Below are 144,179 nucleotides of genomic sequence, written 5' to 3'. Positions count from 1 at the left end.
TGAGAGAAACAGGGTACTTGTTACAGCACATTGTAGCTGGAGCATGTCCTGAGTCAGGCATTGGTGACAACACTTAACATGTTTGAGCAAAACATATCATCCCTGGGCCCAGTGCCTCTGTGTGGAAGATAATGCTATATTCCTTTGGCCATGGTATGAGAGTATGTTGTGTTCCTGAAGAATCCTCTGCACATATTAACTGTTTCTATGTAAGAGGGAAAAAAATAAAATCTACACCTTAAATGTACTTTTTGTCTGAGAAATTCAGTAATTTTTTCCAGGCTTGTTTATTTTTTATAGCTTTTTTATATCTTATTGATGTCCCTACTTGCCAACTCTGCATCATGGTCCATCTGTTGGTGAATCAAAGAGTGTTAAACATATATATATAGCTCTCTCCAGAGTTTCCCAGGGAGATGCAGTGAAGTTTCTGTCATGAGGGATGCCCACCTCTTCTCCCACAAGCCCCCCAAACCAGGGACTTATTATTCTATTCCATCTTGGCTGAGACTTGACAGAAGAAGACATAGATTGGAAGAAACTTGCAGGCACTGAGAAAGATGTTGACTATACTTTTAAAACTCCGTTCTGATGCAGAATAGCATTTTACAGGTGACCGTCCATAGCAGTTGAATTTACCTAGATGAAAACATTTGAATGTTAAGAAAGGTCTTTTTAAATTTTGCACTTTCATTAACATTTTTGCAGTAGTCTTGGGCTTAAACATAAATGCCATCCTATAAAGTCATAAGGGCATACTAATTCCCGTAGATCTGTAAAATACACCCCTGAAAGTGAAATAAAAGTGCAAGTGGTAAATAGCAGTTGTAAATACACATGCTCAGCACTTCCAGGTCACCCAGTATTTCCAGCCTTGCAAACATTGTATCCCTTGGTACTACCTTAATGATTGGACTCAATGATCTTAGAAGTCTCCTCCCATCAAAATAATTCTATGATTCTACCTCTAAAGCCTGAACTTCGTAAGTATAATTTCTGTGACCTATGGACATGGCTTTTTGGTAACCCAATTATCTACTCAGTGAATCCCTTTCTTCAGACAAAGTATTTTCAGAGCTGTTGGCTTTATTAGTCGTTGCTTTTCTGGCCTGCTGCCTTCAAATGTGGTTGCTTGCTAGTTTGGCAAGGAGAAGAGAAAATATTTGGCCTTTGGGGGCTAGGCAACTCATTGCCCTGTATTGCTGACAAGAGTGTATGATTCTGAGTTCAAATATTTTGTACCTGTTTTGCGCAGGAATGAATATTACACAAGGTGCCAGGCAAGTGAAGCATAGCTAATGTGAAAACACCTTGGTCTGGTTCCCAGTTACCCTGCAGCTGTGTTAGTATTTACAGCACCATGGGTAAAGTGCTTCTGAATCGGGATAGGAACAACTTCTATTCACTTTGAACACATAAATCAGGCCACATAGTTCTGCTGGAATTACAGGCTATTTGCAGTCATTTGTCTCCCTCCATGTGCTTTGCCCAGCAAGTAGTCTGTAATTATTTTATAATAAAAATTATAGGCATTTTTACATCGCTGGTCCTCTGCAGGAGCTGAAGATTACCCTGCAATTTTTACACTAGTTGAGAATTTAAGCCTGATGTCCTGGCAGACTTCCAGGTTGGAAGACTCGATTGCCTGTCTAAATCCTCCTGGTATTTCTAACAGACTATGGCACTCATCCTGCTGGGGTGGCGTGCTGTGGAACATCTGCATTGCTGTGCTTGGGCAGCTCTGCAACACAATGGTGGCAGGAGGAATTTTTCCAAAGAAAAGGTGCTTCTTACTTGGTTACTTTGCTAAGGTCCCTTGGGAATAGCAGGGATGAAAGAGGCCATATGAATGAAATCTGTCACTATGCCCTGTTAGTCTGATATATGATAAAAGCTCATGATAGCTAATTACTAAAATTCTCAAACACCTGCGTCAAAAGTACTCTGCTCAGGGTTTATTCCCTCTCTCAAACAAATACTCTTAAAACACATCTTAAAATGAAGATCAGCATCAGAAGTTGGAACTGTTACATGAGAAACGTGGAGCCAATATTGAAGTTTATTACTGGTAGAAGATTACCTGCACCATCATTTTTTCTGGGTTTCAGTTGTCTGTGCCTGTTTTTAAAGGTAACCTCTTGCAAAAGAATTCCTCTCTCTCTCTCTAGTGTCATTATAAAGGACAACTTTTTTTGCCCATGCGTTTGGTAATTTATGTATTTGTAAATATAATGAGACCACAGTGGTTTGGACATGTACCGAGAATGACTGCTTGGGGGAATTTGAGAAACAAAAAGAGATAAAAACATCAGCTAGAAAAAAGGAGTGCCTGCATTACAAATGGACTTTGTTATTTTTATCTTGGCAAATATCATTAAACTTTAATTCTTTATGCACACATGACAGATAAGTTTGTCCCACTCCACATTAAAGATGTTGTGCATTATTTTTTGACAAAGTAATAAACTCACTGCACTGAGACCTCACCCCAGCATGCTGAAGCCTCTGCTCTGCAAATATGTGACTGAAGAATCAGACCTCGACTTTTCCTCATTGCAATCAATCGGATTACTGCTGTGAACTTGGAGACTAGCTTCTTTTCCCCTAAAGTTTTCTTTTATCCAGTGAAAGCACCAGTTACACTAGGAAAAGTAAGTTTGCAGGGTTCTATGGTTCTTCTAGGGCATGCATGCATTTTATTTTCTTCACCTCATTGGCAAAAATGGAACCTAGTTTTTCTGGAAAAGTGAACCAGACTTCAACTTTTAGTGCCAGCATGGGCATGAGTATTTGGCAATCAGAGCCATCCTGGCTCAACCTCTTCCCCTCACTGCTTCTAAAGACAACCGAGTCTGCACATTATTGGACCTGCACTGTTTGAAGGGCAACAGACTGGTTCATTGCTAATCATCAATATAAGAGAAGCAGAAGCATTGTTTTGTCCCAGACACATCTAAGCTCAGGTAACTTTAGCTTCATGCCAAAAGCTGATTACAAGCCCTTTATCAGCCATGGCTCTGCCCACAGGCCTTGTCTGGATAATGGGAAGGAAATGACTGGCATGAGTTCCTGGGCCTTAGACAAGCACCACCTAAGGCATGTACTTCAGAGCTGCTTTCAAAGGGTCATGTAGTTTTTCAGTGTGGGATGTTGAGAGGGTTTTTAAGGGCTTTAGGCTCTTCAGGGGACACCCTGCTATCTCTTGATGGCCCACCTGCTGAGGCAGGAAGATAAGGAGGGATGGCGAATCTGAGGGCACCATGGCCCATGTTGGGTAGGAAGCCCAGTCCGCAGAGATGTGGGGATGATCCCCTTGCAGCACCCCAGTGAGGAGTGGTGGCCTGAACCCCTGCAGCTGCCTCTGGGACCCTGGGGACGCCAAGGCAGTCCCATTATCTCGAGCGGGGGTGAGGTGAAAGTGGCACCCACCTTGGCCCACCACAAGGGCTCTCAGACACAGAGTGGCCTGCTGCAGCCATGGCACCCCATGGCCAGAGCAGCCAGTCCCTGGGGAGAAAAGTGCCAGTCCCTGAGGGGAAAATACCAGTCCCCAAGGCGAAAGTGCTGGTGTTTGTGGGTAAAGTGCTGGTCCCTGAGGGGAAAGTGCTGTTTTCTGAGGGAAAAGTGCCGGTGTTTGAGGGGAAAGTGCCTGTCCCTGAGGGGAAAGTGCTGGGTTTTGAGGGGAAAGTGCCAGTCCCCGAGGGGAAAGTGCTGATACCTAAGGGGTAAGTGCCAGTCCTTAAGGTGAAAGTGGCGACTATCGAGGTGAGGGTGCCGGTCCCAGTCAGGGGTGCCGGCCCCGGCCGGCCGTGGCGGTGCAGCAGGGCAGCTCTCGTCCGCTTCCTCCTCCTCCTCCTCCTCCTCCTCCTCCTCCCCCGCGTGTGCGGAGCGCGGCCGCATGTGGGGCGCAGGCGGCGGAGTCTCCACCTCTTCTGGCAACTTGAACCTGTGGCTGCCAAGCTCCAGTAAAGCTATCAGCGGCCAGGGGGACGCGCTCCACAGCGAAGGCGGGGTGGGCTGTGGTGTTTTATTTTAAAACAAGTATTTTTATTTTCTCCCATCGCAAGGCTTGGGGCTGAGCAGAACGACAGCTCCGCAGCCTGAGCTCAGCCTCCCGCCGGCGGGCTGCAGCCGAAGTCCCGTCGCCGCGGGCACCGGAGCGCCGGAGGCGGCCCATGGCTGCGTCGCCGGGCGCCGCGCCCCGCTGAGCTCCGTGGGCACCGGCGGAGATCGAGCCTCTCCTGCCGCCAGCTCGTTGAGGAAACAGAGCGGCCACCATGGTCCGGTGCTGGTGGCTTGTCGGGCTGCTCGTAGGTAGGTAGCACCGACGGTCGCTGCAGTTCTGGGACGGGTGGATGGGAGGGGGAGCGGGTGCCGGAGTTGGGGTCGTCCCTTCCTGGGGCTTCCCGCCACCTCCCTATCTCCCCGGGCGCTGCGAAGGGGCAGGAGAAGGCAGGGGATTTCTAGGAGGGTTCAAGGAATTAGGGCGCAAAGAAGTAGCAAGAAGTGTTTAATGAGGATGCAAAGAAATAGCAAGAAGTTAACAAGAAGTGTGCAGGGAGGGTGCAAGGAAGCTGTAAGGAGAGCGCAAGGAGCTTGACAAGAAGGTGCAAAGAAATGGCAACGAGCGTGGAAGAGTTCCGCAAGGCGTGCGCGAAGAGGGTGCCAGAAAGGTGCAAAGCAGTGGCAAGGCCACTCCGTGTGGTCGGCTTCAGGACAGGATGTCCCGAGGTGTCCCTCCGCTCCCTCGCACCCTGTCCGGCTTCCCCTGGGATGCTGCCCAGCCGGAGGAGAGTTTCTCCGCCGTGCGCATCCCGGGCGCCGGCCGCAGAGTCCGCGGAGGAGCCAGAAAAACGTGCTCGCTGCTGCCTGGCACCGTCTGCCGCTGTTTCCCTGCCCAGGAGACGAGCCCGGCGCTCCGGGGATGCTGTCGAGCTGCAGGGCACGGGATCGGGGACAGCCCCGTGCTCAGGGGCTTCCCTGAAGCTTTTTCCATGTCCCACTGAGAGCGGCGTGCGAAGATGTCAGAAGGGCTGGAGGCCTGGTGGTGAGCTGCTCAGGACGGTACTAGTCCGGGGCTCAGCCTCCGCCTCCCACCTGAGGCTCCCAGAGTGGTGGGAGTCGGTTTCCCCCTTCGTCGAAACCCTTTCGGCCTTCCGCGGTGCCATCACCGGAGCACGGTGAGCACTTGTGCCGAGTTTAGATCCAGGAAGGGTTCAGAGTTGATTCTCAGTGGTGTTTCACTGGGATCTGGAGATTTTCCCTGGGAGGATCCAGCACCTGCCTCAACAAGGCACAACTTTGCGAGTAGTCTCCTGATCCAGGGACATACTCCTGAGCCCCAGGTGTGCAGACCGACCCTCAGAGCAGAGCAGGCTGCATCTTTGTGGTTCCCCTTCAGAAAGACATCTTTCAACCCTGCAGTTCTTGGATGAGTTTCAGAAGAAAAGGTTCTGGCTTAAGAGACCATATGGGAGAACAAAGACAACTGTGCTGGGAAAAGAAAGCAAAATGATTTATGTTTACAGCAGAGAGCAGAGCCTGAGGGAGGTTCCACCATCCTTGGACAGAGTATTTTCCTAGGTAATGCAAGGGAAATCCTTGGTTGAGCCTGTGCACCCCTGAGCAGAAAGAGGCAGGTGAAAGGAAGGCTGGAAGAGTGCCCCTGAGGCCCCCTGGGCAGTCTGGACACTGGAAGTCCAGACACTTGGGTTTCCTGCTGTTGGCTTCCTTTCTACCACTTAGTTTACTCATCTGAGGTTTTGGGCAGCAAAATAGCTTTGAGGGCTCAGAGCTTAGTTTAGTGATCACTGCAAAAGAATCATGTAGCTATTGGAAGTTATTTGCATTCAGTATAGAGAACCAAACTTCAGAAAGAAATCTCTGAGCTTACTTTCCTGTTCTGCTTACGTGGGGTCTTTGTCATATGTCCCTCAAAGATAAGGCTTAACAAGTTAAGAAATCCATATTTTCCTTCCCCATATATTTTATGAGCTCAGGTTTCTCTGCTCAGAGATTTGCTACACTGCATTATTTAAGATTACTCACTTAAGCCTAATTAGACTATTTCTTAAATCTTCATACTATTTCTTAAATCTTCATACAGTTTATTTTAGTCCTCATGTCAGTGAAAGAATTTCCATTGATTTCAGTAAGCAGAGAAACTGGACCTTAAAACATATGTTTAAATAGCTAAGTCAGATCCAGAACTCATTAAAATCAAAGCAAGGTTTGCCAATGACTTCACTGTGAGCAAGACTGACATTCTGTATACCACATAAAACTGAACATCAGCACGAGCATGACACCAGTGCGTAATTAGCTGAAAAAGCACTTTAGTTAGGTAACTGAATCTGATTTTGGAGACTCCTCCAGCAAAGAATCACTCATTCCTGGAAATGTCCCCAGAGACTTGCTGAGTTTTACCTAAGCTTTCATTAAAGTCTTTACATTCCAGTAACACCAAGCTGATATTTTTCATGTGTCGCTTCTCCTACATGGCTTTAACATACAAGATCTGTTCTTGCTTTCAAAGTTTATGTTTGCAGATTACAGTGTTGGGTTAAGATAAGATCAGCACTTACTTTCAATTATGAGATTGGGAAGACAGTCTCATAAATGATAGTAGTACATTCAATATATATGTGTGTGTGTGTTTACACATAGATACACTTACTGTTAATATAATTGTCCTTGGGTCAAACACACATTTACTTCACTAATTTATTTTTACCAAGTTGCTGGGTTTTATTCTTTATTTCTAAAGCTGGCAACCCTCCGCCCCCCCAACTAATATATTATGCTGGATTGTGTGATATGATCTTTGTTCTTTCCATAATTATAGGTTAGCCATGTTTCAAAGTATATGGATATAGATAAAAACAAGCCTGAGATGTAAAAAAAGCACAAGTGAAAAAAATATGGTGTGGTTTCTATATTTTCCCCACAAGCACAAATTGTTGAGTAAGGAGATTTTCAAAAGCCAGAAATTGCTATGAAGAAAACCAAAGCTGGAATCCAATGCTAGAGGAGGCTGCATCTGGCAGAACAAAGTTTGGAAAGAGATTTTGCTTTCAATGGGATCCTGTGTTTCCCCGCAGCATAGCATATGTCACCTATAAAGACAATGCTTTCATGCATTACAAAAAATCACTGCTAAAATCAACCTCAAAAATTAGGAAGCATGTACACAATGTTGTTATGCAATTCCTTTGGCCTTCTTATTAATTTGCTGAGGAAGATAAATCTAAGAAAAAAGAGAATTCCTAACTTTGCGATTTTAAGATGGTGCATCTCAGACGTAATACCAAGAAACTAAGTGAGAATGTGAGTATTTTCACATGTAGTCCTTCTTCTGTAGGTTGAGTGCTGCCAGAAACTGAAAATATGATTCATAGAACAGCTCCTTCTCTACCTAGTTTAAATTGTGTAAGACCTGGGGGGGGGGGGGGGAGGGAGGGGGTAGTAATCTGCAAGCCATGTTTTTATTTTCTTTAAGCAATTAAAAGGTCTCCTGCTCCAAAATGCAGCTAGGAGAGTTCTGTTTCTGTTTACAAGGAAAGAAACTCAGAGGTCTATTTGAAATCTGCAAACTCTGGAGTGTGAAGTGATAAGAGGGCTGAAAACTATCATTATTTTGGAGCTTTGGCAGGGTGATAGTGTGATAATCATGTTTTTCATGCTGATGTTTTCTCATTTCCAGTGAATAGCTTATTAAATCATCACAGTTGAATTCAGCTGAAACTGAGAGTGCTGCAGTGAAGCTCAGTTCATGTGGCACTATTAGACATTCGGATCAGTGCAACAGCAGCTCTTGACTTACAAGTGGTGTGATGGTACATAAATCAACAGAAGTCTCCCCACTGAGTGTCTGAAGAGATTTGCTTGAGTTTAGTTTTTAAAATAATGCTTTAAACTTGAGTGTGTCCCTTCGATAACTGAAACTGTTCCCTATGGTTTGTACTGCCAAATGTGACGTTTTGGCATTGTCTGAGTTAAAGACAGAGATCCTTGGAAGCAGGCTTTCACCCTGTACTCTGAGATCAGCCTGTACACCATACTCCCTGCTGAGACGATTGGATTCACCTTGTTCACTCTCTTACTAAAGTCACAAGTACTAGATGCTGGCAAGTTATGGCTTTTAAGTGTCTCCTTCCCCCTGTTGATACAAAAACACAATCGCACATTACTTTTCAAGCTTTTCGGAAAAGCTTTTTCAGAGAAAAAGAATGGGTTTGCCAGTTGTACTCCCTGGAAGAGACAGATGAAAATATAAATGACAGCAAAGTTGTACTGCAGAAGAGCTCTTAAGTTTTGTTAGTTGTGTGTAGCCTGTGTCCTGTCACTTGATTTTTGCAGCACGTAGGTTGAATGTCAGTTTTGATTTTAGCATCTGTCGGCAGCGTTTAAGAGAACTGGAACACATCAAAACTTGGCTAATGTTGACAGGCAAAACAGTTGACTGAAATTTCAGGCTATCTAGAAACCACACCCAGACCCCAAAACACATGTTAGAAGTAACGTTAATTCTGTGCTTCAGCTGAATAAGTAACCTTTTTCTGTGGTCACTTGTGATTCTAAGTTAAACATGTGTGCGTATTTCTGGTGTGGGTTGTGTATCAGTTTACCACCGTTCTGCAGAGCATTTTTCTGAGGGTCTTTAGCACTGCTTTTGAATACCCTTCTCATCCTTGGCTTCACAGGAGCCAACTAGCCTCAGACTATTAGATCCTATTAGATCCTATTTTTATTACTATAAACAGTTTCCTTGCGCCAAGAATCCTGTTGTGTTAGGTGCTAAATAAGGAGAGAACAAAAGGATCGTTCTTGCTTTAGTGGGTTTCTAATCTAATTTCCTGGATTTAGATTTTCAATGGTGAGTACTTGACATTGCAGGGACCTACTGGGATTCCCAGCTGTGTTTAGCAGTTCAGTACCTACTGCAGTCACTTCTGTCTTTAAGCACCTAAATGCCTTTGTGCATCTGCCCCATATTACTAGTCCCATGGAAGCCAGGCAGCGATCTTGACGAGCAGGGTGGCAAACAATGCGCTTACACAGGAGAGCAGCTGTATCCCGTGGGAGCAGGGCACTGGGACAGCTCCATGGCAGTGGGAGACTGAAAGGCCACTCAAGAGTATTCCTCCAGCTCCCTGCCAAGAGCAGCTTATTCCTGGCTGTACTAATGCTTTGTTCAATCCTTCAATACCCTGCCAAGCAAGTGGACTTGGTCAGCCTACTACATTGTGCCTCAAGAAGTTCACCCTGATACACAAGCCACATTTTTGCTTCTTCTCGTTCAGTCCTAACAGAACCTCTTTATTCACTGCAAGGAATTCCTTCCCTTCCTTGGTGTTTATGCATTGTGAATATTTATAGGCTGTTATCATGTCCATCTTGCCCCTGCTGTCACTCAGCCAGGCTAGATGGACTCTGCTCTTTTAATCTTGCTTCGTAACTCAATCCCTCCCACCCCCTAATCATTTTTTGTTGTTCTGCTCTCAACTCTCCTCAGTTCCAGTTGCTCATTTTGCTTTGGGTAAATGCTATATTTATGTTAATCTTATGTGGTGGGTGGTCCTCTCTGTGCTCCATGGTCCATGTGAGTGATTTAGATGTTCAAAATGAGGCTGGCATTTTATAGCCAAGCCATGGTCTGATTACTGGTTCCACTCTTCAAAGTACTCCAGGAAAAAAAAAGCATGCTTAGCCATCACTATTAAAAACAGCCATGATAGCCACTAATAAAGTGTCTGTGCAGGGGTTTGAGGGAGTTGCCAAAAACTTCATGGGTGCTCCATACATTCAAAGTGACAGCGTAGCATTAATTTCCAAACCAGCTGCTGTATTTTCTAATGAGTTGCCAGCTCATCTAAACTAAGGAAGATAGATCTGATATGTCCCATTTGGTAAGAAAATGAATTCCAGTTAGAATGTAACCAACTCACAGTAGTACCTACCCCCAGGGCATTGCTCAGCCTTAGACTGAGGTGGTTTTCTTTCTTTCTTGAAGAAAAATGGTATCTCTCAGGTGTTCTCCCAATCTCACTGCCTAGGTGCCAGGGGATCATCTCACTGTGGTCTCATCTATTTCAGCAAATTAAAACTTAAACTTTCACCAGTGTTCAAGGAAAAAAAAAAAGCTATAGCATCACCCTTCTCTCCTCTGTTTTCTTTTGTGTTTTGGTTATGTATTTTTTTGTGCCAAACCTGTGTGGCAACACCGGAGTTGTAGAAGCCACGATGTGTTTACCCAGCCTGAACCCAGTGCTTTTCTATGACGAAAGAAGGCGACATGTAACAATTATCCCATTGGTTCTTACCTCTCCAGACACTGTCCTGTAGGTTGGTGTGGAGGCAGTAAATTTGAATTGTTGCAGGGGAGCCCTGTGACTTCTCTGATTTTGGCTTACAACAGGACCCTGTTCTCAGCATTCTTCTCTGCTCTCCTGGACCCCCTGGTATGGTGCTGGCAGCAGGACAGGGCTCTGAGCTAAGGGTTGGTTACTGCTGAGCTGACCACAATGGTTGGGCCAACTGGGGCCTCTGGCCATATGGAATTGCTCAGCTGTTCTTCAGTACATCTTTTGACACTGACCAGTTTAACTGTGGAAAAAGCATACAACTCCTCTTCCTGAGTCTGTGCAGTGTCTTCCAGGGGTGGAAGGGAGAAACATGAAGTGAAATGGCTCCTGTATCTGTCAAGACATCAGGTAAGTAATGAGTAAAGCTCTGCTGTGTAGCTGAAAGTGTGGTGTTTTGATTAACTGTAGGAGATCTCTTGGGAAGATGCACTTGCATCCACCTCTGGTGCTTGTATTTGGCATTACAAGTTCTCTGTGCCAGCTCTTACAGGTCTTGCTAAGTTCACCCCATTTGAGAATGTTCCATTTCTCCTTGGTATCCTTTCATTCTCCAAATGGAGTGTTTATTGTCAATTGGTGGGGATGGATGTTTTCTGAATAAGGTGCTGATGCTGTGTTGGTATGATGATGGAATCTTTCCTCTCTGTAGATTCCAGCAAAACTGGGGTCAAGCCCTGCAATCTCATTTACAGCATTTATTCTACTTCAGGATAAAGAGCCAGAGAGGTCAGTTTTAAAACAATGTTTTATTTCAGTGTAGTGATCTTTGAGGTGCAGGAGAGAATACCTCCTCCCTTCTTTCCTTCCTTACCTCAAATCCCATCTCTCTTGTCATCTATCACTGAATTTGACACTTACGGGAGAAATAAATGATAAATAATAAAATACTCTCTAACACCTTAAAACTCACCACAAGTGCTTCAGTATTTTAGTTGTGGACATGAGACAAATTAGGCAGTGGTCACACAATAAAGTTAAACTAAAGCTGTAGCATGTGGTGCCTGAACCTGTTTGCCAATGTGGTGAAGGTATGTTTTGAAAATATCTCTAAAATTCTGAGCTGCTTGGGAAATTGGAGTTGGCCAAGTTGCCTCTCAGGATCTGCACAATTTCATACATGATTATGCTCTCTTATGTGCAGGAAACTCAGGGTGATGCTCTGCAATGATGGCTAATATGTAGTACATTTATTGTGCCATCTTTACAAGAATAACAGAAACCTCTCATGAATTCAAAGCATCTTACCAATAGCATGGACTGATCATCAGGCTGGAGAAACAGCTCTCTGTATTTATACCCATTTTACAGACAAATAAGAAATGGGATGAATAATAGAAATACTTTTCCAGAAGCCAAACAGTACTCCAGTTAAAGCGTCGGCATCCTCCCTCAACCACTTGACCACATTCTGGCTTCAGTTCAGGGAGGCATTACTAATCAGGAAAAATGCTCATGCACTGGCTTAATTTCAAGCACATGCTTAAGTTTCACTGAAAGCAATTAGACTTAAGCATGCGCTTAAGTCCTGTCCTGAATTGGGTTCAGTTTGCAGATAGGCAAAGTTCTGATGTGAGAGTTTTCTAGCCCCAGTAGGTTATGTTTTACAACTTTATAACATTATAATATAAAATGTATCTCTTCCCACAAAATTGTTCTCTTGAGAATGCCTTTTTCTGATTGAATTAAAAGCATCACTAACTTAATCTCCTCACAAATGCAAGAAAATTTGATTAAAAAAACCCAAACATTTTCTTTGCTTTTAAAAGAATCCCTGTTCCTTTAGTTCAAACCCAAAATTCATCCTGTGTGCTCTCAGGAGAAAATGCTAAAGAAATACTGTTTTGCTCTGTTAATGAAGACTGTGTGGATAAGTATAATTCACTTATGCAGAATATATTGATATGTTTCTTATTGTCCACTTCATTCCAGTCTGAACATTCCTCAGAAAATATCAAAGGCTTTATGTCATCTCTAAATGAAGAAATGTGTAATGCTTCATGACTTCAGGCACTGATCTTATCCCTGTGAATGGGTGACTAACTGAAACATTAGAATTATAAATGGGAATCATAAATTCTGGCCATAGGAGGCAATAACATGTAACAGATTAAGCAATCTAGCTCTGGAAAAGAGTTGATCTGCAGTAACTAATTTGGTACAAACTGTAATGCATGCATTTTCTCCTCCATTTATAAAGAAACAGATGTGTGACTCAACTTTGCTTTTTTCCAAAGTCAGTCAGCTTGGAAGAACACAAACAAGATTTGTTTCCAACAAGGCATATTCCAGTATTTCTCTCATGGTTGGTATTTTTTTCCTTTAAAAGTGAGAATTAGGTCTGAATTTGGAGTGTACAGCAGCTTTGTAGCGCAGCCTCACTGGCAGCCTCACATTTTTAGGCTTGGCCATTGCCTAGGAATCTTTCTGCTGACTTTCACCAAGAATTTACTTCACGGAGGATTTCCAGTTCTGCCTTGTTAACATTTAATGCTGTAGGTCTGATTTTTCGGAACGTCACTTACACAAATGTGTGGACTGGCTGGTCAGTATTTGTTGTTGCTGTTGTCGCGAGGCTTGATCCAGTTTCTGCTGATTGCAGCAATCAGCTGCTGTTCCCTGTTACTGACATTCCTGATTGCCTGAGTGCTTATGCAGCCCCATTGCCCTGAGAATTTGGGCCAGTGCTGTGGATGCAGCACACACCGGAAAGCTGGAAAAAAATACTGTTTTGTCTAACTGCTGTACTGAGGAGCTCTCTGGAAACGCTTGTGGTTAATCTATACAGACAGACAGGATAACGAGCAAGTGGAAGTGATCACAGTTGGGGATTTTTTTTTACATTTTCCTATGAATGAGTATTGTAGTGAAGATGAATTGTGAATAGTTCCTTCCTCCTGCCCAATAACTCTTTAAAGCAGTTAATTTGCGTCTCTTAAGAGAGGAGCTGCTCTAATGTGCTTCACTAGAGGCTAAGTAACAGAATGACATATGAGTGACAACCACTTTATGCTGCTCTTGGAATAAAGATGTGCCTTAACTACAGATTTTAGGTTTGAAACTGAACTTTCCCAGCTTGAAAGGTCTGGTGAGATCAAATACTCTAACTGGGCTAGAGTATTTGAGAGAAGCAGCCACAGAGTTTGGACACAAGCCAACAGCTTTTGGTTTGAGGATGCATCCAGCTTGGAGTCTTGTGTACGGTTAAGTAAGACAAAATCCTTAGGAATTCCCATCATGTCAAATATTTACATTCTGGAGGCTTTTTCTTTTTTATTTTTTTTTCCCATGGAGTTTGATCCTGATTATAAAAATTCCCTTTTCTATTGAATGTGTCAAAATGGAGTGATTGTGTTGCCAAAGTGTCTGTGCTCTCAAACAATGTAGACTTTTAGCATTTCTGCCAAAAGTAGCAGTAAGGGTTCAGTTGAATGTCGAAGCTTCTGCTGCAGTAAGCACACCCAAAGTGCAGCTGGTGAGCTGGGAATGGGGCTGTTTTCTGTGCTGTTATTTTGTAATGGCTACAGAATACACCCATACCTCTAAAGTCTTTCTGCAGTTGTGAGCAAGAGCAAATCTGACCCTTAGAGTCCCTTACTTCTAATGTGTATACTGTTATTTTTTAGCTTACTGTATTCTCTAGGATAATAATTTAGTGCTTAAGTGTAATTCAGTTTGGACTGTCCTCTACTGATGGCTCTCCGAAAGTAATTAGGTCTCTTGATAGGGCAGACGGATGAAATGTCTGCAGGTGAGTTATAGAAGACCTGTGTAAATTTGCCTGAGACCACAAAGCAGTCATGAGAGAATTGGGGTGAGGACACAGAGCCCTGACTCCTAATGGGTTCTACTAAATGGGCAACCATGGGGCAGCCACCAAAGTAAAGGTTTAGCAAACAGCAAAGGGTTTTGCCAACCAGTGTTCTCCCATTTTCTTATGAAGACTCACAGGAACTGCTTTTTAGGTAGGAAGCACTAGGGCAAGGAATTGTAAAGGAGCTGGCTATGCCTGCTTACCACATCCAGCACTTGAAGATGATGAAACCAGTACAACTGTGAGTCTGCTCCAGAAGGAGACCTTAACACTAGTAATGCACTCCAGTGCATAGTAAGGTAACAGCAAATGCAAGGCTGGTCTCACTGGCCTTTGGGTAGGTAGGCTGCCTCTGCTGCTGCTTTCCTGCTTCACTGAGGGCTTTCCAATTGTTTTTTCCCTTTGTGGTAGCTTCAGGGTTTTAGTGTTTAAATTACATAAATACATTTCAGGGACCCTGTCACTGTGACAAATAAAACCTTTGCGAATGGCAGTACCATACTGAAGTGCCTGAATTAGTCCATCAGACTCAGATTTTTTATTATTAGATTAGTAATAAAATACAATTGGAGTGGAAATCTCTCTGCTTTGCCACATGTTCAGGAGCTCCCAACTTGCACAGCAGATATTTAATTACCAAGTTCCCATTTGACTTGGGCTTGTGTTTGTGGCAAACTTGGATGTGGAAGATTTGTAGCAGCGTGTGTAGGGTGTGTTGATGCCAGGGATGAGAGACTCCTGTCTGTGGGAATCAGAGGAGCCTCCCTGGTAGGTTCCAGCTGTGAATCTCACCCCGAGTGTTTATATTTCTATTACATTCTAAGCTTGTGAGACAGGGATTTTTGCTGATGCTGCTCAGCAGCTCATAGTCTTGCCCATGGTCTGCAGCAGATTCATATGTGCTAGCTTCATCTGCAAACTCTTCTATTAGGAAGATGATCACAGTCTCCAAGCTGGGCTTGGGCCCTTCACAAACTCACCTGTCCCTTTCTCTCACTTGCAGCAGGTGGTTTGGGTTTCTCTTGCCAGTGAAGGGTCTGGTTTTGGCAAATCTCCCTATAGAGATGTGATGGTTCAGGCTATATAGAACACATGTGGCACACAGGGACTAAGACAAGCAGTTGTGACTGTATCTTGATCTCCTTTACTGAGTGAGGTACAGGGTTTGCAAATACTTAGCATCCTCACTCTATGGGAGAGTAATACATTTATGTTAATATATATTAGATCTTTCTTTCCAGCTGATAAACAGGATGGAAGGCAGCCTAACCTATTCACTATGTCCTAAACATAGTGAATAAAAGATGGCTTGAAAATTTCCAGCACGCTACTAAGCAAACTGCAAAGTACAGCTACAGGGAGCAACCCCTGGCTGGGCTCATACAGCCCAGGCAGCCTGGGCTGAACAGCACCAGGCCAAGGGACCAGGCTGGGCTCATAAAGCCCAGGCAGCCTGGGCTGCACAGCACCAGGCCAAGGGACCAGGCTTTGCCAGGCAGGACAGTTGTAAGAGAGCAAAAAGTCTTTGGGGTTTCAGGAGGAGCTTCCCTGAGAGCTCATTTTGAGGTAGATTTCAAATTTCTTACTGAAGCAAACTCCCAATGAGTGCAACAGAAGTTTGCTTAAGTAAAGAGTGAATAATATATAGCAATGCATGTACATGTATATGTGTGCATGCAGAGGTCTTCAGGATTTAGCTGAGTGTTCACACATTCCCTAAGCCAATAACATCCGTTGTTATGGGAAATGAGGTAAGTGACAGAATTACTGTCCTTATGGCGGGCGACAGGCGAGTCTAATGTTCCCATGCTGTAATTCCCTGTTCCAGTTACTGCTTCAACAATAGCTTGAGAAAGAGGGAGAACATGAACAAAGAGCACTCAGTGGTATTTGAAGATTTAATCTAAAAAATAGCTGGATTCAGATGAAACTCAAGTTGGAAAACAGTAAAATAAATAAAAATCTGTATCCTTAACTAAGAGCTTGCAGCTTAGCTAACCCCTTAGGGTTTCAGTCTCCAGCTAGCTCTTCCAGCTAATGCAGGCAAAAGAGTTCTTCTAGGCAGTAGTGTCTGAAATGTTTCTGTGTCAGCGAAGCTGTTGAGAAAGCAAGTGCTGAGCCCTTGGCAGAATCTGAGCTGTTGCTGTCAGTGCCTGCAGATCTCTGCAGCCCTTCTGGCCTGGGACTGAATCTGTCCTCAGGTCAGACCCGGGGATGTGCCAGGGAACCCAGGATGAATGATGGCAGCCCCAGGATGTGTCCCAGCATTCACGGGATAGAATCGTGGAATCAGTTTGGTTGGAAAAGACTTTAAGATGGTAGAATCATAGAGTCACAGAACTGTTGTGGTTAGAAAAGGCCTCTAGAATCATCGAGTCCAACCATTATCTCTGCCATGTCTGGTGTTAAACCATGTCCCTCAGCACCACATCTCTGAGGCTTTTGAACACTTCCAGGGATGTGTTAGGGCAGCTCCGGGGATGTGTAGGGCGGCCCTGGGGATCTGCAGCCCCATGCAGGCGGTGCCGGCCCCAAAAGAGCCCCCAGCCTTACCCCCCTCCTTTGCTCCCTGTCCAGCTCCGCGCAGGGCCGGAGAGTGGGCCGCGGTGCGGCGGGCGCTGCAGCCCGGGGCGGGCGTAGCGGGCTGGTCTCGGCGGTGCTGACGGCCTCCCCTGTCTTTCTCTTTCCGCCCCGCGCAGCCTGCGCGGCCGCGGAGCCCCCGCTGCGCTGGGAGCCGCGGTGCCGGCAGCAGCTCCGCCACCTGCAGGACGGCGCCAGGATCGCGGCGCGGCTGCCTCCCCGCCTGGAGGGCCGATGGGTCTCCACCGGGTAAGGACCCCTGGGAACGCGCCCCCGGCCTCGGCCCAGCCCCCAGCCCCTCCGCAGTGCTCCTGCCCTGCTCCTGCTGCTGGGCTGGGCAAGGCGACATGGAGGAATCGAATCCCTGAACCACAGAAGGCCTGTGCCCTTCTGCCCTTTCCCCAAACACCCACACCCCGCTGGAGGGAGGCCTGAGGTCCTCTTGGTCCCGGATGCCCTTGAAGCCTCTTCCCTCTCTTCCCCATCAGGGTGCAGCCGCTGAGCTCACCTGACTCAAAGGGGCATGTAGCATAGAGCACAAGGTCCTCTCTCCAGCACTGTTCCATTTTTGGTAACAGATGCCCATGTCTTAAAATCACCCAAGGGTGGCCACTGGCTGTGGAAGGCTCTTGCCCATGATTCTGCTCCCACCCATGCCTGTCCCTCTGCTCCCATACCCTGGGTGTCCCTGGGGAGAGATTTGACCATGCGTACCAGGGACCACAAGCTGTGGGTGGCTCAGGACTGCCTTCCTCCCCAGGTGTGAGGTGCGGCCAGGACCAGAGTTCCTCACCCGATCCTACCTCTTCTACTCCAACCGCCTCTTCAAGGCTTACCAGTTCTACTACTGGGACCCCTCCTGCCACGACCCCTCCTACACGCTGGTCATCAAGGGCAAGCTCCGGCTGCGCCAGGCCTCGTGGATCACTCGTGGGGCCACCGAGGCCGACTACCACCTCCACAAAGTTGGCATCGTTTTCCACAGCCAGAAAGCCATGCAGGAGGTGGCCTCCTGGATCAACCAGACCTCCAGTGAGGGCTGCAGTGGGTTCTTGCACCCAGGGCGCACCTGGGCTCCTGGAGTCCTCTATGAACTGCTGAGTGCCAAGACTGAGCGTGACTGCACAGCTGCCTTGGGCTTCACCATGCATGAACTCAGTCTGGTGCGGGTGGAGAAGCACTACCAGCCCTTGCTGCAGCCCCAGCAGAGTGGGAGCCGGCTGGTGGAGGAGCTGTACCTGGGGGACATTCACACGGAGTGGGTCGAGAGGCTCCACTACCGACCAACTGGTTATCAGCGACCGATGCAGAGCGCTGTGGTAAGGTCGATGCTTTTATGCGGTTCATGAGCTCTGCCGAGTACAAGTGATTTCCGTACCGTTAAAATACTGCTTGCACATAGCCCCTTCTGTCCTGAGGACACACAGATGAGGATGGAAGGGCTGCAGTGTGGGTTCCCAGGATGCTGTCTTGTGTTCGGTGGTAGACAGGGGTCATCTGCTTCCTTACCGGGAGAGCTGGACCAGGGTGGGTGCGAACTCAGCAACACTACCACCAGCAACAAGCCTGCCTTGGCATGAGCCTGGAGTTAGTGGCTTTTCTTTGGCTCTGTGTGTTCCTAGAAATGCAGTTTCCTAGTTTCTTACACCAAAATCAGTGAAAGCTTTAGGCTGTACATCATTAGAGACTGCCTGCTCTGTCATTTGTCCTTCTCCCTCTTCTGCTCTTTGTTGTGTTCTCCAGGCTAAGAGAGGAGCAAGAAGCAACATCTGCCATTAAATCATTAGTCCTTGGTGTAATGCTATTAGAAAAAGAAGTTGCCCTGAATGCATTTATGTTATTACACACAAATCAAACTTTCATTTTGACATAAATAAAACCAAGCAGGAGACTTGGTTGCCTTTTATTTTGTATTTTATTTTACATCTTACTGTATTTTGCAGCAGTTTAGTTCATTTCCAGGAAAGCACATTTCCATCTGAATCATAGCTAATCAATTCAGAAATGATTGAGCAGTAAGATGGGGTGAAAAAAGCTCTCAGATCTGTACCAGATAGAGTTGAATTGATAGATTTATTCTGGGGGCAACATTTCCCCATGCCCCAAACTGCAGAAACAGAACTCCAAAAAACACAGAGCAACACCCCTCAGCCCTTTAGAAGTAACATTCTCAAAGTGGTTCAACTTGTGTTATCTTGGGCCAAAACCATATATATGAGCAAAACCAGATGGTAAACATAAACACTTTAAAAAGTTAATTTAAAACCAAACCTAAAGATACTGAAATTCACTCTCTGAATTCACCCACTGTAATTAATCAGCTAACAGCTCTCCAATGGACCAGCACATGATGTCACCACTTGGCGGTAATTAGAAGCTGCCATACATTAGAAATAACTTCACACAACTGCTTTAAGCAAGTCCCATTTTTGGCTTCATGTCTGTGGTGATAATTTTATTGGACACAGGATTTTTCTTTGCTCTGAACTAACACCCATTTGCTGGTGCTGGTGAGTTGCAGAGCTATGTTAGGAATATTTTTTAACCCTCTTTATGAAAATATCACTCCTTCCCCCCTTAAATTTATATCTGTTCTAAAGAAACCCATTCTCCCCAAATTACCTTTCATTATCAAAGAATTTCCTGTCTAAGCAGAGCACATGTATTTGCCAACTTCTGGGATTATTTAGCCATAATGTACTGTGTACTGTCAGTACTCATTAATGTGACAGTAGCAGTAAAGCAAGCTGAAAATGACTAAATTACAGTAGACTCCAATCAACTTGCATGTAAATTACCCACCCTACAGTTAACTACTGAGTTATTTAACCTTGTTGCATATGACAGTTCAGTAAAGATTAGCTCGTGTTCTAGAGAACGATATAATGTTCAAACCCTGGTTATTTAAAAATAAATCAGTTGTGATATATGGAGTACAAGAAAAGTTCCAACCTACACAAACCCCCTCCTGGCACTGGATCAGCTGCAGGACTGGTTTGACTCAGAGCTCTGCACATAGCACAGCTGGAGAAGCAAAGGTCAGGGCCTCATTTTGCAGAGGGTCCTTTTCTCTGTCTCCAGTGCAGTGCCCATTCTGGTTGCTTGGCAGACCCCTGCCCCTTTCCTGTTCCCTGCCCCTCACCTCCCTTCCCACCCCCCCACTTGCCCCTGGACATGACCCACAAACACAGCTGCAGATACAGGAGTGTGGGCAGAGGTCTGTAGGGCTGCGGTAGGAAGGGGATGAGGGGGAAGCAGGATTAGGGTTACGGAAGCAGGACACGCCATGCTTTTGACTGTCCTGGAGAGGCTGCCATCAGTGTGGTGTAGTCTGGCCACAGGAGCCTCCTCAGGGTGAGCTCTCAGCTTTCTCACTGCTGAAAAGGCAGCAGCATTTTATCTGAATCACTGCAGACGCAGGAGTATAGCTGATATCCCCCACCACTGTTGTCCTTACCCATGTGTGTGCACAGCTTGCAGTAGAAGACTTTTGGGGAACAACCTCAGTGGCCCAAGGGAGCATTCCCTGCCCTGGCAGCAGCTCTGCCCTTGCCCTGTCCCCCTCCCTACAGCCTGTCCTTAGCAGCCCTGGCAGCAGGCAGAGCACAGCCTCAGGGTACAGCCCTGTGACTGTCCTTCCTGGCTACCAGAATAGCAAAGAGCCAAGGCAGCGATTTATCTCACTTAATCTGCTTGGATGTCTCGGGCCAAGTTCACTGCAGCTGAACACCCTAGTGTGGAAGAGGGGAGTTTGAGCTTTTTTAATATTCCAAGAAGGTTTTTTTGCTTATCAGTTTACAAACCTGTGATTGTTTGTTTCCTGCAGCACCACGTGCATCCTTGCCCGGCCTGTGGGATCATATACAGAGCTGATGAGCACCACCCACCCATACTGCCTGCTAGGGCTCAGCTTCCCATGCAGCTCAGCGGCAGCTGGGTGAGCACCCACTGCGAGGTCCGACCTGCTGTGCTTTTCCTGACCAGGTACTTCATATTCCATGGTCACAACCACACCTGGGAAGGTTACTACTATCACTACTCCGACCCGCTCTGCAAACAGCCGACCTTCACCATCTATGCATCTGGGCATTACACCCAGGGCATCCCCTCCTCCAAAGTGAGAGGTGGCACAGAGCTGGCCTTTAAAGTCACTCAGGCTCGGGTGACACCGATGGACCAGGTGACAGTAATGATGCTGAACTCCTCAGAACCTGGAAGCTGTGGGCTGACAAGCTCCTGGAGTGCTGGGGTGGAGCAGGATATAACCCCCACAAATGGATGTTTGGCATTGGGCATCAAGCTGCCCCACACGGAGTATGAGCTTTTCAAAACGGAGCACGACACGAGAGACCGCAGCCTGCTGTACATCGGCGAGAGGCCCACGGACGGGTCCAGCCCAGACAGCCCCGACAAGAGACCCACCTCCTATCAGGCACCTCTGATTCAGTGTGCGGGGGCGTCAGGGGAATTCTCCAGCTATGTTAGTCTGAAATACTTGGGAAAGAATGATGCTAATGGGAATGAAGCACTAAAACCTTTGCCTGTGGCCTTTTTATTGTTTGTAGCACTTCTGGTTTTAAGATGGGACTAGTTTTCTGTTCAGGTACAGCACGGAATTCAGATAGTCTTGGTGCTAGCGTGCTTTTTATAGCCTTCAAATGAGCACATCTGGAATCCGTTTTACTCAGCTTTGGAAACACTTTTTAGAAACAGCCAACAACAGTGGATGAAGCCAAGAAGATACTCCTTACAACATGCTGTTTGTCCTGTGGCTTTTTTGCCCAATCTCCCCTCTTTGCATACATGTTTAATGTAGTGACATAGATGCGCTGCACATTGGGATAGAGAATTTGGCAATGAGGGGAAAAAAGCAACATCAACTACAGCTGCTGCTTTGAGCTTTTGACATTGCTAAGATTTAACCAAGAGCTTGGTTCAGATGTAATTCAACCATCCAAAGTGTCAGCTGCTGAGTTTCTTTGAGGTTAAGTTCCCTCCCATCATACTCCTTGTTGCTGTTCTTGCAAATTTAATCTGCAGTCAGTCAGCAGTAGACAGTCAGCAAGTGTTCTTGATAAGGGCACAGTTCATCCTGCCTTTCTCAGTTTACAGACATTTCCTGCAGTTTTCCTGCCTATGTAGGCACACAAAGGTGCAACATACAATGCTCCACTCAGTGTGTGCCCTTTCAGAGCATTACCTCCATAGACTGTTACACCTGACCCTGAGCATGAACGAAGATACAGGAAATGGACAACATTTCTCTGCACAAATGCTCCAACCTCCAGCAATACCTAGCTGCAGACATGGCATCCTCACTGCTTTATTCTGGCTTTCCATGCAGTACTGGCCTGTGGGACCGCAGCAGTAGCTTCATGTCACTGCCAGCCCTGTCCAGCAGACAGAAACACTGCTAGGCAAACGGAGCTCACACTTGCCATGCACTGAGGAAAGCAAAAGATTGCTTCCAAGTCTTCTTGGGCCATAAATTTTCACTGCCTCCTTTTTAGTAAGTGTACTGGCATGCCAGTTGATAATCCAACTCTCCTTTCAATCAAGATGTCACTTCCAGCCTCATCCCTGTAAAGATGTTTTATAAATCTGCTTCTAGTGAACAATGGGCTGAGGAGATACACAAATCAGACAGCTCAGTCAGGTCACACTGATTTCTACTGACAAGGAGGACAAACTCAGAAATTATATTCCCTGTCTGCTGCAGCCAAGAAGCATATAACTTACTTGGAGAAGCCCTCCTACCAGTAGCTAAGTTCTCTCCAAATAAGCCTATATATCTTACTCACAAAGGGTATTTTGTTAAACCAGCTATGCAATAGCTACCTTCTTAATGCTGTATTTATGAACTTGCAGCCTGTATTTAGATAAATTATGGGGTTTATAACATAAAAATACTTTTGGGAGATCTGTACATTAACTAATAATTCAAATGAGATGCTCATTAAATGCATTCAATTGTGACATAAATGTTGTCAGCATGTTCACATGTTCCAGGCCTGATCACACATTAATCATGCACATAAACAGTTACACAAAAAGGCCAAGTTTGGCTACCTTGCATTCAGTTCCCTCTGCAGTCAGGGGAGAAGGAGGCTTCTCCAGGGTTTAGTTCAGCAGGCAAAATACCTCTCTGTTTCTAAAGGCTGTTGTGTTTTGTTGGCTGCTACTGTGTGGAGATCCATGGGCAAATGTTTGAAGAACCAGAACTGCGTCTTGAAAGAACATGGTTGTCCTTTGGGATGTCCCTGATGAGGTGCTATCAACTGGGGCAAGATCAGGGTAGCACAGCTGCATCTCATGTAAGGCATACCCATGACAGAACTTCTTCAGCAGACAAGTTCCCTATCACCATGCTAGAGTTGTCACTCACTGCAGCCTGGAGGAGAGGTTCCTGTGACCGCATTTCTGCAGGATCCAAAGATGGCCATGGAGAGAGCAGGGAACAGCCTTGTGCTCTATTTGAGGGTGCATGGAGGGGGTAGAAAGCAATTCCTGCCTTGCATTTACCCCTAAGAATGAGATTTGTGTGCAGATACATTTCTTTCTTTGATTTACGTAACATGGGAATGGATTAAACTTAGGAAGTGTTCAGATATTGCCTGCTGTAAAAACTCCAAGACCACAGATCAGATCAAGGTGGTGATGGGATTAACATGATGTAAAAGTTAGAAGACAACATCACATACTTCTGCAGCAAGCACCTGAGAAAGCTCCCACCACCTCCTGTAGCAAGCCAACCGGCACTGGGCTCCAGTGAGGCTTAGACAGAGCTCCGTAACTTTGCAGGAGTGAAGGGCTATGCTGACTAATCTTCCCTAGGAAAGCCTCATCAGGAGCCTCTTTGTCCTCTGTTTCCCCTCTTTAAGTACACTTCTGAAAGAAAAACAAGCCATGAAAAAGCTATTTGCATAAATATCATCACTTTTATTGTTCTGTTCACAGTTTTGGGAGAAACGTTCCTAAATTACACAGTTATTCTCTTTAGAATTTGTGCCTTTTTACCAATTTGAATTTGCCTGGCTTCAGCTGCCAGTCAGTGATTCTTGGTGCGTGGCTCTTTTCAAGATCAGAGAGCTGCAGTGTTCAGTATTTTCTCCCTGTAAAGGTACTTGTGCACTGTAATCAAGCCAGTCTCAATTTTGGTACAGAAACTCAGCCAACTGAGTTTTCTCTCTCACCCTCTCTATGGCGTTTTCACACTCCAGTAATTTCTGAATCTTTTTTCTTTTTTTTTTTTTTTTTACATCCATTCCAATTACTCATCTTCTCTTTTAAAATATAAATATGCAAATGGCATCCAAAATTCCCAGCTCTAACAGCTGAGACATACAGAAGTATAATCACATACAGCTAATGGTAATTAAAACCAAGGACACATTCCTTAGTCTTACGCCGTAAAACTGCACTGGGAACACATGTGGAGCTCTCAGTCACTCTGGTCCTGGGTAGGGCTGCTTTGCTATGTTAACATTTCATCAGTAGTGAGATTGTGTCTGATTTTCACCAATGACCTGGAACCATTCAACCCTATCCAGTCCCAGCAGAACCCTTTTATGAGCATCCCCACTTCATTATGTTTCTGTTTGAACCACCACCTCTGAAATGTGACAGTCAGAAAACACCAAGCTTTGCAGGGACCCAGATACACTCAGTGCACTGAAGAAAAATGAAAAACAAAAGATAGAATGCAATGACTGACATTATGCTCCCTCATTAACACACATCTCCTTTTTCATCCCTTCTCTGGGGGTATCAGGCTGGCTAAGCACTCCATTGGCCTTCCCATCCTGTGCCATCAGCAGCTCCCTAGAAATACTGATTCAAGGCTTCTAGACCTGAATTTAAAGATGTTAATTCTTTGTATTAAGCTTTGCTCATGAACAACATCACCTTTCCAGTTCTATACCATCACAAACACTTGCCACCTGCATCTAGTAATGGTCCTTGACCTACATTTTCTGCTTTTTATCAGCTCCTCCAAGCACTCCAACCTGTATGGTTTCCTTTGGTTGTTGCTTTTCTTACTCATTTTCTACACTCCATGACTCTCTGTGAGTCAGTCACTGTCTGCTTCCTTTATTTGCTTTGTATTACTTTAGATCTATTTTTTTCCTTTCATTTCACCACTGGGTGGGCACTTGGTGAGGTGTCCTCCTTCTCCACTGCAAAATTATTGGGTATTTGTCCATTTAATACCTTTCACTTAGAAAACTGCCATTTCTAATTCTGTTTCCTATCTAATTTCCTCTTCACTACCAGACTGGAGATGAAATTTGCTCAGCTGTGCCCTTCTGAAGCACCAATTACATTTATTAGTGCTTTGCACAGCTGTATGCCTAGCTTGAATGTCACCAGGATTCCAACTTACAGTTCTGCAATCTCTTTACCTGACACAAGACAAACCTAAACAACTTCATGTTTCACGTCTAACACTGCATTACAAAAACAGGTCTAGGACACAATGAATGTTAGTCTTGACTGCTGGGTACCTTCCAACTGTCAAATAAATACATACATTTTTATTGTGCCTGTGAAGAAAAACCAAGCCACGTGCACCAGCAGGTCAGCTGCAGCCGAAAGTCAATGGTACAGGCACAGGTGTTGTGGAAAACTCTTCCCCATTCACTCCTTATATAATACTTTCCAAAAGTTTAATCCTTTTTTAGCTACTCCAAAAAGCAGAGAAAAGTAAATGGATTTTCAAATGCTAGCTCCCTGCACTGACCCTGGGCATGAAAGTCTTTTGTGCTTTCTTTAATATCCTAAGCTACTCAGACAAGTTTGCCTTTGCAATTTTCTGCTTCTCTAGCAGGCACAATAATTTCAAGCATAAGCTGAGTTTGCTGGACAAGCACAGTTATGGGTCTGATCTCCTCTTCACAGCTCAATTAACAGTAACTTATTTTTCCAATTAGCTATCTCCATGTCCCGCTGTTTAAAATACCTTAGAATTCTAGAACACCTGAAATTTGCATTGCCAATTTCCCAAACAATTCTTAAACTGAAACAAAACACACATAAAAGTTTTAAAATACTTTTAGATATATTGCCAGCACCAAGCTACTGCTTCTCTTGATAAAGGATCCACACTGAAAATAAAAACCTGTTATTTACTATAAATATGTTGCATTGAAACTGTAGAAAAAAGCTGGAGGCAAACAGGAGATTGTTAACGCAAACTCTACACAGAGCAAAGAGGAACACATCTGATGAAAGAGGAAGCAGAAAGGTAAGCAGCTGACTAGGATGGGAAAAGGCATCTGGGAACGGAGTGGGACATCCATGTCAAGGAAGTGCCCTGGCAGGCAGCCCCCGTGCAGCCACAAAGTACTCCCATCAGCCCAAAGTCCAGGACAGGCAGGCAGAGCAAAGAATAGGAGGGTGATAGGAACAGACTGAGATGGAAAATAAACAGTAGAGAAGAAAAGCTGTTTAAAGCTGTTTGCTTGAACATTGGTTTCTTTGCCAAGGAGCAGTGAAGGAACAAGGATGACTGGGACTGAACCAAAGGGCTGAGGGAGGGAATGGAGTGAGATTTGACAGCTCAGGCAGAACAGATCAAAAAATAAATTGGGCAGGAGAATCTACAGCCTTCACAGAAAAGCTCTTCTGGGCTCAGATCTGAAACAGAAATTCCTGGCTCCAATCACACTTTTGTGTGGCCTCTGAGTGAAATGTGAAAACAAAAAGTGCTGCTTCAGCTCAGTTCCTCACCACTACACCAGAAGCTTAGGCCAGGAATGGGTTCTGTTATATAAAACACAAAGGATTCTGTCCTGAGTTACACCTAATGCCACTGAAGTTCAACTTCTAAAAACCTAATTACACATATCTTAAGAGAACTTAAGATTACATAAGGCCAGGCACACAGAACTGGGCAGTTTCTGGACAGCCTTAGCTCACTTTCTGACCTGGTACTTGAAGGCTTGATCAGATACTGCAACGTAATCACAAGAAGTGGCCAAACTTGAGTTTGCCACTTCCTAACTTCTGAGTGCTTGACTTTGTACAGCCTTAATAAAGGCCTTTTAAAAGTAGTTGTGTATGGATAATTGTGTGTGGGAATTTTGCCAACTCAAACATGAGGGAGTTCAAGAGGCTTTTCTAATCTTGTGAGTTTACCCACTGAAGAAAAAGATTTGATTAAAAAAAAATAATGAAGTACAGCTAAACTGGGAACACTACTTCACCATGGGCTGTTCTTCAGCTCTCTATAGGCACTTCAAGATCTTGGAAAAAAAAAGTCACAAAATTAGGAACTTATTATATAAGAATGAAATGCAGGAACATAAACAGAAATACCAGACATATAATGGCAACTTGTAATATGCAGCTTCAATTAATTCTTCTTAATTCGTTTTCTTAACTTCTTTTGTTTGGCCATCTGCAAAAGGCCATGTTCTAATGATAGACCAGAGGAGGAAAGAACCAAAGTTCACATTGCTTCAAGATAAAGCAGCCTTGTTCCTGCCTTCACAGAATCAGCGGTCCTGTTTCTAGTTTTCACTCATGCAGAAGATTCAGGACAAACTGAGGCCCGGATAGAGAGACAGAAAGATCTACGTGGAAGTTTCCTGAAGTTTTTGTCTTCAAAATACCAATGTGTAAAGACTTCTGTAAAAGGAAATGCAGTCACAGGGCACGGAAAAGCAACTGACAGGCATACAGTCATTTTGGCCATGTGCTAGTGGATGCCTATTAAGTATCACATGTGAGAGACTTCAGTGTGGCTCTTGTGTTATTTTAAAAACTAATCTACCCTTATCCAGTAAACCAAAATCAATTCCTTAATAAAACAAAACTTTAGAGTTAAGCAGATTTGAGTAGTGGAAACACACAATTACTTTGTCCTCTGAAACTAGTCAAAATAAAATTTAGTACCAGCACAACGAATAATGCCACTTCTGCACTGACACCCATTAGACAAAGTGATTCACTATAGGTGAAGCTGTCTGCAGAACATAAAGAAATCTTAACTGGATGTGGTTAAAGGATTAGCACTGCCCTGCTTGAACAACAATCCCACTATTTATCTAACTGCAACACGATTTATACTGACACTGGATCGCTCTGTCATCCTTCAACAAAGCGTATCTTGGGACTGCTGTGTTTCACTGAGCACACAGCCTTGCTCCATAGTTGCTGTTTCTTCCTAAAACGCCTAACCATTGGTCTAAACAAGCATCTTCTAATTAGTAAATTGCATTTGTAAGCATGTATCTGACTGCAAAGAACAGGAACTTCCACATGCAATACTGGGGTGGTCTCACTCTTGTGCAGATCTGTTTCTTCTTTCTTAAGTGTTTCTGACTGCTGAAAAGACCTTAAATATGTACACTGAAAAGCACTCATCACCTGTCCTTTCCCAACTTGCTCTTGAGGATCTGAGCAATGGACTCTATCTAATCAGTTTTCAAACAATGGAGGAGCAGCTCTAGTGCTGCTGTGAAGTTCTATTGCAGCTGTAACACAGCCACCACAGACACAAAGCTCAGAGTGCTTGTTTTACATGTTCTTTAATTTAAAAAATGGATTTTTGATTGTGTTTTTTTTTTTTTCCTGTTACTTTATATAGAAAACAGAACTCAGGATATGGCATTTCAGGACAGCATGTAGAGCAAGAGAAGTATAGTCTCACAACCTCAGAATACTACAGTTCAGTCACTATGGTGCTGAGGATTAAGGGAGTGATGATTCCAAGGAAGAGATGAGGGTCTTGCACATTTTCTAAAGAAAATGAATGACAGTTTTCTTTCACTTGGCAACTGCAACATCTTAAGTATCTTAAGACATTAACAGTCCAGTTTTGTGTGCACACCACTATGTGAACATGGTGACTGCTAAGTCAAGATTACAACAAGAACGGCAAGTTTCCATGCGAAGCGAATAGAAACCCTTCATACTTTATTGGTGAGAAGAAACTCCATCAATCTGCAAAGTGAGAGTCCAACTTTATCCCACTAACAGCATTTCAGGACAAAAAGGTAACATGGAATTCTACCATCAGGCTATTACAATCCTGTATTTTTAGGGAATTACATTATGGTCCATCAACCCCCCTCAACATGACACATATGGCATTACCTCGCTCTTCAGTCCCTCAGGCAGTAACTTGAAACTGGGTGCCCAGCTCACACTCACAGCTGACAACAGCCAGTGCAGAGCAATAGCTGTGATCCCTCTTGCATGGAATAATTGCCTTAAGATATGACTATCTCTGTGAAAGTAGTAGAAACCATGTTCCATTCATTTCCCAGTACTAGGCTTCAAGACATTTTAGATAGCTATTTGTGCCAAATTTGCTTGCAGAGTGCAGACAGGAGCGTAGAGCTCCACAAAACCAAGACTATATAAGCAGCCTCTACTGTCTCTTTAAAAAAATGCAAATGGGCATCCTAAAACAACAGCAAGGACAAGAATTAGATTAAGTAATAATTTGATTTCTACTATCATATATCAATTACATTTTCTAATAGCTGGTGTTGTGTGAGGACACCAGACAATAACCTTATTTAGAAACTCTGTTTCATGCATAACATCCTAGGATACACAGTGCCCTCCAGAATAATTCACTTTCCATGACTACTTCATGGGAAACGTTTGCTCTGGTGTCATCAGGTAAGGAATAATGTACAAAAGATCCAGGTGGCTTAAGCACATTCATTCAATGTATTTTGCAAACTATCTACAGACTGGCCTTCTAGGAACCTTGGAAGAAAAAAAAGACTTAGATTTCTTTCAGCTGCATACTAAAGAAGGGCCTGATTTAGCAGACAGGTACTAAGGATTCCACTCATTGGTCATTTTATTTTAAGCTCAGCAAAAGCAAAGCGTTACCCAGACAACGCAGTGCCACTGTCTGTTCAGTCTGTTGTCAGAAACGGTTAGCAAAGAACTCAGAATTTCAAGTTCCAAGATACAAGCAGTTAAATTCACAGTCCTGCTTAGGACTGATGGTGTCAGCTGGCCCCAGCTGTAAGCTACAGTTGTTACCAACAGATCCTTAACCAAGGTGCTCTGCTTGTTGGTCTCCTTGATCACATTGGTAAGGCATCTAGCAAAGCGTCAATGTTTTTTGGGAACTCTTTATAATCCTGGAGTGCAAACAACAGGAACAAATTTGCTTGCAAAATGATCTGAAGTTCCAAGTTGTCACAGATCACCAAGAGTGACTATTGAACAGTGGGAGGAGGACAGCCACAAAGGATTCCCCTTCATCTGGGAGCTGTCTGTGCCAGCAAAACCATCTCTGGTAGCTAACAAGGTCTGTAAAATTTGCTTGGACTGTTATTACAGCTATACTGAGAAGAGACCAGTTTAAAGCTTCAATCTTCCTCCTTTACACTGCAAAGAGTTGTTTTGTTTTTTCCCCTCAGACTTTTTGGAGGCTGTTTTTCAGCTGAAGATTAGGAATCCAGATCTTCTGGGTACATGTTTTTAGTGAGAGCAAGGTATTTATGGCCTCTTAAAAAAACCCTCCACTGCATAGGTCACTCTGCCTTCAGTAAAGGTTTGCTCAAATATATACTTGAAAGCCATGAAAACTAATTTTACAATATCACTTGTTCAAAGAGCTCATGTAAAAGATTTTATTAGCTTCTACTGCCCAGGAAGTATCTTTTTTCTTGATAAATTCTGGTAAATTTGTTACACTAAACTCACGGTTTTGTCCTTTCCAGCTTATCTCCCATCTTCTCTGCCCCTTTGCAGGCATATTTTAATAGCTCTGTCATGTCCATCCTGAGCAGACAAGGCACTAGAACATTTCAAAATGCTAAAGATGCACCTCTCATTTCTGTTGAGCCTTCTAGAGGTACTTCCAGAGCTCTGTCCTTAAGATGAACACAAGATGTTTTTTCCTTCTATTTTCTTATCAAACCTCACATAAAATCTAACTGATTTGCACTCGCAAAGTGGGAAACCCTCAAGACACAAGTGGAACAAATATAAAGGTCAACAAGTGTAGCAGACAGGCTGTAGCCCAAACAGCTTTCTCAAGAAATTACAGGAATAATAAAGGAATGGAAGAAGTCACTTTTAGAAGACAGATCTTAATCCTTACAGGTGTTACAAAAACTTCTGTCACCAATGGCATTTGGACCTAGCATCTAAGAATACAGAGTAATTTAGCTGCTCAAAAGCTATTTCATCTGCTGATGTTCAACGTGTTAGAACACATTGACCTTGTGCATTTTGCTTAAAAACAAAATTACCTAAACCTTACTTTCAACTCATTACTGACCCCAAGTGAACTGAAAAATGGGGAGTTCCCTGGTACCTCAGCAGCCAACACATTAGTATGAACGCTTATGTCTATCAGACTCATGATGAGGTTGTTTGGATTCAATATTTTTGGAGAAAAAAATTAAATTCATCCTGAAACAAGGCTGCAAGTTTCCTTATGCCATAATCTAAGTTGACACAAAATACTGTTTCCTCCCCCACGTCTAAAGCTCTGAGAACATGACAAAAGTAACGAAGGAAACATTAATTTGGGGGCTTTATTTAATTTTTCTTCTCTCTCTTTTTTTTTTTTAATGCTACATAGTCAAACAGGATTGGCCTTTTACGGCATAGAACTAGTTTACTACTAATATTGTTCTCCCCTAGATAGACTTATTTACATACAAATTCAGGTTCCTGACCACTGTTTCTCCAATGCTTAGATGATTGAAACTCCAACAATTGTGTAGTGCCCAAAACACCAGGAGGCAGAAGAATCTCGTGTCACTACAGCAGCTGATTTTTAGTTCTAGCCACTGGCTTTAAACAGGTGCCTTTTCATATCATATAGTATTAGTCAATTTTGTGACAATTAGGAAACATGAGATGAAATACATTAAATAAGTTAAATATGCATTAAACACCTCTGAATAACATTTTAATTCAACTAAATGAACCAACAGCAATGTAGCTTGGTCCCTTTGAGAACAAGGCATTGACCTTTATTCCAAATGAGTGTCATACCAGTCAATATATGCCTCTTCATGATGCCTAGCACATTCAGCATTGCCACATACAATTCTTTTCAGCTTCTCACTAGTCATTTAAGTGCCAAGAAATTGGTAACTTGCACAGAGTTGAAGACACTGACAGAAACTGTTAAATTTATGAGCAGAATGGTGGATTAACATTATTTTACAGAAGTTATCAACACCTCCTGCCTAACCCAGCTCCAAACATCCAATTGGGCCAGCTCCAGCAGTGGAGGAATCATTTGTTCTATTTTTGTCTTTCCTTTTTCCTTTTTTTTCTTTCCCTTTTTTTCTTTCCTTTTTTTTTTTTTTTTAAGAGGTATTCCAGCAACATGTACCAGGGTCTAAGAATGTTTAAAATGACATATACAATATTCCATTGTAGTGTTAAATCATTTTCTCCCCACCTTCATCACTGAAGCACATTCTCTTTCATTCATTGACTCATTGTACATTTTAAACTTTCTAGATTATGTTACATAGTATTTGTGCAGGGGTAATTTAAAGGCAAGACCTGTGAGATGTCATACATTAATTGTTGGTTTTCTTTTTTAAACATTGTTATGAATAAATTTAATCCAATGATATGGCAGAACCATCAAACCAATTTACAATTTCCAGCATGCTGCCTCTACAAGGCTATTTTTCCTATAATTACACCAAAGACAAAGAACAAAACCACCAAAGCAAGTAGTCTGGAGCTGAGCCCTTCATCCTTGACAGCAGCTGCAGAAGCAGATATTGGGTTGTTTGTCTGGGGTGCCTTCCTCATCCGCAGTCCATCTTCCTCCTAAAGGAAGATACATGGATTATTTCTACTGAATGAAACCTTTAAAATAGTCACCCTTACATTTATTTCAGGTGGGCATAATAAAACAGGTGAAGCTGATTTACAGCTAATTCAGAGCTCTCTTTCCCAGATAATCCTAAGGAGGAAAGTGAAGTGAGGCATGAGAGGAATTCTGTATCTAATCGACTAACAGAAAAAAACCCAACCACATCCTCTTGGAATTTTTCTCCTGCTGATTGAAGTAACAGGGGAAGCAATGAGAAATCCTGCAAGAACACCTGGCTGAAGTCTGGAGACAGCTCCAGAACTTCATAAAGAATGATGGAGGGAAGGGCATAAAGATGCTTTTCTTGTTCTGTAAGCAAATAAAGTGCTGTTGAAGAAAATACTTTTCAATATAACTAAGATAGATTGTGAAAAGGATGCAACTAAGGCAATTATACTCAGCATTCCCCTAGGTAGATGTCACAAGCAAATTTTACCAGCATTTGAAGGGAAATGTCTTTCTCCCATCATATTAATGCTGACATTTTGACATGACACTAATTGGCAATAATTGAGCTATTTTCATGGTATGAGTTTGACAGCTCTCCTGATTTAAAGGTATTTTATCTGTTCTCACACATCATAACACTAGATACTATCAACTGCAGATTATGTTCCCCCCATCTTGATCTTAACTGTTGTGCAGCACAACTGTGTGTTAGCACACTCCATTCCACACACACACAAAAAACACTTCAAAAGATGGTAAAAACAGCCTCGTGACCCAACTTGTATACAGGTGAGGCAACAGTGTTAGACTTTGTGATACAGTATTACAGTGCAGAATTGTAAGACACTAAGTGAAAGCCTCGAGTCCATATACTAAAAAAAAAAAAAAAGCTCAAGAAATAAAAACATAATAAAATTACTGCAGCCTTAAGAATTGTCAGGTAAGTAAAAGTCAAAAGGCTCAGTGTACATCAATGTTTCTCACTTTTGAATGTAAAGGGGTACCTAACATTCTGGAAGAAAACTTTATTTTACAGAATTACTTATTTAATAAAAGTCAGATCAACAGGGGAAAAGTCTTGATGGGGACAATTGACTTTTGTAAACAATAAAATGGTGTTTACCTAAATGGTAATGTTACCACTAGAAACAACTAATTTTCATTTAAAATGTTTTCACTTCATTTTGACAGTGACTCTAACCTGACACTGAGAGCACCTGGCGGCTGGCAGTAATTTAGCCTTGTTTTCTGATGTTTTACAGATGTTTTTAACACTCCACAAAGGGAACAAACAGCTCACCATTTTAAGATGTTACTGTAAGACATCAGCTCAACTCTAGATACCTCCTGCAGAGTGTTTATTCAAGACTGATTTGCAAAAAAAAATGCAATAAAGTTATATAATACTTATAGCATTGGGAGATGCTGGCAAAACAAGAACAGAAGGAGAAGTTATGGTTGTGTCTCAGCGATATTCATAGATTATTTCTATGTGCAAAACAAAACTTGTTTACAAACGTTTAAATAATTTCTTCATGCATCAGCCACTAGAGCTGACAGTTCCTTTCATCAGGCTCCAACAGTCACAAACTCCAAATGTTCATTGCTGCTGCTATCTATGAAACTAGACATTTACAGCAAATAAAAACAACTGTAACAACAGTTTCTCAGCATGGTGACAAAAGGCTTCTCAATGAGTTGATTTCAGAGCCATGTGCTGGATATGACAGGAAGCACATTTCCTATTAACCTGTCTTCATTTGGGCATTTCAATTGCATGTTATAGGTGAAATTACTAAAACACTCAGTATTTGCACAACACCGCCCTCAAGCTTCCAGCAGCCTGAGAACAGGGCCAAGTCCAACACTGAATTAGACTAAGAAAATTAGGTGAGAAAAGGAAAAAAAAAGAAAGGGAATTCATTACTTGACATCCAATGAGTTCCTCTGTCTGCACTTTTTGTTGAAAACCTTGATTTCAACACCTTTTCTTTCAAGAGAAATGCAAATTATCTTTTAATTTATAGATAACATTAAAATACTGTGCCAAGGTTGGGTAACCCAGCCTGTAAGTCAGAAGCTTCTTTGTCAGGAAAGGAGTAAATCTGGAAAAAAAAAACCCAACAAAACAATAGGATCTTTACCTTAAACTGTTTATTCTCCTCCCGTAACCTCTGAACTTCTACTTGAAGCCTCTTATAGTCTTCCATTACTTTCTTAACTTCAGCATCATCCAAAGAAGAACTTAATGACTTAGACATTACAGAGGAATCTGTCTTTGTTGCAGTTGTGGATACAATTTTATTTATTTCTATGTCATGCTGTTAAAAAAGGAGAGTGATTTTTGGTTAGTTGGTAACACCACACCCATGATTATTTAGGAGAAGAATAAGGTAAAATTGTCCGTGTATGCCTAAAACATGCCTGTACCAAAAAATAAACAACATTTATTCTTTTTGTAACCTTTACTTCCATCCCTTTCTCGTCTCACATAAAACACTATATCAGCAGCAATAAGTGCAGACAGAATGATCTGGATTTTTCTGTCCCTGCATATACAGAAAAGGGAACATCCTTAGACCTCTTCCCACAATATGAACAGGAACTCACTTGCTCTCAGCCTGCTGCATTTGTGTCTTCCTTCTTTCTACTCATTTACTTCCTAAAATCAGTATTATATCAAGGAAGAAAAGGGGAGTGTTGGACAGGCAGATTTATATTGCTGACAGTTACAACTGCTTTGGCATGAACTCTGAGCTTTGTGGCCATCAATCAACATCTTTCAGTTTTTAGAAAATATTCTTTATCCTGTGATCTTCAACTAAATGAAGATAGAACAACTCAAAAGATTTCTCTGTGCTCATGTTGCACTTACCTTGTCCAAATTAGGTGCTAATTACATTAAGCACCACTAAGATTTTAAACAGTTTGTATTGTTTTCAAAGGCAGTGAAACAGAGGGTCCTGGTTTTTGCTTGCTTATTTAGTTGTCTGTATAAACATGCCACTTGCCATGACTTGCTGTGGTATTAAAACACCCAACATGCATCTGACAATACTCACAGGCTTATCGTTTTCCGCTGGCAGCTCAAACACACACCTAAGTTTCGAATCCATGAGTTCTTCTGGTTTGGCTTCTTTCCACTGGAATAATTTAGTATTAATTTAGTATTAAACGTAGCAGTGTAAAGCAGATGGAACACGTAGTGTCTGATATAAACAAATTGCATTGTGGTACTCAGGAAAAGCCCCACCAGTGTTTATCATGTTACCACAAACACACACATAATGAAAAAATGACACCAAATATGTGACAGAAAGGTATTGTAAAGAAGGACCACATATTATGAAGGAATCATTCTAAATATTCTGAAACTCAGGTAATTTATGAGAGCTAAGAGCTGTGTAAGAGTAATTAGCATAGGTAGGGGGAGCTATGGTCCTGATTAACAAAACCAAAAAAAGCACAACAAAAATGCCACCAACCAAAACCAACCAACAACCCAAAAAATCCCACCAAAAAAACCCAACCCCAAAACCTCAAATGCATTCAAAGGAACGTAAAGACAAGGAAAGAAACCCCAGATAGTAACCAATGTTAGTTCTGAAGCCTTTGTTTAGGACAGTTCCTATTCAAGCTTTTCCAGCTTCATGAGGTTTTCCTCCTGACAGGTAGGTTCCTCCCTCTCCTTGTTCTCCACCTCCTTATTTTTCACCATCAAAGCCTATAAACAATACCATATGTGCTACATATAGAACAGCTTTCCCTCTCATCCTTCCCCCTCTTCAACTAGAAGTCCACCATAAACAAGCTTCCTTCCAGTGTTTTTAATAGGACTTAGCAGGTATGAATCTTTGCTGATTATCAGCTGGAACCCTGAAAGGAAAGCAGTCATATAGCAAGAAGTGGTGACATTTATGTCCTGGAGTTCTCACATGCTTCTCTTCACTTTGTCCATACTTTGAGTAGCATGGTATTGCTCAGCGTATCTCAAGTAGGTGTCAAATTATGGCTGACCCCTGTACAACTTGAAGAAGTATTTGACTCATCCTGAATAGCTGAATTGTACTTTGGCTTTTCTGAGGCTGAAGACAGAATTCTATTTCAAGCTTGTTGGCTGCCTGTGAAGTGTTGAAAGCTTTATAGTACTCCAGTAATTTGTCTCACCTGTTTATCCAGAATAGGAAGAGATTTGGAGAGCAGTAACAAAACTGAGAAATGATCACATGTTATAGGAAAAGAAATTGTATTGGTCTGGATAACTCTGGAAAACTCAAATGGGCAATCCAGGTCCAAAACCTGTTCTTTGCTAGCAGAATTAACATTTTCATGGCATAAAGTAAATCATAAAAATTAGAGTTAGAAAGAAAGGCAGACTGGCTTATCATTCTAGTGATGCAGACATTTTATTACTATTGCTGTTTCTCCCACTGGATCTTATTTTGAGGCCAATAAACAAATATATTTCCATAAAATCCCTTCAGAAGGCAAACTCTTAACCCTGAAGAGTGCTGCAGCTTCGAAAAGCTATTCAGAAAAAGATAGAAAGACTACTGTAAAAAAGCCATGAGATGTAGTCTAGGGTTTTTTTGGGGTTGGCTTTTGAGCTTTTACGTAACATGTATACATACAAACACATGCAAGCCCCACCACTTGAGAGCAGTGGCCTTTTTTTCTTTTTTATTGTCTCATCAATAGATACTGAATATTCTCTCAAGCTAACAAAAGCTAGACTACAGCTAGCCTTCTTGCAATAGTAAATCTTGATGTTACAGGAAAAAGTTGACATACTGGTTTGTTCCTTTCCAAGCCGCCTTAATGTAGCCTGACACCTTATTTCTACATCTTTTGCCTTTGCTTCAGCACCTACATGCTTCTGTTACTCCATTTGTAATCCACAGGAGACAAACCTGTGAGGGCCTTTCATCTGCCTAAGCCACAACAGACATAGGTAGGGATAAAAAAAAACAAAGTACTTGTAAATCATCCTCCTGGTTCTTGCTGGATAAAGGAGATGCTCAAGGGAAGATCACAGAATCAATAAGGTTGGAAAAGACCTCAAGATTCAAGACTGAGAGCAGAGGCATAAATTATGAAAGATGTCACAAACTTTAGAGCGTTCTTAAAATATACAGTATAAGTTGGCCTTTCTAAAAAAGGAGCTAATGAAAAAATTACAACTCTTAACATTTGATTGCTTAGTATTGTGCTACTGAGATGTCCTAAAGAAGTAACCACAGACATGAACAGTGATTTTTCAGTGCAAGATTCCTGAGGCTTGAAATAAGCAGCAAAAGCCTTGTCATGCTCAGAGATGGAAATCTGGCAAAGCTCTCAAGGACCATTCCAGTGTGGTTCTACAACAGCCCCTAGGCAATGCAGTAAAAGGTCTTATAAAACTATACAATCAGAAAGAAATCCATTTAAATTAATTTTAGTACTTACTACTGCTTCCATATCTGAAGTATCAGCTGGAGCAAACATAGACTGAACCATAAACTTGTGTTTACTTTTCTCATTAGGGTCATAGTCAAAAGGCTGTAGCATCACTGCAAGAGAAAGCCCAAAAGATGTTAAGTTAACGTTGCTCTGATGCACACCATCACACATTGATGACATCCTTACCACACATAAGAAGTTAAAACAGTTGCAAGTTGTGTGTCCATTGTGACCAAAGCAGCAGCTGACATCAGGAACGTCACTTTAAACAAAAGTTTTGAGACACAAGCTAGATTTTTGTCTGAGAATTTTGGAAATGCTGATCACTGTAGAATATTCTGTACACAGCTCTGGCAAGATAATAATAGTGGTTTATAGTAAATAGGGTAGTTTACATATCTTCTGGGACAAAGAGGAAAATTCTCAAAGAAAGCATTTTTTTTTCCTTCCTCCATCCTTGGGGCAGAAGTAACAAACTGGCACTTTGATGAGCTGTGCACACAGTGATTCCAAATAAAAGCTACAGAGGCAAAGTCAAACGCTAAACTCTGAGGTTCAAATCTCAAGATGGAAGTTTCCTCTACAAAGCTTGAGAATCTCATGGTATTTGATTTACCAAATACAAGTATTTTTCTTCCAAAAGTAAATTGCTGAAAGTTTGTTACTAATTAATTTATAGTTAAACTCTGTATAAACCTTATCTCTGAAAGAACACAAAGAATGTATTTCTCCACTCAATAAAATAACAAAGATCCTAGAATTTATTTACACAGAAAATGACTGTGTTCATGAGCCAGAGAGCAAGGAATGGCCAAGTTTGGGAGGACTGTATGCTGCTTTAAAACTATTTGCTTTAATTTAGTTTAGGAGTTTCCATGTCTTCTCTGTTTGGGTAAAAAATGGGCATGTTAGTGACTTGACGAAGGAGAGGTAGGTATTTCATTTACATGGAACATTCTTTAATCACAGTGGGACATTTGGATATTCAGCTACTGTGACATTAACAAACATAGGTTTGGCTTCAACATGAGATGGAACATGTGTGAAAACAAGGCAAGCAGTTTACACAAACACGTTATTAAATACTGCAAAGAGCTTCCACCCCATCAATTCAAAATGAAGCTTGCATGTACTGCAATTACTGCTAACAAAAATTGGTATTTTTAAAAATTAAAAATTTATATTTTACAACCCATGAGGCTACTTTGGTCCCTCAATTCAATCACAAGAAGAAAAGCAGATCAAGAATTAGGATTGCTTTCAAGTACTAGTCCTATTAACATTATGTGCCCAAATTCATCTGCACTAATTGCAGGGGTTTGTCATATAAAAGGGATATCCAATGATCTCATTTATTGCAAAAGAAGGAAAGTCAAACCAACGTGCCTCCTTCGTTGGCCAGAGTATGTTACGGCTGTGCCATCTTCATTGCGCACACAATCTGTGGCTATCAACAACCACGTCTTTTAAAGTGGGAAGAGAAGGCAGGCAGCAAATTCTCTCAGTTGAGGTGCTTTAAAAATTACTATGCATTTTGAACTCACCTTGCAGCAATTACATGCTAGTCCAAAACTAATGTGTGCAAATTAAGCAGCTAATTTTAAAGCTGTTTTCCCAAGCAGAAGTGCCTGCACTGTGCAAGCAGAGTATGTATTTCAGCATTGCAAGATACATCACTGAAAAGCAGTGGTGTAATTTTTTTTCCCCCCTGTAGTAGACACCTAACTTATTTCAAATCCACATACTGTGCAAGATCCAACTGGGTAGTCAAAACTATACTATTTATGGAACTTCTCCAGATCTGCAGTTTTATCAGCTTGCTATGCTGAGTGCAACTACAAGCTCATTTGAAAATCATTATTTCCCAAGTGATAGCACTGAAGCCAGTCATTCTCCAAATGCCAAATAACTGCTGCTCTGAATTCCATTCACTAAATCTTAAGAGCAAGCAGCTATAGAGGGCTTGACAGTACAAACGTTGTTAGCACTTGTATTTTTAGATGAATACGTGAAAGCCATGTTGGCACAATTATTCAGCAAACGTCTTATAAACCAGATGGGAAGCTCAAAAATATGCACTTTGTTCAAGAGGAAACTAAACCACTTCAGCGTTTATCCACATATTATTGGGAGTATCTGAAAAAATCAGGTCCATATAATAACTGCCCTCGTTGCTGAAGAATTTGCTACTGTGAATGTGGCTACCCTGTTGTGATGGCAAATTCCATACCTCATGCAAGAACTATGTGGAAAGCCTATGTTCCTACAAAATGCCTTAACTCAGTCATCTGATCTTGTCAACATTTCTGACTAGCTTTCATTAGAATCTAGAGCTCTAAGAAACAAAATGATTAACATGATCTTCAGGTTTACTAGCACCAGCAGCCTCAGGCATGTTTATGTATTTCATCCACTTTCTAAACCAATCACCCTAGAGCTAAAGCACCAGAAGTGTTTTATCACAAGCAAAACTGCAAAATCAGAGAGCAACAGGATGCAGACTACCACAACTTTTGTTAGCCCACTTGTCTCTCTCCAAACACAAAGGACTGACCTTATGTACATCCTGTTCTGATGTTTCCAAAGAAATGGAAGCAATTTTTTCACACATTTCTGCTATAATCCCTGTATTTAACACAAGTTTAAGGCCAAAGCCTTAAACTCTGCTTTTCCCAGAGTATACCTGCTTTATCAAGGGACAGAGGAAGGAGGCAAAACCCTACCCCTAACACCTGCTAAGATCTAGCACTCCTTTCCAAGAGCTGAAGGAAGAGAAAAGTCTCCCTGCTCAGATAGTCAGCAACCTTCCCCTAGTTTCCATCTAAATTTATTAATGGCTGTTTACTCGGTCCTTGACCAACGCTGCCCTTATGCTTAAATATCAACGAAGGGAAAGAGTTACTTCTGGTGCGCTCCAAGACATCAATCACTCTTGGCCTCCTGGTAAATTGAACAAGCCAGACTCAGTGGGTCCTCTCCAGGTCAGGCTCCCCATTCATTCTCTGCACCTGTTCCAGCCTGAACTCCTCTGTATGAGCTACTCCAATTGTACACCCAGGAAACATTACTAGTTCCTTGGACAACAGCATTTATAACCCTCTCACCTCTTCCATTATCCAGCCTGCTCACACATACTACATCTGTCTTATTCACAGCCACATTATGTCAGCATCCTGGTGACCCCAGCAAGCCCCTTTTAGCAAGCTTGCATTTATAGCAGGAGTATTTTATTCTTCAAGTATGTGAGATTTTGCAGTTTCTCTGATGAAACTCATCCTATGTTTCTCTCACTGTGGCCTTCAAGGAAACCCAGTTCTGCTGTGTATCTTCAGGGTCCCAACTTTACATCATCATCCTTGTGACAGAATTGATTATAAAAGCATGAAACAGGATCAGTACCAAGAATCATTCTCAAGAAATGCCACTAGCAACTTCCTGCTATTACACATCAATGTTTACTCTTAAGCAGCTCATTCAATAGTCTGTGAATCTACTTTTCTTTTCTAGCTTTATTGATGATTTTCCTAAATGGCACTGCACAAAGTTCTTTATGATCTGGATGGATCAAATCTACCACACTTACGTTACCTTTACATCAAATATCCTAACCAGCTACAGGGGTAAGCCTCAATATCACAGTGCAATTTGATCAGCAATGCTAGAGGTGAGCAAAGGACACTCTCATCCATGAGGCAGAACCCACTGCATCACTTCACATTTGGTCCATGTATACATAGGTCTTTCTGTAAATATGTCAGTAACACTGAAAAATGTTGAATCTGTGAAGATCAAGATAGGTTCTTCTAAAATAAGTGGATAAAGCGAACCTAAAACTTGCTACCTAGTCCTTGGGAGGGCTGGGGCAACTGTGCAGCAGCAATGCTGCCTCTGGAAAGTCAGTGGCTGCAGCACTGCACAGGACACTATCAGAACCTTGGTGAAAGGGGCAAAGCCACTGCAACCAAAGAGAAGAGAGCTGCAGAAGCACCCTCTTGAAGCCAATGTAAACTGCTTTATCAAAGTCAGGTAAGTTTACAAAAGACTAGAAACAACCCCTCCAGGATATTCTACAGCAACCTAAGGATAATGTCAGCTTCTCCCCATTTTCTAGGAAGCATTTTCAGACTGCTCTCTTCAGCGGGACACTGTGCACAGATGGTACCATCTGTACTTCCTCTCTCCCCTCGTTACATGCCTCTCTGCAGACTCAGCAGCATCTATTTGTATTTTTACCCTTTTCCCTTGTAATCCACTCATGCCATTTAGTTATATTTCAACCTCTTCGAAGGCACAAAGTCAGGTATCTTTGTCGAAATGAGACATAATTAACAAAAACAGAGCATGTGCAAGTAGTCTTCTTTGCCAAGTGTTTCAGAGCAAAAGCAATGGAATCAGACAGCAGTGCACACAAACACACTTCCCAACAGTTACATAAACTCAGCTGTTAACATGCCATGCCATTATATAACAGGTGAAAACATGGGCTACAAACCTGACACTGCAGCAGGCAGCACAGCCTGATGGGGCCCTCACTGCTGGTATTGAGGAAAAGCTGTGACACGGCTTAAGAAGCCACTTTTTGAGGCTCCACTAGAATAAAGCAAGCTTTACTTTTCCGGCATTCTGTATGATTCAAATGAACCATCGTGTTGGTATGAAATGAAGTGGCATAGTATTCTGACTACTGCCTCTATCTTAGGGGCAGAACATCTTCTCATATGCTTACATCAAAATAGTACAGATACAGTTTCACAAGAGTGGAAGAAAGGCATCTGGTTACTACAGCACAAAGAAGATAAAGCTGCCCCAAACACTGCTTCAGTCAGTAGTATTCTGAGAAGCTAATAAATTGTTTCAGAGCTTCATGCCACTATACTTAAGCACTGCTTTTTGGAGAGACAAGGTGCAGTGCCAATGCAGTGCTACCACGTGGCTGAGTTAAAGCCAGTCAGCAATTCTCAAGAGGACAGATTGCACATAGTAAATACAGCCTAATTAGTTTAAGTGGCTGGAAGTTATTACTGAATTAACTATATTCTACTAATTTCTTGTCAGTAGTATTTTCGCTAGATTTAGAGGAATTCAAGTCCTTTTTTTATGCTCTGTGCAGACCTGAGTTACATGACTGAAAAAATAATCAAAGGCAAACCCCCAAATTTTAGTTATTTTTCTCTTCATTAATTCCAAAATCAGCCCTCTGCTCTTAAGCAACATTACTCCAAAGCAAAGATTAAACGTATCACCTCCCATCTTTCTGTGAATTCAAACCCAATTCTGTTCTGTAAATTAGTGAAAGTTCCCTATTTGATCCCCCCATCCAAAAGGTCCTTTCTGCTAATAAGAACCAAAACCAATTCTATTTTTAAGTCCAAAATTAGGTCCCATGCATGGTTTAAAGGAGCTACTAGGAGTGCAATATATACAGCTCTATTAAAAAGAAATTCAACCAAGGCACAAGATAAAGACAGATTCAGTTCCAAACACTTTAGGAAATAAAGAATTAACATTTATAATTGTAGATTTCTGTAACCTATAATTTTACCTTTAATATATTAAACAGACAACAATGAAATGTTTGCATTTTAAAATAGCATATTAATGTAAGGATTAATGTAAGGATGGCAATTTACAATCATTGTTTACTAAGTTATTATCAGCATGAAAATATGTAGAATACAAATGTGAACTTGTGATTAAATACACCATAGCCATTTGCAAAACCAACTGAATCATAAATCACTATAAATGAAGTTATCAGAATAGGGAAATTTTTCAAAGCCTTGTAAGCAAGAGCACAGCACAACTTAGGGTTAGCACAGCAGTTGCTCAAAATCAGATACTTTAAGTTTTGGACTAGATCCATATTCCATACAGTATGCCACTGGAAAGAGTTGGGCTGGAATAGCAAGATCTAGGCATGCTGGTAGGGTAAGATGGTTCATACACACTCTCCTATCTTCTGCTCAAGGTAGAGCAAAGGACCACTGTACGCAGAAGTTTAAGGAAACAATGTTGGTATCAAGCTGACATATAAAAAGGGATGGTATGTGTCTGCAGAGGAAGCAGGCTTTTAATTTTGAAAGTTCATCTGAAAGATGAAAGCAATCCACATCTTTATAGCATTGAGATAATTTGTAGCATGGTTTCTAGCTAATTTTCATTATCATTTCATTGATTTGTATGCATTTCATATGCTTGCCTGAAGCTAATATAGATGACAGACAGCTTTACTTGGGAATTGTCCCAAGTTTTAAAATTTTCAATGTCTCTCTAGAGAGCTTTTTCATTTACATATTAGTCATTTCAGAGCTTAGTGGGTATGTGCTAGCCTTCTCCTGAAGCAAAAAGCCTGTTCCACCTATAGCCACCACATTGCACTAGTTATCTCCTCAATGTGACATCTCCTAGAGATTAACTGCAGGTGAGAACTCTAAAATCACATGCACACTCAATTTGACATGAGAAATTCCAAAGTGACTGTACAAATGCAGGCATGCTCAAGATGACTTACAGAATTAGAGTCTCTTAATGTTACACTTTTTTGGGATCAATTTTTATTTGGTTGAAGCAAGCTCTCCAAAGGTGAGGTGTTTGAGTATTTGAAGTAAAAAACTGATTTTTTTTTTCCCCTCCAAGTAGAAAGCAGTGGTTTTAGCTCCCCAAAAAACGTCTATTCCAGGCTAGAAGTTTGGTAAGAGATTAATGGCAAACCGTTTAACCTATCAGTAAATGACTTTTCGTATCATATCAATATTAAAATGCATTAAAAATAATAAAATTCATCTATATATTTGCAGAGGTGATTTTCTTAAATAAAACCTTATCCTTTATTCATGCAGTATGACACTATTACATAGTGAATAGCTTTGAGAGAAGTCTTTATTAAAAACATGAATTGGCAAAGTCATTGAGAAAATACATTGCTTTCAAGCATGTATTATCAGCAAGTTAATAGTACAGATATTGTTCATGGGAAATACTCATCTCTTTTTGCTTTCAAAGTAAGCCACTCCTTTGCTTTTCCATTACCAAACTTAGGCAAGTCAAGAGCTACTGAGTCATTAGAGAAAATCATTAACTTTTCCTATGGAACAGCAAAAACTTAGTCACTTGACATTTCTAACACCAAAGCATATCGCATCTTCCAGAAATACCAAACAAGCATGGTTTGAAAGTAAATGTTTTCATTATTTGTTATATCAGGCAGTTTGGCAACACCCAACACCAGTCCAAACTGGTGGGGCTGCAGTCTGCTCAATTTTATTTTTCCCTCAATGTGCCCATCCAAGCATTTGTTTTGACCCTGTAAATGAGCTGGTTCAGGAAATTAAGCTGGCAAAAAAACTGTACAAAAATAATCCCACAGGGAGGGCAGTGCTGCAGTAGTACTGGTTTGGATAGGCTGGCTATGGCTGTTGAAACTATATAAATAATTTATGTATTTCTCCCTCCTTCACCCTCCAAAACAAGATGAAAACAACAGTGCCAGACTAGGAATAAAGGAAGTAATGATATACGAAACAGCTGCTTCCCCATGAAATCACAACCGCTCGCTTTTACAAACATTCAGCAAAATACTTTCAGATTGCAAAATATTCCAAGAAATAACTGATTACAAAGAAACTATTTTCAGTCATCAAGAAACTGCTTGAATTGCTTACCAGAAACATTAATTGATGTTCCTGCATCGATAATTCCACTGTTAGGCCTTACACAATATCTACGTGGTGCTGTGGTCTTAACTTTGAAGCACACATTTCTGTCTGTAGGATTGCCAAGTTTCAGGTTTGTAGTGACAACATCTGTGAAAGGACCTGAGGAGAAGAGCAAAAGCAGACTGAAATCACACAGAAAGTACTTTCCAAGCAGAGGCTAAGCAGGTTCTAAATCTCTGTTCACAAATCTTATAAAGCAATGAGATGTTCAATTTCCATCTATGGGTAATGGTGCACGTGAAGCCGAGGATGCCTTGAAGCCCCTGAGAACCAACTGCAGTATGCTCCAACAGCTCAACAGCTGAAGGTGATCCTTAACAGCAAAACAAAAAGAAATCATTTATACGTGGTGCCAACACAACAACATAGCATTCAAACAATGCCAAACTGCTGTATCACAGTTACTCCATTCTAACTACTGAATCCCAGCAACCCCAGACTTAGAGAGATACCATATATACCTATGCTACAGACAATAAATATGGAAGTACAGGATGTTAACTAGAACGGGCATGGTAACAAAGCGGCGACTACAGATTCAGCTGCGTATGCAAGCTGTTCCTCCACAGAAGCAGGATTCCACCAGGTATTCAGAAATGCTGTATGATAACCAGCAAGGTAAGCAGCCAATGTCCACCCTCTTTTCCTACCAAGTCATTTTCAATAATTCTCTTGGCTACTAGAAATGACAAGCCAGAAGAAATCTCCATAAAATAGCCAACCTCACCCAGGGCAGGCAGTAACCATGTGGAAAAATGAAAATTCTTGAGACACTAAGAGCACTGGTAAAAATTTCTAGAATAAAACCACTCTCAAGTTCTGCAACAAGAAGTGCAGGTGAATTAGTTTCTTGCAGGCTCACTGTCTAGTTGAATCAGCCCACATCCCTTGGGGTAGAGGAAAGCCTACTTACTGATTTTCCACAAAACACTGATAAATCAGGCAGGTAGCATGCAACTGCAGCACTTGCTTAGATGGTAAAGAAATAAAATTAAAAGAAATATAACCAGACTTTGATCGACTGTCTTCTGCAGAGAAGTCACTAAGTTGATGACTGAATAAAGTATCTTCATCTAACCTCAGAGTAAAAGAAAATAGGTTAAAAAAAGCATCAAACCTTTCCTTACTGAAATGACGGCCTTAAAATTTAAAAAGGGTGAATGATGATAATAAAAATACTAGCAGGTAACATTCCTCCTGCTTAAAATAATTTAAGTTTGTGATAAATTTGTAGAAAAGGAAGCAAATTTGTCTCCTGAGATATTTAATACAACTCTAAAAGTATTACATTCCTGCAACCTTTACCCTTCATCTAATTTTTCTAAGTAATTAGAAGGGAAAAAATCCAAAGCAACTGCATACAAAAAAATCCAACTAGACACTAATGTAGTACCACTTCTGCCTGTACTCCGAACAAACTAGCTTTGCACTGATGATGTAACCTGGTAGCAAAAAATTGAAGCAATAAAATTTTCAGATCCCATAACAAGGATTTCACTAAACCTGTGTCTGGTGAAACACTGAGATGGGAAAGAAAACAAAACACAGCTGTCAAGATAGCTCTGTGCTCTGCATGCAAAGCAAGGCTTCAAGTCTAATGGAAAATAACTGGGTAGAAGCAGCCAGGAGTTGTTTAGGAAGTTAAACAAGCCAAACGATCAGAAAAATCCAGTAAACATTTAGTTGTGCAAAACCAGTGGCAGATCTTCAAGACAGCTCTAACTGGGAGAAGTCTAACATTTCAGCAGAAAGTACTTCATGCCTAAGCACTAAGCATGTGCCTTTACTAAAAAAATTACAGCTTGAACTAACTATTCCAGCACAGAGGGAGGGTCGACTCTACAAAGCCCTAACATATGCAGCTGCATCCTCACTAGTGCTTTACCAGTCTGCATGCTGGGACAGATTTCCTGTGGGAAATACCATGTTTTGACTTGGCTGATCCATGAATGCGTGCAGGATCTGCGCAGCCCAGCACGGAACTCTGTTTGTAATAACAATATGACAACAACTCCATGTGTAAAATAATTTCCAAATGGAGTTAGTTATTGCTAACATAGATCACACCAAAATATTTGGCAGCAAAGCCTTTCAGCAGACCAAATTCACTGCTCCTTGTCTGCTTGACGTTTCTTCCTCTTCTCCATTCACTGAATTTGAAACAGTTTCTTTAGATAAATTTCCCCCAAATTACAGGTTTTACAGATTAGCCAGCAGAAGGTCAACCTCTGCTCTCAGCAAACTTGTATGCAGGCAGACTCCCTATGGCACTACTGTTCAAATACAGTAGCAAAGCAAAACAGAGCAGACAAATGCAGAATTGAAATGCCAGTAGAGCTGTTTTAAGTGTGTGAAAAACAAATAGACAACAGACTATTACTCAGAGGTAATTAGAGCATGATAGTGAAGTATCAGCTTGGTGAGACTACCTTTTAAGAGCAAGGCCTGTGAACTGGCAATTCAGGCTGAAATGACACCTTGATACCCTATTGTTAGACTACTATAGCCAGGGTCAGGGCAGTTTTGGGGAGTTTATGTGAAGGAACTGATCCCAGGATAAGCACACCTTTGGTTTCTAATGTCTGGATTGGAGCACTGCAGGAAAGCTAGCTTGGGTATTAAAACAGTCATGCGAGACAAACATCTACCCCAGAGCTTTGTTTTTCAATGCAAGGCTTCTGGAATCCTACCCACAGACACTTAAAGACAAAATGCTCTCATTTCCCAATGCCTCTGAAAGTGGATGAACTATTTCTGCAAGTATATGCAACACCTGGATAATGCCTATACCATTAAGGTGGGCAGTAAGCATAATTACATACTGGTGCACCTGGACGGTGGCTGGGTAAAAGCAACAAGTGTACTCAGCACTGAAGACTGACTCTGAATGTGTGCCTAAAGAAAAGCCACTCTCTTAAAAAACACAACCTTTTATTTCATAATGTTCACAACCAATTAATGTGGTTTTGATTACATCTAGATAAGTGAAGCTTCTATTAAGGCAGGGTGCTTTCCAAATGACGATTCACACACTTAAAAAAAAATGGGACTATTTTTCTCCTGTGTTTAAGAAGATCATGAGAAAAATGCCACTGGTGTCATCCTTATAACAAAGCTATGGGAAACTCAGGGTCTGCACATGCATCATCTGACATGGGGTTGTCATGGGAGCAAGCTGTCTAGAAGGAAGAATGCCGTAAATTGAATTTGGCGATCAAAGTTTGGAATATTCCACAAGAGCTCGATGGCTTTTATTCCTGCCAGTAAAAATAAAATCAATTTGTGTTAATGCAAACTAGGTACCCAGTGATAGACAAACTATCAGTACTACTTAAGGAAAACATCACCTCATACACTCATGCTACAAACAGTAAGAGGTATTGTAGTTTTCATAGGGTCATTTTTCAGCAGGGTGAGTTTCAAACTACAGCTGTGGCTTTCCACCCAGGAGCTATGCACACAACCCTTCACACTTGAAGATTAGAGCATTATCTCAGAATTTGCCATGCTCTATTTCCTATTCAAACACCAGCGCTGTATCAATCTTTCCTAAGAGTGCCATTTTGCACTGTACTGCATTATAATAGCCCAGATCATTTTAGTAATACAAAAGCCTGAGAATTAGGTCAAAAGAACATGATGTCAACTCCATCTAAATTTTAAATAACTCTCATTGCAATAAAAATTGCTCATAATTGCACAGCAAAGTCACGCTGGTAACTTTCTGATCAGCACAGTACTTGATGAAAGTTTCCTGCTACTCACAGTAAATATTACACAACTACATCATTGTACCAAATTTCAATACCTTAACCAAAATCCCATGGTTTAGCATGGCAAATAAGAATAACCCCAAACACCTGTACTTCCAATGCAGGAAGAACACTGCTGTAGCTCTGTTCAGCATGTGAAAGAGCACAAGGATCAGCAAAGGTAAAGCTTTGATGGCACAGGCTTGGTCGGGAACATTAAAAGTAAATGGGCATGCTCCTCTGCAGATTTGCAGGTGCACATAAGCCTTCATAATTAACTACACACATTAGGTGGCCCGTAGTCCCAGGGTTGCTTTATTCTTCTATCAGTCCATGTCAGTGAGAGAGGATAGTCTGAGCTCTCATCTCCACCAGCTGCTTGTGGTAGCTGCACAGTGTTCATCTGCTTGCACTGAGATCTGAGCCAGGGTGCTGCCTGGGTTGAAAATTAATCCACTTACAAGACAGGGAGTAGGAAGGGGGCGGTGGAGAACAGAAAAAAGAAAATTGGTTTTTGTTGTGATCAAGCAGAACTCAAAACACTGGCACCAAGGAAACCATGCCTTTCCATGCAGCATTCTGTCAAATGAAGGCAACAAGGTCTCCTATTTACTAAGTTAAAGTTGGAATAGTTGTTTAAAGTATTAAGGCACATGCCTATTTTTTTGGTGCTTTAATGCAAATTATAATCTGTTTAAAATGAGGCTTCCCCTAAAAAATTACTGAACTGGTGCTTTGCAGAGCCAAAGCACCGCAGGAGCACTCGATAGAATTGTAGTCATGTTAAATTAGCAATCGCTCATCAACAGGACTAAGAATAAATTCTCATCAAGCAGCCCATGTTATTCCCAGAATGTTTTAGAGGCACTTTCATCATCTTCCCTAAACAACGTTTGCCACTCCAACTCAGCACTACAGACGTGTATCCAAAGGAAAGGTAATTTGGAACAGGCAGAAATACAAGCAGAGCTCCCAGTGAGACAATCTCTCTTGCACTTCCTTTGTGGAAAGCAGCAGAATGCAAGAATAAGAAGAGAAGGACATATTTCACCATGATTTAATTCCATCAATGTGTCAGATGAAAGTCATTAATCACCTGACATATTAATCAGACACAGAAAGGTAACCAAGGAATCTTTAATAAGGGAGATGGTGGAAAGCAGCAGAGGAAACTTGTTTCATGGCTATTCTCAAGAGCCCAAATCCTGCACGTGCTGATGTGCCTGGACTAGACGTCCTCATGGAGCAGTAATTCACTCAGTGAAAGAGCCACACTGACACTGTGTGTGAATGGGGGTTGAACATGATACTTCAGGCTCCCTTCTCCATCAACTCACACTATGATGGCTCCTACTCCCATAGCCTGAGGTTCCTCTTCACCAGCTTGGTCCACCCCTCCAACTGGGGATGCATGTTGCCTCACTTCAGCATGTACAAACCTACCACAGAGTCCTAAGCAAGAGGGTATTAGCACCATGCACAAAGCAACCACCACCCAAGAACACAGTCGTTTCTCCATCTGAATATTTCAGCCTTTCTACTTGTAACTTTTCCAATCATATCCAAGCTGCTTCTCAGTTCCTTTACTATGCCTCTGACAGTACCAAACTATTTCATTTTTCCATGATTTCTCCCATTTTATTTCTAGGCGTGTCTATCACCAATAGTCAAAAATGCAAGCAGGAAGGCTCAGTAACAGGAGTAGAACTTGACTTACTGTACACTTCTTTTTAAAGCTTATATATAAAACTGATGACCTTTGAAGATAAACATTGAAATGAAAAAAGCTGAAATGTCAAGCAAGACATCTTGAGCTATCAGCCAGGTGCCTGTGAATCAACACCCAAGAGCAAATCAAACTCGCAACATCTTACTTTAGACAAATCATTTAAGGGCTTATCTTCTGCTATTAATAGCCTTAAGAGTTGATGGCAACTCCAAAACAGAAGCAGGTTAGGACCCTTATAGTTTTCCCTCTCTATGAGGTCAGGAGAATACTTATCTAATTAGAGAATCTTGTGAAGATTAGTGTTTTCAGAAGTACTGTATGCCAAGTTTTAATTATCACTATCATCTGGCTCTGGAGACATTCACGATTGAGCATCCATAACTTTTAAAATCAGTGAAGTCAAAGAATGAGAAACAAGAAATGCCTGTGTTGCATAAACATCTGATTTCACAAGTAACTCACCAAGAAGACCAAACAACCCCAAATTTGGTAACTAATTTTTAAAGAAAAACAGGCCTCTCTTAATCCCCATATAATAATTCTACCTCAGCTCAGATTTTACATGTAAGTAGCTAGAACCCCCTGCCCCCATGGAATCAATTGCTCTACTCTCAAACAGCAGCTATCCTCACCCAAAAGAGCCCCTGAAGCAAAGCGATAGGACAGAAGTGGTCATTTCCACTTCTGCTGTGTCAAGCAGTAGAAGCCTTGATGAAAAACCTATTACAAAACAGGAGTGCCATCTGAATCCCTTCCCATGCAGTAGCTGATACAGTGGAGTCATTAAAAAAAAAAAAGGAAAAAAGAAAAAAGTAATCAATTAAATTATCCAGGAGAGAAAAAAAAAAAAAAGAAGCTGCAGAAACCCAACAAAACTACATGGTCCAGGTGCCAAAATCTGGGGCAAGGTTGGCAGTAAATTAATCCGTTTGAATGGATTAATCAGTGTCCTTCCTTGGCCTGTTTTGGCACAAATTATTTTCACCAGAACATATCACACATGTAATGGGAAAAACAAACAAACAAAACCCACCCCACAGTTAAAAAACAAGTATGAGACTGAAGACTATTTTCAGGGCATTTATTAGTATGTAATTTTGTCACCTTTTACTCCTCAGAGGATCATTAACAGTTTGACTTCACAGTTGTAAGCACTGAGAGGCCACACATAAGCTTGCCAAGAAGAATGGAAGAATATGTCCTTCAAATAATTTTGGTAGCAGTGTCATCTGTTTTTTTCCAACTGATCTCTTCAGAGTTTTAGTATACCCAAACACTACTTAGAGCACTCTTCAGCAACAAAATTGCATATGAAACATTTTCTCTACATCCTAAATGTAAAGCAGTTTTCCACACACAACTGCCTGAACAAGAGACTGACAGCAGAGCTGGCTGGCTTTAGAAGTACATCCCGGATTCTTCTGCACTTTCATGTCCTTTTAGAACCAAATGCCAAACATTTGTATTATTTTGTTCACACCACTCACAAATATCCCCACAACTCTCTCTAGGTGTGAAATAATAACACACCTGCTTATCCTCCATGGCTGAAAGCCTCATCCACAGGGGTTGCTGGCTAGGTATTTAAAGTATACTGAAACAAAGCCCTTGTCCCTAGGGACAAGTGGGGATGCAACAGCAGAGAGCAGAATGCAGGATGATGACAACTTGAATGTGCAAGCTTCCCTGGAAAAAACAGTGCCAAATCCCTGGATGAAGCATCATCATTTAAAGCACCATTCCAAATTATGTGTTTTCTTGTACTACCTGTCAAGTAGTTTTTCCTGGTATAATTTCATCACTAATCTCCATTTCAAATGCACATTAAAATAGTAGAGAAAGAGTAACTTAACTATTCTAATTTTATGCTCCTATATACTCTTGATATAAACAAATTTGATGTGTAACTTAAATAGTAGCTGAATCAATATTTTAAGTGCAAAAGTACACATAAATTGCAAATACCAAAAGAAACAAGCACAACTAGAGATTTTGGGATGCACAATGAGCAGCTGCTTTTCTAGTATGTTCAGGAAAGTCTAACAGGCAGTAAGAAACTAATTAAAAGTCACAAATATGTAAGGAATCTTGAATTTAGCAAGATATGTTTCCAAGGAACCACTTAAAAACGGACCCATTTTACTGTGCTTTCAGAATGAAAGGAAAAACAACAAACAAACAAAAAAACCCAAGCCAAAATTAAATCAGAAATTTAGTCAGAAGCAGTATGACAACTTAGTAAGGAAAAAAATACCTGACAGCTTATACTGTCTGGCAGAGAACAAGATACTAATGTGAAGTTCCAGTCTCCAAATCTAAATATCTCTAAACATTATGTGCATCCAGTAAGCATCAGGTAAAAACAGCCATACAAAATAGAGGAAAAAAGAAATGATCTTACTGCTGTTAAGACTTTTACTCCAAGTCTGGTGAAAGTATAGTAAGACCAGAAGAAAAGGCATGGCAAACCAGAAGATATTATATATGCAAATATTTTAAGATATATTATTAATTCACATATCACAAGAAGCAGCAGTTGCAAATATAAACAGGGAACAGTGGCAGTCCAAACATGAAACCACACACACAAGGGCTGGCTTCCTGCTTATAACATTTAGAGAAACACTAAGGATGAACTGGTTAGGTTAAAAGCAGCAGTCATAGGAAAACTAAAAAAAAAATGTGCAATTGTTGTTTTGTTTTTTTTTTCCTTAAAGAATTATATAGTAATTTGACATTCTACAAGTACAACAAACTTGAATAAGGTCCTCAAAATTGTTTGCAAAAACATAAGTCTTGGCTCCACAGTGAGCCCCACACCTACATGATTTTGTAATTTGCATTGTAAGTAACTGAATTACCAGGCAAACCTTCTCCTTCTGTATTTTTTCCACCCCTCATGGAAACCAACCAAGAAAACATGATTAAATTTAGAATGATAAAATCTTTAATCCATAGCACCATGGTATGACGGACCTCATTTACAGCTCAGAGAACTAGACACTAAAGTAGTTTAGTAAAGAGATTATTTTCATAAAGTATTTATACTAATATGGTATAAAGTACTGCAAGCAGCAGCAGTACCCAATTTGTACAAATGGTTTTGAAGCCAGAAGAGTTACAGTTGAAGTAAGCAATTTCCAAACAGCTCTAATACCGAAGGAATAGACACAGTTGACTCCCAGTCTGGGTTGTCTTGCTGTGTAAACACTCAATCACTTCAATCCATGTGCATTTTAATCCTGCACTGAATTAAACATGGAAACGGTGATTTGCTTTGAATACATTTTCAATGACAACAAGATTGTGACAGGTGTTCCTGACTGATGGTATAAATCCCTCTTTATGAAAGGTTGCCTAGCAGGCCAAGTTTTAAACTCAACAACATCCCAGGAGTATCAGAAAATATCCTCTATGTCTCTGCAGACATCTCAGTCTACAAAGCAGGTATAAAAGGATTTATATATTGAGTAAATATTGGGTCAAACACCAGAGGAAGAGATTTGGCATGAGTCTGGCCCGTAGTTTAGAAAAGCTGCTACTTAAATATTCATATACATAGGTAAAATAGGCTTCCTTTCTGCCTCCAGTCATTACAGAAACTGTCACACCTGTGTCAGAGTCTCTCACCCAGAGAAAAGAGAAGTCTAACTGGCAGAGCTCCTGACTGAACCAGCTTGTCACTTACATCAGTGAGGATTTACTTGGAAGGGAAAAAAAAACCCAAACAAACAAAAGAGAAGCCTTGCAGCAGCACAAGGATAATGTTAAAGATCACATTCCCTACAAATACAAAGATGAAATTTAAGTCTGAAACAACAGCTGTTACCACAAACAAAGCTGCTGCAAACATCATCAATAAAGCTTTCAAAGCCAAGCAGCTACACTGACAGAAAAAGCAAAAAGGCTGTTATTGTACCAACTATGAAATGCATTCAATAGTTATTAGTTGTTCCCTGCAGGGAGCAAACATAAGACCAATATGGTAACAAGATAGTAGAAAATGAGTGTGACTGCAAGATGTGGCCAGAATTAGCAAGGGTCATTTGATTCCTGCATTGTCTCCAGCTAAGCAGAAAGCTAAGTTCAGAGGCACTCTAAAAAGAAAGAAACAAGACAAACCCTTGGTCAGTTTTCTGCATAAAATGCATCATAACAGAGGTAGAAACTGCTCATTTGATTTGAAACTCATTTGATTCAATCAATACCTTCCAGAGCTGGGTGCATATACCAAGTTAAGCTTCTTTTAAAATTGAGTATTTGTTCATAGACGTACGCTGACCTGAGCTCATGAAGTTGGATCATTCACTATGGCAATGATGCCTTTTTTCCAGTTGAGTTTCAAAACAATCTATTTAAAGGTTTGTATTTTAATTTTTTACAATCCTAATTCCTACTTAGGGTGCAATTAAACAAAATTCAGCCTTGTGTTCTAAGGTAGCTAAACTACCTTGTAAGAAATAAAACACTGCATGACTACTGATAAGTTTTTAATTTATAAAACCTGTGAAGTGAGGAAAAACACAATAATTTCACTTCCAAGGAGAAGAAATTATCAGACGCTCCTGTGCAAATTTCCACTCCATGCTCCTCTTTCATGGGTGATAAGACACTGCACATGGCATGCAGGGTAGCAGCTGGTAAATACAATTTACTACTCAGCATCTGTGTGAACCTGCACCCACTATGATACATTATCTCTGTCTTTACTTTGACATGACATCCATGCTGCTACTACTTAAGATAGCCACCCCTTACCTCACACTTGTATACATGTATTTGCAATGCAATTTGTTATCAAATATATTTTCTGAAGTGATAAATAGGACACATCCCATCAACCAAAGCAGACTGGCAGCCTGCCACCCTGATGAGCTTTCAAATAACAAACTCAACAAACTTCTTCACCTATCACTGCAGTGATTCCATATCTTAACATGAACTGAAAACTGCTGCACAAACATGGGCTTCCCAAGGCACAGGAAATGATTAGTTTGTGTCCCAGCTCTTACAATAAAAGCAAGCAGTTGCTTACATTAAAAACACAAAATCCCAGAAAACTAAGGGTAGCAACTGCTTATGCTGATTTTATCCCTGCACTAGGACTTTCCTTGAAATAGTAATACTTTGATCCTGCTAATGCCTGTTACTTCAACTGCAATTCTTAAAATCTAGGCAGTACAAAATTATTCAAAAGCCCTTAACCTCTAAACCATATTGGCCAAAGCCTTTAAGCTTATTGTGAGATTTTTGGAAATAGTCTTGGGAGACCTAAATACATTAATTAAATATAACAGAAAATGCAGCTACACCTTGACTGCTTCACACATCTCAAGTAATTGTTCTTTAGCTCTCTACCCATCCTATTCAAAGTTTCAAACTTCTGTTAGTCCATGCATGTTCAATTCCTCTCCCCTTTCCCAGTGGAGCTGTTAGTGTCATGTCTCTAGTGTGAAGAACACAAGAAGACTACAGAAGTTCAAGAGAAGCACTGTCTTCAGCTTATTCCATCATTCAAACCATGAGATACGTCATGAGACACTCACAATGTACCACTACCTTGCTTTTATCTCTTTTCCTCCAAACACTGCTCTTTTGAAGGGAATTTGAGTCTATGGAAAGTTAAGAAATTACAAAATGAGCAGCACATGTGGAATTAGAATAATTTGGTGAAATGCAGCAAGTCTGTATAACCATAACAAACACTTAACAGAATAAGCCATTGACTTCAGCTAACAGGGACAAACAGGGAGCATAACATGAAGCGCAAATACCTGAAGTGTCACCAGAAAATGGCTAATTTTGTTTGATAGTTGGGCTACATACCTAAGACAGTTTAGCTTTAGGAAGCCTGCTATTCAAATCAATCTCCTCTTTTTAGCTGTGTAACTTGATAATCAAATTAAAATATATGGAGAGATGTGAAAGTTTCCTCTTATTTAATGATTATTTTACTAGCGATCAGGCTGATACATTTTCCAGCAGAAAAACTGACAGCCACTGGCAGACCAGCCTTCAAAGAGTAGAAATCTAGCACTGCCTACCATTATGCTATAAATGGCAGGAGGACTCTAATAGTTTTGAAGAAAGCATCATGTAAATGTTCAGCTTAGAAGATGTTTATTAATTATACTGAACATGCAACTTCTCGCAACACTCAATATTTTACATTCTTAAACACAGCCTGACCCAGTGGCAGTGACAAAAAATCCTCATTTATCCAGCAAGAACAGAATGAGCAGAGTCAAATCCCTCTGCATACCTTCTATGCAGGCATGCTTCAATCATTACAGACAGATCACAACAGCGACAGAGATGTAATTACATGGTTTAGCCACAATGTCTGAGCAAGTCCTTAACCCCTCTTCTGAGGCTTGACAACTGCAGGTTCAATGAAGACCAATCTTACATCCCAAATGAATCATTGGATTGAAAAGCCTCAGCCTGGGATCTGAAAATAACTGGATATTCATGTCCAATACGGGGAGCTTTGCACAGCTACACTGCAATGCACAGATCTGATTAGTTTATAGAAACCACAGAGCTCCAATTACCTTACTTGGGAGTAGCAGCCAACTAACCACATTAATGAAGGTTACACAAGCCACATGGACTGTGGCTGAACACCAAATACTTCACTCCCAGTGCTGTAGACACACTGTTAGACTGAGCACATCTACACTGGCTGAGGCCATACCTTTGGACTGCAGCACTGATGTACCCAGGGGATTCAGTTGAGCCAGTGACAGGTGACAGCCTGGAAACAACACTTCCAAGCTTCAGGCCAGGTCTGAATTAGTACTACTAGGACTGATGGATATTGGCTATTCTGGTTTATTATTGTGCCCTTTGCAGAAAGCGAAGTTAAACAGTGACATGCAGAATCATATACTGGGGAAAAGCATTTCCAATTGGCACCACCTTAGAGTTTTGCAAGGAATTAATCCTGCCCTTCGTAGTACTGCGATTTGCCACATGGGGAGCACTACAAGAGAGTGCTGAGTCATAAGTCCAGTCTAACCTGTAGCAAACCTCTAAACACGTTGTTGAAATGTACCTCAGCCTATGCCACCTCCACTTTTGTGTGCGCCCCCTACCTAGCACCACTCCCCTGACACTCTGCATCTGCAAAGAATGCAGCAGTGTTTCAAATACCTAAAAATCCTGGCAAGTTCTAAACTAAGTTACATTCTAAGAAAATTTTACTCGCTGATATTAAAGAAGCTATCTCCAGATGGGTACATTATGCTCAAAGGTCACATCAGCTTCACTGGGTCAGATCAGCCACCCTGTGAAATGCCTGAGGCAGCACCTGGAGCACAGCTGTGGCACTGCTATTAACAGCTAGATCCAAAATCACCTAGCAAGAGAGGCCATAATTAGACATCTAAATGTCTAAGTCTGTATCTAGTAATTCCTAAAGTCAGAGCCCTGAATGTTGTAATTGAACTAATTTGTGGCAGACTGTTGGATGTGATATCCTAGATTAGAAAAACTAAGCAAACATAAATGGAAATACTATCATGTATAACAGTCTTTTTCACCATCCATTACCAATAAAGTCCATGCAATAAACTTTTAGTTTGATGCTTTCTCACCTAAATTGCAAGTTTACAACATCAAGAAGTGGAGGACACTGGTAAGACAGTAAAGCCCCTATTTCACATGGCATTAGAGACCATGGCAAGGAACTGGGCACATCTCAGTGTCCTGCCTCCCACTATTCACAGCTGCATTTCAGCACAGAACACGTTGATGCTATTTTGGAGCATGTGGGTTACAGTGTAGAAGATGTGAGGCTCATGTTCACATGCTGTGATGTGAAAAAAAAAATTATAGCTTGAAAAATTCATTTGATATTTTTGCTAACAAGTCACAAAACACTGTTTTGAAACAGAGCATCAGATGAATTTAGAAGATTCACTGAAAATGCTTCTTAAAGAAGGTCTTTAGTCCTTCAAAGGTGAAAGCACTGGCTAAGACAGAGATGCAACCCCACAGTAACTGAGACATATAGAAGTAGTCTTCACTTCTGTACCTTATTCTTCACATCATACCTCCTTTTAGATTTTTTGATTAAGAACTATGCATAGCACCTTAACAGCATCAGAGCTATTTTCTGCTTTTTCTACCTGTCTGCGTTTTTAATAAGACCTTTATCCATTTCCAGTGTTCATAAAACTTGGTTTACACTCCTACCTCATTCACATTGCTGCTCTACATTAAGCATCAGAGCTTTCAGCACACACCATACCAGTCAGCAGCACTACTGACCTCTGCCACCTTCTATTTACTCATATAGCACAAAGCAAAGCTCTGGAAAGAAATACAACTATTTACAAGGGTATGAAAATATTTACTACCGTATCACCAGGCAATACACCACCACAGAACCAGCAGCACAAGAAATGCTTAGAGCACAGCTTAGTTCATGAATACTTGAAATGGGCTTTTCCTGAATGAAGGACAGCAGTAGGCACTGCCTGTTTGAAAGGACTGTAAGACAGAATTTATTGCCAAGGCACATGCATGCTATCCATAGCATTGTCTGTTTGAACGCTAATATTGAAGCTAAACAATTTTAAGCTAAATCGTTTAATAGCTGCAGTTAGTTAAATAACATTCTGTATTTTAAGGAGTCTATGTTAACATTATGGGCTAAAGATTTGGCAATCAAAATCTGTATGGTTGGTTGATTTAACTTCCAGGGTTACTATGTAGCCAAGAGTGTCAACTGAAAGATGGGGAGCTGGACAAGTTATCTTTATTTCATAAAAAAAAAAAAAACAACCCAAAACCAAACCCCAAAACCAAACAAAACACAAAACAACAACAACGGATTTTGCTGGGCTTATACTTACCTGTGCTTAAGTGAAAAAAAAAACCCAAACAACCTTGACTAACAATTAGGTCTCATTAGCTCATTAGCAAGTCAGTGACAATTAAGACCCCACTTTTTACCCAACTGAGCTTTTCACTCGTTTGTTGAAAGCAGTATTGTTCAGAACAAGAGCTGATTTTCTTTCTAATCATATTGACCATAAAGAATGTTAAAACAATAGTTTCCTTCTTAAGCATGTTTCATATTGCTGCCATAACAACATACAAATGCTTCATCTTAAAACTAAGATATATTCATCCTACCCAGTGTTTATTATTGTGCTTTTTTTGATACACTCACTGTTATTGCTTCCAACATACTATTAAAAACAAGTGAAGATTTCCTCCACCTTTGAAAACGTACATGAAAGCTTTTTAAAGGTATAGTATTTTTAACAAAAGCCAGTAAGTTACTACTTAAAAAAAAAAAAGGGCACAAACAGGCCACAGATTTGCCAGATATTCAAATGAAACTATAAAGCACCTCTGACTCTGGTAGCATAAATAAACTTGCTGAATGTTTTTTTGTAATCCCAGATATTGTATTACAGTAGTGCTGTCAGGCTAGGAGATGGCAATTTCAACGGTAATGAAAATTCGCGCCGATTCAAGATTTTTATTTAAAGAAATGATGTATTTCCGCAGAGTATTTACGATCAATTTATCTAAATGGCTTGACGAATTATAATAACAGGAACATGAAAAAGCCGCGGAACGCTGCCCAGCACCTGGCCAGCGGCCCTGTGTTTTTCGTCCAAGCCTGGCTGAGCTGCACGCACACGTTTCGGGTGCCCCACGCCCCAGCTGCGTGACAGCTCGGGAAGGACTCGCTCCCCTGCGCCTCAAGGCCAGGGGTCTCCGAGCCCTCACCTCAAAGAACACCGCCTTCCCCTGCCTCTGCACCTCCGCGGAGGCCCAGGGCTTCTCCCGCCGCCTCGGATGTCTCCCTCTCCCGGGCGGTCCCGCGGGGCTCGGGAGCTACCTACCGCCGCCCGCAGAGCCCGCGGCCCACCCTCCGCTGCGGCGGAAGGTCAGCCCAGGAAAGAAACGGGCTTTGCACGGGCGTCATGCCCCGCTATCGGCTGGGGAAGGCGGCGGCCGGGACGCCCCCAGCGGGCTCTTCCCTCAGGGCCGCCCTCGGCCCTGCAGCAGCCGCCCGCGGCGCGGGTGGGGGTGGGCGGCGCAGCCTCAGCGGGGGACACCCGCTCCCCGCTGCGGCCCCAGGAAACTAGGGAATGGGGAACCTCCCCGCCCCACGGCAGGCAGAAGCTCGGCAGAGCGGGGAGCGGCGGCGCTGAAGGACATTTTAGCGGCTGGTGCTCAGCCCCGGTCCCCGGAAAATGGCTGCCGCTGGAGCGGGGCCTGAGAGCGGCCGTGCCGCCGGCACAGCACAGGGAGGCAGCGGGGGATGGCTGCGGCGGCCACCTCGTACCTTTGAATTTGAGCTCGTGCTGCGGTTCGAGGCTGAGGACCTGCTCCGCTTTCGCCATGTTCCTCCTCCTCGGCGGTGGCGGCACCAGGCGGAGAGAGGAAGGGACGGGGAGGGAGGGGAAGGAAGGGGGGAGGGAAGGGAGGAGGAGGAGGAAAGACAGGCAGGCAGGCAGGCAGGCGGGCGTGGGGGAGAGGGAGGGGTTGGCGCGCCCGGCTGGTCTATTCACCCCCGCCAAGCGGCCTCAACCAGGCGAAGGGAGCGGCGCTGCGGGTGGCGGAACGGGGACAGGCCGGTGAGGGCGGGCGGTGGCTCGCAGGCTCCCAGCGCGCACGCTACCCTGGCAGGACGCGGGGAGAGGGCGGGAGGCGGGACAGAGGCGGGATGATGCAGCACGGAGGAGCCCAGAGAGAGGCTGCGGCTGACGTCTACTGCCGCCCGCCTCCCGCAGCGGCTGAGGGGCGCGGCCTGGTCCGCCTGTCGGCAGGCTCGTCACGGCTTCTTTTAGAGCTTGTTTGGGCCGAGATACCGTTTTGCATCTGTAATCTTATACAGGAGAAAAAGGGCTAATTAATACCATCAGTGAAGTTTATAGCTAAGAAAGAGGAAGAGAAAAACATCCAGGGCAAGCAGGGGTTCCTGGGGTCAGATAGCTGCTCTGCAGAGTGACGCTCTGAGGCAGTTGTGGTGTGACTGCAAAGCTGAAGAACGCTCCAAGAGAGGCTGCTAACTATCAAGGACAGATTACCTTTTTGATAAATCAAAAGAGACTTCTAGGTCACCTCGGTGATGGGAAAAATACCCACCTGCCTTTTCTACACTAACAGAAGTTTTGGGTTGTTTTGTTTGGATTTGGGTTATTTTTTGTTGCTGAGTTTGGTTTGCTTGGGTTTTTTGTTTTTGTTTGTTGGGTGGGGTTTTTTTGGTATTCTAAATAGCCTGTTGTAAAATATTTTTACAATTTACACATTGATCTACTATAAAGTACTGCTTCTTTGGTAGGCATAGGCTTGAGTAATTACATTAACAATGTTTTTTTCTTTTCTCTCCTCAGGTTGTTTTAAACATTCTAAAAGTTCCCAAGAAATTATGAAGCATTGCTATAACCTGTCAAATTCAGTGGGGGGTAACAATGAAGCAAGAGTTTGGGATCCCCATGTTACCAGCAGAAACACACTGGAAATGTATATCCACCAAAAAAGTATTCATGACTTCAGACATACAGGACTGTGGGAGGAGATGTCATTTGCAGAGATGAAAAGCAAGTGTACTGACGTCAATCAGCTTCCAGATAAGAGTATCTCAAAGTACTCAGTTATATTAAATTCTAATCAGGGCTGATGAGCAAATAGGTAAGAGGTGAAAGAAAACATGGTAACAGTAACCTATTGTGAAAATTAGTTTTATTGCACTGACACAACTCAGGATGCCACATACCCCACCCTCACAGAAGTTCTTTGGATCAAGAATGGTGTTTTACTTAGTAATTGCCAAAAGTGCATAAAGTAGCTAAAAAAAAAAAGGTAAAAATCTGGAATTCGTGACAACAGGCTTGTTCTCATTTCTGGCAATAAAAGCAATGACAAATGACTGATGTACATGTTAAAATTAACACAGCTAGATGGGATGATGCTACTCAATGCTTTAAGCACATCTGCAGCATTTATATGACCTCTCAACACTTCAGCTGTTCTCGTCCATGATCATCTGTATTTTTCAGCTTCTCTGTGTAACCATCTCTGATCCTGTTTCATCTTTTTTGTTCTGTCTTGCATTCCACGCCAAAAGCAAACCATATACATGTTTAGTGTAGCACTTGGGTTTGCATAATCAAAGTGAAACCTGCTGACTCCTTCTACCCAATACAGAGGACTAATTTTTAGAAGCTTCACCAATATACTGCAACTCTTCCTTAAATTTCTTCTCTGTAGGACAAAAGATGGTCCTCAGGTCTCTACTATTCTGTTTTGCTTAGTTAATTATATTTGGAGCCTGGAATATTCTTGGCTTATTTGTTTTACTACTTGGAGGTTTAATCTGTTGTTGATGCTATAAAGTATAAGTCATAACATTTTACTAGATCTCAAATCAGGAGACAATTGTGTGCACTTAGGCTGTGGAGTAGAGCTTTCTTTGTCTGATATGGTGGAAAGGTTATCTTCTTTCTTGTAATCACTCAGGTTTTATGCTTATAAACAGATTCTGTCATTCTCAGTCCCCTAATTGAAAAGTTTTATACATATCTGCAAGTTAGTTGTGAGGAATAAGAGGAAACTTTATACATCATAGTCTCATACATAATAAAAAACACTTAAGTAAGCAACTGTTCAGTGTTGCTGTCCAGTCCATTCCAAGTTCCAATCTTCCTGAAAGAAGTACAAAGAACACCTTTAAGCATTTGATGATCCCCATCTTAAAGGCTTTGCCAAGTTGTATCATGTTACCAAAACTGGCAGCTCTGAACTTATGTGCTTGATCTGAAGAACTCACCCATGTCTTCATCCAGTTTTATAAAGCACAGCACTGTTTAAGCTGAAAATCTCTTAAATCTAATGAACAGAGGCTGTCAGGCTTTTGTTGTATGCATATAACGTGTGTACTTTTATCATTGTGCAGATCAGATTCACTGAACACAGCATGCATGAAGGGTACCTGCAATACTGAGGATAACTTAAAACCAACAGGTACTCTACAATAAATTTAAGTTACTCCAGGTCTCCGTTAAAGAGATGACAGTATGCGTTTTCTGCATAGAAACTGCAGCCAGTTGCTTAATAGAAACTTGTATCCAACAGTTTCAGGTGAAATAGCATCAAAGACATGACTTTTTGCTTATTTACACTTTCAAAGGCTGCTAATAACTAAGCATGCTAGAGCTGCATTATAACAAGATCTTTTAAGCATCACTAAGATAAGCAAGACAATTGTAGGCAACTGCATTTTTGTGCTCTACACTGGTTAAAAAAAAAAAAAAAAAAAAAAAAAAAAGGCAAGCTCCCAGCCAGGTGGCTGGCTGTATCAACAAATAAGAAAGGATCCCTTTCTAGCATGACAGACACCCAAAACACTATGCAGATATTAAAAGCACTTTACAGTTTTGATTGACAGAAACCTGGCCTAAGCAGTCTAAGATTTTACATTTCAGGCAGTCTAAGCTAAATGCAATGTATTAAATAACATGACCCTGCTAGAATTTGTCAGGCCTTGCAGTGGTTGACAAGACTGTGTGTGGCCTGCAGTTTCTCAGACATCATGCTGCAGAGAGAGGAAGCATTACACAAAAGCTGCATTCTCTCTGCTGTTTTTCCCCATCTCTTCTTTGTACAAGTTCATCTTCTGCCTTTTTCTGTGTATATAAACCAGGGAAAATATTCAGCCACTGAATGATCAAGCAGCCTGTGTTTTTGGAAAACAGTTATACAAATCATGAAGACTGACTTCTACTGTAGCATTATTTGCATTGATTTCCTCTCCTAATTCTATTGCTATAGAAACTACTTCCTGAAATGTTGAACATTGTGAAAGCGTTTATGAACAAAGCCAGCATATTTATAAACAAAGCTTTTTATTAATAAAATGTTTACACCTTTTTTTTCCTTTTTCCCACAATACATCAGACTGGTAGTGATTTAGCATGATATTACACTATAAAAGTTTATTATGAATGCTTAGGCTGAAAAGGCTGTTTACATTATGCCAAATGAACATTTCTTTGCATTCTACGCACTATATGGGAGTGTAACAATACAAAGAGCACAAAAGCCTGTTTTTCCTCATTAGCATCTACAAACCAACAATACAGACAAACCTGTACACACTCTTAGGACCAGCCCAAGAGAAGACTTTAAAAAAAAAAAAAAGTCTCAAAACATTCATAAGCTTGGGTATTCATCACTACAATATTTCAACACTAGTAAGCTGACTACATTTCATGCAGTGAAACAAGGGTTGTAAATCTGTGCAGTTTACAGTGCTGCAAATGCTCTGTAACTTGGAGCGGCTTAAGTTTGTTTTAATAAGAGATAACATAATAAGAAGGCACAGACCTCTCAACCTTTGTAACAGGTTAACCCAATCCTATAATGAAAAGGCAGAATGTTCTTAAGAGGGACAAGAGAATTGCTGATACAAAGGTTAACCTTCATGCTTTATTTTACAGACAAACATTTATTACACTGCAAGAGTTATATGGTATATCAGGTTATTTTTGTGTCCTGAACAGACAAATGCAAAGTTTCTTGTTCAGAAGACACCTTTATAATGACTCTTTTTTTTAAATTGTACTGCAGGTGGGGAGTAGAAGGGGGGAAGATTGCTGAGAAGACGTGTTTTACAGCTACAGAAATACAATTCATTTCTGTGTCTTAAAACAATTAACTTTGTCACAATTTCCACATTGGATATGCAATATCCAGAAATAGCAAGTACAAAAAAAAAAAAAAAGTTAAAACATAGAAGAGTTTACATTGTGTTACTAGAGCCTTAACACTAATTTGCTCCCCCAAGTGAATGTGCTTTTCTCCTTCATTATGTGGTATCAGCTGCTATGTTTTCACAGCAGTTTCATAAGGCTGTAATAATGAATTACCATTTTGTTTACAAATATTTGCTGCTGTAACATACTTCTAGAACCTTTGGGGAGAAAAAGACACTTGCTACCTATTACTAGCTAAATCCCATAAGGAAACAAAGAACAATTTGTCACCAAAGCATGATGTTAATAGGAAATACATTCTGTAACGAGTAAAAATGAAGCAAAATAGTAGCAGTGAATCTCTCCAGGTATAAGGGCAACAGCATATCCAAGTGCAACAACTGAGTGGAGTATCACACTCACAGATGAAGAGCAGGGCAGTGGCCTGTATCCTTCAACATTTGACAAAAAAGTAGCAGTTGGCTTGTTCAAGAATACGTATGTGAATACGTTAACAGAAGCGAAGCAAAGAAAACCCAACCTTCTTCAGAGAAGAGTATCTTTACAAAGGTCATTAGCTCCTTGAATAAAATTTTTAGTGTTTAAGGAAAAATTTAAGAACTCAAACTTGCAAGATGATCAAAAAGCAAAATTGTTTCTTCTAGTAAGTCTTTATTCTAGAATGAGGGCAGTTTCAGCAAATGCTGTCCCAGTTTTTTAGTGGGACAAATCATCCTACTGCCTTGATTTTCCCACATAAAATAGGAAGCATCAAGTAACTCTATGCCACTAGAGCTTCCTTAAGTATTTCTAAACAGATGCTCATAGCATTTACACTGACAACACTAAATTAAAAATTGGGTGTGTGGGGATAAAACAGAAAATCCTGACCCTAGGATAATTTTAACATGTCAGAGACTAAGCTCATCAGTACTCCAGGGTATCAGGGTAGACTTGTATCCCTCAAAAGATTTGCTATCTGTGACACTTTATGGATAAAGTTTGGTAATGCTTGTTTGATTTTCTGAGTCATAAATTTTGGATTCTAGCTAACTAAGAAAGGGTTTGCATTCAAACTTTGGAGACCTCCAAAGTATCAGAAGGGATTTTTCAGAAACAAACATTGGTGTCAGAAGGCCTAATAATTTTAGGGTAATGTTTTGGCACCCGAAGTCTTGTATGAAAAACAAAGATGTGGTTTCAAGCATATTTCTTTTTACAAGTTGGAGCCATATGACTCTGAAGAGGACAGCTAGTATGACTGTTTTTTTTTAATATAGACTAAAACCTGTATTTCTATCTTAGATTGGTAATTCACACCAACATCTTATCTCTATAAATCTTCTGCCCCCTACCATTAATACATCTGTGATCTGAACAGGAAACTTGTACCATTTTCTTCAGAGAATTTTGTGCAGATTTTAAGTTAAATTTCAAGCACACAATTCTCCTGCTTCAAGCAACCTGACTTGTGGCATACAAACAGCCTCAGGTCACTGTAAAACAAATTCCTGCTAAAAAAGTTGAAGAATGTTTGCCCTTCTCTCTTGTCCATGACCAGAAGAGCCTCTTTTTTCAGAGGTTTGAAGTGTTTAAGAGAAATACATGAAGCTTTTAGGAAAATGAATAGGCAATGTAGAAGTTTAAGTTAGTGAATTATTCGGGTTCTCCTCATGTTTGAGATAACTTTTTATAACTCTTTGTAGCTATAGCTGCTCCTAAGTGAGGTTTGCTTCAGGGTGACTGACTACACACAGCTCAGACAGCTTCTGTCCCGTACATCATCAATTCCCAAGACAGTCTTTGCAGATCGCTGATACAGCACACTGCAAACAGACTATGCTATCCTTAATAAACTCTACAGACTGTTTCACAAGAAAGTCATTCAGTCATCACTGCTAAAGCTTCCTTTTTCAACTAATACTCCATTATGTTACACAGAAAACTAATGTTATGGAATATCTTAGTATTAACATTGTAACAAAATCTCATTGAGGGCAACTTTAAAACCATTAAAAATATTCAGCCTAAATGATTTTTTTTTACAATTAAATTGAATCTTTAACCATGAACGTAGGCAGCTCCCAATGAATCCCACATCTCTCAACCAAGTTAAGGGATTAGACTTCTAAATCAGTGAACAGGCATTGTCTCCTCTCCTCTTACTTTCTTCTCAAGCATGTAAATAACCTTTCTTAAGCATTCTGGTAGTATTAAATTGGTATGTGGTACACCAACACCCCAAAGACTCAAGTCTGCCTAAAACATCCCTCTAAACTATTAACTGTCTGATCCTGTAGTGCTTGAAGGGTCTACTCACTAATGTCAGTAGGGATTTGAAGTGCAATGATTTTTGTTCTCTTTCAACATGGATTTAAGAACCTAAACAAAGTCTCAACCTTCTTGGCAACTGCAAAAGTTGTCAGAATTGTCTTAGATATTTTCAAAGCACCTACAACAATTTTCAGTAGTTTAGCCACTAGATGTTTCCAGATTTTGCCTACTTAGATATTTATTATGCCAGTCTTCAGCCTGTATGTAAAATGTAGTACAAGACTACCTACATCACAGATCAAGAGAATGATAAGTTGGCTAAGACTGTTGTAATTTAGGGGGTCAGATGAAGGCACCCTCAGAAACATGGGGAGCATATTTAAGGTGCTCCAAATCAACATTTATCAAATTATACATTTGTACAAATCCATAACTTTCATGGGAAAGAACTGGTGTTGTTTAGAAGCTGAAACAGTTCTATTTTGTCAGTTAAAAATGCTCTGGATCAATGATGGGACATGCACCTCATTAAACTTTTACATACATGACAAGCTTGTTTTGCAGAATTTGAAAGTCTAGCCTCTACGATGAGCTCCATTCATTAAACAGGCATAGTGGAATAACACTTCACTCCTGAGCTTTTTCAACAACAGAAAAGAAGTTATTAAAAATTTAGATGGAACGTTTAATAACCAGCACTCCAAACATTCAAAGGCTAATGTATCTCCAAACAGTGAAGTTATGTTAGGACAAAATACAACCAATTGCAGCAAGCCTAGTGCAAGATGAAAGCAGATGGCTTAACAAATTATTAATACAAAAGAAAACATTTTTCTCCAACAAAAATGAAACAATGAACATGTGCATCTCATCCAGGGAAGACTGCATTCCAGCTTTCAGCTAAGGCCAACTGATCAATAAACAGTTATCTTGGCTCAAAAGACCTTACATCAACAGTCTGTCCTTTTAAATAGGCATGTGTTAAAAGGCAGCCACTCTTCAGTACTTGTAGTTTGGATAGTCTGAAACACTGGCAATTTCCATGTTTTTATTAACTGCAGTAATTCAAGACCGGAACTGCAAAAACGGATATGAAGCATGCTGGCATTTCACTTAGCCTGGTAATGAATAAAAGGAGTTTGAGGCATTAAGACTAGCTACATTTGAGAAGAGCCAGATTGTTGCTGCTTCCTTAGTCTTTCAGAGTGGTGAGGTTTGGGTTTTTTTTTTTTTGCCTTTTTTTTTTGCTTGTTTTTTGAGTTTAATTTTGGTGTTTAACAAATAAGTAAGGATAGATCAGAAAGCATGTATCTTGGCAAATGTTCGTGAACTGATGCCTCTCCTGTCCGGAGAGAACTACAATAATCTCAACACTAGCCTAGTCTTGCCTAGACTGAGAATATTTTCTTCTCCAGTCAATAAATCTTAGATAGATATTAGTAAACTATTTTTGTTATCTCACTGATAAACAGTTTTCATCTCCATTTTTACCATAAGCTAACAGGTAGTAACAATAATTTATAAAGTCTGAAATTGCCTTTTCTACTAATTTATGTTGAAGATATTCCAAATATCTGAGACTTTTCTTTCACTACATGCTCTTTCCAAGTTAAAGAACTTCCAGATTTATGACCAGCCAAGTTTAGCAAAGGCAGTATTTTATGCATCATAGTTCAGATACTAAAGCACCTGGTACAGAACAGACTTCTGAAACACTGAACACAATGTTTTAAAAACCTAGTTGAACTAGACAACTACACAAATTATCTTTTAAAAATTTGTTAGGTGTAAGACTTGAGATACTTCAGAGAAGCTGGAATTTCCATGACTGGCATTGTGAAAGTTCTACATTTATTGCTGACCTTTCTGTTTTATTTTGGTTTTAAATAATTAAAAATACAACCAAGAGCAAGCTTACTCTATTATTCCTTTACTAATCATATAGGACTGCTATAAAATACTTGATGGAAATACATTTTTGTTCATAGTTTATTTGCTTAGAGTGACAGGGAAAAAAAATAATTAAAACCAGTCATACTTCAAGATGAACACCAAACACAAGTCCGCCTCTACTACGTGATGCCTTCCTAAGGACCAGCGTTACAAAGGGGCTTCAAGTAGCCTTGGTTTGAAGAAGCTAAATTTCATGGGCACATAAGCACACAGCCTGTACAGCTGTGACAAAGAAGGCATAACTGACAATGTGGGGATAAGTAAAAAGCCTGATAAAAATGTAGTCACCAAGTTTCAATAAAACATATGGACCCTTTCAAAATCTTACTGTAACTGTTCACCTGTTTTGCTCCTGAATAGCCTGTAAGATTTTTCACTAATGGAAACTGATCTGAGTACAAGTCCTTTCATTTCTTACAAACTTTTCTACATTTCTTTCAGAGAAAATACTTGAGATGACAGAAAAAACATATTACAAACAAACAATAAGCATCATCAACATGAGCTTGTTTTGATACTACAACTAAACAGTGTATTTTAGTACATACCCAAGTCTAACAAGCTTTTTTCTTCAAAAGTATAAAGTTTCTCACTAGTGCTGGTAGGAAATAAAAAGTAAAAATAAATAAAATAGCACAAGTGGGTATGGTCAACCTATAGTTTAATTGAGAGGTTACTAAATCCAATACAGAATAAGATAAACAATGATTTGCTGAAAACCCTCACAGATGAAAAAGCCCAGGAAGCAAGAGGTAATGATCTACATTACCCCATCTCTTAAAGTTACTTCCTATTTGGATTTTTGTGCCCAAACCAGGAAAAACTGGGTGCACCACAGGTGAAAACTTTTTCAACAGAGAGACCTCATGCTGCACCAACAGCATTCCCTATTGGCCCTTTCAAATGTGATTAAAAGAAAGAATTTCAGTCTGCCTCTAGATGAGCTCACAGTGACAACAGCTGAAATGCAGGAAAGAAAAACCCAATGGAAATTCCCCAGGAGTTTATCCATAGGTGTGGAATGGAAGGAGTGTGTAAGATTGCATTTTTTTTAACTGTTTTTACATAATTTATAATACTTTAAACACAGGTCTCATAAATATAATATGAACACTTTACACATGCCAAGCAATTAAAAGCTTTCCCCAAAAACTTTTAGATATTAATCAGAACCACTGGCAGCATCTGTTTACAGCATCTGGTTTTAGTCAGTAACCATTTAAGACACTTTTCTTCGACCATCTGAATATTCAAAAAAAACCCAACTTGCAGAAACATAAAGATGCCTATAAGCATATCAGTTTGCCTTAAAGTGATTAAAGTCAGCATGAAAGATTGTCTATGGTTTAATATCTGTTGCATGTGTCCCCATCCCTGGTGCATATCATCTTTAAATAAAAAGTGCAAATGGGATTTGGGGACTGGATGGACTCATTTGCCTATTACTTGTCTTCAGTTGCTTATTCTGTAGCCACCTCACATCAACTGTGCTGTCATACTTCGGGTTAGCTACAATTACACTTAAAACATGGCTCACTGAAGAAAAGGAAGAAATGACATCTACCTTCCAGATTCCTTCCACCCCTGAAGTCCCACAAAAGTGCTCATTTCCCTTTTAAAAACAAAACAAAACGCAAACACAAAACCAACAACCAACCCTAGAATCTGGATTACAAATCTATTAAGCATTTCGGTTCTATCGTCCATATAGTCACCTTCCTTTCAAGCAAGGCCAAAAAAGCGATGATGGATTCCCTTTGAATGCAAGAGATACTACACTTTCTGCAAGTAAACAGGCTGACATTACGACTGCAGTCTTTTCTGCGAGTGTACAGATGTCAGATGAGCTGGTCCATTTTTGTGGGACCTCGGGTGTATGAACACCAGCAGATAAAGATCTAAGACCGATAATATAAACCCAATGTGAACTATTAACTTCCAAGACCACCTACTGTATAAACAAGTCTGATTTTCTAAGGGGTCAGTCAACAGCAGCTGCGCTTTGTCACCGATGGCTGTCTTCTAAGTTTGAAGCCCTTACCACTAGACGGAGGGTTGGTGTCAGTTGATGGAATTCTGCGACCTACAAGAAGGCAAAAGAAAAGTTCATAGCAAACATCATCCTTTAAACTAATTCTAAGCATTGAGTGTATGTTTTGTATACAAAAATGAGTCATAAGTCATTAGTGATGACATTGCTGCATAACAGAATGGCAGGTAACAGTCTCCATTGTGTCTGTAAGAGATACAGTTCCACAAAAGAAGAGCAGAGGCAGTTTTAAGCTAATTTTGCAGCATTTTCCTTTCTAATCTAGACTTGGAGAGTTAAACTATAAAAACACCCAGAGAGTATACTCTGCAGGATGCAATACCATCTGGAATACCTTCATTGAGACCTACCATCTTGACCTGTATTTCCATAGATCACCCACATCAGGCTTAGCAGAGAAGCGCATGGAAAGACAGCTCCTTTAGTCATCTAATCAGTCTTTAAAATTGACTATTCTTGGTTGAGTATTCTTTTCAGAGGAGGATTTATGATTTTTTTCCCATCATTTATTCAAGGTCAATTTTAGAGAGCAACTATTAAGTCAGTAAATCAGGAAGCTAATCTATAACACATACTTCTTATATCAGCTTCAATCTATTCCACTGCTTACAAGGATCTATTTTTTCCCCCTCAAGTTTAATGTTTGTAGATAGTCAAAGCTAAACTGCAGTGCACACATGGACAAATGGGTTGCTATTTCTCCTCTTTTCACAGCCAGGCCTGCACATTGGTGCTGCTGCTTGAAAAAAATCCTGCAAATATTGCATGAAATTCACTTTCAAATACTGCCTTTCATTCACACACACAAAAAAACCCTGTCATTGTCATCCCCACCATGAAATCAGACAGAAAAGATTTGCAATTTAATTAAAAAAAAAAACCAAGGTACCACAAATATACTTATGGAAAAACCTACACACAATGGTTGCTATTTTCCATGCAGTAATCTGGCGTTTATAAATTCTTATGCTTTTGAGAGTACACTGTTTTAGTCCAAGTACAAACACTAAGAGTGAGAATTTAATTCCTTTTCTCAGCTGTATGAAGTTTGGATCTTTCCCATGCCATTTCCTTTCCATAACCTTGAAAGCGCTGATTGAAATATCCAGTAACAGATATGGTAAGACAACACTGACTTCTGACACAAGTGCCCTCCTTGCTATTTATCCAGCAGCATCACAGTAGGCTTATCTCTAGAAGGACTACTTAGAGGTCATTAGATGACAAAAACTTATACATCTCACTTTGCAGTTTGTATTCATTGTATTAATTGGATTCACTGGATTTGTTCCAGTCCGATTGGAACAAATTTAAGTCAGTATACTTTGACCTCAGTAGTCTCACCTCAATAGCACAATACAGCAACCAAATTTCTACTTGAACTGCTTTCAGAAGGAAGTACATTAAGTGTTTAAATACTTACTGATTTCTATAAAGAGTTCATTAATGTTTATTGCATTTTTTGCACTTGTTTCTACAAATATTGCATGGATGGAATCTGCATAGTCTTTAGCGTCTTTTTCCATGACTTCTCTGGAAAAACAAAGCAAAGAAAAAATTGTGAATACACACCTCCCATTATTCAAAATCTCAAGGAACTGATTAAGATTTTAAGTGGCTCACTAAATGATTATTTTGCATTTTACCTGTTTGGCATCACAGTGCTCCCTTATGGTGAAGCTTATGCTCAGTCGTTATTCTACAGCCTCCCTACCCTGAGGTAAAAAGCACCAGAATCATGAACTAAACAAGGCCTTAATCCATCTGACAACATTACAGCAGAGTTTGTTTCTTGAGTGCTTCAAATGTAGGCCACAATGATTGATTGGATGGTGCTTTCTTCTTCACACACACAACAGTTTTAGATATACTGAACAGATCCTAAAGCATTAGTTCCACTAATCCAGTGGATTTCCTACAGCTGTTTACAGAGCCAAGCACCTCAGAACACTGCACAGACATTCATAGAGCATTAACTTTACACAAAGCATGAAGATGTAGTTATGAACAAGAAGATATTTAGACAGAGCACACAAAGCCACGAAGTCAGAAAGTTATTTTGCACCCCTAGTAGGCAAGTTGCTAATGATGTATGTTTCTTCAACCAACGTGAAAACCAAACCCCAACAGGTGAAGAGGAATGAATCACTTTACATACAGTTTCTAGAAACCATAGGCTACTTTCAGTAACAAGGACTCAAGACTATCAAAAGTAGAGAGTTTAGATCAGAGAGTTAAATATAGTCTGACTAAAGTACAAGGAATCTCACCCATTAGCTTGAACAACGTTTACATAATTTATGATGCCATCTAAGCACCAAAAAATAAGCGTGAGACTTAATACTGCATGCTTTATATTTGTCTTCTAAGTAATTTCATGCTGAATTTCAAGAGATGCTACTTCTAACAAAAGTTAGATTTCACTAGATAACTGCTAGATATTAACAATTTGTAAAAGTACATTAAGAACCAACTTTGCAGTGGTTCTTAAAACACAACCACCTGTGGTACCTTTTCCAATGAAATCTAAACCTAAGAAGTTTGCATACACCTCCTTTCTGAATTTTGGCTTATTTAACCTGGATATCAATAAAAAAGGGCTTCTTTTGTTTTTAGTATGTGCCTTCTTTAAAATTTGGCTGTTCATAAAGTTTCTCAAGAACTTTTCCTTCTCCGTGCAATTATTTCAGCCACAGCTAATTCCACCCTGATCTTTAAGGGGAGAAGGAAGGCACCTGAACAAGCAAGTAAGGAAAACTTACACAATACTTTCAAACAGGTTTGATGTTTTTCCTAAAAAAAAAAAAAAATGAGGTGGCAGTGACTGACAGAGGTACTTCTTATAAAGTGAGGTAAATAGCTTGCATTACACTGTAGTTTTACAGGCAGTTCAGGGTTGTGTAACTTGGCATTGCCACTAGAAAATGTAATCCTGTCTCCCAGTAAACTGCTCATTCCTAACCTTGCTATCCCACCTCCGTTCTGCCAGCAAGTGTTCATGGTGTGAGAAAGATAAATACATTTGGATCATTTTCCCTATTTTGAATGTTTAGTTTTAATCTGGATCCATTTTACTGCCTGATTTACTGCCCAGTCACACATGTACTCACACCAACACTGGGGAGGAAGTGGACAAGACTGTCCAAGGGTGGATTAACCAAATCTTCTGACATTAGAAACAGCTCAGACCCTTTGTGAAACTACAATCCTAGTGCAGCTTAAATTGCTCTATCACATGCTTTAAATTCTTAAAGTATTGAGTGCTAGGAGCTGAAGTGAAAACCTCTAAACTGTCAACAGTTATTTACCTTACATCATTAAGATCACACTTATTTCCTGCAATAGCTACGACGATGTTTGGAGGTCCATGCTGCCGAAGCTCTTTAACCCAGTTCTTTAATGTTGAGAAAGTTTCCTGATGTGGAAGGAAATACAAAACAAAACAGAGGCAATTAAGAGTCAGAACTAGCCCATCATAGCATTACAATTTCTGTGGGTTTTTTCTGAGTCAAGAACAAATTCCTTACCTCTTTTGTGATGTCGTAGACTATAATGGCTGCTGCTGACCCTCTGTAATACATCGGGGCTAAAGCACGAAACTGAAAGAAAGACAGCATACCTATGAATCTGATCTTCCTATTACCTCCATGACTTCATTATTATTATTATTATTATTGAAGAAAGTGAAAATTAGTTTTAAAGTCCACATTAGTGGAAAACTTTCTTTACCATTACAGAGTGGCTGTACAACTGAGTAGATAAACTTCCATGAAAAGTAATGTCTTCCAAATGCCAACCAATAAATACTCCAAGAATCAGCAGCACAGCTACTGAAAAAAGCAGGAAGCCAAACTTGACCTTATTCTGACCAGATTAGAACCTCTCAATTCAAAGCATGTAGATTATTCACAGACACAAACCTGCAGGACATCAAGCAAGGGGAAAACAGTCAAAACTGAACTGGCTTCCTCTTTGAGACACTCATGCTTTTGGACAAAGAGCAATTTCAAGAAGACTAGCATGTATCACTGCTGACCTGGAATGTTCAGAAGTTGGTGTCAGCCTCTAGTATCATGAATCAGACATGGCTCTAGCACTACTTAATGCTAAAACTGCTCTTTTCCTTGTAATCTAACTTACGGCTTTACGGATTTTGCTTCAGTTTTTCTGCAGAAGTTAGAAGTATGTTTACAACTAAAACCAGCAAAAGCCCTCAAGTACATGACCTATTGCATAAAGAGCTGTAAAGGAATCCATGAGATAGTAAAAAGCTACAGTAATTTAATTGTAATTTTCAGAATTAAATCTGTATCAGGCACATTCAGTTGGTGCCACATTTGCAGGGTATAAACCAGGCCTCTACCTTTGCACAGTGTGTTATGAATTCAGGACTGAAGAAAGTGAGAGCACATGATTGTTGCATCAAAAATATCAGTCAAGCATTCTTAGAAACAGGGTGATATTCTGCCAATTTAAAAAGAACCAAATAAGCAATCTAGCAGCCAAAGCTCTCAAAGCACAGAGCAAACTGAAGGTACTGCTTTGATGTAAGCATATGTGATTTAGAGCTTTTGTGCATCTTATTACTCAGGGTAAAAAAAAACAAACAAACAAAAAAAATCACATACAGAATGTAGTTTTCCATAAAGGCTTGTTTAGTTCTCATAAAATACCAATTTCCTTTTGCTTAGTACAGTTCGACTAAGAGCAATATTATAAATCAAAGATCTTGCTATAAAGCAGAATTCCAGACCATCTACATTTGACTATCAAATTGTGTTTTGAAAACATGATTTTGAACACAAAATTCAGAATATAAAAATATTTTAGTGGGAAAGGAAAGCATAGGCAGGCATGTTGGGACATAATCCCTCTCATCCTCTTAAGCACTGAAATGTAAAGGGAAATATATTTGGTGAACCTCCACTTGGACTGGTTGTGACCTGGCTTTTTGATTATTTGACTATTTACATTGGGAATAAACCAACTTTCACTTGCTCATTCTGTATTACTCTCATTTCCTGCCTGCTAACACTTAGATACTTTTTTCCACCCAAGAGCAGTCGGCAGATAAAATACATTAACAAAACAGATGTTACCAGAAACACTGAATTTTCCTTTTGCTACTTTTCCAGAGACTCCAGCTTGCCTGCCAGCCTCCAGTTTGTGTTTTGACAGAATTATTAAGATGATAATGTAATAATCCAGAGAAGCTGTCAAAAGTGTTAGGTAAGAAGGCAAAAATTGTAATTGCTATAAGTAATTTCCTATCAGCTTTATTCAGGGTAGAAGAAGTGAGAGGAGAAATAAGGCTTGTGTGTGTGTAGGGAAATGAGCTGTGTGAAGTGAATTAGTGCACATTTCCACCTTTGGAGTGAAGTTGGCCAGCCACTACCTGAAGCCATTTAGAAGAAAGGGGCTGCCCAGTATAGTAGAAGTATTTGCTGCTGGGCTTTGAAGTGGAAAATAGCCTAAATGCTCCTCAGGAAGCCAAGATTACTAATTCTGGGCATTACACACCATAGCTCAGCAGAGACATTTCAGTTCCAAGAATGGTGTGGATAACTCTGGTATTCCAGATCACCACAGAGGGGATCCCTTCCACAGTTCATGACCAGAAAACTGTGCTATAGACTTCAGGGCAAGGCAGGTATACAGACCATTTGTGCCTAGCAATAAATGATAGTGCTGTTCCAGCTTGAAGAGGGAAACACCTATGAAGATACTGGCACCATTTCAAAGTAAATATCCTTGCCCCCATTTCACAGGTTTCCTTGCACATATTGGGACTTCACAGTGACTTCTCTCATGTGTGGAACAGAAGTGTCATGTATATCACAGCTCTTGGGTCAGACCTCTAGTAAGGCATCTTTCCTTTTTTGATTTCATAAAAGATACCACACAACTGAATGGAAGAAAACTAAAGAGGTATCAATTAAAGTCTAACCAAAAAACAAGACGACAAAGAACATGCTCATCATGTACAGAGATGCTTCCTCAGATTGCAGTGTGCTGAATCCAAATCACAGCATTCTCCCATTGCTCACAAGCACAGTTAAAATTAACAGGATGGAATGCTAATGTAATGGATGTTTTCTGCCAAGTTGTGGCAGGCATGTTTATAAAGCTTTCTGTTTAAGAGTACCAGCCTCAGAAGATTCACATTCCAGCACGAACATCCTAGCATGAGCTAGGATGTTCACTTAAACCAAACTATCAACAGCAAATGCCCACTGGCTAACTGCTAGAAATGGAAGAGCTTTGATATTTCTGATAACATGAATACTGTTGGATATATCCCTGTGACACATTCCTGACATGTTAAATGTTAAATTTGCTTTATATATGGCTGCTGGAAGGAAATAAATTGTCATTCAAAATCTAGAGCACTGAAATGCAATACTCAAGTTAACTTTCTAGCCATCCAGGCTGTTATCAAGCTAAAAAATCTAGCAAGTTAATTCCACTAGGACTTCAAAATTTCAAGGGATGCCTGAGCCTTTACAAGGGTTTTGTTTATTTGGTTTTGGTTTTGTTTGCCTGGGGTTTCTTTTGCTAGGGCTCTCTGTTTCTTGAGCCAATCCAGAATAATAGTACAGCTGCATTTGCCTGAAGGAATAACCCAACCTGATAAAACTAACTCTCACTGGCGACAGCTCTGGTGTCTACCTTTGTTGCAGTTGCCTCACATCCTCACAAATACAAATACTCATGAGTAATTGACAGTTGACAGTAGTTAACAGTAAAGAAACTGTAAGAGTAAGCACAGATACTGTAATTTCCACTACTGTTACAAATAGCAAAGTCTAAACTAGCAAAGTCTTCCTGAAAAAGTTCAAGTAAAAATCATGCAAATTAACTGATTTGACTACTCATTTTCTTGAAAGCTTGTTGCCTCCCCTCAGAACTCCACACACTGAAGAGATCAAAACCCTGAACTACCAAATTAAAAATTCACAATAGATTTCTTGATGGAGTTTCTGATACTACCAGATTTGACAAGTAAAACTTTACAAAATAAAAGATCAGTTATCACCCATAACACTGCTTGAAAGCATAGAGCCACATCCTACTCACACTAGCAACCCTAACACTGAAGCTAACAGAATACTAGGAGTTTTGTATTTTTACAGCACCAGGGCCTTACCTGTACTATGTAATGTAATCATATTTCACTTTGATTCACACATTACCAGTTGAATGCTTAACTGGTACTAGAGACTGCCACTGGCTCCTTCCCAGCCCCTGGTTTTGTTTTCTTTTCAAATGGCATTCCCTTTCAGTAAATTTAAACCCAGTCTTTTGTTTCATAAGCTATTCTCCTTAGGCAATCATCCTGAACTTTGTACTTGAACCATGATAACAACAAGAAATAAAAACATATTTATGGCACCCATATCTTGATAGAAATCTGCATAGAAACAAGTGTCTGAATACATACAGATCATAAAAACAGAGCATGTTGTGGCTTTCAGGGGCAGGGTTAAAAAGCAACCCAAACTCTGTGCAGAGCTATCACCACAGTTACTGCCTCTACTCACCCGCTCCTGTCCAGCTGTATCCCAGATTAGGAATTTATGCAGCTCATTTTGATACTGTACAGTCTTGGTCATAAATGAGGCTCTGGAAAAAAATGATCGTTTAAGCGTTTCATAACATAAATATGTTCTCAGAACATTACCACCATGAGCTTTAAAAAAGTTTACATGCCAATAAAAGTGCTTTCCCCTCCCCCCACCCCCCCAAAAAAAATGAAACAGATTTTTATACATAAAGGCTGAACTGAGCTTGGAGGATGAAATTTCCTTTCAGAAAATGAAATTCAATTTATCCAAAAAGAAGGAATACCTATACATATTATAAGCTTTTATGGTTCATAAGCTTTTGATAAAAATAAAAGCTGTCTGACCAAAAGTCAGAAATGTCAGCCTTTTTAGCAACATTCTTCCTAAATAGAAGAATCGCAGCAAATCGCTTCAGTATACACTGGAGATTTCTGGGGGAAAGATCAAATCCTTTGTAGCGGCTTTTTCTATGTCTGTACTAAGACTAAGGCTGCTAAATCCATACTTTGGAACAAATTATGGGACATTCGTATCACTATTGGTAGGTGTTAGAAGGACAGAGAAATCAGTAATGAGTAACTTCCTTTTTGTCTGCACTCTGTACAGCTCCCAAATCTCTGTCATATATACTTCAGTCTGCACAGGCTCTCATACTTCCAGAAGACAATCAAATAAAAATCTCTTCCTATACTCCAGCTGCCTCCCGCCAACTTCTAGATGCATTACAGCAAAATATTGTGAAGTACTTGTGCTTGATCTGCATTACATGAATCAGTATTTCCAACAAGAGCAAGAATTTGGAGATTTAATATTTCAGAAGAGAGAGTTCTTTCCTGTAGCTATTACCTGTAAGCACATTTTTAAATAGAATAGCCACACACTGAATTCAAATCCTTGTAGAAGAGGAACTGTAGAAGTCATAATTATTTTAAGTATATGATATCCTATGTTATGGTCTTGAACACCTTTTGTAGGCTTAATACCTGTCAGTTGAAAGTACTGCAGACCTCCAAACTTTTTCTACTGTTAATTTTGGGCAGGTTGCAGGATAGGAAGGCGCTGGAGGTGGCCTGTACTGGAGTTTCTTACAGTACACTAAGCTGCCAGTAGATTCAGAGTCAGAGAGCAAATATTTTTCAGCATGATCAACAACATTAAATAAACTGAAGTCTTGATCTCAGGTATCTTGAATCTTAAGTACTACCAGATTTAAATGATGTCCATGGCCCTTTTGTAGTTATAACTTTTGGACATGTTTCAATGTTATAGGAGGACAAACCAGCTATCTACATTTTAAAAAACAAAAACCAAGCAATTACACAATGCTTTCAATTGTTAAGAGGTAACCTCCTCATTCCTTAAGCTCAGATGGCTTGCCAAATAGTATGTCAATCTCCAAAGTTCATCATTCTCTTAAGAAGCCAGCTTTCTTAAAAAGAAATGGTCTAAACTGCAATGCATTTGAACACAGTTACCCATTGCTAAAATACATTATTTAGCAATGGGTAACAGAAAATAAAGTGGTATGATCTGTAGCCTCCCACAGCTTCTGTAAGACTACTGTAAATTATGCATCAGTTCTAAAATCTCTGCCCAACATGGAAACAATTTCCTAACTCAGATTCTCACTGAACATTTATCTTACTTGGTTCTGTAAACCAAAACATTCCTTTACTATCAAGTTGCACTGAACAGCTGTGCAGCTGTAATTCACATCTCAACTAAACATTCCAAATGGTAGCTGACAACAGAGCCTGAATGCTTCCTGAAATTCCTTGACAAGTGGAAGCTTTCATTCTGACAGATGTCAATAAAAAAATCCAACCAACCAAACCCCAAAACAAAACAAAACCCAAACAGCTCAAAGACAAATAATTTTTGGGTCAAAAGTAGGGCTATCCTTAAGGTCTTCTAGTAGGAAAAATGCATTCTCTCTATTAAATTTCACTACCTGCCTCTCCCAGCTAAGTAAGCACTGTAACCATGCGAACAAGATGCACCTGAAAGTAGTTACATACTCATTCATGATTCCTTTTTAATGCTATAATGAAAGATTAGATGTTCTGCAGTACCCAAAGATAGATACATGCTGGTCAAGCAAAGCAGAATGTGTCCTCAGCATCCTGAGAGGACATTCTGACAGTTTCTGCAGCTGCCCAAATTTGAACCTTGAATGACAAACATTCATGACAACAAACTAGGATTGCTGAGATAGTTCTAAGATAAATGGAAACAGGACAGGAAATACATGACTGTATCTCATGAACTCAAAACCCCAGGAGCAAATACTGAAATGTTCTCAGCTTTAGCTTCACAAGATGCTCAAAACTTCTCTCAAATCCTTACAAAAAACAAGATTTCGAAAAAAAGTTTCAAAATTAATGTGCTTAAAATTTTGGGACTGTATCTTACTGGAGCTTCAGAAAAAAAATTGCATTTGGGCAGGTTTTGATTAATTTACACTACTATAGCCATCTACCATGATACCAAGTCCTCTGACCATTTTTCATTAGACCATGATTTTGTAATGACTACTAAAAGATAGATTTTTAGGCTGTCAGTTCAAGAAAGTACACTAATCCCAGTACTGTCATTAAAGCCATGAGGACAAATGCTATTCTGTATATTAGCCTCATCACCACAATGGCTAGCCTCTTCTAAAAGCACCTTAAATTACTACATGCATCTGTTACAGACATTCCCCTGTGAAGACACATGCAGGTGATCTCTTTGGTTTCCTGCCTTCAAATAAGCAGGTGTTGCATCAACCAAAGAAGGAAAAAAAAAAAAAAAAAAAGAAATCAAGCTACAAATCACACAGCCAGAAAACTATCAGATTACTAGAAACTGGCTTTGGAAGAATGAAAAAGATTCACAAAACCTAAGTCTGAGTTACCATACCTGGTCACCTACTAGTTAAGCAGACTTAACCTTTCCACATCCACCTCCCAGGAATTGCATGCATGAACACAATGGCTGAATTTGGGCCACTGTAGATACCACCCATATTAGCTGAACAATTAAACTGTTATTAAAGTATCTGGAGGACCAGGCATGAAGATGGATACTCAATTTCTCAAACACCTCAGGTAATAAGAAAATCAACTGGATCTTTCAATAGTGTCCATCTCAAGTTTTGCTCACAGTTATTATCACTATGGGCAGTAGGTCTGAACTTCAATACACGGTTGGAACTTACACATTTAAGACAACCTGCTCCCCTACTTAAGTGAATAAAAACTACTATCCACATAGCAGTTTCGTGATCCTCCAACAAAGAAACCTGTAGCTAACTTGACATTAACTAAACATGTTCAGCCCTTCAAGATCCAAGAAAACTATTTCGCAATCTATTTCAAAGGCCACCTTTGTTAAGTATTTACACCAAAAAAGAGAGAGGTGGGGGGTGTGGGAGAAAGAGAGGTATCTCATAGGAACCCTATTTTTTTAGGGCATGATGAGACACAGCTAGCTGATCTTTATCAGCACGCTCTTTTTTGGTCAAAACTGTAGTGTGACACCTGTGACAGGAAGTTGCTCTGACATCCCCCCACATACATTCTTTTCACCATCAAGAGAAGTCATGTTCTCCTGTAAGTAAAGAATGGATTCTGAGCAAAGCAGCTTGTGAGACACTTACAAAACAAAAAAGACAGCAATAAAAAAAAAAAATCAACCACTACAATAATTCCTGATTTTTACCCTCCCTTCTATCCATTTGAAGATTTGAACTCAGTAATATTGCTACTATGAGGCTCAACTTCCAAATAATCTTACCTGTGAAACCAATCACATTAACAATTATGCGTGTAGTAGAAAAGTTATAGGCTTATATGCAACAATCTATGAAGAGAACTACAGCCTGAATTAGTATGTTAACTACCTTCAAAAACCTATGAGACTTTTTATTGTACTAGACTCTTAAAAAAAACCCAAGGCCTTAGAAAAAACATGTAGTTGCATAATAATTACACTTTGAAATTTAAGAATGGTGCATGAGAAAAAGCATATTTTTCCGTTAATGGAAGCATCTATAGCATAATTTATTAATGCAATTTAGCTTCTTACCCTATTGTTGGGTTGATGTTGGGATCAAAGCTATCTTCTACAAATCTCCACACAATACTTGATTTGCCCACACCAGTATCCTAAATAAAGAACAGAAATAGTTGAAAGAGACATTAGTTATAAACAGATGATGCTTTTTGTTGTCAAATCTTGCAGCGCACTGGGTGTAAATAGCAAACTCCTGCAGAGAATCTGACACAAGTTAGACTCTGAAATACTTCAGGCATTAGAATCATTTTGTAGAAAAATTAAGACTTTTTTTTTTAAATGAAAGACTATAAAATTCTTCAGTCATGATTATTATCAGTTCTTCCAACTTTTTTTTCCCCCAAAGCTATGAAATGCATTTGAACCGGAAGAGGGAAGGACCAAATACCACTTCTGGTAAAATATACAGCAATTGAGTATGGTACTCCATATTTGCAAGCCAATGGTGCACAGCAAATTATACAAGTGTGACACATGTATTTCAACCTCTGACTAATGCCGTCCCACCCTGCTTAATGAAAGACTTGAAGTTTCTTCTCTGACACACCTGAAACATGTTTCTAATGCAACTCTACAGAGCTATAAATGGTAAAAGAGGAAATGTAACATGAAAATTCTGGGTCATGTATGTCTTTGCACCACTGACTGCATTGTTACAAAAAGAAGAGAAAGATATATAGAAGGCCTATTTAAGAATGAAACAACAAACTACTAGCCATAAACAGCAACTGGACATTTTAAGTGATCATTTAATTAAGACAATGATGACAAGCTTTTTGCTTTACATCTGTGGGGTCATTAAAATCTTAAGAAAAAAAACTCTAGAAGCTGCTTCATTAAAAAAGAAGTTTTACACCCCTCATCCTTCTTACGGGATCTTCTGAATATTGTAGCAAGTTTGGGTACAGCATGTAAGCTTGTATTTTTCCTTTCCAGTGGTTTTTCTCTCAAGGAAAAAATATTATCTCAGTTCTGTATTTTATCATGCTTGCAGTTTCAATAAGCAGAGCAAACGTTGAAAACAGAAACACGCACATAATTCCTTGCTCTGGGAGCTCAAGGACCAGTTTTCCTGGGTTCTTGCTTTCCTCTTACATGACAAAAGGTTTCTCAGATCAGGTAAACACAAACATAAGTAATAGTTACCCCAAACACCTTCAGAATACATAGAGCACAGAAGCACATGATTTTTTCCCTCCGAAGGGCAATGTGGCCATTTAGATGCAGAAAACAACTGTGCCTGTCATACTCGGTACAATACAGAATTTAGGCACAGGTGGAGAAAACTCCACCTACTCAACATGAGGCTCCCCAGTGAAGCCCTCAGACTAAACCAAGCCAACACACAGCTTTATAGCATTAGTTCTTACCGAAGTTCTGCATCAGTTGGCTTAACGTCTCCTTCCACCACCTACCACTCTTAGAACGCTTTAAACGCCTACTATGTTACCAAAAGTTCAAGCCCCTCCCCTACGAGTTTGATTTCAGGTGCTTTTTAAAATTTATTTAGCCAGCTCCAAGCCCGAAAACGCTTGCAAGAAAGAGGAAAATGTACACTCCTGCTTCCTCTCTTCTTTTATAAGGAAAATACCGATAAAAAAGAGGAGCGATAGTCCTCCTGGAAAACGCCTCCCCCCGCGGAGGGGAAGGCCCTTCCGGCTACCCGGTCTCCTCATGGGGACGGGGCTAAACAGCCGGGGCGAGCCGGCAGCTCCGCCAGAGCGAGGCCCACCCTTCACCCAGAGAGAGAACCCTGACACCCAGAGCTTCTCCAGAGTTTAGGCAGCGTCTCTCTCCCATTAGAGGAAACCTTTCAGGCTTGCCCCTTAGCAGCTTCCCTCCTATCGTCCCAGGCCCACGGCAGGGCCCCGCGGAGCACTTACCCCAAGAAGGCAAACTTTCAGCTCCCTCAGAGCCATGGCCGGGCAGACTGCGCTTTTAACGAGCGCCTGAGACACCGCGCAGAACGATCATAGCCCTTGCCAAGGCACGCGTACAGTCGAGGCCTGCGGGGGCAGCCCCCCGCCTCCCCTACGCCGTGGTTACCAGTAAACCTTCCTTCTCAGGCTCCGCGGACGCGACGCCATCTTGGGCGGCCCTCCAGAGTCACCTGACTGCACCCCCGCCCGCCCTGGTTTTCTTCCTTCTCTGGAGACGACGGCGGGTGTTCAAGGGACGATTTGTTCCCTGGTAGCGGCTGTTTATTAAACCGGTCGCGTTTCGACTGTGCGGGGACTGACCCGGGGGCAGGAAGTAAAGACGGCTCCTCCCTTTGCCCTCCCGCTTCCCTCCTCCTCCTCGCTCATGTCCATTCCAAGATGGCTGGTAAGTGGGGCCGGCCGGCAAGCAGGCGGGAGGGGGGCGCTGGGGCGGCTCACCCGGGGCTGCTGCTGTCCTTGCCGTAGTCTTCCAAAACCAACCCCCCGGTGTCTCTCTTCTGTTTTTGTTTGTAGGGATCCCTTTGTATTTTGTGGATTTGCAGGATGACTTAGATGATTGTGAGTAACTGTTTTTTATTTTTCTGTTTCCCGTTTAGGCCCTCCCCCGCTCTCCCATCTCGGGGTCATGCTTTCGTTCTCTTTCCCCTTTTTTTTCCAGTTTAGGGTGAGGGGAGGATTTTGAGGCTGTTAGTTTGGTAGATGAAAGCTTCTAGGGCGTTAGGGCTGCTGAGTTAAGAGCTATTTGTGTGTCTGCAGGAGCGCGGTGCTGACAGGGGAATGGGCTCGCTCCCTCTCTCAGCTGTGGGCCTTCGCCTCACCTGGTCTCTTTCACAAGCCTGTAAGCGCTAGCTGTGAGGGGCCGAGCCACTGGAGCATGGGCAGCCTCTTTGAGCGGGATTTTGGGAGGCAGCCGCTCTGCGGCCGGAGGAGGAGGACCTGCGGGCTGGGGGCAGGCCAGGGGTGGTAATCTGGAGACCAGCCTTCCCGTAGACCGTCCTCGGTGTTTCAAATGGCCGCTGACCTGCTGGAGTCAGTGTAAACAGCATCTCCAACAATGGGCCGCGGTGAATCTCTAGGAAAGGAAAACGACTCCTGCCGTCGGTGGTTTAGGGGATTAGCTTGGCTGTCGGTGGTGGTGAAACTAGCCTGGAGTAGCCGAGGGATTTCCTAGCTGCAGCAGCTCAAACGGGTGAGAGTTGGAAATACTGTAGAGGCTGCTAAGGATGCCGTGTTTGGCTGTCCCTCCCTCCGGTGGCGCAGGCTCTCGGCAGGCCGTTGCTGTGGTGGCTGTGTGTTCCTCGGAATTCGGAATAAAAGAAAACCCGCTGTTGTAGGTACGATGGTTGGCTAACTCAGACCGGTGGCTTAGGTTAAGTGCCGTGTCCGTGCGTCATAGACCGGGCAACAGCAACACCTCTACCACTGTAAGGCAACTCTGAACACCTATCAGCCAGCTTGGTAAGAGCTGCTACTTCAAGGAGACAAATTTTTGACTATCATAATGATACAAGATTGTATTACTTTAGAAAGCAATAATTTATGTGGGGTGATTTATTCGGCACTTTGGATGCTGGATTGACTGTTCTATGAAAAACAAAAAAGAAAACCAATGCTTGGATTTGTTTCACGTGAGAGATTCTGTTTACCACAAGACCATTATTGTTTAATGGTACTTGCAAATGTGTAACAGATGGCATCTCCTCCTCCCCAGTCTAGCATGAATAACCTAATTGAGGGAGAAGGTGATCTTCAGGAACATCAAGGGAAATGTTGTAACGCAACTGTGACCTAAAGCATTCGTTGAAAAGATGCCTCTGCAGGCAGGAAGTCGTTCTGCGGAACTTTGTTAGTTGCTACTCTGAAATGTTGTTGCTCTTGTCTCCGAGATTTCTGCATTTCACTAGTAGATAACACACATAAAAGATGTGCTGTTTGCATTTTTTATCATGTTCTAGGAAGAAAAGTGTGTGATCTTTTGTGATGTAAGTGATGTATAAATGGTGAGATTTTTCATGCCAGAGTTCTTAATTCATGTTATGTTTGCGGTTTTGTGTACTTGCAAATATTTTTCCTATTTCTCTCACACAGATAAGTTGTAATGCTGTGAGTTCCTTACTGCTATTACCTATTTGAAAAGCTGGAAATCTAAAAAAATGTAATTATAGAAAATAGTAATTAAAATGTGCATATTTACTATATAGGGATTTAAAATGTTGATAACACTATAAGAATTTGCTTAAAAAGCATTACTAAAGGTTATTGCTTGCTTCAGTAAGTAGATATAAGACTTTTGTGTAAAATGTCTTAAATGACAAAAAAAGCATGTGTTGAACAAAATTTAAGAGGAGCGTTAACTGTGATACACTTTAATCTGCTTGTACTGATTTAAAGACTTTTGCACTGCGTTCTGTCAGACAAGCTCTAACAGTTGTTGTTTTAGTGCCTTAATTAAAAGCTGAAATTACCTTTCTCTCTACCCTAATTAAAAAATAAAAAAACGCACAAAAACCAACAAACCAAACAAAACCCAATAACAAATACAAAGCAACAAAACCACAATCCCCCAAATGAAACTCTCGATAGTGCTAATGAATGCTTAGCTATGTCTTTCGAAATTGCCCCCAGTTCCCTTTGAAATTTTCTTCTCTCTCTGTTGGGGAAAAAACAACCAAAACAACACTCTAGTTTTGTTTGTGGTTTGTTGTTTGTGTTCTGACTGTGTTTGGTGTAAGCAGTGGAAATAAATGGGAGCTTCCTGCAGCCTGTGGTCTTCTGTTATGAGCCTTGGCCTTGAACCAGGAATGACCATCACTAGGAATAAAGTGTTCGTTCTCCATTAGTGTTCAATCTTTGGCTGTTCTGTTGAGACTGTGTAAAAGATTAGTCTGGGGAGTTGATTAAGAAGTTTGATGCTTGCGGGCAAAACTCTAGTTAGAGTCATGAAGTTCATAAAAACGTTCAGATAGAGGGTTTTGCTGTAAGCAGTGCTTATTAAGCTTTTTATATAGGTCACTTAAAATTTGTAACGGAAACAGCGTCAGGATAAGCATGTAAATGAATGTGCATTTTAGCATTATTGAAATCTTACTTTATTATTTAAAAATATTCTGAGTTCGTTATTTTGACAATGCAGTTAGCATTCTGGCATTGAAGTCTTTTCTTTGTGTTACAGCAGAATACAGATGTCCCACTTAGCCTGAGATACTGTTGTGCTAATCCAGTGACTAGTCTAGCAAAGAGTTAATGATGCATTTTAGGGAAATCTGGGGGAAATGGTCACTGGAACTGGATTTTTACTTCTGTAGTTAAATTGGTGAAATAGCGCTATAAATGTTGAAGATCAGTTCTGTTTTGAAACAAATGAAGAGTCTGGGGCATTCATCTGAATATGGGAAAAAGCTGTATTAAAATCTACTAAAAATCATTGAGTACAGCATGAAACTTGTTGTTAGATGAGTTACTGGATCAGCTGAAAAAAATAATTAGCTTCATTAAGCTTACTGGGCCTTTTGTCCAAACAAGAAAATTATTTTTCCTTCTGAAAACAGGGAGAGAAAACGATGATCTTCAGCTCATGAAATCATTGCACTGTTCACTGTTTTGTATTGGTAACAGTGAATATTGATACCAGCTAGTGATGTTGAGTTGCATGGTCAAATCCTGTGACCCTGCAGGTGTTTCTCATGGTCTTTAAACAGCTTTTGAGTCTAGGTCAAACTAAGGCATGGTGAAGTCAAGTTCAGCTGTGAGTACTGTCATATTTATTCTTGTTTATAGATGAACAGATTTCAAGCTTACTTGTTTGATAGTGTTAGGGGGAAAACAATGAACGCTTGACTCGCCTCTGAAAGAATATTAGATAAGAAACACTAATTCTTTATTGTTCTGTCATGTCTTCTGAAACTTTCAAGTGCCTATGAGTTCTTATTTTATGGAAAAAAAGAAAATTAAAATTATCTAGAGAAGAAAAAATGCATTCTGCCATGAGTATTACTTACTTACATGTACTGAGAATGTGTGGAAAAAATTTGAGGTATTTAACTTTCTTGATCCTGAGCATAAGCAGTTTGCTCTGTTTTCTCTCTGGTCCTAGAAGAACTGATGTGTGCTTAGCTAGTTTAAATGAATAATAGAACTACTCCAAGTAGTAAAATTCAGCACGTTCATCATGTTTACAAAATTAGTCCCAGGTGTAGTATTATAGTCAGAATTGAGATTTACTTAACTGCCATTTGAATTGGTAGAAATTCAGAAGTATTTGAAATGAACCAATAAAAGTCTTCAGTTTTAAGTCATATCTTAATTCAAGAACATGTAGGCTCTACATAAAGTTAATGGCAAATATACTGTTTTTTATTTCTTAAGCCTTAATAAATCTTTGTATACAAACGGGCTAGCTCAAAAATTAGGTAGTGAAAGTGTCTAACCTGTGTGGATTTCAAAATGTGTATGTATTGTAATTGCATAGAGATATGGATGGTCAGAGTTGGCCTTTCATGTGCTGAATTTTTTGAGACATCAAAAAAGAAATCCACAGTCCTACACGTGAGCTTTCAGGGATAGAGCAGGTTGCTTTTGAAGCAGTAAGTACTGCATGCTGCCTCTTCAGTTGAGTGGAAACATGGGTGTTGGTATAATGACCATATGTTTCTGATCGTGTAGCTCTTGATTCACTTGTAGTATTTGTCTATACATTTGAGATGTGAACGTTTATTCTAATCCCACAGTTTTCTTCTGTTTGAATCCCACTGGACTTGTTGGTGAGAGTGTATTGTCTGCAGGAGCAGCAGAATTCAGGCTCTAGTCTTTTAATTCAGCTGATTTCCTTGGAGGCTTTGTGCATTCTTAAACCAATCTAGTTTTTTTCTTTTTCTCTCCCCTGAAGTTCTAGGCTTTTAATTCAGCTTATTTCCTTGGAGGCTTTGTGCATTCTTAAACCAATCTAGTTTTTTTCTTTTTCTCTCCCCTGAAGTTCCAGGTATAATGTTTTGCACCAAATATGTTCAGACAATTTCTACTTTAAATTGTATTTCTGAGAATGTTTTAGCTCATTTAAAATAACTGAAAAACGGAGTTCTGGTAATAGAGGAATTTATACAGATGTATATACAGACACACACACACACATATATGTATATATGTGTAAAGTGATTTATAGTGGGTATTAATGTAGTTTAAAGATGGGTGTGCCAGGTCTCAGATTAAAAAATTCTTTAGGGAAATAGTGTTTGTAATGTAAAACGAGTAAAATAAGAGCGAGGGTAGAGCTGAAGCTTAGTTATGGTGATTAAGGTATGGTCATTTCAATCTCATGTTTGATCATGGAATTACAAGGACACATAATTTAGCACACTAGCTCTTTAAGAGTGCATTATGAAATAATACAGACTTGCCTTTAGGATGTGCAAGAGCTTTGTACTGGTTGGAATGGTGCATTGGGAAGGACTGTATTTCTATCATTATTATCTCAGATACTGAAGATAGGGATTATATGGTACTTTAGGTACACATTTCTTAACCTTCAATGTGTGTCAATGGGAGTGAGTATTCCTGTTCTTCCCATTGCACGTGTGGGAAACTGATGCTATAAACAAAACTAGTCCTGGTTTGCTTTTAATTACTTAGCCAAAGCTCTGCTGCTGTTAATGGAGGCACTACGGATGTTTGACTGCTGGAAGACAGGAGGTGTCTGCCTGTAGAGGCATCACCTAGACGGCCTAGATTATAGTCTCAGAGGCACAAATTCAAATACAATGTATTTGGCTTGTCAATGTGCTTTCAAGTTCAGTTTTGTGCTTTCTTTGCTGATTTAAATACCTAATACTGTATCCTGCCAAGTAAGAAACTGGCTTGTTGTGTTCAGTGTTTGTAACTCTCAGCACATATGCTAGTTTGAGAGACTACTTCTTGCATATGAGAAGCCATATTGGCATAATTTGCGTGTACTTAACTATGATCACAGTTGCTATATTTATGTGAATGAAGTGTATGTAGTTTTTGGACTGCTTGGTTGGGAAATTTGTAAACCTAATGCAGCAGTATCAACTACTCTAGTGCAACTCTTTCTGTAGATTTGTTTGCTGTATGAGTTTCTATATCCACTGTTGAAATGAGAGAATTTGTGTGAAAGGTTTGTGTTGCAGGCACATTATTTCACTGTCTTTGAAAGATTAAAAAAAAAACAACAACCCACAATTGGCAGCAAAATTATTCTGTTCCCTTACCTCTTCATAGTCTTACTTTTTACCTATAATCAAATACATGTTACTGGATTATGTGACTGCAAGACTTGCTGACACAAAATTTAACAGTTGGTATGGTAACATGTGGTTAAATATCTGTAAGCTGCAAATAATAACATTGGAGCAGAGAGTAGGCTTACGTGGCAAACTCTGTACCTGAAAGGTCTGTGGTAGAAAGCTCCCAGTACGTTCACAAGTAAGGTAAAGATGATTTTTTTTCCCTAAAGCTGCCAGTCTGATTTAGATGTATAGGACCCAGTGACTACAGTGAGAAAAATGTGTGCTAACTTTGAAACAGACCAAGAATTTGCTGTTATAAGGCAGTATAATTGGGATTTTTCCATCACAATTGACATTTCAGTTTCTTTTAATGGGACTTACTGTCATTTTGAATGCGTTGGTAAGTTTCTGCAATGCAATTTTGTCAGCTGAGCCCTCTTAAGACATAGTGCATGAGGTTAGTCCATTTATACTGCAAAATAATATGTGTTTAAAGCTAAGGATTTTCTGTCAGTTGCAATTAATTAAATTTCAAAGCTTGAATTTACAGATCTATATGCAATTTCTGCTCTTGACCTCATTAAGTACAGCTCCAGATTATTGTTTTTGTTGTAAGCTATTTCAAGTGGTGTACAGATACTTTTCCTTTGAAGACTAGCTCTTAAAAGAAATAGTTATTGATATAGTGTGTTTTACACTGTAACATCTCTTGTTGACTCATGGATTTTTAATTTTTACTTACTTATTTATTTGGGTTATTCTTCTTGTCTTTCAAGTTGGTTTTGAAGATTATGGACCAGACTGTGACAGCATGAGGCTAACAGCATTCTTGGATATTCCTGGACAGGATAACTTAACTCCCCTGGCTCGTCTAGAAAAATATGCCTTCAGTGATAACATATTTAACAGGTAAGGGAACAACAGCCACACTTGATAACTGAATATGATAGCATTGTGGATGTTAAGGTGTCGCTGCTTCTGTTGTTAATCTCCTAAGTGCGTGCCTAATAATATTTCTGTTTGTGTGACTTCTTTATAACGCTGCCATAAAAAAGTGTTTTGATTCTTTGTTATCCAATTAAGATCTCTCAGCTCCATCTTTGTTGGCATATTGAGTGCACCTTCAGCAACAATACCAAGCTGCATGGTGCAGCAGACATGCTGGAGGGAAGGGATGCCATCCAGAGGCACCTTGACAGGCTGGAAAGGTGGGCCCGTGACAACCTTATGAGGTTCAACAAGACCAAATGCAAGGTCCTGCCTCTGGGTTGGGGCAATCCCAAGCACTGATATAGACTGGACAACAGCTGAAGAAAAGGACTTGGTGGTGCTGGTGGATGAGAAGCTCAACATGAGCCACCAGTGTGCACTTGCAGCCCAGAAAGCCAATCACATCCTGGGCTGCATCAAGAGAAGCACAGCCAGCAGGTCAAGGGAGGTGGTGCTCCCCCTCTACTCCACTTTGGTGAGACCCCACCTGGGGTACTGCGTCCAATTCCCTATTACAAGAAGGATATGGACCATGTCCAGAGAAGGGCCACGAGGACAATCAGAGGGCTGGAACACCTTTCCTATGAGGACAGACTGAAAGAGTTGGGGCTATTCAGTCTGGAGAAGAGAAGGTTCTGAGGAGACCTTATTGTGGCCTTTCAGTATCTTAAAGGGGCCTACAAGAAATCTGGGGAGGGACTTTTTAGGGTGTCAGGTAGTGATAGGACTACGGGGAATGGAAAAAAATAGAAATGGGTAGATTCAGATTGGATATTAGGAAGAAATTCTTCACCATGGGGGTGGTGAGACACTGGAACAGGTTGCCTATGGAGATTGTAGAAGCCCCATCCCTGGAAGTTTTTTTTTTTTAAGGCCAAGCTGGAGGAGGCTCTGGGCAACCTGATCTAGTATGAGGTGTCCCTGCCTGAGGCAGGGGGGTTGGAACTAGATGATCCTTGAGGTCCCTTCCAACCCTAATAATTCTACGATTCTATGTGGAGAAACTGTATAACTGATATGGCTGAATGTTCTGAGAAAAGCTTGATTTTTTTTTTTTCTTTTTTTAAGGTGCCCTTTAGCACTTGATAAGTTTTCCCTTTGCATCTCATCTACATGTTGTTGGCAGGATGTTAAGGCAATTAATATGTTGTTTACTCCACAGGCAAATTATTGCCAGAGGTCTTTTGGATGTCTTTCGGGATTTCAGTAATAATGAAGAAGACTTTCTGACTGTAATGGAAATAGTGGTCAGGCTCTCTGAAGATGCAGGTTTGAAAGTTTTTTCTTTTGGAGGAGAAAAAAAACACAACTAATTTATGTTACATAAGCTGCGATACAGAAGGCAATAACTTTCAATTTTGAGAGGGCAGTGAGTAAATTAAAGAAACTAAATCATCTAACAGCAATATCTGTCAGTGAAAACAAGATTTTTTTTTTCTTTTTTTGAAGTATTTTGTGTGAAAGGTGTATAAAAGAAAGTCTTTTGGTACAGTAGCTGAAGTAGTATTTGTTTCAAGGAATTCAGTATATCTGAATGTGTGGGGCATGTGACAGAACAGTTTTTTGTTTTAATATCTCACATACTCATGGTGATTGAGATTTCTAGCTTATGCTCTCATCTGATTTATTTAGGAACTGTTGCCAAGTTGCTTGACTATGATGGTATATGCAAGGCTGACCTATTTTATTCAGCTTTCCTTTAAGAACAGGCCATCTCAGTGGTGATGTTTGTTTTAAATATTTGCATTTTCCTCTGTTACGAAAACATTAAACAAAAAATACTACTTTTTTTCTCAAGATCCTTGATCTCACTGTTATATTTACTGATGTAGTTTGACTTTCTCTTTATTACTAGAACCAACTGTGCGTACAGAACTGATGGAACAGATACCTCCTATTGCTGTGTTTCTGCAAGAAAGTCGACCAAAATTCCCAACAGCATTTTTTGAATACCTTGTGCCCATAGTAGTGAGATACCTCACAGATGTTAACAATCAGGTAGGAAAACCAGACAACATAAGTTGAATCACTGGAAAATTCTGTGTAGTTCTGTAGTTCAGCTATGAGGAAGAGATAATAGGAAATTCCATGATGACTGATAACCAGCCTTTATATAGTGTTTTGTGCTTGTTGCTTTCAGCTGTTTTGCTGGGAAGATAAGAAAAACTTAACAGGATTTCCCTAATGACAGTCTGTTACAGGAGTCCTGACTTACCTATCTTCTGCTGCATCTTTTGTCTTCTCCTCAGAATTTGATGAAATGTCATCAAACAATGATAGCATATGTTAGTATTTATTGCTAATTTCTTATGATGTTAAAAATGAGAGGGTTTTTCTGGGGTTTTTTGTTGGTTAGTTGTTAGTTTTTTTTAAACTTTCATCAAAAGCATGCTTTTTATGGTACTCATAAATGTTGGTACCTTAGTGATAGGCTTTTTGTTTGTTTGTTTATAGGTTAGAAAGGCAGGTCAAGAAGCATTGCTTATACTGCTAGAACAAGATCTCATTTCTCAGAGTGACATTGAAAATAAGGTGTGTCCAATTCTGTTGGATCTCTCTGCTCCAGACAGTGACGACGAATACAAGGTGGAAGCTGTGAATGTAAGTTAATTAGGAAGAAACCTTACATTTTTATGCTTCCCCCCCTTCTTTTTTAAATACCTTTTGTTCTTTTAGCAGTGCTACTATAAAGGTATTCTAGAATATAACAGCTCCGTGTGCAATTCTCAGGGGCATAAACCCCAGGTTTTATACATTTGCTCTACCAGGTTTCACAATGATATTGTAAAAGTATGAATGATGACCTGATCTTAATTCTTGGCACTTTGTAAAAACATTCCCTGCTCACTTTCAAGAAACCAGTTGACTCCACAGAGAAGTGCTGGTGTGTAATTACATTTCAGCATGGATATGTGACACTTGACCTGTAAAATAGTTTTACCGGCTAGATTTTCCTCTTTGTTGTTTGTGAGTTGGGTGTTGCTTAGGCAGTTTTCCAGGCTGACATCTGATCACCAGATGCCTTTTAAGAGTTTGAAAATTTGTAGGAAAGGCCTTGAATGGTGTCTTCCTTAGTTCTTGTATAGCATTCTATTACTTAGGCAAATATTTATACAAATAAAGCTTATTTTTGTGGTGGTAGAAAGCTTCAATAACTTTGGAAAAATAGAAATAGCTAGGTAAGTACTGTTTATCTGACAACATTCATGCAGCTAGTGCTTCAGTCAGAGAAGTCAGCTAGAAAGGGTAGTGGGAACCCCTTCCTTTTTGGTGTTGCAAACATAAGAATTACAACAGACTATCCTCCAAAGTGGAACCTGAAAGAAAACATACAATCCCAAGAACTTTGTTTTCACAGCAGAAGCATGGTTTGTAGTGGTGGTTGAAATTGCTATTTCCTCAGAGAAGGCTAGATTAAAGAGCATTTTGCTAACTTTCTTTAATTAGGCTGTGATGTTAACTGAGTTTCTGAGGATTTCTGCAGTGTGTGCAATTTGCTCACATACAACTAGTTTGTCTTGCTCTCTTTCTCAGACAACACTATGTTGTCTGAGCCTATAAAGAGCTGAGACTGTTCCTGTTTTTAAGTATCTGAACAGCTATATTAAAGTCAAGAGGCTTATTTGCATGGTTCAGCTTGAAATAGTTCTAATATGCTTGAAGACTGTGATTTTTGTGTGCTGGTGAGTGCAATAAAACTTTCACATTCTCTGTACAGAGAATCAATGTATGCCACACTGAAACACCTTTCAAATTTTTCAACTATATTAATAAATATGTAACCATATATAATATGTTAATAATATTTAACTGGATTAAAAAAACGCAAACAATCATGTACAGAAATGTTATGTTCAGGCACAGTGGCATAGAATAATGTTAAATACAATCTGTAATTGTTTCACATAGAACAGGTGTGTGAGAAGACAATGAGTAGCTGTTAAAGCTATTTGATGGTAGTTGCTCTTTTGCTCTCAGAGAATAGAAGGAATATTTGTGCTTACAAGCTTTATAATTTTCTTTACACATATCCTCTTCCTGGTTTTCAGATAATCTGTAAAATGGCTTCGATGTTGAGCCGAGCAACAGTTGAACACATGCTACTTCCTCGTTTCTGTGAACTGTGCAGTGATGGGAAATTATTTCAAGTCCGAAAGGTTGGTGTGTTTTCAACCCTAAACCACTTAAAAATGAATTTACATAGTGCTGTTAGAATGCGTTCCTCAGCTAATGAACTCTTTGAAAGAGTATGGAAAAGTGGTGTTAATTTATTGATGGTTATAGTTTCTGAGGATAATTAAAGAAATAGCTAACACTATTAGTGAATAGCTTTGGTGTAGAAGTTCTTGCTCATTTACTTGTTTTGGAAAGCCTTTCACTAAACCACTGTGCTTGGCTATAGGATGCAAACAAGTTACCTGATTTCTGCCACCTTACTTCAAAACCAGAAATTCAAATACAATAGATACTTGAGACAGCCTTCAGTTTTAAAAGTGAAAACCTCTGGTATTCTTGAAAGGGTAAATCCTGAAAACATAACATTTCAATTCATCTTTGAGTACCAAGGGAAACTTGCAGCATAAGAAATCATGAAATATTTGAGTAGACTTTAGCATCATGCAGAGCTTCAGCTTGCATAAGGTAAGGTGCACTTGTTGGAATTTGAGCTGCATTGTAGCCTTCTAAGTAAGCAGAATGAAAATACACAGAATGAATAAATCTTACGTTAACATGGTCTTACTTAATAGTCCAAAATCCATGATGTCATTCCAACATAAGAATGTCCTCTTTGCCTTAATTACTGCATTTGTAACGTATTGTACCAAGTTGAGACCTTCATTAAACTTCACTTCAGCAAAGTACTTAAGCCAGTCTCAGCCATAGCAAAGATAGTTCTGTCAGTACACCTAAGTCCTGAGCCTGGTGTCATATTCTAGTCTGCTTCAGTTTTGGCAGCTGCTGTTCAGAGTAATTCAAACTTTAAAGTAGGCTTATTAGTCCCTTTTCAATGATTGCTGAAGTAGGAGGTGCTCTTCATGCAGAAACATTTATTACTGTTGATGTCAATGGTTAAGTTGACAGTAAAACTAATGCAGTTTAGAGAGCCAGAACATTATTCATGACTTTTTGTATTTCTTAGATTTGTGCAGCTAATTTTGGGGACATTTGTAATGCAGTTGGGCAAGAAGCCACAGAAAGACTGCTGGTATGTAAAAATCAAAATCCATTCGCAAGACTTGTATTTCTCAGTTCAAAAGGTTTAATAATGAGTTCTTTCATTGTCTTCTCTGTAAGTTAATCAGTGTGCATGCTTTATTAAAACTGATTTGGCTAAGGCTTTGGTTGCAATTATATGACAAAACTGGGAAGAAATAGAAATGGAAAATTCTTGGTTTGCAAAACACTTTTAATGCGGTTAAAAGCATATGCAGTCGTATAGACACACACTTTAGAATTACTCACTGTTTCTTTTTTTTTTTTTCTCTAAACTAGATGATCAGGGGAAAAAAGGCCATTGTTAATTCTTCCTATGTTTTCCTAGTGTATGCAGTTAAACTTAAAATACTAATGAAGTAAATGGCAGAAAGTTTTTTCCAACTTCTTCAATTAATACATGGTATTAACCTGTCTCCATTTCTTTTATTCTTCACTCTCTCTTGAGTTGTTGTCTCCAGTTTCCAAACAAATACCTTGATAGTAAGTTGCTGCAGTCTTTGTTTAGTCTTTAATTAGTCTTGGTGTTACTTATTTCTGGCAGATTCCCAAGTTCTTTGAACTTTGTTCTGATAGTGTTTGGGGAATGAGAAAAGCTTGTGCTGAGTGCTTTATGGCAGTGTCTTACACCACATCTCCAGAAGTTCGCAGAAGCAAACTGTCCCCACTGTTCATAAGTCTTATTAGTGACAGTTGCAGATGGGTAAGTACCTCACTGTAATTGATGCCTCTTCACAGGCAGATCATGCACTAATAATGGGCAAGTCACAAGTGTATGGTAATGGTTCTCTGAATTTGCAGGGATTAGTCTGGTCTACTGAAGTATCTTACTAAGATGGTATCTTTTTTTTCTCTCTCTCTCTCTTGCTACTTAAAAAGGACTTGATAGAAATTTTAAGCGTAAACATTCTTCTGAGAATAGGCTACTTGTGCTAAAGATACTAGTTGAAGTAGACAGTGATGTCCTTCAAATCTGGAACTTCTGACAAATGTCCTGACTGGGATTGTAGATGCATGTTTAATATTCTAACACCTTTTGCTCAGGTGTCGCTTATTTTGCAATTGACAATTGATTGTCTTTGGTATTAAATGAAGCTGGTATAGTGAGAATGAATTGGTTCTAACTGAAAAAATGGACTGAGACTTTTATTCTTCAGCATTAACTCTGCAGGAGGTGCCTGAGTCGTGATGTTTGTCTTTATCCTGTTATAGGTTCGTCAGGCTGCTTTTCAGTCTCTTGGCCCATTTATTTCTACCTTTGCAAACCCTTCGAGTGCTGGTCTTTACATTCGAGAAGATGGGACACTGAGTATCCGGCCATCAGTGCAAGATGTGAATTCCAATTCCTGTCAGCCAAGCAACAATATGACTTTAATCTCCTCCAGTACAAACGCTACATTGTCCTGGTAAAATCATGGGAAAGATCTGATGTAATTCTTTGAATTGCTGTTTAGGGATAAAATTCCCTGTTTGAGAATACGGTTCCAGTAAAGGCCTGAAGAGCGAGATTGCACCTGTGTCTGACTGCAGCCACATTATTAGAAAATTCACTTTGGTTGGTTCCACAGGAGGGTAGAGGGGAAACTGGTTTAAGTAAAGCATGATAATAACATAGATTCTTTCTGCAGAGAAAAACAAGCTTCTGTAGTTGATGCTGGCTTTTCTGAAGTATTTAATTGGAAAGTATTGTTACAGAGTACTTTAAGTTTTATTTGGATAATGTGTGTGTCTGTTTCCAGTTCAGAACAACCGATGGAAATCAAACCAGAATCATCAACTGAGGAAACTTCAGCTGAGGTTAATGCAAACCTTTTAGTTGAGAACCTAAATAAAGATACAGGGGAAGAAAGTGCGGTTTGCTGTATCAGTCCTGGAGAAGATGCATCTCAGTTGTCTCAGGGTGACGAAGTTGCTGCTGGTGTCACAGAACTCGCTAAGGATAGCAATTTTCCTGGAACAAACTCAAAGCTACAGCCTGCTGAGGACTTATTTAATACTTTTCTGTATTGGCGCCCTCCTCTGCCTGACATAAGTCAGGATCTGGAGTTGCTTCAGTTCAAGACTGAAAAGCACAAAGATAGCTGCTCTGTGCCATGCAATAATTGTGTTGCCAGTAGTGAAATAAAAAAAGTTCTAGAAAGCTTACAGGAGCACATAGATGATCCAGATGTTCAAGGTGAGACTCTGTAACAGTAAAATCCTGGTTTCTCTGAGCAGGTTTTCTCCTGGCCTTTACAAAACCCATGACTGAGTTTTAATTGACTGGGTGTTCATAAGGTGATGGAAATTCCTTGAGTAATAAATTATACTGTAAAGTTATTCACCAGCCTTTTTCACAAGATCTGAGTTATTTCTAGAATACCTGGGGAAGTGTCTTATCTCTTGTTTGCATGCAAACGACCTTGTTGAAATTTAAAGCTGTCTTTCATTATAAGTAAACTTGAAGTATTTTTTATGATGGAGCTACCTGTTTTCAGTTGAGTTCATCTAATATTCAGTTGAGTGAGAAGGACCATTATTTCAAGTCATCTTTTCTTAGCCTCCACATACAAGCTTCTGCTGAAAATGTTAATACATCCGATTTGTTGCTCTAGTTTTGTGGAAGAGTAGTAGAAAGTTTCTGCAGTTCAGGACTAAAAAAAGCCCTGGGCTTCTTTTTATCTCTTTAGGTTAACTAATTACAAGTTTAATGCTTTCTAAGCGCAGAAGGGAGACTTAAATGGTCTTTTTTGCTTTATACAGCTCAGGTCCAAGTGTTGTCTGCTGCTCTCAGAGCTGCTCAGTTTGATTCTGTTGGTGACTGTGAGACTAAAAAGCTGGAAGAAAGCAGTGGCAAACTTCAGAACAAAACTACTTCAGATGAAGCAGCTGTGTCAGATGCTACTTGTGAACAAGTGGAAGACGAGAATCATTCACCCCCTGCATCCCAGGATAACATCAGTGACCAGTCTACCACCAGTACACTGAAAAGCACAGTAAGTATGCACTCCATGTCTGAAGTGAATTCTTGCCACTCGAGTACTGTGTGTTTGTGTAGCCCCTGGCATAATCGACCCACTACTAACCTAAAGCCTTTGGATGTCACTGCACGGTAACTATCATATGCTACTTATATTAATTTAAAAAGAAAAGCTGTTGAAGGCTATTATTTCTGCTTTCACGTAAATTATCTAAGAGTTAAAGTTTTGCAGTCGTCTTGTAGTTTTTTTGAGATGAAGTGTACCAAATACAGTCTCACCTCTTCCTGTAGCAAATCTAATTTTAGTCTTTTATCTCCAGACAGGAGGCTGAATTGGGTGGTGACACATACACAGTTCCTGGTTACTATTTCTTGATGCAATGTGCAGATAAGAGTAAAAGAATTACTTGCATGATATTTAATGTTGCTGGAACTAACCAAAACATAAAGAAAAGCTCTCTTTGTGAACAGCAATTGTACATGAAACCTGAACAAACCTGTAAAATACTGTGTGGGCTTTTGGACATGTCTCTTTGGTGTTTTAAATACTTTCATATTTTTTGAAGTCTTCTGTTGGCATTTGGATAGAGATGTGGGCTTGGGAGTTTCTAGCAGTATGTTCTAAAATGAATAAAGCTTTTTGTCATGGTAGTGACTGACTGAAAGCAACTGCCAAGCTGTCTTATTAAACATTTATTTAAATTCCTGCCAAGAGGAAAAAACATATAGGAGTATAGCAAAAGTAACAACCTAAAATCTATAGGAATGTTTGGGTTATTGTTTAAATAAAATTGCCTTTTTTTTTTTTTTTTTTCCAGAAATCCAACTACTGTTCTCTTCTTGCTACTGAGGTCTTAATAGTGTTTGTCTTAGTGTACAACTCTGTCTTTTTGACCTTGTATAAACATGCTGAATAAGGCCTTGCCTGCACAAGGCTTTTTTGTGTCTGAATTGCATTGTGTGATACTTAAAATATCCTAAACAGCACTGAGTCTAACTCATTTCACTAGCTACTGCTTCCTTTTGCAGGACTCAGAGGAACAACACAGAGGAACCAATGTGTTCTTGAAGAAGGAACAAGGAAATAATCCATCATTTGAAGATGACAAGTCAAAATTACAGGTTATTACAACAGCACTTGACTGCTTTAGTGGAGTACTGGATACAGCTTTTGCAATTGATCATTTGCAGAATTTGTAGAAATGCTCTGGGCATTTGAGGAGAAAACTGTTTTAAATCAGAAAGCTAGAAAAATCCTCTCACCCTTTTGGTGCCTCAGAGGCAATCTGTGCAACCAAAACATGCACTGTCAGTACTGTTTTGTCACTGAATTTACTGTCTGCCTTCAAAGAAGAAATTTTGGCTTAATGTAACATGTTGATAACATAATAATTACTGTTCATTGACTGCTCTGTCCTAATGAGCGGACAAATAACTGGGGGGGGGAGGTCATTTACCTTTGTAAAGCTAGCCCACACAAGGGACACCTTGCTGCTGTATGCCTTTAGCTCTCAGATGGTTTGTAGCAAGAGGATACTGTAGCACAACAGGTGTGTTTTCTTTCTGATATTAAAGTGTTTTGCTTATGTACTGTCTCTCTCTGTAGGATATCATACCCCAACCTTTATTAGATCAGTACCTGTCAATGACTGACCCGGCTCGAGCCCAGACTGTGGACACTGAAATAGCCAAGCACTGTGCCTACAGTCTTCCTGGGGTGGCCCTCACGCTGGGCAGGCAGAACTGGCACTGCCTGAAAGACACATATGAGACACTGGCCTCAGATGTACAGGTGAAAAAATCCCAATTTTTTTAATGATAAATCAAAATGTACTTCCTTATAATGATAAATCCTTATATGGAAGTATATTTTGGATTAAATGTGCACTAAATATTAATCTTATTTATGAAGTCTGATTTAAATCTTGACTTATGTGCCTCTGCTGTTCAACTAGCCCTGTTTGTTCTGCTCTCTCAGTGCAGGTGTAGTTCAAAAGCTTCTTGATTGTAGTTGTGGTGCCTAACCTAGTTCCCTTCTTAAACTGTTTGCAGTGGAAGGTACGTCGGACGCTGGCTTTCTCCATACATGAGCTAGCTGTGATTCTGGGGGATCAGCTAACAGCTGCTGATCTGGTGCCCATTTTCAATGGATTCTTGAAAGATCTAGATGAAGTGCGTATTGGTGTCCTTAAACATCTGTATGACTTTCTGAAGGTAGGAAAGTGGAATTGAATTTCTCAAAATATTTTTGTCTGACTCCATTATATTAAGATATTTTAATTTTTTTTTTAATGAAGAATGCAGCATCAGTATCTAATTACATGTCTAGTTTTGTGCAGTGCTGCCAGTGTGTGCCTGTGTCTTTAAGGTCCCTCACTTCTGTCTCTTACCCCATTTGTATATAGTTTTAAATGCTCCTAACTGTTGTAATCAGTGTTTTGTGCAGTCCAGATGGAAAGTTGGGCTGTGAGCAATATGTGTTTTGGGCTGGGAGAGAAGAGGGCAGAACCTGGAGGGCTCCTGCATAATAAAGACAAATTCCTAGGTTTTGGTTGCTCAGGCTTAGGTCTAGAGATTGTGCTTTGGCAGATGTCTTTGCAGAAGTGATGACTTTAATGTACTTTTTTGGATTTCGGTCTTGTGAGTCCAGGCACTCAGCTGATCTGTGCAAGTTTTAGTAAGCATCTTAGCAGTGATCATGTGGGAAAATGCATATAGCTGTGAATAGACGAATAGACCAGAGAACTGCAGGTACCAGATTTCATCAGTTCTATACTAATGACGTTACTCCTTTTAGTTACTTCATGCAGACAAAAGGCGAGAATATCTTTACCAGCTTCAAGAATTTGTGGTGACTGATAACAGCAGGAACTGGAGGTTTCGTTACGAGCTGGCAGAGTATGTAACTTTGTTAACTTCTGATTTTTAATCTGTATTACTGACTCGGAAGTACGTAATTACATCCAGAAGTTAGCTCATCCTAATATGAGCTAAAAGATTACAACCATTCTTTATTGAGGAACTGAACTTAAGTCACTGGCTGTTGGGATGTTTGTGTGGGTTTTTAGTTGGGTTTTGTGTGTGTGTGTAGAGGGGTTGGTTTAGGTTTTTTGTTTGGTATTCTGTCTTTTGGGGTTTTTTTGTAGTTGTGTTGGCTTTTTGGCAAGTTGTAAGCAAGGGTGACTGAAAGTTAAATGTCTGTGATTATGCTAAACTGGAGATCTGGTTCACTTGTACCTCATGACAATCTGATAGGTGCTATTCAGCGAAGTTTCAGATGTTACTCAGTTCTAGACTACCTTACATAAAAATCAATGAAATGTGTACAAAGTCAATTTTGTGTGAAATTAAAGTTCCTAAAAATTAGTTTATTTATTTTGTATTTGTATATGATTGGATGTATAATAGAGAAAGGGTAACACCTTGCAGTTCTTTTTCTACAAGCTCTGACATTTGAAGCACCCAAAAAATGCTAGTAGGCATAGTTTGCAGCCAAAACCTGATCTTCGTGTTTATCTTACGGGCTATTGAGGATTTACTCACCCTTTATAGTTTGACACAAGAAGTTCAATTCAGCTGCAGTGCAAGAATGTTGTACAGTGGTTTCCTGACATCTAGTGGAGAGTTGTCACTTGGGGGTTAGTTTGGCTTCTGATAACATAGTGGCAGTGGTGTGGCTAAAGCGAGTTCTGTGCAGTTCCAAGATGCAAACCATTTTATGAAATGTAGCTTTTTACACCAAAATAAATTTTTCGGTTTTGGTTTGCATAGATTTACAAGTTATTGGTCTGAAATTGCAAAGAAACTTCTTGTTTTTCTGCTTTAGCTGTTGTTAATATTTGGGATAATTTTAAATTGTTGGTATGTATGGTTTAGGTAAAAGTTTCTTTTGGACTCTCTGATAGATTAAAGTGTGTACGTCCAATATGTGTGTGAACCTCTGTAGAGTGAAGCAAAGAGCAATCTGTTCAAGTGCTTTGTAAAAACTGTGTTAGTTTTGAGCTTCCAAGTGATCCTTCCCTGTATTTAAGTGGAGCAGGTCAGTGTTGCATTTGCTAATGACTTTCTTTGTGTTCCAGGCAGCTGATCCTGATACTGGAACTCTATAATCCCAATGATGTCTATGACTACTTAAGACACATTGCACTAACTCTCTGCTCTGATAAAGTTTCTGAAGTTCGGTGGATCTCCTTCAAACTGGTAGGGGATTTAGTTCACTTCCTGGCAGGAAAGAAGGAAAATGATCCTTCAGAGGGATATCTGAAATTACTGTTTTCTTTCAGGAAACTAGGGTGAATACAGAATGTTTTGCTAGACATGGTAATATGGTGGGGGGTTGAAATCTGAGTTGTCAGACTTGCGTAAGTATTAAAAACTTTCTCTGATTGTATGTGAATGATAGATGTATTTTTCAACTGGATGAAAACCAGTATACAGATTTAGGAGACCTCCCCTCCAGTTCTAGGGGTGGAAATAAATTGCTAATCTTTTTTTCCAAGTTGATTTAATTTGTCATGAACTTAAGGCCATCATCCCATTGGTGTCCTGAGTGAGTAAAAAGATTCCTTCAATTTCTTTTTCTTCATGGCACTATGGAAAGGGAGATTAAAGGTGGTTGTAATTTCTTTTAGCGGTTTTTAGCTGCGCATGGGAGCTTTTTTTTAAAGCTTATGCTTTCAGAATAAACCCAGTAATTTATTAAACCCTGGAAGTGCAGCTGTTTACACTGAATACAGCTTTTGGTGTCCTTTTGTAGGATTCAAATGAAATGACACTTTTTAAAAAAACTTTATAAAGGCTACAACTTCACTCTCATCTCTCCTTTCTTTTTTCTTCTTCCCCCTGCACTCGACTTCACAGGTTGTAGCAATACTGCAGAAGTTCTATGCAAACAACGCAAATGCCCTGGGATTAAATTTTATTAACGAACTTGTAGTGCGGTTTCGTCACTGCTCCAAGTGGGTTGGAAGACAAGCTTTTGCCTTCATTTGTCAGGTTGGAATGTTCTCTCTCTGTTTCGATGTGTACATTTAATTTGGAGCCAGTTTGGGGCTTTTTAGCAGTGTGGGCAAAACTGAAATTTGGACTCTGGAATATTTTTGTTGTTCTTTGGGTTCTGTCATGCTCTGAGTTGGCAAAAGACAGTGGCAAAGTCAGTGTGATCTCAGTACTAGCATGTGGCTGTCCAGTTTTGAAGCTGTGGTCCTTGTTTTGGTGTCTGCCTCCAGCTGAAATAGCTGATCCTTGTACTTCCTGGCATCCCCATGTTAAAGTCAAGAATTATGCCCTAAATGGAGATGGATTTTGTGCTACCTTGACATCTTTGTATGAAATTTCACAGGAGGTCTTCAAACTACCAGTGGGTGCTTGATGCCATAAACTACTTCCTCTTTATTTCCACTTACCCACAACCAAAAATGCTTATTTGAGGAGCAAATGTTAAAAGCAAATGGGGGATGATGGGTGTGAGACCAGTTATTTCTTAAAGTACAGTTGCAAGAAAGTTACCTGGTCTTGCTGGGTTGTCTTCAGATGAACTGTAGGAATAGTAGGACATGTTTCCGTAACAGCTTTTCAAAGGCTGTACTTCACCAGCATACTTCACCAGCATAGGGTGTGTTTGTTCAGAGTTACACTTGTCTTTTTTCAGTAGGCTAAAGGAAGGACAATATGGAAGGAAAAGCTTTTTAACATAGATTTCATTCTCTTGTGTTCTGTTTTTCTTCTAGGCTGTAGTAGAAGAGGAATGTATGCCTGTTGACCAGTTTGTAGAACACTTACTTCCCAGCCTTCTGAGTCTTGCTTCAGATCCTGTGCCAAACGTAAGGGTTCTGCTGGCCAAGGCTCTACGGCAGACCTTACTGGAAAAAGGTGTGTTCATTCACTTCCTTGGAAACTGCTTGTCATTTGGGAATGCTGTCTCTCTGCCAGTGCAGTTCTTTATGAATTGGCTAAACTGGTAAAAGACTCTTTGGCTCTGTTTATACTGAAAACCAGAGCTGTACGTTTTAATCTGGGACACTGCATTTAAATCCAGATTTAGGAGTGTAGGTTTAGGAATATTTGCTGTAGTGGTTTTTCTTGCTCAGAATATTTGATCATCATCCCTAAAGGGCCTCAAACGGGCATCTAGCAAATGCTGTATGTCATCACTAGAGGGCACTGAAGTCCTTGTGTAGAGCAAGAAGCCCTGCAACTGCTGGATGCTGCTGCAGGTGCTTGTCACAGCCATGATGGGTATGGCAAATACGTTTTTGTTTTTTTTTCTAAAACATCACATTATTTTGCTATTGTTTTACTATATATTACATGTGTAAATAAAACAGTTGTCCCTGGGGTCCATCAGGTGAAGTGTCAGCCTTCTTCTGAGATGGTTTGCTTTGTCATTTTAGTTTTAAGCTGCTACCATTCCCTGTATTAGAATTCCTTAAAAACAAACAAACAAAAAATCAGCTGATCACTGGTTACTCAAAGGGAGATGCACAGAAACTCAACAGTCTTTTTCAGAGTAAAGTATGGAAAATGTTTGTAATGCATTGACAAGGGCAGCTTCCTGACATTTCTTGACATTTCTATATGGGGATCAGCAAAAAGAATCTTTCTTAGAAATATTGAAGTAGTAGTTTTTCTCTGTCAGCTTCTTTAGCTTCCTGTAGTTTCTCTAAGGAGCCTGTGAATTGGATGAGCGACCCCATATGCTTTTAGCATCCTCTGTATTTCTGCACTGGCTTGTGCCTTAGGGTTTATTGTTTTGACTTCGACTAAAATTGTTTTTCTCCTTTTATTCTAGCTTATTTTAAAAGTGTTGGCAATCCTCATCTAGAAGCTGTAGAAGAGACCATTCTAGCCCTGCAGTCTGACAGAGATCAAGATGTGTCCTTCTTTGCCACCATAAAACTAAACCAGGGTAACATGGACAATACTGCCATTGACAAACAAAACTAACGTGCGCTTCTGCAGTAAATGCGACGTCAGAATGGTTATTCACTGTATGTTTGGGGTTAGTATGAATAATGTGGACAAATAGGAAGGGTTTTGTTACCTGCCTGAGCTGGCAAAGGTCTCTTGAGAAATGTTAATGATCTTTATTTCAGGACCTCATTTCATCTACAGCTGTGCTTGTCTGATGTGTCTGAGTAATTCCTTTGGGTTTTTCTGTTATAAATGTATGTGGTAACTCCAGTCTCGCACGCAATTGTGTGTAAAATCTTACACCATACTCAGTGTTTGTGTAGTTGAACTTCATATTTCATTTTGTTAAAAAAAATTTCCAATAGCAGAACAGTTTGCTATAAGCTTAAAATGGTCTCCAGAACTTAAAATCTGATTAGAGCAAACTTGAATGGATATTCTTTCCTCACTTCTATGGCAGGTTTTGTACTGATTCAAGTATTGCATTTTAACTGGAAAATGTGTAGTATGTGAATAGTTTTGACTTTTAACAAAAAACAACGAAGAACTTAATTCTCTATCAGTAGCAAAAAGCTTTCATTTTGTAAAGTAGTTTGCTAGAATTAAGACATGGTTCATTTTTAATATAATGTGATGTTTCTCAAAGCACAGAGTGCTCAAGATTCTTTGTATATTGTGACTTTTCTTTTAATTTGGTATTTCTGAGCTGTATCCTCACAGGTGTTAACATGTCTGGTTTTGTTACTGCTGGCTTGCCTAGTGGTAGGTAGACTGTAAAGTTCCCAAACTGAAAATTACTCCTCCTGCCCTAGAGAAGTTCACTTCTTTTAAGAAACTGAGTTCCTGCAATAGGTGCTGTATCTGCAGAAAGGTACTAAATAGTTTTGTAGACTGAAGTTTGTGTTTTGTTTGATTTCCATACATACCTCATGGAAAACCCACCTTTTAACTGGTCCAGCATTCAAATCCCAAGCAGCCTATTGCTTTGTTCCTAAGAAACAAAGGACCTCTAAAATATGAAAAACCCCAAATAATAAATTCTGAGGGGAAGGGTCGTGATGCAATTTACCCTAACTTTTGTTGATTGTATGGTAAGGTTAGAGGCAAGGTTGGGGTCACTGAGATCCTTAAGCAGGATGTCTTCTGTGTTTCAGAAGAAAGTAAGACGTACAGTTAGAACAAAGCACTGTTAATAGACTCCGATGGCTTCTGATCAGTTTCAAATCTATAAAGCTAATACTTTTTGGTCTTCTGTTGTGTCCTAAATCTGCAGATCATGTGGGGCTTGGGGGGAAAAAAAAAAGTCTTTTTAAGACTGTGGATTGGAACTTTATCCTGTTCAAAAAACAATGCTTAAATACTAGAGGAATGGTTTTAGTGGTAACAGTTACTTCTCTCTGTGCACAGTTCTTCATCATAAATAGCCTTGTGTAAATATTTCCCCTCACTTCACTGTGATGCTAGTGAGTAGTTCACGTGGGTGAAAGTTTTTACATTAATGTCTTTTTTGTTTTAAATCTGCCTTGTCTGCAATACAGCAAGTGGGTCCCTCAGCTGGGGTCAGTATTTCTGGAGGGCTCAGTTTTCTGTAAGTTTAACTAGTCTTGTATTATAATCTGTACAGTATTTGTAACAAGTTGTTTTCTTCAGGTCACAATGTTCTTTGTAAATTGCAGGCAGAAATGGGTCATTGCTATCAATTCTGCAACACTAGGTTTAATTTTTTACAATTTTTTTATAATTTAAAACAAGTGCTTCAGTACAGACTTTTTATGATTGCAATTTCTTAACAAAAAGGTCCCTCAAGTTAATTTTTTTCTAGTTCTTATATCTTTTTCTAATGCTGGCATTATACTGGTATTTTCTAACAGGTCAGGTTTTCTAAGGCCTTTCTGACAAGGTTTTACTTCTGTTTTTTATTATCAGTTCATTAAATTTTTTCAGCACTGAATAAATTTTTTTAAGTGTGTGTATATGTAAGTATGTTTGAAATCTACTGTATATAAATTAAATACTTTGAGCATTAATCCAACCCAGGCTTCTGTCTGTCAGATAATCTTCAATAGATACCTTTACTTGCAATAATCTGCTGGAAAATGCAAGCTTCTGTAAGTGTTAGAAAGTTTTGGTTAATGGTCACTACATTTTTAATTAGAATACGTGTAAGCAAACCACCAGCTATAAAAGTTCACTAAAAGGCTAAACAGTTCTTTGTTTTTAACAATATTTTGGTACCTCTCTGGCTCCAGAAATCATGTCTGCTTTAAATGATATGATTTCAGTAGAGCGTTTAAGAACTGTTAAACCTCTACAGCTGCATGCACTAATGGGGGGCATCATAGCTTTGGGGTGGTTGTTTTGTTTTGTTGTTTGTTTTTGTTTGTTTTTTTTTTTTTTTTTGGTAGGCAATGTGCAGGTCTATTGAACAGATTTACTCTCTACCAGATTTGTGGGTTTGGTTTAGTTTTAAACTAGAAATTATTTCAGCATGACTAAAGACCGCACTTTATGTCTTGTACTAGACAAATGTATGCAATGAGTAAAGCGATGTGTTCATGTACAGTTCTCTGGGTTGTTTAAATTATGCAAAAATATGTCTTTAAAAAGCCAGGTAGAGCAAAGTCAGGTCATTGATACACTTCACAACAGTAGTAAGAGTAGTCCTTTTAAACATTTCTAGCTAAGGAACATGAAGATAACATTAGTGGGTGCAATATTGCTCAGACGCAATAGGAAATTATCAAGCACTTGTAATCCAAAGCCTGTTAGTCATGCTACTTGGCATTCAGACTTGCTGGTATCTCCTGTGTGGTGTACACTTGGAATTAGCCAGGTGCTGCCCTAGTGGGGTTGTGTCTGTACACAGTGGTGTTTAGAACCCAGTTAAGTGGGGACACTCTGGAAGTGTCATTTGTTTGTCAGAATAGAGAATCTATGTAACTTTGTATTTATCTCAATAAATCCTGTAACTGTTTTATAAACTTAATCGTGGTAGCTGAGTTTTGTCATGGGGGGGATGTGAGTGTGTTCTTTTGGTTAATGAAATATTTCCCTGGTGTGAACACTGTAATTGGTCAAACCTGGGTTGAGTGTGGAATTCATCATACTATGTTGTAAAAAATCCATTAGATGTCCAGAGATGTAGTACACACAGTGTGTAAACAGGGCCTTCTTCAAACATCATCAGAAGACTGAGGTTTTCTGTTCTTGGGTATTGCAGTGAGACTGAGTGACTTGCCTGTTATAAGAAGCAGAAGCTCTTACAGACCATTTTGCATTTGCAGTCCTGTCAAGTCTGATTGGTAAGAAAACTTTGATCTTTATAGAACAAACCATTTCCGTGGTGTTTTGATAGAGGGCATGCTGCTTTCTTGATTCAGGACTGAAATACTGTCTCAGCAGAAATACAGAGTACTCTGGCTGATTTGTACTGTAAACCTTCAGGCCTGAACAGATGTGTTCATGAAATATGCTTTGGCACCCTTTGTAAGAACCGTTATCTCTGTTACCCTGGCCAAATTCCAACCTGGCTAATCACATTCTGTTTCTCTGTGTTTCCCCCACCACTGCAAATGGGTACTGCAGGGTTCTTCACTCCCTTCCTTAACTGTTGTGTGTAGTGTGTGGTTTGTTGGCTAAGCAGCTGTTTTGCCACAAATGGCTTGTGTCTTGCTACTGGGCAAATTGGTTTGGTTCTCCCCTGTGTTTTAAGTTCTTGATATATTAAAGATTCTTCCTGCTCTGTGTAAAGCAAGATACAGAAGGGCATGCCACAAAGACAGACGTTGAAATGAAAGGTGTATTGGCATAAGAGCCCCACAAAAAGCCTGTTGATGCTGATTTGTTGTTGAAGCAAAACCTTTTTAAGGGTTAAGAAATAACTGCAGCTGTTCTAATAATGTGCTTCCACTTATTAGATGAGAAAACCATGGTGCACTGTGGAAGATGTAGCCCAACATGGAAATGGTTTCTCAGGAAGAACAGCAGCATGAGGTACCTGAAAATGGTTCCTAAGAGACCTCTCAGTAACACTTTAGAACTGATGTGTTTGGGTTTATTACTAAAATAAAGCTCCTTCTGGGAAAGAACATGACAGGACTGTTTCCTGAGGCAGCTTAGGTTTATGAACTACTTGCTGGAATAAAGGCCCAAAGTCTCATCTGCCTCCTAAAGAACCTGGACTCACATGGCTAGGTTCTCTGTCCTCTTTTACCAAAAGCTCAGGTCAGTTTGTGACACATTTGAGATGAACAAGGACAGTGAAATTTTTTTTTTTTGTGTTTTGGGGTTTTTGGGGGGTTTTTTGTTTGTTTGAATTTTTTTAGAAGATTTTTGCGGCATTTAAAATTATGTATGAAAGGAAATCTCAAACTACTGTTCCCTCCAAGGGATGTCTAAGTATCATTGGATAGTAGAGAATCAGATGGGGCAGAACAAAACAAGCAGGTATGATTTTAACTGATCTTGGAGTTCAGCAGTTGTGTTTGTCCCCATGTCTACATCAGTTCTTCCTAAGTGTAATGACTTCCACTATGCATTTCTCTAATGCTGAAAAAATAGGAGTCTGATATTTTATTTCCCTTTTCATTTATTTTTGACATTTTCTTACATAGTAAACATTTCTAAATAATGTTTATCATCCACTGAAATGCAAGAAGAGTTGTAAGTATTAGTTCTATGGCTTTGACATTTGGGCTTTCTTGCTGCTTTGTAGCTCAATAAGCCTTTTTTCCCTAGAAATTTGCATTTGCACAATGGGCAGTCCTTTGGGTTGGCTGAGGTCACTTGATTGTCTAGATGAAGGGATGTTTGTTAGAGGGCATTTGTTAATGAGAGGAATTTTTTTTTAATCGCTCACTCATAGTGAGTGTTGAGGAGGAAATCCCACCTTCAATACAGATTCTTGAGCCTGGTAGTCTCAACATTTGTCCTTGTCAAATGACATTGTCCTTTCCTAATGAGTGAGTGTAAAAATCATGGCAGTGCCCAGCTGCAGCAAAGCTAGTGATGTTCCCCTGCACAGAACAGAGTACCCCATTGCTGTGTGTGAGCTCAGGAGCATGTGATCCCTAGGCAGGTTTCTTAATCTGCTGCTGAGATGCAACTGAAGCAAACTGCATCTGCCCTTGGAAAACAGTTGTGTGCTGTGGCCCGCAGGTGGCATTGCATCCTCTCCAATGTCACACTCAGGCTGTGCAAGCTTCCTCACAGGTGCAGCTCTGAGTCCTAAAACCCTTCTGGGAAGCAGTGTTTTTCATGTCATTGCTGTCATGGGACAGTGGCACTGCCTGGAGCAGCTCTTTACCTATGGGGCGCCAGCTCTTGGCCCAGGCAGTGAGGGACACACCGGGCAGTACGTGTCACCTGCCTGTGGAGCCAGAAGCACACGAAACGTACCATCGTTTGCTTTCGGTGCAGGGAGAGGTTCCCTGGCACTGTGCCACCCTCCAGCACTGCGAATCAGGCCTTGCAACAGACATCTGGTCCCACCTCCTAAACTACACATGGACTAACTTGGTTCTGGGAAGTTTCAAGGAGCAGTCAGTAACTTTCCCAGAGACCAGCACTTCAAATATAGGTCACTGGGAGGGATTTGTAGTTTTTAGTTATGAAATAAGCTCATGTACTGGTGATGCTGCAGCTAAGATGACAACTAGCTTGACAGCACAGCTCTCAAACATGCTTTTAATTTGTAGCTTAAGCATTTCTAACCTTGTTCTCTAGCCAGACTGGCCATTTAGTTAATGCAGTTTGTAGGAGAGCTCAAGCCTGTCTGCAAGTCTTTGGAATGCTTTTTGCTAGGGTAATTTCCTAATAGTTGGCAACAGACCAGGGCAATACAGTTTAATAGGCATTTCAAGGGACTGGAAATCCCTAGATCTTTAATCCAGTTCTGGCCCTGACTGGCTTTATTGCCTCTGGCAGGTCAGTTAAGGGTTATATATAAGTAGGGCAGTTTGTCTGCCACGAGGATGCAGGCAAAGTTGATGTGCATGTAAGTGGCTAATTATGATTTCCCAGTGCTTGCTTTGTGTCTCCAATGTTTTAGGCCTCAGGGCTTTGAAGGATGGGGTTTCCTGAAGCCAGTGATGGGTGAAGGGACTTGCGATCTTACTTCCAAAGTTTACTATCTCAGATTCTTTCAATGCTTTAAAAATAAAACTACTACTTATGTTCTCTATGGTCAGTAGAAGAAGCTGTGTTTTCTGAGGGCTTATCATGAGTAGTTTTCATCGTTCTGCCATTTTTTTTTTTGCCATTTTTTTTCCCAAAGTGCTTGGCACTTAACTGGCAATTGACCACAGAAGAGGTGGTTCTGGTGGGAACTGAGTGCTCCTGAGAACTTGGCCCACTGCCTTTTTGCTCACAAAGGCCCATGCCTGGCTGGGAGACGAAATAACTAACTGGAGTTGCTCTTGTTTCCTTGTGCCAGGGTGTTTTCTTTAACTGATGCTAAAATTGCTACATATAACTATCCAGGTGATTAATGAATTTTGGCCTCAATTCTCAAGTTTATGTTCCACATCAGGACCTGGGAGTAGCCCTATCTAGAATGATAAAAATCAGTGTGCTGTTGTGCAGCATTGTCTGTTATGAACAGGAGAAATGAGGATCAGAAAGATGCTGGCTGCAGACTTGGATACCTAATTTTATATTCCTTAAAGGAAAGATTGCAGCTAATGATGCAGACCAAGAACTGATTCAAATACTCTAGTCTCAGCTTTGATTTGTGTGCACTGAATGGATGGAGGCAGATTACATAGACCTAGTTCTGTAGGAGAGGTGACAAAGCAGGACACTGTGGTACATAAGCACAGGTGCTCTACATTCCAGGAAGGAAAAAAGAACAAAAACCCCCAAAACAATCAGGGATCTGAATAATGTTCCCATGTATGTTTGTCAGCTTAGTCCCAGAAAGAAATATGGAGTCTTGCACACTGTAAGTGTGACATGGCAGGTATCCAGGCATGTGGTTGCCTAGCTCAGAGACAGATAGTTTAGTCTGTCCTGGGAATTGTTTCCCTGTGCTCACAATCTTCAGCTTCCTGGAAGTAAATCCCTAAGTCTTGTTTCCGTGTTAGTAATGTTATAATACTGACATGGAATGCTTTAAAACTGCAGCTACATCCCCTAAGCACTTGTCTGCCTCATTCAGGGTGTAGGGCTGCCTGGGTGCCTGCTCTAAAAGCAGGGCTTTTCCCCTTTCTCAGATGTTCCCTGCCACCAGGCTCTCTGCTCTTCTGAGAACAGCCTGTGTGAACCAGGAATGGAGACTGAAACACAAGCTAAGAAAAACAGCCCTTCAGGTATTTTTTTTTTTTTTTGTAAGCTGAAAAAACTTTGGGGTGATTCTTTTACTTTGTAGTTATCTCTTTCCATTCCTGCAGTTTAAAATGTCATAAGCAAAAGGGAACCCACTCTGGTGGCTTGTTTGAATAGTCTGCAGTTACACCACAGAAGTTGCAGGAGTGAGGAATTGCTGCAGTTGGTGGGAGCAGGGCACTGTAGCAGTCTGCAGGACACGTGCCTGCTTGTCCTCAGGTCTGTGCCAAGTCCACCATTCTGAGAAATAGCTGTTGGCTTTTCCTGAGCCACACAGAGTTTCAAAGGCAGCAGCCCTGTATGCCATCTGAGTTGGTCCCAGTACTTAAAGTCTCTCCAGTCAAAGCACCTCTTGTATTTTAATTCCTTATTTTCATCAGGTAATAGAGCAAGGTGCAGAACTTCAGGCTATGGGCAGTCCCAGTTTTGAAGGCAGTTAGTATGATCTGGAGGACACATAGCAGTGCTTACACATGCCAACATCAGTCTGAGTAAAAGAGTGCAGAATTCCTTTGGTTTGTGGGGACACCTCCATGGTATCGTTTAAGCAAAGTTCACTTGAACAGGTTTTATTCTGATTCTTCATCCTATGTGACTTAAATATATAAATATATATATAAATATATATATAACTGCTTAGGAGAATAAGAAGATCATAAATTTTATCAAAGTGATCAGCAGACAAGATATAAAAATGGTGCTTCTGGCATTTTGCTGAGCAGCTGAATCCTGCAAGCAGGATTATACAGAAAAGTCCTTAAAAATCCTTTATTCTTCTTCCTATTGTCTGTCTAGACTGTTTAATCTGTACCCAAGCTTCTAGAAATAGAGAGAGGATTTGTAGTTGCTTTTAGACATTACGCAGCTTGTGGCATAGCTCTGGAAAGAACAGCAAATGTCATATAGAGAGAACTGCGTGACCTCAGGACAAGGATGCCCAGAATGGCAGGAAATTATGTCCTATGTGATTGTGTAGTTACGGACAAATATCAAGTATTTTTTTGCTGGAAGCTGGCAACTCATCCTTTAGAGTGAACAAAACAGGAGTTGCCAGTGTGTGGCAGCTGGAAGATGGATTGGTGTGCACCAACCCAAATTTGTATTGGGGCAAATTAGAAGAGAATTAATGTCTGTGTGAGACAAGCTCTGGAACATTGTGTGCTGCTGTGGTTAGGTGAGAAAGGTGAACTCAAGCTAGAAGGCACTCTGAAATTAACCAGGGGAGGAAAGGAAAGAATTCCTGTTGCTGAGGGAGCCAGGAGGGTAGGCATAGCTGCTATGATGGGTAGGACCATGCAAGGACAGCATTGCTCCTTATCTAAGATGATAAATGCCAGGGAGGTAAATAAACTATTTACACCGGAGGAAACTGTGGGGGTGAGAAGACCAGAATTTGGAGTATGTTTTGCGGCTCTGACTAGGGAGGAGTGAGGCAATGAGAGCTAACCAAATGTGTGTGCCTTTAAGTGTACTCTTGTGATACAGTGGTCTGGAAAACTGTTCAGAGCATATGGCAGCGTTGCTGGGTGCTGGTTGCATTTCTTGTGTAAGATTTCTACTCCAAAGAATAAAAATCAGGTGTAGATAAAGCAGACAACATTGCCTGTCTTAAAGTGACCTGGTATGCACTAGGAACAAGACAGATGCAGAGCTCAGAGAAATGTGATTGTTGAAGAAACTGAGGCTCTGGATTCCTGAAATCCATGCTCGGCTCTGCTGCTGCTTCATTTATGATCTTGAGAACTAGATTTCTGTCTTGCATAGTATCAGGAATTCCTGCAAATGTTGTTTCTCTGTTGCACTGGTGTGCAGAAATCTCTCTAGAAGGCAGCTGTAACAACAAGCTTTTCAAAGAAAGGAAACAGGCAAGACAAAGCTTTGTGCATTTTGCATGGCTCCTATTATTATTACTTTATTATTATCTTCTCTATGCTATAGCACAAGGAAAGGATCAGTCTCCAGAAGACTTTAGGGAGGACTTGTTAATGAACTTCAGGTCTTTAGATAAAGAAATGGAGAGATCATTACAAAGGAAGAAAATGCAATGAAACTGCCCTGACTCGTCACAACTGTCTACTAATATTAAGAAATCCAAGGCAACTCTTTTCTAAGGATGTGGTTCTGGATGCAAAAGGCAGTAACAAATAAAGGTGACAAGCACAGGAATAATTCATCATACTTTCATATCATTATTATCTCTTCCCCTTTCTTGGCTTGGGCAGGCTCCCAGTATTGCTCACAGCCATCGTGCTGACTGCTGTTTCCCCAGAGCCTTGAGAAAGCAGAGGCTCAGCAAGCCTGAAACGGGACTGCTGCTTGTTAGAAACAGTCACTGTAGCCAGGGAGAGCCTCAGATGTCTCTGAACTGTCACCTTTCATACCTTTAAACATTAGTGAAATGTTCCCCAAATGTTACCCCTTTCTTTAGAAAGGCTTCTACTCTCACTTGAGTTACACTCCAAACTTGCTTGTGTTTACTTTGTCCCTCCCAGCTCTTCCTGTGTGGATACTGCAGAAGCGAGAGGTTTGGTGCTGCTGCTGCCAAAAGTTGAGATGCTGTAAGGACGTGTTTGGTAGTGAATGGCTGTGTCATCTATAAAGGAGGAGAAGCATAGCAGTGCTGCAGCATTATCTTCCAGGCATCTTGCTGCTCCATGTGCCAAGGCCCCCAGGTGAATGATTTGTCTCTGCGTAATGTGTGAATCCATCCACTGCACCAAGTGCTGTGCTTTGCTTTAGGCAGCAGGAAAGCCTCTCCCTCTGTTTTCAGTTCATAGCCCTGAAATTTATTTGGCGTTAGTTTCTTTCAATGAAGATAGAGAAACCTTTTCCTCTAAAATGTGCCACTTACTGAGGGAACTTCATATCTGTGGGGATATTGGCCCCTTCAGATTTGAGCAACACCTGAGCAGAGTTTTGTGCTCATGTGTTTTGTCAAAACTAGAAGCCTATGGAAACTGGGTACCCAAACTCAAGAGCACAGACCTGTTGTTACTTTGGCATTGCACAAATGACTTGTTAGCTCAGTGAATTTTAAATAGAAGAGCAAGCTTGTTGTTATACCTGTTCCATATTTATCAATAGACAGCAGTAGTTCAGAACACTGTGGAAATCATTACATTCATTCCTTAAAGTGAATCCAGTAAACAGAAATTGTTAAATGCCAGAGTACAATATAGCTTATAAATCCCATCAGACATCAGGAAACTTGTACTGATTGGGCTCTTAGATGCTGTTTTCCTCTAGCTTAGGAAAGAGAATTGTAGTCAGCTTGCAATCTCCCTGACATTGTTCATGAAGGAAGCAGACAAAAAGTACCAATGAAACAGAAAGGCTGCAATTTAGTTAATTTTATGCAAAACATAATCAGCATTCAAACAGGGAGTTACCAAGCAGAAATGTGTGTTGATAGGGAAGACAAAATACTCTGTGCATAAATGATGAAATACTAAATTAGAGATTCCTGGGACTCACGAAACCATAATCCAGAGAAGATGGAAAGGTAAAGGCTGACATTACTGCACTTGAGGAGTTCAGAGAGGCTGTGATTTAATCCCCAACACCCTAGGCCATGTCTCTGTGTGGTATGAACCAGTGCATCTCCGGTGTGGCAGAAGACTGTCACTAAGGAAAAGCAGAAACTTTTTTCAGAAGAGTGACTAGAAGAGAGGGCAACTGCTTATGCAAGATAGGTGCAGAGGATCTGTGCTAGGGATGGACTGGGAAGAATAGTGAGGAAGTAGAAAAGGACAGAGAAATGGAAAGAACAGCAGAGCAGCTGGGGAATGTCGTTATGAAGGTGACAGCTATGCAGGGATGGGCTTTTTAGTCCTGGAAACCCCAAATTGATGGTGGACACTGATGTTCCATTTTGTGTTTTATGTGGTGTAGTAGAATCCTGTTAATATTGAAGTTAGCTAAGTAGGCACAAGATACTTTGGTACAGTTCAGCATGCTCTCCCCTTTCCCAGACTTCATGCACCCCACTGAAATGTTCTAATTAGTCTTTGTGCCTCACACCCCTTGCAGGCTCCAGTCCAGTCTGTGTAGTCTGTACAGCATAGTCTGTCTATAGCAAAACCCCATGTATGCATTCTTTCTCTGGCTTCACTTTTTGAATTTGCAGTGTTCCTTGAGTTTTAACCACCGTGTTCAAAGACAAGCAGAAGTCAGTTGTGAGCTGTGTCTGAGGATCATGCTGACCATGAACATTTAGAAAGGACAGCGGTTTGCAGGGGGAAGCCAAAAGCTTTTCGCTTTCTAATACGCTTCCAGCATCCCGTTTAGGTTGGTTTAGTGCCTAACCTAGGTTGCAATTGAGGTTAATGCTTTGGTTTTCCTTCAAGTTCCAGTTCTCTGTGCACTGTTCTGTTTGCAGCTTTTGCTTGATGTGACTGTCTGTGTTTTGCTAGAATTCCTGTGTGCACAGAAGCTAATAAAGGATCTGTCAACTCAGAAAGCCCATCTGAAAATGTGGTCCTATTGGCCTGGGATAAGAAACACAGACATCCCTTGCCCAAGCTTCTACTGTGCAATTTGTGATGCCATTTCAATTCCTTTGGTTTCCAGTAACCAAACAGCTATTGAGGTCAAGCAAAAGTCAAGGTATAAAAAAATCATGGCTATGATATGGCCTCCTTACCTGTAAGCTGGCCATATGTTAGGGGAATGATCTGGAGTGTAGCAGCTGTCTTCTGTCTTGATGAGTGTTTGTATGTGTGCGTGTGTTTGAATTCCAGCCTGTATCGATTGAATTGGGCTCTGCTAATAAACAGTATAAATAAATCAGATGGGAGTTTAAGCATTGATGTGCTGGGTGGGGGGAGGGGGGCGGGAAGGGAAGAAATGCAGTGCAGTGACCCTGAGCAGGATGTAATTTCAAAAGTGCCTTAAATATGCTGATGACATAAAATAAGGCTGAGGAAATTGGAGGGGTATGAGGGTAGGGGACAGATGAACAAAACAAACTCATTCAGAATGGTTTGGATTTATCAGGATTACAGACAGGTAAGTGGCTTATGCAGTTTATTGTAGGGGGAAGCACGAGGTAATGAGGCCAGGGACCAAAAGTAATCAGACTCCAGGTGGAATGAGAGCAGTCTGGAATACAGAGCATGGTGAGAAGGGCACCTGCAGCACTGGGGGAAGTACTGTCTGAGGTGAATAGCTGTCTTGATGCTTCCTTTCTTACAGAGCTCAGCTCCACCCCTGTGCCTGCTGTATGGCTGAGAACTGGCTCGCCCTGCTAAAGGGATTCCTGTTCAGCACTATCAATCCATGATCTGGCCTGCAAGTGAGAGCTGGGTTTAAAATGATCTTTCTCTATGATGATCTCCAAATACAGTTGTACTCTTTCTGGGAACAAACCAAGTAAAGCAAAGAGGAGGATGGAAGGAATACAGCCATGCCAGCATGAATTAGAGGGACAGTCAAGCCTTATCTATTGGTGTAAAAACATGCAGGAATCCTTTCACACCAGTTTGGTCAAGCATGAATCCTTGAGAGACTGTAAGAGGTAAGTCTGGTAGTTGCTGATGAATGGAACAGAATTCAGCTTTTATTGTTGCAGGCAACATCTGTAACTGAGCTGCCTAATAGTCCATTAGGCTACAAAAATTAAAAAATATATTGTTCCAGGGTAATGAACACCCTGCTGGGCCACAGGAAAGCAAAGAGCAAGTGGTGAATCTTTCCAGTTGGGTAATCTGGAGATAAGATTCTATGGCTTTGAAAGTACATGTTTTCTTCTGCTTTTCTTTTTTGTTCTAGTGTCCATTTTCATTTTTAAATGTTGGATTTGTCCTGTAAATTTTAAGCTTGAGATTTTACTTGGTTGTGGCCAAGTAGCTTTTGAGACCCAATCAAAGGCAGAATTAATAAAAGAACATGCTGCTCTGAAGCCTGTTGATGTCCTGGCAGCTGTTAGATAACATATAGATAACACCATGTTTAAAAGTGCTTTCTCAAACTTGGCCCCTATCTCTGAAGATAAATTTTACACTTATTTTTTACACAGCAAATTGGATTTTTGGAAATATAATCTTTGTATTCTAAATTTTACTGCCCCAATTTCATTTATGTCTAGAAAAAGTCCCAATAATTGATAATTCTCAGTTTCTTAATACCTAGGGCATGTAAGTAACACAGACTTCTCTTTTTCCTTGAGCCTTTCCTGCTTGGTGCTGCATGAGATGAAGTTTATTAATGTCTAGAAGCCGTAGCAGTACATATTTGCCATATTTGAGAAAGGCAATGGAGAGCTACAGAGAAAAATTAACTAGGAAGGACAGAAGCTAAGGTAAGTTACAAATGACAACTTGATCCTACTTCTTATATCACAATTGAGTCATGAATGGGGAGTGCTGAAAGACTTCTGGGGAAATAAGAGATGCACCTGGAATTTCTCCTTTTTGAGTCTCTTTAGGCATTTGTAGCCTATGGTGAACAGCCTGCCCAGTTCAGAGTCCAGTCTGGGATATTGGAAGCATGCTGGATGTGCTCTGAGATGCACTCTACCCCCCACCCAGAGACAGATCATTCCATGATTGCTTTTGTTGTTGTAACGATGACAGAAAGATGACCTCCATGGACCTCCATCTGTGTTTGTTACCCATTGGTTCTCCACAGCGAATGCTCAGTGTTAGTCAGACTCTTCATCCTTGCAGTTCTGTTGTCAGTTTGGACTGTTGTCACACACTTAGCTAATACCCTCTAGTAATTTTATTTCTTATTCACATACACACTTCATGTCCTTACTCATTAGACTGAAAAATGTTAACCTTGTCATAGTTAGTGACTGGAAGCAGAAAAGTCCATTTAATTCTCAGGGGGAGGAATTCTAATTTTCTGCTTGTCAGAAAGTGACACTTTACATATTTTTCTCTTTTTTCCTACCAGTTTAGTGCTAAATTTAAATGTATATGTCACAAGAACAGACTTTTTATCTGTGCTAAATACCCCAAAAGCCTTGGCGGATACTCAGTGTATTAGATTCTTGACCAATAGCTGCTGTTGGAGCCCATTTCATGCACTGAAGAGAATGGGAGACGGGAAGGAGAAATTGGAGAGAAGAGGTCATTGCAGAGGGCACATTAGCATTGCACATCACAATGCATTTTTATTTTCTCCTAGAAAATACGGATGAAAAGCAGCTCATCTGGAATAAAATATCCAAGGAAGATACAAATTATGTTAATCAAGCAAGCTAGTACTAATATGTCATTAAGATATGACACCTTCTATTTAATAGCACAAACTACTGGGACCCTTTGAAAAATGTTGGAAGGCAAGTTGTCTGCAGATCTTGAATTTGCTGTTCTAGGGAAGGGAATAACTTGTGTTGTGAAAAATAGATGGCATTTATTGCAAAGAGAAACAATCCTCCCACAGATTACAGCTGCTTGCTGCATTGTTGTGCTGGTGGTCCTATCTCATCAGTGGATATTTTATAGGGTTCTTTTTTTTTTTGATACATTTCCATCAGGCTGTTCTGAGGAGGACATTGTGTCCTGGGAGCTGGATGTATTTTGAGAAAGAGAAGGCACTACAAAGAACTCTTGAGTCTACATTGCAAAGATGGATGAAGAAGTCAAAATGAGGGATGGTTATTTTGTGTTTTACAGATGGGAACTGAAGCAGGGGAGAGTCACTGTTGTGGCCAGAGTCACCCTGGGAGTCCATGGAATTGCATCCTGATCTTTGATGTCCAGTTCCAGTATCTTCACTGTATATTGTCTTTCTGTTTCCTTGCTGCTGAGATTAGATGTAATATGCACATGTGTAATGAGCCAAACATGCCCTGCATATGTTTAGCCAAATTCTGACCTTAGGGACATGAGGCAAGCTCACCCTGATCTGGTTAGGAGAGCTTTCATGGCAGGGCTCAACCCAAGGAGTGCAAAACAGTGTTGGCATTTAGTTTCTGAAACTAAAGCCCCTGCTTCTCTGGAGATGGCAGGCCATTGGGTAAGGAACTGCATGGCTGATTGTCTGACCTCTTGTACTGTCTGCACACCAGATGCTGATTAATGATTAGCATGTAACAAATTAATAAATCAATACCACAAACAAATAAACCATCCATTACAGTAGCCTGCCAAGTCTGTATCTCCTCTGGGAGAGGACAGGCTTGGAAGCATTGCATTCTTCATTGCAGGTAAATGCCCCTGGCCTATTTGCCACCTTGACACCTTGCAGATAGGATATACAGAGGACATTAATTATACTCCATAGGTCATTTGGTATGTGCTGGGGAAAAAAAATGAACTGTTTTTGCTTATTTTTGTTCTATGCAGATACTCTTGAAGGGAAGAGTGAGTGGTCAGCACAGTAAATGTGGGCTCAGGAGGAACAAGCTCAATGTGCTGTCTTCCTTTATAGCCCTGGTGTCTAGCCTTGAAGGGTTATCCATATTGACTAATTTCAGACAATTGTCTTTGAAGTCTAAACATTGTCCAAGCTCCCTCTGTAGCTTTGTGGAGGAAGCAACGATCCTGTAGTGTATCATTTACAAGTCTGAACTTGCATTCCAGTCTGTTCTCTGCTTTTCATGGCATATTGATTAGAGGATCAGCGCGGGCAGCTGAAGAACATTTCTCAGAAGCACAGACCTGGGGAAGTTCACAATCCAGACCAGTGCTGCCATGTAGTAGTTTTATGTCAGGTATGTAAAATCCACTAGGTTTAGGTCAGACTAGATGAACAAAACACCCTTTTGGAACCTGAGGTACTGGACAAACTGGCAGACACGTGGCTTCATGGAGACCATTCAGTAGGCAACAGTGTGCATTTGTCTACTTTTTCCACATCAAAAAAATTGTGAAAAGCATCAGTGCAAAACCCTTCTTCAAAACAGAAGGAGATTGACTTACTCAGTCTGAAGACACTTTCTCATATTTGAATGCTTTTATCATATCCATGGCTACTATATAAATATATGTGCATTATTTAGTGACACTGCCAAAAGCATGCATGAAATTAATATTAAAACACACTCCAAATACCTTCAACAGATGCTAACTCCACCAGAACCAGTAAGCTACTAGGTGAACACAGTAGTAAGAGTCTGGCACCTGAGCAGAAAATAGTATGAGCAGAACCAGCCTGTCACTATTGACAGTTAATGACTGATTAGCAGGGATTCCAACAGTGCAAATGAAAGGAGGATTGAAAGCGGCCAATTCTTTTTCCTTCTGGAGTCCTTTAAGTGTCAAATACCACACAGATGCAAGAGAGGCATTTAAACAGTGATTTGCTGAGTATGAAGAAGATTGTTCCCTCTCAAGTTAAATAGCACTGACCCAAGGTGAAGGAGTTGGTCTTGAGATGTCCATTGCTGGTGGCTACCCCATTAAAATATTTTTCTCAGCACTTCTACCTTAAACAAATAAACCGGTTTTGGTCAGAACTATGGTGAGAGCTGCTGAAGCTCTCTCTCATTTCCATATAAGTAACTGAAATTATGAAGGACACAGCTTCTATGAGAACAAAACCCTCTTTGAGAGCCAAGTTAATTGTCTGGCTTGCTCTTTACTATGCTCCTTCTACCCTGGCATTATGCCCTGCTCAGAGCTGGCTCAAAACCCACCAGGAGTATAGGCTAAAGTGAACTTTTCTGCTGTAAACATTCTCCTGGTGCTCTGTGCTGCACTGCTCATACACTCTCATTTTTCCCATGACAGAAGCTACACGGCCAGCCTGACTACCTGGACTTGTGCCTAATCAAGAGCTATTTTGTGGCTGCTAAGAATGGGTTGCACAGAGAACTGTGAACTTTGCCTGTGGCTCCAGCCAGGAAGGACATAAGGTGGGGGACAACATCTTTCTGCCCAAGTGAACCAATAAACAAGGTTCCTCCACACTTTGTCTCTAGCCTGTCAGCTGTATCTTTGCTTCTGCTAAAAGACTCCAAATATGTGGGGTTTGTTCACTGAGCAAGTATAATGCTAAGGTGGAAGCTGTAATGCAGATAATAGGGAGCACAGGAAATGACTACAGCTTTCATTTAAACAAAGGACATAGCTGTGCTCTGGCATTAAGAGTATAATGGCTGCTTAATTTTTTCCAGACAGGGACTGTAGCTCACTAGGGTTTTTGGGCTCTTGCTTTGTTTTTGCTCCAGCTTTTAAGGATGAGAATGTTGTGTCTGACGCATGTCAGCAAGCAAAGGAGGTTCACTAGCCTAGCTAGGTTCATCTTGCTCCCCGGTGAGGAATAAAAGCATTAAGCGTCTCTCACTTCAGGAGGAGAAGGGGGGGGGGGGGGGGGACTGTTTTCAGCCTAGGAGAAGTGAGAAGGCATTGTCAGGTTCAGGTCAGGCAGGAGCAGGGGGCTGTGTGGCACTCGCAGCAGGACAGATTAGCTGGGTGTCACACGGCAGCCTGGAGGCATCATTCAGAAGAAGCAAGAGACAGAAGTGTGTGTGTGTGTGCGCGGGGTGCGGGGGGGTGAAGGCTGCCATGTCTTGTTTTGGCATAAGGCTGTTCTTTACAACAATGATCTTTCTGGAAAGCAGACTCAGAAAAACAGATCCTATAAAGAGCCTTTATTGAGGAAGCAGAGAGAAAAAATGGCCACTTCTATGCTCCCTGTGTTGGAACTCTAAATAACACTGTTGTTTAGGCTGTTAAGAGTATCACTGAACAGGAGTCCTTCCCAGCCACACTTACCCTGCTCTGGTACCTGCAAGGCCCGATTCTGTGGTCCACTGTACACAGTGAAGCTGGTGTCAGCAGAGCCATCTAACTGAAAAGGAGGGGGTAGGGGAATGAAGATTCCTTTCTGTTTATTTCTTCATGGTCGCATCTGCTTTTGTGCTTTGAGGTTCCTCAGTTTAATTCAGACTTTAGTGAATTTTTAGTGTATTTCACTTTTTTAGTAAGGCAGATAAAGCAGGGAGGGGGAAAATACAAAGGCAAAGGGTCAGATTCAAAGTTGAGTCAAGCTTGGGCAACATAGGCAACCTTGTGACCACAAGGTGTAATTTCATAGAGTCATAGAAAGGCTTAGGTTGGAAGGGACCTCAGAGATCATCTCCTCCAACCTCCCTGCATAGGCAGGAGTGCCTCTCAACTCGATTCAGCTGCTCAAGGCCTCATCCAACCTGGCCTTGAACCACCTCCAGGGAGGAGACATCCACAGCCTCCCTGGGCACCCTATTCCAGGGTCTCACCAGTCCATACTGAAAAATTCTTTCTAAGATCCAGTCTAAACCTGCCCTCCCTCAGTTTAAAACTATTCTCCCTTGTCCTATTGCTAGACACCCTTAAGAAAAGTCCCTCTCCAGTCTTCCTGTAGGATCCCTTCAGGTATTGGAAGGTCCCTCGAGAGTCTTCTCTAGGCTGAACAACTCCAGCTCCCTCAGCCTATCCTCATAGCAGAGGTGTTCCAGCACTTGAATCATCTTTGTACTGTGTAATCACTTCTAACCAGCCAGCTTTCAACCCAGATATGTAACTGCAGTGTGTACCTCATCTAAAGCAGTATGAAGGTGGTTATCACATGGTAAAGAAACAACAGAGTTTGGAACAGAGACCAAATGAGTTATCTGACAATAAAAATGGGAAAACTGTATCTCCATCTGTCATTCCCTGGACACCAGGTTTACTGATGTGATTCCTTCACTCCAAAACAATTCAATGAGTAAATACAAACTTGAAAATCCCCAAACCAGCAGCTTGCCTTGTTGCAGTAGGTGTGCAATGGGCATTGATCTAAGGTCCTTTGACTTGGTACTCTTGGTTTTTGCCTCTGTCTGATCTAAGGTTTGGCAAAGTACCCAAGTGTCTGCATGCCATATGGTTTGTAGTGCAACACTGAAAACGCCTGAAGAATATGTAAGGAATGCTGCACTGCTGCTGTCTTCTGGGTCTTAGAGAAACATGGGAAGGTAGGACTGGAAGGAATTTTGAGCATGCTTCCATTTTAACCCTCTGCTTGTGGCAGCATCAGCTTACACCTGCACCACATAACATCTTTATGTTTATTATTTTTAAAAGGAAACCTAATATTTGAAAATTACATATTATGGTTCATTTTAAATTGTGGAGAAATTAAGCAAAAACTTGGTCAGATTTTTCTTAGTTTGCTAGCAGGAAATTAAGAACTCAATATTTACTGAAATAAACTCACCACACTCGCATGAAACATGATTGTCTTTTTCTTAGCTATTGTTAAAATCCTGAGCTTTTTATTACTGACATAAGTCAGGAGTAATAAACTTAAATGATATAAAAGATCTGACAGGTAATTATCCTCAGAGATACTCTCTAAAAAAGATGCTTTAATGTAATGTACTATAATGCACCTAAGCACATCTCCTCCATAAACTGTTAACCTCTATTATGCATTTCCAAAGAGTTGTAAGTGTACTTATTCTAAGCTCCAATTTTTCATGTGTCTCTTAGAAAATAAAATGCACCAAGAAACAATCATTCTTTGGTTTGTATTTTCCTGTGCTGTTTGCTAAACACACAGTGAATTTCTGGTACTTTTAGAATGTTTGCTAAGGCTGTGCAATGTTATTTCGGAGATCAATGTATTAATTTAAGAATAATGAAAGGCTGGAAAAATCTTACCCTGGGGATCTGATATAATGATATTCTGAAGAATGTGTTGCCTCATGTCCTGCTAGAACTTGGCATGTCATAGTAAATACAACTGCATTTGCTTAAATGATAAAGAATTAACTTGCTGTGTTTACTTTTATACTTATGGGATGGTCTGATCCCATCCAGTCCTCTTCTCTGAATATCTGGTGAACTGCCTCCCTAAATGCTGAGGTGCTGTCTCTTTAAGTTACAGCACTGCACAGTGGCCATCTGGAGCCATGGCACTTCATGGCTGGTGCAGAGGAAAATCATAGAATTATGGAATGGTAAGGGTTGGAAGGGACCTTTGAACATATCAAGTCCAATCCCCTGCTAAAGCAGGCTTCAGAACAGTCTTCATGAACACAACTTCCAGTTTTTCTGCAAGCCTTGTGCTAGGTGTTTGGTGGCTTACCACCATCCTGGGATGATTTGGGTCATGTCAGAGCCTGGAAAATCCAGTGCTCACAGACTGCTAAGTGTGTCTTACTTCAAAGGTGGAAACACTGTATCTTTCTGCACTGAGATGAAAAGCTGCCCTGTGTCAGAGAATTCCCCATTGGAAACTCCTATGGAAATAAATCCCCTAGAGGCATAGAGAAAAGAACATTCATTCATCTATCTGAACTGTTCTCCATGTAACAGAGCAAGTCTTGAGGCAGGTGTGAGCAGCCTGAAACCCTAAAAATTATCTCCAATTCATCTGACAAAAAGTAATAACCCTTTCTGGTGTTTTGTTTCACTGGTGTGACATGAATCAGATCTGTAGTGTTTTCACAATGTTTCTGAGTTTGTTTTGAATTTGTCTCAATTCTGCAGGGCTTTTCCATGTATATGATGGAGCAGACTGAAGGGACAATGTTTTGTTCCCTGGCAACCTGATTAGTTTCACAGCACAAGGGTATCACAATACAGTTGGATTTCTGACACTATGATCCTATGAAATGGTTTGACATACTTTCAACTAGTTAAATAACAACTTGATGGGATGTGAAAACCACAGGAGTCAGGAAGAAGGTAATAGCCTGTGAGGGGGGCCTCATCTGTCTTGCTCCACTGACACGGTTTCAAGGGGAATTAAATACAACACAAGCAAGAAGTGACCTGGGTTGGACTTCATGTGAGAGTAGAGGTTTCTGCTCTGTTGCCAGTGACTAGGTTTGACTAGTGCCTGTCACTTTGGTACTTTGTAGAGTGTGGGAGAAACCACAGAGGATCCTTCACTAAAGGGGGAAATGATGTGTGAATGGGGAGCCTTGAGTCTCTGAAAAGGAGAATAAAATGTACCTCTGCTGGTTTTTAAGGCAAATATCTCAGACTTGAAATTACTTCTGGGTGACAGAGTAACGAATGGCAGGAACTGGTGACAGTAATTTCTGCAGAAACTTAGGCATACAGTGGGTGTCTATTAGGATATTATGTAACTTTGTAGAGATGGCTCATGCAGAATAGTGATCAGATTTATTCTCTAAGCAGCCACCTTCTGCAGTAGCCAGATCCATTGGCTGTGCACATGCTGGGGCTGCTTTTCGTTTTGCTTCTTGCAAAGTGTAGAGCAACGCTTGTGTGGTCACTGCAATTGGACTAGTGCTACCTACTCAGAATCACCATTTCACTATCATCTAATCAGAAATCTTTATTTTTCCATGCAAAACACATTTTAAATAAATAATCTTTCAACACTGCACTCCCAGTAAAGTATGTATTAGTGAAATTATAAATAGCAAGTGCCAGTTCTATGCCAGTTCTAACAGCACAGAAAAGAACACATTGTGAAGGAAAACACACCAGGTTTTTGTCACCCAATTTTGTTGTTTATAAAAGCAAGTGCTTGTGAGAACGACAATTCTGATTTCATAGTCCTTCAACTTAAATACAGCTGTTATTGAAGCCTCTGCTATTATTTCATTACACACCTGCGGAGGCAGAAGAGTATGGCTGACCTATTTTCATGTCTTGCCATGGTGACTGTAAAATTTTTACACATGCAATTCTGAAAGCATCACCTATAGTTCCTCTTTAAAAGGAAGCTGGTACCAAAGAACTAGCTTGTCTGGAAACATCAGCCAGAAGACAAGCTTCAGTTTCCTGCCAGTTTGCCAACTTGAACCTTAGAGCACCAAAAGCTCTATGGAAGACTACACCAAATGAAATTTAGGTTGAAGTACAGAAGACCTCTAAATACACTTGCATTTTGGTTTTGGTTAGAAACAAACTGCGTAACACTTTATATATGCTTAGAAACATCCCGTTCTGCTCTGATTTGCATGCAAGCAGAGGTCTAAGATTTTATATAGAATTAAAAATTGTCTTGACTTTTGCAGCATTTTGGAAGCAATTAATTTTTGTATCGAAGCATTTCTCCAATGTCTGCACCGAGTTTACTAACACTGTCCTGACCTTGGAGATGGTGTGATATTTCACAGTGTGCAGTGACATTTATGTGTCCAACTTGGCTCCAATAAATAGGTTAATCTCTGCAAATTAAATGCCAGGTTTGAAACATTAAACGGCAATTTAATAATTCTGTATCAGCCTTTTAGGTTTGCAGTTGGGGCAGTTGACTGGAGTAGTGCTTTGTCAGATGCACATCTACAACCTCTATACAATATTTTCAGGTAGAAAGGGTCAAACTAAAAGTATTATGAAGAGAAATAGCCAGGTTTATAGTTTCACATATTCTCAAACACTAAAACCCCAAACACATGGATCAATTAACAACTGACAGATTTATACTAGAGGAATGAGTTCCAGTTTTACACAGTACTGCTTACACACCCTGAAATAGGCTATATGGAGTTATCTCCTGAAGTAAAGGTACCTTAAATGATGGAAATAATAAAACCTCCTTACTGTTAGTTCCAAGTGAAGATTCAGACACAGGGAGTAAGATTCAGCAATGTCCAACTGTAGATGCTGGACAAAGAATTTATTTTGGTTTTCAGAATCAAACCATGACTCAGGGGGATTTGGATTTTACTCCATGCAAACATCCACGTTGAGTCTTTAATATAACATTTATTTTAAAGCTCATCTTGAAGCTCCTCTTGCATTTGGCCTGAAATTAATATAATTTTGTTGCCACTAAATTACATTTTAATCAATACTATACCTTCAAACAAGAGGATCTATAGAAGCATGTGATTAAAATAGAGATACAACTGTAGCAATGATTTAAAATGTTGTTCTTACGATTATCTTGTTTGTTCAAAGAAGAGCTTACACATGTTACAGCTACTAGCAAAACTGCAATTTAGCTTAAATTTCCAGAGTCTGTTTCCAAGTTATTCTTTATTCTGTTTTTTTAAGTGATGTGTCTGAAGTTACTTCTGCTATGTATTCTCACTCTTGGGTAATCTTTCCAAAGGATATGAGTCACTTCTTCATTATTTGTAAAGAATATGGAAGAAACGAAAAATATTATTTTGTGGGCATTTGGAACTGGAGGTAAAAAAAATAAAAAAAGGTGGGATGTTGATCATTGTGAGTCATTTCTTGGGAAGAAAGAAAGAATGAACACTAGTTGCTGACCTACTTCTATGAAAGCCAAGAACTTAGTGCTGACTCAAGAAGTTGATAGCCTCAGAATACATAGGAGATCCTGCGGCAGGATTATAGAGGAAAGTCTTTCCTCTTTAAGGAGTTACAAGGAGCTACTTCTGTTGATTTCATAGAGGCTGTTATTTGTCTAAACAATCTTCTAATTTAAACATGATATCCAATTAGAACTACATCCTGCAGATAGTTGCCACAAGTAAATGAGTCTCCTTCTGAGATTCTAAAAGTCCTGTCAGATGTTCAGGTAGGTAATGAAGTGCAAGACTGCACTCCATAGCACTGAGGTAGCCACACCAGTAACTCCCAGTTCAATCCCCTAGTGTTTTTGAGTCTTTCACTGGTCCTGGTTGGTATAAATATTAATATAAATGTAACTAAAGCAATATAAACATATTTTCATTCTGATCAACTACTTGAAAAAAAATGGTTTGATACAAAAACTGACTTTTGAAAGTGACCTTTGGGAGCTGCTTACTTACTTACTAACCTGTAGAGTGCACACAACACAAAAATTAATGTATTTAATAGTTACACCTTAACCATACTTATCATGTACCTGGGTTTTTTTGCAGCTGAAGCAGACACACTATGATGAAGCCTGATAACTATTTTTTTTCTGCAGGTGTTTTTTGGTTGGTTTTTGTGGTTTGTTTTTTAATGAGAAAGTTTCTTTCCAAATGTAAAGATGCAGTTCCATGGCAGCTTGAGCCAATTTAATTGATGCCTGCTAGTCTTCTCTGCCTCTTCTCACTCTCTTTTTGTACAAGAGATGCTTTTGTGCTAGCACAAGCACTTCAGCAACTCAGTAGTGGGCCAGTTCAGAATGCTGACTGAAAACTAATTCTAAACACAGATTCCAGTACTGGTAAGTTATGAATTGGGAATGAGCAGTGGGGTGCCACTGTCAGGAACATGGCAGTGTGTATTTATGTCTCAAAAAGCTGCTGTGAAACTGAGTTTGAATGGAGGCTTTCATGGGGAAACCATTATAAAAATATGCTTTGTCATTACAAAGTATGTTTTATAAAGACTTTCAGGAAGTATTTGAAAATCATAGTCCTACTAATGCTGATAAAAGTAATACCTGCTCTCTGATCTTTATATTAATTTATTCATTGTTACTTTTAAGTAAACCTGAAGTAGTGTTAACAGCTTGGATACTGTAGATTTCAAAAAATCAGTAACAATTAAAATGCTGCATGGAAATGTTCATGCTTTATCAAAATGATTGTACTCTCTGGTTAAGACATCCAGCCTTAAATCCACGACAGTTACGCAAATGTTTTTTAAAGCAGAAATGTTTAATAGTCCAACAGTCTGCTACAGAATGTTAACTGAGCGATGCAAATGGATCTCTCTGCTTGTTACTTCTTACTGTCAGTCAGAGGGCTCAGATGGCCACTTCAAATCCTTAGAAAAGGCACCTTTGCAGCTCTGGATTTGAAATCCACGCTCAAGTTCCAACCCTGGAACAGCTGATCTCCAGCCAATAAAACCCTGGGTAGTCTTAGGTACTGGAGGAGATGGAAACACCTAGAATAGAAGTAAGGTGTAGAATTCAATGATTAAAAGGTTTTTGATTGTAATTTCTGTCAGCAAGATCCTTTTTGTGCTGTAATCTGGATGGAAATGAGAACTTTAAAAAAAAGTAGTAGTTTTAAATGCAGTAGGATGAATTAATATCCTGAACACACACTGACATTAATGGATGGAAATCAAAACTTCAACAGATAGCCCCATTGCACACAAGTTTGATTTATAATACAGGCTAGTTTACAATTTTAAAAGTCATTAGAATTATTTAAGTCCTATTTTATAGCAAAGCACAGGGAAAGAGAAGTGGCCAAATTCCAATGAAGTAACTAACTTTCATCTACCCCCATTCTGAAAAAACAAACAAAATATGACTACAAAAAATTACTACATTGATATGTGTAACAGGAAAGAAAAAAAAACCAAGTTACAGAATTTTGCTCAATACCTTTCTGAGGACTTTACATTAGAAGAATAATTTTGTCTTCAGCTTCAGCTTTTTTCCTTATTGAATAATAATCTTTAAAACTAGTTAACTACTCTGAACAGGAGAAATCACACTTTATGCTTGCTGCAATGTATTTGGTAGCAATGCAGCTACAGAATAACATTTTTGTGGCCAAATGCTAGACATATTACTGACTGAGCTGGCTTTTGAATTGAGAACTTACTAGTTCCACCTTCTTTCTACTTTAAAAGATGGGTAAGCATCAAGTTAATCTACAACTAATCCAGCCAAAAAGGAAACAAAACAAAAGCCAGCAGTCTCTGTTCACTGACTGCTGTGCTTACTTTGGCTGAATCATCTTAGCTGGGCATGTTATATCATTTTAGCATCTGGGGATTTAGCAGAGAAATACACAGCAAGAGAACAATGTTTCAGTTCTCTTGCCAGAGTTGCTTCACTTTGTTCTTTTGCCAAGATTAGAAAATGTTTATCATATTTAGGTGGAGTAGTTCCTCTCAAAAGATACTTTTTATGGCCAAAAGTGCCACCCACTGAGCAGGATAATGAAGGAATTGTGTCCCACTTAAGATCTGTGGGAAGGGGCTATGAAGAAGCAATTATTAATCTAACCCAGAGAGAAGAACAGATGATGATGCTACATGAAGGTGAATGTGCAAAAAGATGCATAGCTCTGAATAAGGACTTAAGAAACTTCACTCTAAATATGTAAAGGGTGACCTAAGTCACAGCTAACCCTTATCTCCCTTAGCAAATAAAGATTCTGAAGTGAAATTGAAACTGTGATCCCTGTTTCAGTTTGCAGCAGGCTATGCATACTGCTTTAGCAGCAGATAACTGCCTGATTTGTTAACACACATACACCCTGGCTGTGCTGAAGCAGAGATGAACTTGACTGAAATTGGAGACTTGAGACAAAACTGAAAAACAAGGAGACTTAATTGCAGAAACACTGCTATTTCATTTCTCTGCCACAATCTGCACTAGCTCTTAATTTTTGTTTCAATTTAATCTCAGTAAAAGCTTTTACTACTTCCTCTCTTTATCTCCCCACCCTTGGAATCCTTTGAAAGAAAGCTAGTTCAGCAAGTAAGAATTTTCAATCTCTTTTGTTTCCTAATCTTCTCTAAGTGGACTAACCTTCCTTTTTGTTGGCACCTTACGCATATGTTCCTCTCCCAAGGTCACTGATTTAGCTGCCTGTATCCTGTTCACTGGTGATTCTGACACTGTGTATGTATAAATCAAGCCACCATTCACATTTCACTCTCATTTCCAGCTGTTTGACAACTTTTAGACTCTGAATATGTGAGTATAAATCATATAATATAAATTGGCTCACTAGAACTGTTAATAATTTGTGCCACTGAAGAGGTCAGTGACTGTCTCTGCCAAAAAGTTGACTCTGAAATACAACTTTAAAAATGACAGCATCTTAAGTGAGAGTTAAGGTTGTGATAAGCCTTGAAGTAAGAGATATATATATATATATATATATAAAACTATCTATCTATCTATAGATAGATAGATAGATCTGAGCAATGATTGATCAGCAGTAATTAATGGCTTTGTGAGCACTCTGCTGTACCAAGCTGCATAGCTGACTCCTCTGTTACTAAGATGTCACAGAGGAGTACATGAGGAGGTGTTTTACAGAAAGATGATTATGTACAGTGAAAGCTCTGTGAAGTAAGAGCCATATCCAAGGGGCAATTCCTTGTCTTGAATCCATTTAAAGCATTGCTCAGATTGCAAACACAATTTACTTTGACCTTTAGTTAAAGGCCCACCTCTACTAGACAACTGATTTTTAGGGCTTGTGTGGTTCCTTAAAAGAGAGATTGCTGCATTGCAACTTCAGAATCTAATTTTCTAACCTTAATGTATTTTTCCACAGGTGTCACAGGTCGAACCTGCAGATGTTCTGGAAGCTCTATCTTGGGCTTTGTATTTTCTTTCTTTTCATTTCCGATCAACTAAAAGCAAAACATCTACATTAAAAATTTGCCTCTATCTTTTGGAATATGCTGTAATATCTGCTATATCCACCACTCCCCTCCTTATTGCATCTCAACTCCCTGTCTTTTCCATCTAAAACAGGACTACTTGTCATAGTGCTTTGGAAATTATTGTGGTATGCATGACAGATCATACTTATCAGGGACAGATGCTGAAGTCTGGAGGACCAAAGTTTTTAAAGGTGGTAACTTGGATGCCTACAGGAATTTTCAAAATACTGTAGAAGAGATTAAGTACTTCTAGAACCACAGAAAATACATTTGTAAACTATTCAAGGGCTGCATCAATCCAGTTCTTTAGCAACAAAACACTGAGATTCCAAAAGTAACATTATGTGCTACTGTATTTTGATATCTAAACATCACTGAGAGTAGACATCACTGCAAATATTTTTATTTGTTGTAAATTTCCCCACTGAAAATTTAATTAGCTAGAACCTTTTCCCCTAGATTTTTAAACTACCATATGGATAGACAAAGGGGAAATATTCTCCTGTCAGTGTGCATCTACTACTTGTTAACACTACTGTGGGTCATATTTCTCAAGAGAAATATATCAGAATATGCATAGCATATGAATTACCACTTGCTGGATTGTATTCAGAGGAAAATTGAAACTTTAAACCCATCTTAGCAGTAGTGCACTTGTTACCCAGAACTTAGCTTAGTAAAGCATAGTCAGTACTCTTCTAGTCTTCTGTACACTCATAATTTTGTGTCCAGATAAATTTGTGTGCATTTCATGTGTTGTTTATATACCATTCAATTTTACCTCCTCAAGAGGTGTCATCAAGAATCCCCATTTGTGAGACCATCTTTTTGCAGCTTCTATTTCACTTTCAATGTATCGTTTCCTGAAATAAACAGAGAAATAGTTAAGATTAAAGCTTTTCATTAAAAACAATACAAACTCAACTACTAATGTCACAAAATACAAAACTTTAGCATGACTCTTTAGACCTTTATCTTGAAACAGTCAGTTTATGTACGAGTTAACAATCGTCTGAGATAATGCAAAAATATTTTCATAGGTAGGAAATGGAAAAGCAAGTGTGAATGCATGTGCTTGCAAATTACATTTATGTTAGGAATTGGAGGACGTCAAATTTGCTGACACTTTTAAAAAAAATTCTATATAAAGTTGAAAAGCCAGCTCCAATGTCCTTTCATATATATGTTCATGGAATCATAGAATGGTTTGGAAGGGATTTTTCAAGGTCATCTAGTCCAACCCCACTGCAGTAAGCAAGGACATCTGCAACTAGATAAAGTTGCTCAGAGCCCCAAACAATCATTTTTTGCAGCCCTTTTATTTACGATTGACTGAAGGAATGAGCTTTTGTCCCCTGTCCTGCCCCAGCCCCACTCCCTTGCAGGAAGATCAAGAGAAAGGCTGGGGCAGATGGGCAGCACTGGCTGCTTTGGGCATGGCACTTGCTGCTTGGTCTCCTGAGGCTACTAAAAACCTCAAGCTCTCTGCAGGTGGCAGCTTCTGAATGAGCACCTGTGCTTTGCAAACACAAGTGAAGTGAATGTCAGAGATACAGACAGCAGGATTAAATGCACCATCAGCAAGTTTGCAGATGACACCAAGCTGTGGGGTCTGGTTGATAGGAAGGGACACTATCCAGAGGGACTTGAACAGGCTTGAGAGGTAGGCCCATACCAAGCTCTTTAAGCTCAACAAGGCCAAGTGAAACACACTACACCTGGGTCAGGGCTATCCCATGCACAAATATAGGTTGGCTGAGGAGCGGCTTGAGAGCAGTCTTGAGGAAAAGGATTTGGGGGTGTCAGTTGATGCAGATTCACTATGAGCTGGCAGTGGGCACTGGCAGCCCAGAAGGCAGCTGTGTCCTAGGATGTATCAAAGGAAGTGTGGCCAGCAAGATGAGAGAAATGATTCTCCCCCTCTGCTCTAGTGAGACAACACCTGGAGTAGTACTGCACCCACTTCTGAGGCCCTCTGCGTAACAGGGACATGGAGCTGCTGGAGCCCGTATGGAGGAGGGCCACAAGGATGATCAGGGCACTGGAGCACCTCCCCTACGGTGAGCAGGCTGACAGCTGGGGCTGTTCAGCTCTGGGGAGACACTGTGGAGGCCTTCCAGTACCTGAAGGGGGCCTACAAGAAAGCTGGGAAGGGACTTTTAACAAGGGCTTGTAGTGATAGGATGAGAGGGAACGGATTTAAGCTTGAAGAGGGTAGACTTAGATTGCATATTAAGAAGAAATTCTTTACAGTAAGACTGGTGAGGCGAATGCCCCCTCCCTGGAGGTGTTCAATGCCAGGTTGGTTAAGGCCTTGAGCAAGCTGGTCTAGTGGAAAGTGTCCCTGGCCATGGCACAGAAGTTGGAACCTTCAAGGTCCCTTTTAACTTAAACCATCCTATGACTCTAGGAACAAACTGGTCAGCCTCGCCCGCCCGAGAGTGGGTGTGGAGCTGCCGGTGAGGCTGCCTTGGGCAGGACGGAGAAGGCAGCCGTCCAGAGAGCAGCAACAGAGGAGGCTGGGGGTCGTTACCAGCAGTTGTGCCGTGCTACGAAATTGCAGGACTGTGCCAGGCTGGTGCGCTGCTGCGCCATGTCTCGCGGCAGGGCCGGGGCGTTGCGGGGCGACGGCGGCGGTTACAAAATGGCGGAAAGGGTGGGCAGAGGCCCGGCTGTAACCTGAGGCGATGGATCCCCTTCACTTCCTTGGCTTGTGTCTCCTCCCCCGTGGGCAGTGACCCTGCTGAGGTGACGCCTTAGAATTGTCTCTCAGGTGCGACACTCTAAGTGCTCCCTCAGGAAACTAAGGGAATTGCACTTGACGTTGCCAGCAGTATTTTTGGGCGTGTTTTTGGAGTGTTTGTGTTTTTAAAATGGTGTTCAGTAGGAAAGCATGTTTGGGTTAAGCTGATGAAAAGCTGTTACCTTGCTTGAGGAACTGGCCATATTTTAGAGGAAGAGAACTGATTAATTAACCAGACTCCCCTTAGCAGAGACCTTTTTGGATGCTGACTTGTTAAGAGTCTAACTCAAACCTGGACAGGGGAATTCTTCAGTAGCCAGAAACTTGCAGTATCTTCCATTGTTTGTAAAGGATGTGAAAAATGAAGGATGCTGTTTGTTTGGTTTTTTTTATTCTGGTAAGAATTAGCTTGTTAATGTGTTCAAAGCCATGTGCCGTGATGGGTGTTTGCTTCTCTTGCCTAGTTTTTTTAACCTGCCATCCAGTTCCTAGGTGTTCTTGATGTACACCAAGATGTTCTTTTAGGAATTGTATTGGGAAATAACATTGGTCTTGACATACAGTGTCTTTCTGATCCCTTTTTTTTTTTTTCCTAGCTAGATGTTGTCTGAGAAAGACCTCAACATACTTTATGGGTTACACATGAGAACCCAAAAATATTTACAGCTTGTAAAAAGTTCACTGTGTTCCTATATATTAATATTTTTGGCTCTCTATCAATTTTTTGGTAACTTTAGTTTCTTGTGGTTGCTTTATAAAATGTTGCAACAATTAATGTAGCCAACTGGCTCTCTGCCTTTAGGGGTTTAAATAGTTCCCTGACCCCTTTCTCCTGTCTGGAAACTGGCTTGTGCAAACATACTGTGAAAAGTTATTGTGACTTTTCCACACTATTGGACAGTTATTATGATAAAATAAATGCACAAAGGTTTTGACCTAAGCTGAATGGTTTATAGGTAGTGTGTTTGAATACCTGATTGCTAGCTTTTTGTTACTTCTTTTTAATAGGGCAAAGGATCTAAAGGCTTTAAATATTTGCATATGAGAAGACTGTGTATACATTTATTAGTAATTTTAGTACTGAGAACCTCTGTTTGAGTAAGAGGACAAAAAAAACCCCTCATTCTGCAGTCCTAAAATAGCAATTAATACTGCTCTTCTGGGCCTTTAAAAATCATTAAACTATCACCAAATAGAGTATTTCACTTAGATGCCATTTCTTGATTCTGTAATTGATAATTAGACTAGCAATTAAATCAGCAGAGTCTCCTATCACACTCATAAATGCTTACTCATTGTCCTACTTAATTAACTCCTGCTGCTTAGTCACATTTATCTCAGGAGCCCTCTTATTACAGCCTTGATGCTTTCTGTGAAAAAAGTAATCTGTTAATGAAAGCAATCAAATTCATAGTTTGCTATGTGTCAAGATTTAAAGTGCGGTCACATGTGTCAAGAGAGAATGAAACTTTATACTAACATTGTGAAAATAATGTTCAAAGGTTTTTTAATTATTTAACTGAATTATTTTTCAGATGAGGGAGTGCAGTAAATGACTATCTAGTTTTAGGTCTTATGTTCTTATGAGCACAGGACAGAATTACACTATGAGAAAAGAAGTCAAATAGGATTTTAATGAGCTAATAATTATACGAAATGATGTTAGAGATACAGGTCCATTTGCTGGAAGTGTGGGTCTTGTAGCTATGTGCAACAGCAGTTGTCATCACATGACATGTTGAAGCAGTTAGTATTTCATCCAAGATACATGTTTAAATAGCTTCAAATCTCAATACTTGGTGTTTCCAAGCAACATTCAGATTGTCTAAAATGGGTGAATTCCAGCCTGGATTTGGTCATAAATGCCAAATACTATCATAATGCTTGCTGTCCTTTTCTGATTTTGAATTATTCAAGTACTTAGTAGTTCTGTTGTTGCTCAAGTGGCTGTTTTTTGAGAGTTCACAAATGTTCCTCAAGAATTTACAACCCATATATAACTCTAGAGCTGCAGATTAGTATCTTGAGTTTCAGATATCCTTTCACTTCCAGAAGGCATCGCACTGCCACTGGGGAAGTAGTTTCAGTATTCGTTTTGTTACAGACCCTGTACTTGCTTCTTCCAGCAGATGGTGAAAGTGCTTGTGATGCTGTTCTGATACAGGCTGGGGTACTGGTATGGATTAAAATTAACCAAGTGGAAAACAAGATGCTTTAACCCAGAGTTTTCTGTGTAGCTGTACAAATGCTTCCACCAGTACATGATGAGAAAACACATGAGGGCTTGGAGGAGGGCAGTGCTGGATGACTATGTTAGGTCTGAGTTTTTACAAAACTAGAGCCTTGGGGTGTTGTATTGATGCAAATACAAGTGGTACTGCTCTATGAAATAGGGAACCAAAGTGACTTTAGGCTACTGAAAGAGAAAGATTACTGTTTTAATCTGTTTCACAGAACAGCTCCACAAGCAGTTGTGCTTCTGCAATCAAGGCAGCAGACAGAATGGAGACAGGAAAAGGTGATCTGTGAGCTGAAATGGACAACTCATTGTAGGTGGATATTTTAAACCTCTACTGCTGCAAAAGGCTTTGTATAATGCAATGATGACTTTATGTCATTCATGGTCTTCAGGGTTTAATGCTTGATTTCTGGGAATTTCACACGTCTGCCCTGATAGGAAAATGTTTAGGGTTTTATATTGCCTGTTTATGGGGAAGAGCGTCCCAATTATCAAGCAGTAGCTTTCTGTATGATAATCTTTGGAATTATTTGAAAATGACAAACCTGTTCTCTTTCTGGACTCTTATCTAGGTAATGGTAAGTAGTGTTTGAGCATCTCTACACCTATTGAACATACTAAGCTCTGATTCTAGATGGCACTTGTGCTCAAGTGCTAAAGATGCAGGATAAAATACCTTGTTTTACGGTACTCTAAGCCAGCTATTCTATAAGCTTCAGTCACAGACCAGTCCCCAGTTCCATCACTGTTACCAACTATGCAGGTTTTACTGCACTTAATGTTCTTGCCAGTAGACACTTCTGTTTTTCATCAGAAATTGCAGAAATGTTAAAGAAAAAGCTTAATTTTTATTGTAAAGGGTATTTTGAGTGTTTATGTTTTCCAGTTCTTATGCCATAAATTATTATTTTATACTACTCATCACAGAATCACTGTTAGATCTAAATCTTCAAAGAGCTCTGCATTATTCAGGTTGGACATTTACCCTTCCCCCCCCAAAAAAAACCCAAAACCAAAAAACAAACCAACCAACCAAACAATAAAACAGGTGAGGATCCTCTCTGAGAATTATGGGGTGATGTAAAAAAACCCTGCTGCTACTTTACTGCTTTACATATGTGCAAAGTAAGTGCAGGCGGAGCTGGCTTGGGGCACTGCAGCACATAATAGTGTGGTTTGGCAGGACAGCCCCTGGAAAGCTTGGAGGAGGTCTTAGCCATGTAAAGACTGTCTCAGATTTTGTTAGACCTGGGTGTGTAGCAGCATAAAAGTGCTTGGGAGACTTCATCCAACTCTTTTCTCATCCCACACACTAATGATGAGCTTTACCATCAACTGGAAAAACTGCCATAGCCATGCCATAGTCAGTGGGCCATGAAATTTTCATTGCACAGTGTTCTGCTGGGGTAGATGTTTGTAAGTACTGTTTTCTATCTGAGAAGTTTGGACAGTGCAGTGTAACCCATGTGCTGTGAATAGAACTTGCCAGTGATTTGGGGAACTGTCCCAGAGCTCTGTTGCTAACTCGTATGTGACCAATGAGTCGCAAACATTTCTGCTGTGCTACAGCTTTTGCTGGATGTCTGGTAGCTGCGTGGAAGCAAGTGTCAGTGTTTCAGCTAGGCTGTTCAATGGCTGGAAAAGTAGAACAAATGCTTTGCACTGATAAGAGATAGTAGCAATGAGGGAGGGGAGAATGCTCATGTCCCTAAGGAAACTGGTGTCTACCAGTCCATATCCTCTGGTTTTGTTCCCAAGGGCCTGCATTTCACGCTCGAAGCACTGCCATCTTCACATCTGAAAGCTTGAAAGCAGCTTCATTTTTTTTCTTTCACCTACACCGAAAGAAGTGTCAGAATCTCAGCAAATGAAGCTGTTTGCTGATGTGTTTATGTATCTGCTTGTGTATCTGTGCTTGGACTCTTTCAATTGCACTGAAAACATGTACCAAAAATATTAATTAGTACTGACAGTTCTGTGCTTACTGCTGTATGCTCACATGCAATATTAAGTATGGAAGTCTAATAGAGGAAACTGCAGATGTAACTTCTGTGTCTTTTGTTAACGTTTCTAACTAATATTTCAGATGTCGGCAGCCTGAGTGGTAGACTGCTTTGTTATGATTGCTGTGATTTAAATACACACTCTCATTGACACTATAGACTCTGGCTTCATTCCAAAAAAACCTGCTAAAGTCTATCACGTCAAGAATATGTTAATTGGAGTTAGTGAATTTCCATTTAGGAAAGGAACCCAATGGCCTGGTTAGAATCATTATATGTTGTAGCAAAATTTAGAACTGTCAGCTTGTTGTGGCTGTAATCATCCAGTGACTTTGGAACAGTGAGTGGTATGTCTGTTTTCCCAACAATAGTATGTTTTCTTTGCTCTCCATAAATGGCACTTACAGCTACAGCTTTATGCAGATTTCTGTGCTTGAAAGGCACAAACAATTCTAATTTAATTTAGATGCTGTTCAGTAGTTCCTGGAGTTTTCTTTGTTGTTTTTTTTTTTGGTTTGTTTGTTTGTTTTTAAACAGATTCGTCATTGGTTGGTTTGGAGTTTTTTTGTTTGTGGTTTTTTGGTGGGTTTTTTGTTGTTGTTGTTGGATTTGTTTTGTTCAAACTAAGGATTTACACGAGATGCATTTTTATGTGGCACCTGATGGATGCACATGTATTTGTATTGTACCTGCTGAAATAAGTATATATCCCCTCCAAATTATGCCTGCTGCTGACAGGGAAGGCTTTGTCACTTTCAGACTGGAGGATATGTTTGCATTTAAATTCTTCATTAGCGCAGGCATTGCATCTGAGCACTACTCCAGAGCAACACTTGCAGAGAGCTTGCAGAATGCTGGCTTGTTGCAGTTTACAAGACCATGGAATATGGCCACCATTTCTAGCCTGCTTGGTGTAAAAATTTCTTGTAAATGGTGCTGTGCAACCAGAATTCTCCCCTGGTAAACTCTGGAGTACCTAAGCAGAATGTGAATTAAAGATGAAGGAAAAAGACCTAATTTTGAGTTTTGTTATGCTGTATAAACTGAAAATAAAACTCTTCATGCTCTTTGAAAGTATTTTTTTTCAACACATGCATGTTTCAAATCAGAGAGAGTTGCCTTTTTTCCTTTTGCATGAAAGGCAGGGGGTCTAGGACATCTTAATAGCTTTCATATCCTACTCTGCAAATATATTATTGCAGCACAATAGTTTCTTTGCATGAAAATTGCTTAAATGATTCAAAATGGATTGAAAAATATATTTCAAGTTTTAATTTTATGCACAGAACATTAATGAGCAGTGCCCCTTAGAGACTTGCTGTCAGTTTAACATATTCACAATAATCTCAACACAGATGTTATTCCATCTAAATCCTTTTAGAGGAAAGAAACTAGTAATTTTTCCTTTGAGAACATTGGAAAATGTTATTATTGAAATTACATTTTGATCCCAGAATGCTATGTAAAATATCATTGCTATGAAGAATAAGTAGCACATTGTTTCTGAGGTAAAATGCATATGAAACTTTTCGAAGCCTCCTGTAAATTTTAAAACAAGTGAATGTTTTATTAGTCCCAAGCAATTTTGCTTCCCTTGAGGGTTATTGTAGGCAGTGATAGATACCAGCATGTAATGGTATTCTAATTTAAGAGAGTATTTGTTATTAGTTCAGAT

General features: G+C 40.3%; 5 protein-coding genes across 5 annotated transcripts; 2 read left to right on the top strand and 3 right to left on the bottom strand.

Annotated features, from left to right (window-relative positions):
* Positions 1–15,921: 15,921 nt before the first annotated feature.
* On the top strand, positions 15,922–21,346 carry APCDD1L (APC down-regulated 1 like). The gene is made up of 4 exons (XM_054391737.1): positions 15,922–15,926; positions 16,753–17,004; positions 17,516–18,074; positions 20,582–21,346. Exons 1-4 carry the CDS (start codon positions 15,922–15,924, stop codon positions 21,344–21,346), a joined length of 1,581 nt encoding a protein of 526 aa, XP_054247712.1.
* A 9,970-nt stretch (positions 21,347–31,316) lies between these two features.
* Positions 31,317–61,553, bottom strand: VAPB (VAMP associated protein B and C). Its single transcript, XM_054391856.1, has 6 exons — positions 61,478–61,553; positions 45,631–45,783; positions 37,976–38,079; positions 35,593–35,673; positions 34,675–34,851; positions 31,317–32,535 (listed from the first exon to the last, which is right to left on the bottom strand). The coding sequence occupies exons 1-6, from the start codon at positions 61,533–61,535 to the stop codon at positions 32,377–32,379; spliced, it is 732 nt and encodes a 243-aa protein (XP_054247831.1). The 5' UTR covers positions 61,536–61,553; the 3' UTR covers positions 31,317–32,376.
* Positions 61,554–69,394: 7,841 nt separating this feature from the next.
* RAB22A (RAB22A, member RAS oncogene family) lies at positions 69,395–85,805 on the bottom strand. The gene is made up of 7 exons (XM_054392153.1): positions 85,670–85,805; positions 83,799–83,878; positions 79,707–79,788; positions 75,693–75,764; positions 75,474–75,580; positions 73,589–73,698; positions 69,395–72,198 (listed from the first exon to the last, which is right to left on the bottom strand). The coding sequence occupies exons 1-7, from the start codon at positions 85,703–85,705 to the stop codon at positions 72,101–72,103; spliced, it is 585 nt and encodes a 194-aa protein (XP_054248128.1). The 5' UTR covers positions 85,706–85,805; the 3' UTR covers positions 69,395–72,100.
* Positions 85,806–86,057: 252 nt separating this feature from the next.
* On the top strand, positions 86,058–109,898 carry LOC128975292 (serine/threonine-protein phosphatase 4 regulatory subunit 1-like). Its single transcript, XM_054392112.1, has 20 exons — positions 86,058–86,111; positions 86,240–86,284; positions 92,745–92,877; positions 94,121–94,227; positions 94,814–94,956; positions 95,413–95,559; positions 97,008–97,115; positions 98,099–98,164; positions 98,717–98,875; positions 99,385–99,578; positions 99,912–100,348; positions 100,915–101,147; positions 102,161–102,253; positions 102,738–102,923; positions 103,184–103,345; positions 103,929–104,029; positions 105,211–105,331; positions 105,992–106,126; positions 106,861–107,002; positions 107,922–109,898. Exons 1-20 carry the CDS (start codon positions 86,105–86,107, stop codon positions 108,074–108,076), a joined length of 2,874 nt encoding a protein of 957 aa, XP_054248087.1. The 5' UTR covers positions 86,058–86,104; the 3' UTR covers positions 108,077–109,898.
* A 22,990-nt stretch (positions 109,899–132,888) lies between these two features.
* On the bottom strand, positions 132,889–138,114 carry C24H20orf85 (chromosome 24 C20orf85 homolog). Its single transcript, XM_054391736.1, has 4 exons — positions 138,053–138,114; positions 136,301–136,382; positions 135,388–135,486; positions 132,889–133,044 (listed from the first exon to the last, which is right to left on the bottom strand). Exons 1-4 carry the CDS (start codon positions 138,112–138,114, stop codon positions 132,889–132,891), a joined length of 399 nt encoding a protein of 132 aa, XP_054247711.1.
* Between the last annotated feature and the right edge of the window lie 6,065 nt (positions 138,115–144,179).

The sequence above is a fragment of the Indicator indicator genome, chromosome 24 (assembly GCF_027791375.1).
Source record: "Indicator indicator isolate 239-I01 chromosome 24, UM_Iind_1.1, whole genome shotgun sequence".
In the NCBI taxonomy this organism is placed as follows: Eukaryota; Metazoa; Chordata; class Aves; order Piciformes; family Indicatoridae; genus Indicator; species Indicator indicator.
Note: the sequence above shows the minus strand (reverse complement) of the source record. Positions and strands in the feature narration are given on the sequence as shown.

What these genes read in the sequence shown, in the direction of transcription:
- APCDD1L (XM_054391737.1), top strand. An exon ending in GGCCGATGGGTCTCCACCGG is followed by an intron (nt 17,005 to 17,515) that starts GTAAGGACCCCT and finishes CTTCCTCCCCAG; the next exon opens with GTGTGAGGTGCGGCCAGGAC. An exon ending in GACCGATGCAGAGCGCTGTG is followed by an intron (nt 18,075 to 20,581) that starts GTAAGGTCGATG and finishes TGTTTCCTGCAG; the next exon opens with CACCACGTGCATCCTTGCCC.
- VAPB (XM_054391856.1), bottom strand. Translation starts at nt 61,535, where the DNA reads ATGGCGAAAGCGGAGCAGGTCCTCAGCCTCGAACCGCAGCACGAGCTC. An exon ending in AACATCAATTAATGTTTCTG is followed by an intron (nt 38,080 to 45,630) that starts GTAAGCAATTCA and finishes TTTCTCTTGCAG; the next exon opens with TGATGCTACAGCCTTTTGAC. An exon ending in CAGCGGAAAACGATAAGCCT is followed by an intron (nt 34,852 to 35,592) that starts GTGAGTATTGTC and finishes CTTTTTTAACAG; the next exon opens with CATGACATAGAAATAAATAA.
- LOC128975292 (XM_054392112.1), top strand. An exon ending in AGATGATCCAGATGTTCAAG is followed by an intron (nt 100,349 to 100,914) that starts GTGAGACTCTGT and finishes TGCTTTATACAG; the next exon opens with CTCAGGTCCAAGTGTTGTCT. An exon ending in ATGACAAGTCAAAATTACAG is followed by an intron (nt 102,254 to 102,737) that starts GTTATTACAACA and finishes CTCTCTCTGTAG; the next exon opens with GATATCATACCCCAACCTTT.
- RAB22A (XM_054392153.1), bottom strand. Translation starts at nt 85,705, where the DNA reads ATGGCTCTGAGGGAGCTGAAAGTTTGCCTTCTTGGG. An exon ending in ATACAGCTGGACAGGAGCGG is followed by an intron (nt 75,765 to 79,706) that starts GTGAGTAGAGGC and finishes TCTTTCTTTCAG; the next exon opens with TTTCGTGCTTTAGCCCCGAT. An exon ending in TGTGATCTTAATGATGTAAG is followed by an intron (nt 73,699 to 75,473) that starts GTAAATAACTGT and finishes TTGTTTTTCCAG; the next exon opens with AGAAGTCATGGAAAAAGACG.
- C24H20orf85 (XM_054391736.1), bottom strand. Translation starts at nt 138,114, where the DNA reads ATGGCGCAGCAGCGCACCAGCCTGGCACAGTCCTGCAATTTCGTAGCA. An exon ending in TGATGACACCTCTTGAGGAG is followed by an intron (nt 135,487 to 136,300) that starts GTAAAATTGAAT and finishes TTTTGCTTTTAG; the next exon opens with TTGATCGGAAATGAAAAGAA. An exon ending in CTGTGGAAAAATACATTAAG is followed by an intron (nt 133,045 to 135,387) that starts GTTAGAAAATTA and finishes CTTCTATTCTAG; the next exon opens with GTGTTTCCATCTCCTCCAGT.